We start from the raw sequence: 144,179 nt of genomic DNA, 5'->3' as shown, positions 1-144,179 counted from the left end.
AGTATAAGACAAATTAAAATACTCATAGAGAAAAAGGTTGCAATTAACTTTCATAATAAATATCTATCATAGAGAGTGAAAATAAATCATGTGAAACCAATATTATACTTCTATGGGTGCTTTCTGAAGTACCTCTATAATATCTACAAATTTAAATTTATTTATTTAAGTTTGTAACATACCTACCAACCACCAAGGGTTTTGGCAGTGGGCATAAAACATGTAGACAAAATACAAAACAGAAAATAAAAGACAATAAAAAAATAAAACAGCAACAAAAACCAGAACAATATGGTCGAATTGGCAGTGTAGAGCCTGATAGCAGTAATTTACCAACAACCTCAGCAAGCTGGAGGATCGATTGGAAGCTCAATTATTCGAACAAAACAATGCTCTTGAAAGATTGGCTGGACAGGTGTCAGAAGGCCAGTCGCGTATCGACGACTTGGAGTCGCGGACCACTGTGTTACTAGTTGCTGCTAAAGAAGGGCGACAAGAGATACAGAGACAGTGTACTTGCAATCAGGCAGCACCGCGCGACGTATTACACGAACAGAAAACCCAAATACTGGATTAGAACATGTCGAGGAGGCTACTGCCACCCTGAGTAGTAGAGACAATTCAATCGGTACCGACTGCGCTCAAATAGCAGTAAAAGCAGCCGGTAGCCAAACTGCAAAAATCTGTCAACAAGTAAGAGTTGGAGAGACGGTTTCAAGAACTGAGTTCGGACCAAGTGCTCAGCCAAGCGAAACTCCAGTTCACTCACCTAGGAATGCATTGCTTACTACCCCCGTCCCTGAGCGACTGTCCACCAGTGTTCCGCCTAGCACCACCAATCTAGATCCACCCGGCCCGACGTTGGGCAAAGCAATGACCAAGTTTTCAGGGAAAGATAATGAGAATCCTATTTGTTTTCTAAAAAAAATTCTAAGAATGTGCACTCACTTTCAGTCTAAAGGATTCCGAAAATCTTAAGTGCCTGAGCACAGCGTTCAAAAGCCACACGTTTTATCGATGGGAAATGATTCATCCCACTACCGAGTCATACCAGCTGTTCAGTGAGATTTTCCAACATTATTGTAGTTTTTAGAATCCAGAGCAATCTGCGGGCATAATTACATATGGAACGTTACGATCCGAAAAGGGGCATATCTTCAAAACTTGATGTAAGCTTTTGGACATACGCCATTGCTAAGCACATGTATGTCTGTAGAAGAAAACTACAAAAAACCCAAAAGACAAAAACACAAATTAAGCAAAAAAATTGCTGTTGTCAACAGGATATAAACACCACATAATATTCCATAACAGGAATATGGTCAACAAACAAAAGAAAAACAAAGAAAAATGGACTAAGAGAACGAAAAAAACCCTACAAGTTATGAATTGAACCCCAAAAAAATTCAGCACAACAGTTCAAACAAGACAAAAACACAACAAAACGAAAAGACGAAACAAACACAATAGTTTTCCAAAACAGAAACAAGAGACGTTTCGGGAACTGCTATCTGCTCCCGTCCTCAGGCAGAGACGCACATGGTACGGAAACACAGGTGCGACTGAACAGGGGCTGGAAAAATGAGGGTATTTATCAGAGAATGGACTACATCTTGCTCAGCCAATGGCAGACAAGCTGTCTCCCCATTGGCTGTGCACCATGTAGTTAAAGCGGATTGGTTATGGTAGGTTGAGTATTGGCTATTGTTTTGTGCTGCAGGGATGTTTATCTCTTAATCAAAGGGATCCACATATTTTTTAATTCAATGCTCTGGAGGCTAAAAATATTTTTATTGCTAATAATGAAGGCTGATTCTTTGATTTTCCTTTTTTTATTTTATCGGGTTCCTGTATGTGTGGTGAGGAGTCTTCCCAGAGAATTTTATGGCTATTTTCCCATTCTCTGATAAATACCCTCATTTTTCCAGCCCCTACTCAGTCGCACCTGTGTTTTCGTACTATGTGCATCTCTGCCTGAGGACGGGAGCAGATAGCAGTTCCCGAAACGTCGCGTGTTTCTGTTTTGGAAAACATACATGTGACGTTATAAAGAGTTTATACTGTAGTAACTCTATATGCTTGTTGAACATTATTAATTTCTTACCCTTAGAACTAGTAAATTCAGAAATATGCATTTTATTTTAAATACCAAACTTAACCGTTTTTACACCCCTTAGAGGCAGAATCTCACAAAATTGTAAAATTATTTATTTAATTTGTAATATGCCTTCTAACAGTTTAAAACTTTAGGGGTAGGTACAACATAAAGATAAAAACCCAACATACATACACACACATGCACCCCCCCCCACACACACACACAGCAAATATACTATTATTGCTATTATTAATAGTAAAAGCTTTAAAAGTGAGCTGGTGCAGATAAACTGCACTATTGTAGTTTTTGAGTTATGCCGGTAAAAAAAAAATAAACAAAAAATATTAAACCAGTATTAAAAGGCTATTTCCAATATTAGATTTCAAAATTTAAGCCAGTGTACAGACTTTTTCCCCCTAACAGTTTATTATGAGCAGAGATAATGTTACAGAAAAAAAAACCTTTAGCCAATTATGCATACAAACATTAAACAAAGAACCATTTGTTGAATAGAAGAATAAGCTAAGACTAACACCCATAGACAGGTACTTAAAACCATGATATTGCCCTGAAAGTACTGCAGCATGTTGCGACATCTACCACCACAAATACTTAAGGCTCTGCTTCATTTCTTGGATTTTTTTTTTTCATTCTGGTTCTTAAGAAGAAATGTTAATGTTTCAAAAGTAAGATTATATAAACTAGGTATTTTTTGTACCCAACCAAACTGAGGCAACCCAGACATTAACTTCTAGCAAGCAACCATAATAAATAGTCATGCAACATTTTAAATTATGAATATTTATCTGACATTTTACAAACAGATGTTAACATGCAACACAGATCTCATAACAATATTTGTTACAAAACACAAAATGCAATGCTTAGCAGACACGGGGGTGCCTACCGTGTGAGGGTTGTCGCTGAACGTGACGACCACCCGCGGCTCGTACGTCTTGTTGTAGTACGAGCTGAACTCGTCGTGTGCCAGCAAGTACTGGTACTCCTCCGACTCGCTGTCTCCCAGAGCGTCCACCATCGCCGGGTCCTTCTCCCGGGTGCTCTCCAGGGTGCGGGGCGTCTGGCGGGGCCGGGCCTCCACCCCCTTCCTCTTCTGCTTGCGGGCATCCTTCTTTAGCTGCGCACACACGGCTCTCTTAGCACTGTCCTCACTCACTCCAGCCACCTAACTGCGCTGAGCTGTCCGAGTGTGATCCGGGAAGGTCAGTTGTGACGACCAACGTGCTCGCTGGCGAGTTATCCAGGCAGTGAGTGGTACTCACTCAATCACTTCCACAAAGAGAAGCCAACGAGTCGAAGCCACGGAGAAGAGGAGACACTGTGACAGGTTGGAGGTCGCATTGGACCACAGGGCAAACGAGATCCCAGACAATGAGCAGTGTTTATCCAGGCGAGAACGGCCGGTATAAGACCCAGGAGGACTCGCTGGGGTTTCATGGTCAGCAAGTCTGAGGAGTTTCTTTCTGCTCAGTGTAAACCAGATATAAAAGTGATGTCACTTGAAGCTTAAAACTTGAACTGAAGCAAATAATGAGCTATTAATTTCTGTTTAAAGATGGCTTATTAAAGTAATAATTGGTCTTAGTGTGTAGTCAACTTTAATATTTCATGTGTAGATAACAGAACCGACCTAAGTTTGAAGAGTTTGGCTAGATACAATGGAGGCTAGTCTTTCAGTAATTTTTGAAAGATTCTTCAGTACCAGTAAAACATTATTGTGCTTAACTAATTAATACGAGTCTGTTTATTCTATGTTTAGTTGTTAATTTTATGTTCTTTGTTTCATGACATTGTGTGTGAGAGAATTAGAGGCATTCAGTCAGATGGAAAATATCAGATTTAGAGTAAACATGTATGCTGAACTTATATTGTGAATAATAATGAGGTAAAAATAATTTTGCTTTTAATGTAACTGGTGCTTCTACACCCACTGACTCATTTGAAGTCATCATCGTTGTGGTAACAATGTATAAGAATGGTTCTCTCAATTATGTTTTTACATGGTTTGATGTCACTCCATATCGTCCAGAAAAGTCATGTGAGCATTAGTACTGATATTAGTAAAAACTGCTCATTGACTCTTTAAACCTTAAAATGCATTTAGTGGTTAACGTCTGCATGTTTATTCTCCCTTCCTGCCATTCGCAAGCATAGGCAGGTGGTGTAGTTATGACCCCCCCCCCCCCCCCACACACACACAAACCTAACATACTCTTAGGACAGTTATTGATATTAGGTAGGAATATAAGTAACCAGTAAACAATCCTTTTAATTTCTCATTCCCCAAACCACTTATTCTCATTTCACTATCACCTTTCTCACTCCCACTCTATATTCACACCACAATTACCATTACTGGCCGTAATCACATGATCAGTGAATTTCAGTTTTTTAGCTAAGTGATTTAAATGTCCAAGAATTAAATTCGCTGGTGTGGTCTAGATCCCAATACCATAAGAATATTCGGTACTTACTTATTAATGCCACCGCAGCTACCTTTAAATATTGTGGACGATTTGTTGGGTTAGCATAGCAACTTTTAAAATACTGTGAAATCATGTGAACTTTTGGTTGGGTCAGGATAGCCACATCTTAAATTGGTAATTCCTCAGCAACCATAATAAATATTTTATAATTTTTTTTTTTTAATGTAGCTATACTAACCCAACCAGCCGTCCACAATAGTTAAAGGTAGCTGCGGTGGCGTTAATACATAAGTACCGAATATTGATGGCATCACCAACATGGCGGTGCTGTCGTCAACACCACCCCTGCATTCTCACAGGACAAGCAAGGGTATGTGGAGGTTTTGAGCAGGGAACAGTCACATGCTTGTTTTGCACCAACTACTGTCTTCTATTAAATTTACTTTCAGGTATCTATTTTATACTAGTCCTACCTATTCTAGTATAGGACACAGTACCGAAGTAATATTTCCCACTGTATCATATTGAGTACCTACTATAATCCCGTTCGGTTTAGTATATTTTACAATACGGGGCATTCCATTCCAGATCATCCTGAGGTGTCCACCCCACCATCTCACATTTGGATGAAATTTGGTACATGGTACCTTCAAACAAATATAAGAACCCATATTTTTTTTCATTTTTGAAATACTGGCTCGAATTTGGAATTTAAAGCTCTTCAAAGTTTCTCTGTGTATGGTGGAATGTTATTAATCCGGAACCAAAGTCAAGTGACTCATCCTGATTCAACTTACAATTGTAATAACAGTTATTAATGTATAATTGTGAAATTCACCATATTTATACAGAATTTTACGTAGATTTCAAATATCTCTCGTAAAATGTAACTAAATATCAAGAAGTACATGCAATTTAATTTAAAAGTGAAAAAAATGAATTACCAAAAATTGTTAACATCAGTTGTGTAATCTTATTATAACTTTTTTCTATTTATCTTTACAATCTCAGGCTTGGTAACATTAGAAAAGAGCACCAAATTTGCTACAAAATGGTGACATAAAATTTGTTGATATTTACCTTCCTTCTTTATAAAAGCAAGTTCTTTGTGAAAAAAGTGGTTAAGAAGTTTATAAATCAGTTTTAGTTTACAAAATAATTTGTACATGTAAAAGCAAATATGTATGACAATTTTTATTGCAAAAATTTGGAAATAGTGATTTAGAATTGTTGGAAATGCACATTTAATATACTGTAGGTCTATATATGAAAAATACAAATAAAATGGAGAAGAAAATGTTTAAAGAAAAGTTAAGGTTCAATTAATGTTTCTTCACTCAATCAGTATGCATAATATTGCTTTTTTTTTTTTTTTTGCTTAAATGTAGATGATATAATATACCTATTGCATCATTTAATGTTGTCCAGTGTGTGGGAGTCTTAGGATCTGCTAATTCTCTGTGCACTTCAACAAGTCGTCAGGGATTGTTTAATTGATGACTGTTAATGTTTAAGTGTTGACATGTAGCTGAAATTATTTATTTATTTTTGATAAGTTATTTGCTTTGTATTTTCTGATTGAAGGATGTAAAACTGACAGTTATTTTTCAATCTACAATGGCTACCAGTTTAATATGAAAAGTGTAGTAAAGGTATTTTTATTAATTCTGTGTGTCATGTAAATACATACACAGACAAGAAGATAATACTTAATATTGCTGAACTTCCTGATGGAGAAAAATAAATTCTGCTTTGGATGATAGATGGATTCACACTGCATTCAAATTCAGTATATGTTCACACCACTATGTATCACTCATTAAATATTATAGGGAAGCTTTTAAAAAATGTTTGTGACCCAGCAAAGAAGCCTTGAATTTGAAACATGCTATCGTTTGGTGTGTCCTTCACGCCTTTCCACAAACTGAAGCTGAAGATTGGCCTCCCCAGATTTGTTGCCGCATAACGTTGATGCAGCGAGATTGTGCAACAGTACCCGGCTATGCATCACAGAGCTGGGGAGAAACATTTTCACCGGAGAAGTTAGGAGAGAGCATGGTGATTACTCGCATAACAATAATTCCCAATACTTTGCATTACAATTTATGATGCTGCAATTTTTGCTAAAGTTACAGTGATGTGAAGTCCCAGTGCCAAACAATGAAAGTGGCCATAATTCATTAGCGCACACCACAATTCTCGCATTGTCAGCTCTATGTTGGTTAGGTAACTTATTTTCGATAAAACTTAAATGTCACTAGTAAAAATTCACTTGTCATATTTTATTTCCCTATTCGGAAATCAAGTGTATTAATACAAAATGCCAATGAAAATTATTTTGTAATTTTATAACCGTTAGATACAATAGAAAAATTTTTTTAAGAAAAATTGTCTTCAAAATTACATAAGTACGAAATATATATATATTATTTTACATTTTAAATACAGCTAACCTGACATAACCAAAAATACCATACCCCAAACATAACATTGCCCAAGAAAAACTATACCTTCTTTTTCGCTTGTAGAACTTTTTTTACTGCCTCCCGGCGCCTACGTTTATTTTTTATGCAGTTTAATCTGCTCTCCATTCCCTGTGTAACGTTTCCAGTAACATTTGAACCACCATTCTCAACGTCTTTCACTACACGACCCATTTGAAATACCAAGTGCCTATGTCCACGCCACGTTATTTACAATATTTACAATTTACAGTACAAACAATTCTCACATGGTTGGCCCATATCATAGATTTATAGAAAAGTCTGTCAACTTCTTAAAATCCTCGTTGGCGAGATCTGCACGCTTAGTGAAGCACGCGGGGACCAGCAAACTAAAGGCGCTAATAAAAGAAAAACATTTTCCCAATATACTGCAAGTTCAGCAATTGGGTGGTGATGCCGATGTCGCACTCTCCTCCTATACCGGTTCTCCCACTATGTACCTAAATTTTCTCATAATGCATTCGGAATTTTCGTAATGATCAAATATTGTAGCCCCCTCAGCAAATAGGTATCACTTAAAAAGTGAAATTTACAACATTCTGGCTGGTATTTGTTTTAAAAACATTAAGTATATGTCATTTTAAAACAAATATTATATTCTTTAAAATTTAGACTATGTATGTTGTCTTATCCCTTATTCTGACCTCGGCCAGTAAACCCGCCCCCTTTAGGAACAGACCCCTGTCTGAAAGACATTATACATATATCCTACCTGGCACCTCTATGGGACGTTAGAGCAGCAAGCGTCCATTGATGGGGACAACTGATTTATGAACAAAAAGACTAAATAATTATTGTACCTTTGCCACAATGGATCTCTGGCACTAATTATCTGTCATATGTATTATATAAGGGTTGTAAATATTTAATTAATAATATGCAGTTTGCTGTGATATGTAGAAAAGTGTATTATAATGGTTTCTCACTGACCAATCTGTAAAGCTGGAGGACATAACCATCCAGCAATGATTGACAAGGCAGAGAGTTCTTACCCTTGAGCAATCTGGGTAGTAAATATTTCAGGTGGCAACTTACATTTATTTATTTTCCTGTTCCTTTTCTCCCTCTCACTCCTTCCCTCGTCGCTGGAGCAGCTTTTCCTTCCTGGAGCGGCCCTCCTCTCCCTGGAACGACCCCTCGGGGATTATGCTCTAGGGCTCCTTCTGACTCACCTTCCCCCCCCCCCTTTTTTTGCCAAGATCCTCGGCCACCGCCCACCTCGGCCCGACTCACCACTCGACTACGTGAACTCCTCGGTGACACTGAGCTCACCACCTCCATTGCCATCAGTCACTGCCCGGGACACGTCAATTTGGCGCCCAATGTGGGGGCTTCAGTTTGGAGAAGCTGAGGACCACAACCTGATCTTGCCGGAGCACCCACTTCCAGGAGTGAAGACAAAACCTGATGGCGCCCACACCAACTTACCCGATGGCTTCCAGAACCTGCATGGCACCATGCTGCAGTAACCTGGAGGGACCAAGTATCAGCTGTGCATGTTGCCATGCCCAGTCCGATGCCAGGAGCGGGGTATTCAGGACAAGAAGACCCCTCCGGGAAATGCCTATGGGGAAGGAAACTTACCTCCAGAACCTTCCCCAAGGAAGTAGAGGAACCTCAGGACCTGATTTCTACCACAGCAGCAGCAGAGGGCAGCAAGCAAGTGATGAGTAAACAACACAACCACCCTCGGATTCTACCCCTCCTCTCCATACAGCTGAAGGGTCATCAAATGTACGCGCTACTGGATTCTACAGCCACCACCAGCTACATAAAAGCCAGTTGGGTGCAACACACTCGAACTGCCATGACACCACAAGTACAGTATGCACAACTGGCGCAACAAGACCTTTGTATTACACTCCAAGGCAGGGCCTCGATAAAGTGCCATATCGAAGACCGAGAAGTAGTAATATCCTGCTGGGTAGCAGAGGACCTCCATGAAGACCTGATACTGGGACAAGATTGGCTGATTGAACAGAAGGCTGTTATGGATTTCGAAGCGCAGAGGATCTGTTTTGGGAAGACTCCATGCCAAACACTGTACTGGGTAACCTGGCGGGTAGCTGAAACCCCCACACCAGTACTGACCTTGGCAGATATACAACAAGGGTTTCCTGAAGACCTTCAAATACGGCTGCTAGACACTCTCCAACCGTTTGCATCCGTTTTTGTGCCCCATGGGAACCTGTCACACACCAACAGTGCATGCCATCGGATCACACTGAAAAATGACAGACCCATCTACTGCCGACCAGGGGCGCCATCACACTACAAACGAAGGTTGATTGCAGAGCAGGTGGTAGAAATGCGAGCAGCAGATATCATACAACCCAGCCGGTCTCCATATAACTCTCAAATTGTGATTGTGACAAAAAAGGATAATACACCACGCTTCTGCGTTAACTTTCAACCGTTGAATCATGCTACTGTCAGCACAGCACCACCGGCAGTGTACATCCATGAAACCCTAAAGGACATTGGGACGGCACGTGTATTCTCCACCCTGGACTTGAAATCTGGCTACTGGCAGATTCCCATGCATCCCGATTCCAAACATTTGACCGCATTCACCACACTGACAGGCAAGCGATATCAGTTTAAGGTCATGCCATTTGGCCTGAAGAATGCCCCTAGCACTTTTCAACAAATGATGGTGCAGGATGTTCTGCCGGACTTCATTGGGAAGTGCTGCATCGCCTACCTCAATGACATAATCATATTCTCCAACTCATGGCAAGAACACCTCACCCACATAGCACAAGTACTGGAGCGATGTCAACTCCATCATCTTACTTACCATTTAAACAAGTGCCACTTCGGGAAGAGACAACTGGAGTATTTGGGCCACCTAGTGTCGTCAGAAGGTAACGAAGCCAATCCAGAGAAGATCCACGTCATCATGGAAGCCGAAAACCCCAGATCTGTATGCCAAGTCCGAAAACTGCTGGGCCTCTGTAATTGGGTAAGGGAGTTTGTACCCCACTTCTCCAGTATCTGCCAACCAATCAGCGACCTACTAAGCCCCCAAGTGCGCTTCCACTGGGAAGCTGAACAGAAGCAAGCCCTAGCATCTCTCCGGGAGCAATTATCACATATCACGAAGCTCGGCCGACCTGAGCCCACTCAACCTTTCACCCTAAAAACTGATGCCAGCCAATGGGGGTTAGGCGCAGTACTATACCAGGAACCATCTCCAGGAAACCAGAAGGTCATATCATACGCCAGTGCCAAGCTATCACATGCGGAACAAAAGTACCACAGAAACGAGCTGGAGTGCTTGGCCATCATGTGGGCCATCAAGCGATTTCGACCGTACCTAGAAGACCAACACTTCACCCTGCGCACAGACAACAGGGCACTAACCTGGCTGGGCTCGATGAAGGACTGCAAGGCCAAACTCGCCCGCTGAGCACTAATGCTGCAGGAGTACAATTTTACCATCGAACATTGTCCCGGGAAAGACAACGAGTTTGCAGATGCCTTGTCCTGGGCCCCCTCAGGGCCACAGCTGGAAGAACATTTCCAAGATTGTGATAGGATGGTTGCGGACACGGAACAACCCCCGGCATCAGGAAAGGAAGAGATGAGCCTTCAACAAACTGCAATTGCGGGGGAAAGTCTCTATCAGACTGTGACACAAGGCCAACAAGCAGACCCAGGTATCTGTAAGTTGGTACGCCGTCTGCAAGACCTATACAACATCTCACTGGCCGAGAGATCACCTGCCGATCATCAGTTCGTCAGAACCCATCGCCTCCACCCAAGCGGCTTAGTAAGGTGGCCGGAGAATGAGGCCATTCCACAGCTACTCGTCCCCCAGGCCTTAAGGCGAAAAGTGTAAAGGGAATACCATGATGCAGATCTCGCGGGCCACCCAGGCATGGCCGAAACCCGGAGAGCTATACAAATGGGATATACCTGTGAGGGGATTAAAAAGGATGTAGAAGAATATGTGGAGCAGTGCCACCTGTGCAACACCACAAAAGCCCACTGCCCAGCAGGGCCCAGCCGCCTACAACCACGCCAACCTAGACGGATCTGGGAAACAGTCGCGGCCGACCTCATGAGACCATACCCTAAAAGTGCTCGAGGGAACCGGTTCCTGCTGGTGATTACTGACCTGTTCTCTCGATGGGTGGAAGCTTTTCCATTAAAAACTCCCAAGGCGCCAAAACTAATTACAACCCTGGAAAATTAGGTCTTCACTCGCTGGGGGTACCCCAGACAAATCTTTACGAATAATGGTAAACAATTCTCTGGAGAACAGTGGGACAAAGCCTGTAAGCGATGGCAAGGCCAAAAATGGACCACTGCTCTGTACCACCCCCAAGGAAACCCCACAGAGTGAAGGAACCAGGAAATCAAGAAAGGACTGTGCCTAAGACTCCGTGAGGACCACCAGCAGTGAGACTCTCACCTCCCAGCCATATTTTTCTCGCTGCGGAACAGGTATAATGAACCACTGGGCTGTAGTCCCATTCAGTTACTACTGGGACACAACATCCCACGGCCCGGAGACTGGGAAATACCTGCGACCCAAATCTAACACCAGAAAGAAATTCCAGTTACGAATCCAGAACTCCAGGCGGAGGTCAGACACCAGGTTTCTAGAACCAACCAGGCCAAATACCACCAAAAAACCCAACCCACAACTCCTATGAATGCTATAACCTCCGCAATCTAAGTCGGGGACATCGTCTACTGGCGCACCCACCCGCTGTCATCCTGAGAGGATAACTTCTGTGCTAGCCTCGCACCTACTTGGCAGGGGCATACCCAATAGTAAGGAAACAGGGCCAAGTTTACCACCTGAGGCTGAATGGCCAGAAGACCATCAAGGTACACCAAAAGGAACTACGAAGAGCCTCCCAAGGGGGTTCCACCGGGAATATAGAGTGGGATCTAGAACCAACCACCACCATTCCCCACCCGGCACCATCAACAGCAGGGCCTCAGAGCGCCCCGCATACAACCAGTCTCACTCCAGGGAAGAAAACCAGCCCAGACCGAAGACTACAATCCCGGGACCACCTGGTGAGACCAGCACGTTATCGACTGTCCTAAGTGTAGGGCAGTGGCCAGTGTAGAGGAGTCAGGCCTGGGACTGAAGCCCAGCGTGCTGACTCCAGGCAAGTGCAACAATACCAAAAGTACCGGCCGAGGCCACAGAGGGAGGGGGGCGAATTGTCTTATCCCTTATTCTGACCTCGGCCAGTAAACCCGCCCCCTTTAAGAACAGACCCCCGTCTGAAAGACATTATACATATCTCCTACCTGGCACCTCTATGGGACGTTAGTGCAGCAAGCACCCATAGGTGGCGACAACCGATTTATGAACAAACAGACTAAATAATTATTGTATCTTTGCCACAATGAATCTCTGGCACTAATTATTTGTCACATGTATTATATAAGGGTTGTAAATATTTAATTAATAATATGCAGTGTGCTGTGATATGTATAACAGTGTATTATAATGGTTTGTTACTGACCGATCTGTAAACCTGGAGGACATAACCATCCAGCAATGTTTGATGAAACAGAGAGTTCTTACCCTTGAGCAATCTGGGTAGTAAATACTTCAAGTGGCAACTTACTTTTATTTATTTCCCTGCTCTCTCTCTCTCTCTTCTCTCTCTCTTCTCTCTATCTTCTCTCTCTCTCTTCTCTCTCTCTCTTCTCTCTCTCTTCTCTCTCTCTTCTCTCTCTCTCTCTCTCTCTCCCCCCCTTCCCACGATGCTGGAGTGGCCTTCCGAGGATATCGCTCTAGCTTCCTTTCCTTCCTGGAGAGGCTCTCTGGAGATTACACTTTAGACACTCCCTACTCTCCCTGGAGCGGCCCCTCCAGGATTCCGCATTAGGCTCCCTCCTCTCCCTGGAGCGGCACCTTGGGGATTACGCTCTAGGCTCCTTCTGACTCACCTTCCCCCCCTTTTTTTGCCAAGATCCTCGGCTGCCACCCGACTCGCCACTCGACTACGGGAGCTCTTCGGCGACACCTGAGCTCACCACCTCCATCGCCATCGGTCTCTGCCCGGGACACGTCAATGTGTTTCAACTAACACACAACTTGAAGTTATTGTAGTCTACAGGATATGACTTTAAAGTATCATAGCGTGATAGTGTTAACTTATGTTAACTGTAACACTATAAACACTCGATCACTTTGTTCTTGTGTTGCAAAACATATGTACTGTATAAGGTAAAAGTGCTGTGTTAATATATTTTTTAGTTTCTGCACTTTTTAAGAAGCTGACACAACTAATCTTAGCTAGTCTTATATTCTTGGGTGATCATTTACTGAAAATGATTTTATGTATTTTCTCAAAAAGATAAAAAAAAAACTTTTGTACCTTCAATTAGAACTTTTCGGCACAATTTTAAATTCGAATTTTGAAACATCATTTAAGCATGAATTTTATAGCTTGAATTTAAACTTGTTCAGCCCACTGTAACTTCCCACTTAAATTATGTTTGGCTAGTTCCTCGAGTCGTTCCCAGCGCAGTATCTGAGACTTTACCGAACTTTGCGAGGCTATATTCGGGCCTCAAATTTTCCCTGCCATAGTGCACGACTGACATTTGAGATTCACCCCTTCTGTCGTGACATGACTGCATGTGGCTACATTTTTTTCAGGGCAGCCCTTTTCTCAGAGTTCCCCTGAGGTAAGCACTTATAGTCTTGGCCCATTCTAATGTTCCAGGGCTACTAGCAAATGTAGACGCTCCGGGTAAGACATTTCTCACGAGCCAGCAACTCCCCTTCCCACTTTTCCAAGAATCACCGCCCAGAACATTGACCGGTGCTTAACTCCAGCCAGTGACAGACTGTCTCAAGGTCTGGACACTAGTTTTCGAACGTACTGCCTCTGACCTCTAGTGACAGAGTTATCAACTACTTCGAGTCTTGACCAAACACTGCTCTCTAGCGACCCATGCAACAAACATTCTCCTATCATTATTTTCCGAGCCACCAGAAAGCTTCACCAGTCTCCTCCATAAGCCCCCTTGCTTTTGAAGTAGTCTCGTTCCAGATGTACGAGTTGACTTCTTCTCTGTTTCTGCTACTCCCCAGTAGATCGCGCTGCGATCGGGTACTAACACCAACCTCGAGATATCGAAGCAAGTATTTCTCGACCACTCACTCGGACATCTTCGGAACCTTTCGACCCTGAAGCTTAAGCGCCTGATTTAATTAAGTGTCACAGTCACAATTCCAGGGTATTTGACGCGAACCCCGCTAGCTCTATGTGAATTTAAATGACTGAAGTATTGTTCGGAATCTCAGGGTAGGTTCGGCCTTGTGGCTAGATGCAGTGGTTCGACACAGTAGGGCCCCCCGAGCTGTTTAGGCCACTCGGGACGACCAAATGAACAAGAAAATACCGTTTGATTTCTGATTAATTTATTCCAGGAAGGCCCTATACATAGTGTTGCCAGTCCTGGCCGTAACGGTTGTCCCGAATCGAATCGTCACACGCGCGACCACTCATTCAGTGGCGGCTCACGATTTTACGACCCGGACTTTGGACACAATGCTGTGATTACAAAAACAAACCCTAACATAACACACTAGAATCCTGAGCCAAAATTACACTTCACAATTATAATTTCGTGGTACACTGGGCTAAGAACACATAGGCCCGTAACTCCGGCGACGCTACCTGAATCTTAGGACTGCCAGAAATTGACGTGTTAGTAAGATTGAATGTTACGTGTTGCCTACTGGCTGCCCTGTGCGGGCTGAAACTAATTAGCCGATTGGCTAGGATATCGCGTGAAGCGCCGTCGTACCATCTCGTAGTTCGCACATAGTACTTATCTATCACATCGAACGCTCGTCTTGGAGCACTGAATAATTAGGTCTAATACCACTCGGTAAGTCGAGGCCGACCATGGAACTGAAAGAAAAGGTTTGTGGAATTAAACAACTATTAAAAACTATATATCGGTGAAAAATAAGAAATGCTGGTCCCATGTTGCGCGGAGGCTGCCGGACTCTGTCAGCTCCAGAAGTATACTGCCGCTATCAACGCGCGCGACCCCCCTCCCCCGCCAGCCCTCCCGCGGAAACGTGTGATTTTCGCGGGAAATTGAACCGACCAGGTTCGGGACAAGGTGCACGGTGAAACATAATTTTGGAGAAAATAAAGTGTTAAATAATGAAAATAATGTCTAATAATATCCTGTGGAAAAAATACATAAACATTTGTTGTAGTTCGGCGGAGGGATATGCCACACCCGGCTGGATCCTTCCGCCGACGTAGCACTTGTTACCTGGCGTTCGCCCTGTTGCACTTTCTATACTCCGGTGCGCGCACGAGCGCGTTCGGTGCACACGCCTTCGTGAGACGTTGATGAGGCATAGTGGTCTATGCGACATAGAGGAGCATTGGTGGTCGGCGTCAATTTCTTGGCGCGACTACTCACTGATTGCATTTTTTCTCGGCCAGCCCTCAGCACGATTTAACTTCGCTACTACTAGGATGTAGTCGCCTCGTCAAGGGATCCATCCAGGGATACAAACTCTGACTCTGTAGTTGACAAAGCAACTGTCTGCTTCTTCTTAGTAGCCCAACTGACTATGTCTCCATACATTTCAAAGAGATACCCTGTGACAGATTTTCGATCTGGTTTGTTAGCAAAATCAGCATCAGCATAACAAAGCATTTGAACATCACTGTCCCCCTTAAAAATATCCCTAGATTAAAAGTTCCTTTAAGATATCTTAGTATCCTTTTCAAACCTACCTACTGCTTTTCTGAGGCATTGGTCTGAAATTTACTGTAAAAATTTACTGCAATACAAATATCAGGCCTGGTATTCGAGCATGCCTACATGAGACTGCCAATAAGTTCTCTATAAGGTTGACGTCGTCCAGCCGAAAGCCACCCCAAAGCCCGACCTGCAGCCGCCAGTATCCGACCCTGCTAACAGAACGCACCCCTAGCCATGGCCCACCCGAGTCAGGCGAGCCCCTGATGACAATGTAGAATCAAGGGCCGTGTCTAATTAGTTAAACACCTCGACCCCAGTTCACTAATAATCCAATATAAATTAATAACAACTCCACTATTAATTAAAACCCCCGCCTAAGGAAAGTGCAACGCAGGAGTGCCGGAGTCACTTACGTGTGAACGTACCTTAATAAGTTTGTGAGTGTCTCCTTTGCGGCCTTCAGTCTTAATTAATTATAGTGTTGTGTTGACGTAAATATTACTTTCCTGTTTTTTATGTGTAACTAGCCACTGGACCACTGAGCAAGTGACGAACAGTCTTTGGTGTGACTTAATATTTAAACTTAATTTATGTCAATTTGCTAACCATAATTATTAAATAGTATCTGCCAATCAGATTAAGTATTAATAATTATGGGTGAATTTAGAGCTGCTCTCAGCTTCTTATTATTAAAATAATTTCCGAATAATGGAACTTTAGCAACTTTGGCGCGACAGAACACTAAGGCCTCCCCTCGTGCCAAGGGCAAACACCAGTACCGAGCGACTCGCAGACCGGGGCGGATGTGCGTTCCACGGGGAGCCATAATCCTTTGTCCACACCGATCAGTACTTCTGGTAAATATAGTCATTCAAACCAAATCTCTTTTATTCGTTAAGTTAACTCCCCGTGCGTCCCCGGTCTTTCTATGGTGTAGGGCCTAACCCAGCCGATTAATTTTTAAACTCCCCACAAGAGACATTACGGCACAGGCCGACTCCCGCTAACAGTGAACTTTCATTAATGTCGAGTGCATAGACACCGACGACAACCACGAGTGAACTTTGTATCTATTTTAACTGCTGGCCGCGATTCCTACAAGTGAATCCAGATGCCACCCAGTTAACAATTTTCGGGATTGGCCGCCTTCAATCAACCTCCCCCTTAACCTCTACTGGCGTGAGGGCTTAACATAGTGACAGTGCATTAGAGCACTCATATTAGACTAATTGTAACTTTGTAGGGTAATTCTTTGTGCGATGTGCAAGTGTAGTGCAAGTGTAATATGTGACTGTAATAATTCATCTAACTAAACGGCCACTCCGCACCCCCTGTGCGCGACGTGCCAACGACCATCTAAATCTCGAGTTCGTGTCTGTTATTGAATTGAGCATCCCTACACCAGCTAAGGGCCCCTCCAACCACGAACTCCGCCGACGGTCCTAGCTGGCCACGCAGGGGCAACGCACCCACAAGACCCACATTTGGTTAGCCGCTGAGCTAACCTGGCGCCCTCCCAGAACGTAATTTCAATAAGAGCCAATTTCCCGCTAGGATACACGCCCAGTCTCGAACACGAGAACCCGGATGACGGCAAGGTTTTATATTAATAATACACTTGTTGCTAACATCATAACTCGGATGCTGCTCCAAGGGTGTTTGAACAGGTTTACAATTTTCCATTTGGAATTTGGACAGCAACTTCTTGAGGTAAGAAGTTTGACTTAGATACATATTTTTACCTTCTCTTGTTATCTGTATACCAAGAAAGTACTGAACATAATTTAGATCCCTCATCTTAAATTTTAATAAGAACTTTACCTTCAGCTCTTCAAGTTTATGTAATGAATCACACACAATTAAAAAATCATCAACATATAACAACATCTAAAAAGTGTCGCAGCCCCGGATATCACCCCCGTGATGCGGGTTGTGTAGTATTCTCAGGGAGGGTTCAGGCCTTGTGGCGGGGGAAATTAACACTATCCAAGCTACAATGATGTTTCGACAGTTTGACCACAAGTATTTATTGAGCCCTTCGCGTAATCTAGGTACATGGGCAATCCACGGCAAAACACCCGTCCCTCCGCGGAGTGAGGCTCGGCTGCATGTGTTTGGGGTTGAGCAGGCGCCAAGTGCGGACTGCACCCCCTGGTTCTTTATGCGAATGATGAACTGTCTCTGCCCCTTCCCTATGATAGTGAGAAACCAATTAATTTGGAACGCCGTCGCCAGCGACATGAAGTCTGTCCCGTTGCGGCACGCACGTGTCCGCCGATGCGCGCAATGTCCCGCCTCAACATAACCAAGAAAATACTTATTTACAATTAAATTAGTTACAATGACGACCGATAGCATAACGCCCGTGAACGTGGAAGTCCCGATCGCCCGGATCCAGTCTCACCAGTTCTGGCTCACGTCTCGCTGCCGCACTCGTCTCGCCGTGCGACCGTCTTCCTCAGCCGCCAGATGACTACTGCCCACTCCTGCTGCGTCTCTCCTCTCCGCCCGTCATCCCCCCACTTCGCGACACGTGCAGCGCTCGGAGTGATTCCGGGTGTTGGCCTCGGCTTCGTCACCCGGTTACAGCAATTAACATTATACTTTAGAAAGACATATAATTATAATAACAAAAGTTAAAGAAAAAATTATAATATATACAAATAATAAAAATGACACATTCTTGAATATAAAATATGTTTCACACAACACACATTCACTGCACGGGGCAGGGGAGGATTAGGGGTTGGCTAAGCATAACGGACTTTATGAGCAGGGGAGACACTTGGGTCGACGTCAAAAGTACAGTCATCATTTTCATACATGTAAACACATCTATCAGCATGACACTGATTAAAACCAAGAGATTTCACAAATACAACAAATCTCGAATTCCATTCTTTTGAAGCTTGCTTTAGACCATACAATGTTCTCTTTAGTTTGAGAACTCTACCCTCTTTGACTTGAACACCTTCAGGAGGTTGCATATAAATATCATCTTTCTTCAGTATTCCATGCAAAAAGGCTTTCTTGACATCTAAGTGATGTAAATGCAATGACTTACTGTTAGCTAAACACAAAAATACCCTCACAGTAGTCAACTTTGCCACGGGGCATAAGTATCATCATAATCATAACCCTTTGTTTGTCCACAACCCTTTACAACTAATCTATCCTTATATATCTCCAAATATCTATTTTTACCTTGTTTCATTGTAAAAACCCATCTGTTTTTGAGGAGTTTCTCACCTTTTGGTAATATGACCTCCTCCCATGTCTCACATTCTTTGAGAGCTTTTATTTCTTCATCAATGGCTTTATACAAATTATTTTTGTCACTCCTATCTTTAAGTTCTTCAAAGGTCATAGGTAGCCCTTCGCAATAGCTACTGGCATTCATAGCAAGCTGCACATCATTCACAGAATACACAGTGACAAAGGCTTTAAATTCTCAGATTGCCCTTAACTTAACAAGTCTATACAATCACTCACCCCTTTTGCAGATGTGTCATCCCTCTCTTTACTTTCATTGTCTTTAGGACCCCTTTTCAACCCACTTACTACATAATCTTTAAGATATTCTGGGGTCTTTATAACTCTGCATCCCTTGCGTTCATCTACATTTACAGGTATTTTCTCAAAACCCCTGAAATTTTCAGGTTCCCCTCCTGAATCAGGGTTCTCATAAACTCCCTTTGGAATTTTTTTTTCTTCTGTCTCCTGCCAATCATAAGTCCCATATTTGTTTTCTTCTTCTGTCTCCTGCCACTCATAAGTCCCATGTTTTCCCTCAAAATTAAATTTGGTTTCGTCAAATTTAACACTACTAGTTGCTACAACTCTATTTAAATCTGGACACCACAAACGATACCCATTGTCCCAATAAACTAACATAAAACATTTCCAACTATGTGAATCAAGTTTACGCTTTCTTTCACACTTAATTTTATGTGCATATGCAATGCATCCAAAAACCCTAATTTTTGTCATATCAGGTTTCCTTCCATACCATACCTCTGCTGGTAATTTTTCCTCTGGTAATACAAATGTGGGACTACGATTTATTAAGTAAACAGCTGTCAATGTTGCTTCTAGCCAAAAGGAATTTTTTAAGTTGGGTTCAAGTAACATACACCTGGTTTTATCCAAAATGGTCCGATTCATTCTCTCGGCTACACCATTCTGTTCAGGTACTCTAGGGGTGGTGAGTTCATAATGAATACCCTTCTCGGGAACAAAAATCTCTAACACCCTGGTTTACAAATACCCCTACATTGTCACATCTAAAATTACAAATCTTTTGTGAACACCTAGTTGAAACCATAGCTTCATACAACTTGATATAATATAGTACTTCATCTTTTAACTTTAAACCAAAGGCTACTGTGAAGTGAGTCAAATCATTTATTAAGGTTAACAAATATTTATTTTCATCAAGCGATGTAGACTTTATAGGACCACACAAATCACTATGTATTCTAAAGGTCTCGGTGCTTTTACCCTAGTGTGATTATAGGAACTTGCTGTTTGTTTACCTTCCATGCAAATCCCACACAAATCAGTTACTCCTCCAACTTTTCCAATATCGGGTACAATCACCGACAGTTTTTGTAAATTCTGATTACCTATGTGACCCAATCTAGCCTGCCATAGTTTGGTGTTTCCTACAACTGAACATGCTTAAATTTTACTATTGACAACCTTTGGTACAATGGGTAGTTTGTACAAATTCCCATATCTCTTTCCTATCCCAACAATACAATCACCTTAAGTAATAATGCACTTACCTCTTTCAAAGACAAGTTTAAAACATTTGCTTTCAAGCCTTGGTACTGATTTCAAATTGTACTTCAAAATTCTCTACTTGTAATACATTTTTGATACAAATATTTTTGGTTTCTCCATTGACCTGTTTCTACTAGCACATCACCAACATCTTTAGCCACTAAAAATATTTCAGATCTATTTGCACTGGGTCATCTAATTTCTTACGATTTATTACTGGAACACTTGCCATCGCAAGATGATCAGTTGCATCCGAGTCTATAACCAAAATGCTATAATCACCAAGGTTATCTTCCATTACACAACACTGATTACTGAAGTTAAGAAACTGTACATAGGAACTTCTTCTTTCTTTTCTTGTGCAAGGTGAACATTCTTTGATGAATTCACATTACTTGACTGGCCTCTTCCTGTATTATGAGCTTTTCCACACATCCCACCTCCTGGTCTCCAACACTAACTCTTATTGTGACCCAGGATTCCACAGTTGTGACATTTAAATGGAAATTAAGTCTTCTGTGCTGTGTCCTGAGACCCCTTTCTATTTCCTGATCTTGCCGGCCATCCTGCTTTTGAAAATGCGACAGGTTGAAAGCCGTGTTGAGCCGGCATCGGGGTCGCCAAGGAAAGCCATCGACGGCGTGCCGAAAATGCTTTAGAGATCCGCCTCGACTGAGATGCTTCCCCTCCTTGTTTCCTTACCACGTTTCCCCTCCTTGTTCCCCCTTACCCTGGTGTAGTGTCTTGGTTGCTTGGCAACGTTTCCCCTCCGCACCTGCGCTGTTAGTTTGCCGAGCTGTGAATGTGATGCTTGAGAGGTATGGGGGTCTTCTTGAGTGAGCGGGGAACGGACCAACATGTGGAGGTAGCAGCAGGGGATCCATTTTGGACTGTGGGCACGAGGACGGCGTGCCATGTAAGTTGACTTAATCGATTGCGGCCTTATTCCAAATTTTCGTTTGGCACCATCCTTCTAAATTCCATTTCGAATTAATATCTTTCTGGGCCATGTTTCTTCAGTCTTCGGTTAGTCATGCAAAAACCTCCACCTGCTCAGTTGTCCGTTGCCGGAAAGGCTAGCTATCATTTCGACTTTCATTTTGACTTAGTTTCTGCGAGGTCTTAGAGGCCTGTCAATTTAAATTGTTCAGTGGGACTCGACATGCGCGGTCTAAAGGGAACCTGTAAATTAACTGTGTGGGTCATTGCCGCAAGGCTTGGGTATGAATCATTAATCTGTGCATTATTTTCATTCTATATTTATGATTAGTATTTCCTGTATTTAATGAGGCCTCGTGGTTTAGTAATCATTATTGTAATTTCTGAAACTCTTAATTATTGTTTATTAATGATTTGGGATTGTAATGTCTGCAGGACTTAATATTGTTATTAGTCTCGTTCGTAATATTCAGGACTGAGATTTGAATTGTACGTACAATTTGCTTTGTGTCTGCTGTGCATATGTAAGTAGGGGCAGTAGGCTGTTTCTGTGACCGATGTAAACATTGAAAAATGTAAACATTGTGCCAGAACCCCCTGGGGTCCGCCATCTTGTTTCATGGGGGCCGGCATTGTTGTTGACATCCGTCACCTTAGTTCAACCATTGGTTACCAGAGCGCGCCACCGTAGCCGCCTCTGGGGGCCGCCATATTGTCATCGTCTGCTGGAGGCCGCCATCTTAGTTCAACCTGTGGTACCGGAGCGCTCCACCATCGCTCCGAAGGCAGGAGTTGTATACAAAAAAAGCTGGGCGGTGTGGGGATTCGATCCGTGGGACGCAAACAACATCCAGGTTAGGAAGCAGACACCTTAACATCCAGACCACGAGATCAGTTGGGAAATGGAGAATAATTAAGGAATATATGCTTACATTCTCAAAAAGGTGCCATACTAGCTATGTATATCCCACCCCCACCATCAGTATGCTTAAAACAAATACTGCCATGTTTAAAATTTCCAAAACCAAGTATGCTTAAATAAAATGCCACCATGTTTAATATTTCCAAAAGTATGCCTAAAACAATCCTGCCATGTATAAAAATTTACAAAAGTATGCTAAAATAAAATGCTGCCATGTTTAAAAATATCCAAAAGTATGCTTAAAGCAATTACAGCCATGTTAAAAAAATTACAAAAGAAATAAATATGCCTAAAGCATATGCCGCCATATTTAAAAATTTCCAAAAGAAATGTATGCTTAAAGTAAACCCTCATCAATCCACAATTTCCGCTATGTTTAAAATCACCCCCACCCCAAGTATGCGTAAAACAAACGCCGTTATACTAGCTATGACTAAATGGAGTGCCACATATGCACGCCGCCATCTTTAATGCCACATAGGAGAGCGTGGTGTTGCCTGCAGAGACTCCATGCATAAAATGTGCCACATCATATTATATATATATTTAAAATATAAATTTTATCAACACAGTGTAGGGAAGAGAGCTGGAAGCCCGCTCGTGTAACGTAAAAAATGCTTTAGTGGTAGCATGTAGTGTAATAAGCATAGTTTAAAATAAAATTTATAATATTGTGAAGACAGAAAAATAAGCATAGTTAAAAAAAATGTAGGACCTCTATTGTAGTATATCACGTCCAAATAGTAATAGTACTGGACCAGAGAGAGAGATAAAATAACATCACTAAAAAATATAGCATAGTGATAGCATGTCAAGTAATAAGCATAGAAATGTATTAAGCATAGTTAGGACAAAGACTATTAAATATTTCTCTTCCACTACGTCAAGTAAAATAAATTTAAATAAGCATTGTCCAAACGCAGTGTAGTAATTGGCTCTTTGCCAGTGTGTGTCAAATAAAATAAGCATAAATTTAAATAAATGTTGTACAAATGCTGTGTAGCGAGCTGGAAACCCACTCGCGCGCCGCTAGCTGTGCCGCGTCTGCGGGACCTGGTGACATCCACATGACGTCAATGAAAGTGTTTACCGATGCGCACGCAAGGCCGGAACAATGCCCGAGGGGAAGGAGGAGAAAGCTGTTACTGTCATCAACCCAGCCTGGCTACCGCCTCTGATGGACGAGACACATCCTACCGTTGAATATCACCGGCATTAATCCACGTCTTTACCAACACAGGAAACCCCTTCCACGACACTAGGAAACGTTCGCCACACTTTTTGTGAATTTTATTCACTAAATAAGTGTCAGGGTACGCAGTTTCTTGAATCTCAGGACCATAAAAGACACCTTTAATTTCATTACCGTCCAAATCACTCAAATGAAACAGACGTGGAAAACTATGCGTAACTTTGACTACTCTGAAAACCTCATGTGACCACCTCGATTTGAATCCCTTCTCAATCATCGTCTTGTGTTTTGATATATGTACGTAGGAACCCACGCGAACCTTTGACCGTCTAGGATCTATTTTCTTAACATATCTGTAAACTGTTTGTAGCAAAGAGTTATCCCTCACAGCATTCGGAGCCATGCCTATAGTGCGGTGGAATATATTATTGTAGACAGAAAGTAATTTCGGTAAAAGGGTAAGCCACTTATAGTCTCCTTGTGCCGAGAACTCACGATAAAGCATATCCTTTAATGTTCTATTAAAACATTCTACAACAGACGCATTGAGTTCGCTATAACTAGAGTAATGATTAATTGCATACTTTTGCATTAAGGCTTGAAAAGGTTTATTGTAAAAATACGCTCCAGCGTCGCTTTGAATATTCTTAAAACATCCCGCCTGTTTTAAAATACTTTTCATGGCCGCGGTGACTTATATTCCTGTCTTTCGTTTGACTGGAACCGCATAAGAACGTTTGCTATAAACATCTATAGCAGTAAGGATGTACTTGAAACCGCTATTTATCCTGCTGTACGGAATCACCTCCACCAATCCACCTGTAATAAATCATAAGCCCATAGGTAAACACAGGTCTACGAGGAAAAATCCTACCAACTCCACGATGCAGTTCATTAGCAATCCCACGTCGTGATATACTCAGTTCGCAATATATCCGCTTCCTTCAACTCTTCAAGAATAGATATCACCTCGTTGATATGTTGTGTATGGCCAGCAGCTTGCGAGGCCATTAGTAATCTGAGGCGAGCAACAATCTGGTTTGGGTTGTCCCAATAAACAAATTGCTTTGTGCGTTGCAAATCCAATGTTTTTTGTAACAAACCACTTCCCCGCTGAGGTGAGTCAATATATGGAAATAATCTTTTAATGATATCAAACATTTCATGTGTTTCACTTGTATAACGTTTTGTCGTAGGATCGTTCCTTTTATAGTACACATTTGTAATATATACTAAATGTCCATATTGTTGAAGGCGGACTCTGAGTAGGTGTACAGCACTCAGCGGAACAATAATTCGAATAAGCCAGGAGCAGGCTGTATCAATTCTTCGTTGACGCGAATTAAATTATTATCATGAAAAAATACTTCCGTATCCCCTAAAAACCAATGGTTTTTGCGTTTATGGAGGCCAGAGGTCCCATCACCTGAGCGAAGGTTGTAGCTCCGTAAATAATTCTGTACTTCAACCAATTAATCGGTTATAACATCGTGAAGTATACTAGTGTCAGAATCATAACCATCACTCATTACCGGATCTGGCTTCACTTCCGAATACTCTTGTTTTGGAACAATATGTTGCGGGATAGACTGCACGAGCGACGAGACTTGCCCAAGCTTATCCAAACGTGAATAAACAGACTTGAACATTTCCTGATTAATCACATCCCTCTCCATTCGCGCTCGCTAAGCCAAAATATATTTGGCACATATGTTCCGTATGACATGATCTAAAGCGTTTGCCTCGGAAAACATGACTGAAGATAACCCTACACAGGGGCTTAGCCAGGAGGGTGGTTAGGGGTTCCAACCCCCCACCCCACTTAGCACCAAATCTTTAATTAATTTCTTATTCATCACTTGAGCCGGCAGCCCGACGTAATGAGTTGGATTTTGAAGTGCCCGCCGCGGGACTGCTGATTTCCCCTCCTCTAGGTCCGATTTTTCCTTCCTTACCCCTCCTGAGTTGTACCTGTACTCGCTGCGCATGCACCGACGTCATGTCGAGGCTATATAAAGACGTAAATTTTGTTAACTCGTTCTTCTTCGGCGTACTTTTGAATTGATATGTTGTAGATCAACCTGGTCGCTAGTACAGGCGGGTGCGTGGGCAGCACTCCGCGTAAGTAATGATCGTTAGGAATAGTTATACTTTTTCTATCTAGTCACTTTGTTTCGGCTCGCCCACTGAAATTGACTTAATGATGTGTTTAGTAGAGTTAATATGATATAATGAATTTGCAATTATACTGTAAGGCATTATTTCTGCCATAATCTGAGCTAGCAGGTTTGTGGAAAATACCATATTTGGCAAACTGCGCAAGCATGTTAACGAATGAATACCGTTCGGGTTAAGCACATGAAATTGTTGAAGTTGTTAAGCACGTTGCATTACTGACATGTTTGTAAAATTAATTGTAAGGTTAAACAGGTGCACTTGTTTGTTCGAGAACGTAGCTAATTCTGTGTGGTGTACGTGGTTGTCTGCGACATAAACGCTGTCTGCGTAACCTTGAACCTAAAGAGACGGCAAACATATTTAGTAATGTCTTATTGAAATTAAATTTACAGAGCAGTATTAAGTAGCACGCGACTGTGACTTTTGTATTAACATGTAACTTTGTTACTTTTTTGTGCAAAAATATGTAACCAAGTTCCTGTAGTAAATGTGAAAATGTCATTGAATGTGCTAAAGAGATAACCACATAAGTGTAAAATAAACGATCATGTTTAGAAATGTTTTGATTTTCTTTCAGAACATGCGGGGTTACACAGTTGCTTGCCTTGTATGAAACTAGCGTCGTGGGGGCTTATTTTTAAGATCACTGGTTTCACACTCAAAAAAATTTCATATTAATATTAATAAAATTTTTACCATTACAATATTTAAATTTAAGTACCAAAAACTGCTAAAATAGCACTTTTTTACACCTTAAAAAACAAATTTTCCCGGGGGAGGGGCATGCTTCTAAACACCCCCCCATACAAAAATCCTGGCTAGGCCAATGACCCTACAGCATAAAGCCTTTTTATATACAGAACTACAAAATGTCTAGAGCTAGGTATTTTTCGAAGTCGCAGGAGGCGGTCTCTGAGGTGTGGGTCGCTTATCATCAGTCCTCGCAGTCGATGCAGAAATCAATACATCAACACCATTCTTCACAACACCAATAGTACGAGCCAATTGAGAAACCCGTTGCGATATATCACCGCTACTAGCAGTAAGTTTCAATATCAGTTCCGCCAAGATATTGTTTATAACATCCTTTACCTTTTCTATAATCGTATTCTCAAATAGGTCGAGTTTATTCTCCAACAAATTAACATACATATCACTCAACTTTGTTGGCAGTACCGACGGACGAGAATTGATTTGATCCACAGATCACTGTTCCTTCACCTCCATATTCCGTAAAAACTCGATAATACCAACCTGCACATCCCGTACATTGATTAACGATGCATTGAGCTCCGTAAACCGACGCAACAGCTCCTCTGTCACCGTTCGAGTGATTACACCCGCGACCGAGTCAATATAATGTTTACTCGCGCCATCCCCAGCATCCTTAGGCATACCCACACGCTTTGAAGTTTTCCGCCTAAATCGCAATTTCAAGATCCCGGGATATACACGAGTCAAGCTATGGTTCAGATGACCACCTCCAAACTTGGATACACTGTAGGACATCCTTCAATGACTCGCTACAATAAAATTATCAAAACCACAACGATACCTGTCATTAAGTAAAGGATAATCCTTTACGATAACAAGAAAACCATGTTCAATTTTCCAACACAAGAAGCACATATCCTTAAACGTACGAAATCCCATATCACTGTTGACATGACCATCGTAGGCATGTCGCAAATTAAGCAAATCAATGCGGAAAAGCACGATAACATTTGCATTATCCCGAAGCAAAAGTTTAGGTATTCTGCCATAAGTTTGACCTAGGTAAAAACAATCAACATGTGCGTGTCTACCAATAGAAAAATACTGCTGTATGATTCCTTGTTTCTCACACATTATATCGTCAAATACAAACACTGTATTGGCCCTGGCCTCACTAGGAGGTATCACATCAGCATTTTCCGTATACGGGAAAAACCTCAAACCTTCCACAGCTCTAAGAATCGTAGTCAACCGTTGATACTTTGGTTGTTGCAGCGAAATATGAATATAGATAAACATTCTCGAACCGAATACCGTTCGGTTCCTCGAGTAAACTAAGTAGGACACACGTTTTACCGCATTCGGACGGACCGACAATCAAACATCTTACCGTCGAAGGTAATAAAGTTCCATGCTGCGACTCGCGAGCAATGGCTTCATCAGCCTGTGTAATCCGCACAGGCAGCGACTTCCACTGTGGCACTACTTCCATTACACAACTAAACAAAAAACTATAAAAACAGCATACTTACACCAACTTGAATCAGTATAGTGTTATGATTGTACACGGAAGAAGGTACAAAGATGTGGAGGATTAATAAACTCTGTTATTAACAAGCTGCCAGTAGAAGTACATCTGCCAGGATATAATTTCTGCGGCCCGGGAAAGAAACTCGCCAAGAGGCTAGCACGCGGTGATACAGGTGTCAAGCGGTGGGTGTAGACCCGAACTGTTTTTTGCAAGCACCCACAATTTACTATTGTGCTGTGTGTTCTGGCTTAACATTCTAGCCTGATGTTTAGCCGTGTTCACGGTCTTGGCTATACCCACCGCTCCACCTATCAAACTGCCTAGCGCTGCCAGCGCTGGGAAGATGAAATGTAATAGTCCACCTTTTTTCGCGCGGTTTTTCTTTGTTGAGACACCGCCGCTAATCTTACATTTTACTCTCATTATCTTATTGACTCCCCATGCTGCTATCTTTTCACCGAATCTCGATGCGGGATTCTTTGCTATTTGTGCGTTTTGTTCGTTAATATACCATCGGCTATGTGTCGGTCACTTAGGTTATTACTTTTAGAATAGCTAATATCGTGGAGACGACACGCCTCGTCAAGGGAGTTGACACCTGTATCACCGTGTGCTAGCCTCTTGGCGAGTTCCGTTCCCGGACCGCAGAAATTATTTCCTGGCAGATGTACTTCTACTGGCAGCTTGTTAATAACAGAGTTTATTATTCCTCCACCTCTTTGTACCTTCTTCCGTGTACAACGCATAACACTATACTGATTCAAGTTGGTGTAAGTATGCTGTTTTTATAGTTTTTTGTTTAGTTGCATGATGGAAGTAGTGCCACAGTGCGAGTCGCTGCCTGTGCGGATTACACAGGCTGATGAAGCCAGTGCTCGCGAGTCGCGGCATGGTTCTTTATTACCTTCGACGGTAAGATGTTTGATTGTCGGTCCGTCCGAATGCGGTAAAACGTGTGTCCTACTTAGTTTACTCGAGGAACCGAACGGTATTCGGTTCGAGAATGTTTATCTATATTCATATTTCGCTGCAACAACCAAAGTATCAACGGTTGACTACGATTCTTAGAGCTGTGGAAGGTTTGAGGTTTTTCCCGTATACGGAAAATGCTGATGTGATACCTCCTAGTGAGGCCAGGGCCAATACAGTGTTTGTATTTGACGATATAATGAGTGAGAAACAAGGAATCATACAGCAGTATTTTTCTATGGGTAGACACGCACATGTTGATTGTTTTTACCTAGGTCAAACTTATGGCAGAATACCTAAACTTTTGCTTCGGGATAATGCAAATGTTATCGTGCTTTTCCGCATTGATTTGCTTAATTTGCGACATGCCTACGATGGTCATGTCAACAGTGATATGGGATTTCATACGTTTAAGGATATGTGCTTCTTGTGTTGGAAAATGAACATGGTTTTCTTGTTATCATAAAGGATTATCCTTTACTTAATGACAGGTATCGTTGTGGTTTTGATAATTTTATTGTAGCGAGTCACTGAAGGATGTCCTACAGTGTATCCAAGTTTGGAGGTGGTCATCTGAAACATCAACTTGACTCGTGTATATCCCGGGATCTTGATGGAAATTGCGATTTAGGCGGAAAACTTTTAAAGCGTGTGGGTATGCCTAAGGATGCTGGGGATGGCGCGAGTAAACATTATATTGACTCGGTCGTGGGTGTAATCACTCGCACGGTGACAGAGGAGCTGTTGCGTCGGTTTACGGAGCTCAATGAATCGTTAATCAATGTACGGGATGTGCAGGTTGGTATTATCGAGTTTTTACGGAATATGGAGGTGAAGGAACAGTGATCTGTGGATCAAATCAATTCTTGTCCGTCGGTACTGCCAACAAAGTTGGGTGATATGTATGTTAATTTGTTGGAGAATAAACTTGACCTATTTGAGAATACGATTATAGAAAAGGTAAAGGATGTTATAAACAATATCTTGGCGGAACTGATATTGATACTTACCACTAGTAGCACTGACATATCGCAACAGGTTTCACAATTGGCTCGTACTATTGGTGTTGTGAAGAATGGTGTTGATGGATTGATTTATGCATCGACTGCGAGGACTGTTGCTAAGCGACCCACACCTCAGAGACCACCTCCTGCGACTTCGCTAAATACCTAGCTCTAGACATTTTGTAGTTCTGTATATAAAAAGACTTTATGCTGTAGGGTTATCTTCAGTCATGTCTGCCGAGGCAAACGCTTTAGATCATGTCATACGGAACATACGTGCCAAATATATTTTGGCTTAGCGAGCGCGAATGGAGAGGGATGTGATTAATCAGGAAATGTTCAAGTCTGTTTATTCACGTTTGGATAAGCTTGGGCAAGTCTCGTCGCTCGTGCAGTCTATCCCGCAACATCATATTGTTCCGAAACAAGAGTCTTTGGAAGTGAAGCCAGATCCGGTAATGAGTGATGGTTATGATTCTGACACTAGTATACTTCACGATGTTATGACCGATTCATTAGGTGAAGTACAGAATTATTTACAGAGCTACATCTTCGCTCGGGTGATGGGACCTCTGGCCTTCATAAACGCAAAAACCATTGGTTTTTAGGGGATACGGAAGTATTTTTTCATGATAATAATTTAATTCGAGTCAACGAAGAATTGATACAGCCTGCTCCTGGCTTATTCGAATTATTGTTCCGCCGAGTGCCGCACACCTACTCAGAGTCCACCTTCAACAATACGGACATTTAGTAGATATTACAAATGTGTAATATAAAGGAACTATCCTACGACAAAACGTTATACAAGCGAAACTCATTTAAAGTTTGATATCATTAAAAGATTATTTCCATATATTGACTCACCTCAGCGGGGAAGTGGTTTGTTACAGAAAACATTGGATTTGCAACGCACAAAGCAATTTGTTTATTGGGACAACCCAAACCAGATTGTTGCTCGCCTCAGATTACTAATGGCCTCGCAAGCTGCTGGTCATACACGACATATCGAGGTGATATCTATTCTTGAAGAGTTGAAGGAAGCGGATATATTGCGAAATGAGTGTCGCACGACGTGGGATTGCTAATGAACTGCATCGCGGAGTTCGTAGGATTTTTCCTCGTAGACCTGTGTTGACCTATGGACTTCGTGATTTATTACAGGTTAATTTGGTGGAGATGATTCCGTACAGCATGATGAATAGCGGTTTCAAGTACATCCTTACTGCTATAGATGTTTATAACAAACGTTCTTATGTGGTTCCAGTTAAACGAAAGACAGGAATATTAGTCACCGTGGCCATGAAAAGTATTTTAAAAGAGACGGGATATTTAAGAATATTCAAAGCGACGCTGGAGCGAAATTTTACAATAAACCTTTTCAAGCCTTAATGCAAAAGTATGCAATTAATCATTACTCTAGTTATAGCGAACTCAATGCGTCTGTTGTAGAATGTTTTAATAGAACATTAAAGGATATGCTTTACCATGAGTTCTCGGCACAAGGAAACTATAAGTGGCTTACCCTTTTACCGATATTACTTTCTGTCTACAATAATAGATTACACCGCACTATAGGTATGGCTCCGAATGCTGTAAGGGATAACTCTTTGCTACAAACAGTTTACAGATATGTTAAGAAAATAGATCCTAGACGGTCAAAGGCTCGCGTGGGTTCCTACGTACATATATCAAAACACAAGACGATGTTTGAGAAGGGATTTAAACCGAGGTGGTCACATGAGGTTTTCAGAGTAGTCAAAGTTACGCATAGTTTTCCACGTCTGTTTCATTTGAGTTATTTGGACAGTAATGAAATTAAAGGTGTCTTTTATAGTCCTGAGATTCAAGTAACTGGGTACCCTGACACTTATTAAGCATACATTTCTTTTGGAAATTTTTAAATATGGCGACATATTCTTTATGCATATTTATTTCTTTTGAAAATTTTTAAACATAGCTGTAATTGCTTTAAGTATACTTTTGGAAATTTTTAAACATGGCTGCATTTTATTTAAGCATACTTGTTTTTGGAATTTGTAAACATGGCATTATTTGATTTAAGCATACAACATGGCGGCATTTGTTTTAAGCATACTGGTGGTGGGGGTGGGATAGACATAGCTAGCATGGTGCCTTTTTGAGAATGTAAGCATATATTCCTTATTTAATTCTCCACTTCCCAACTGATCTCGTGGTCTGGTTGGTAAGGTGTCTGCTTCCTAACCTCGACGTTGTTTGCGTCCCATGGAACGAATTCCCACACCGCCCAGCTTTTTTTGTATACAACTCCTGCCTTCGGAGCGATGGTGGCGCGCTCCGGTACCACAGGTTGAACTATGATGGCGGCCTCCAGCAGACGATCACAATATGGCGGCCCCCAGTGGCGGCTACGGTGGCGCGCTCTGGCAACCAAAGGTTGAACTAAGGTGACGGATATCAACAACAATGCCGGCCCCCATGAAACAAGATGGTGGCACCCCAGGGGGTTCTGGCGCAATGTTTACATCTTTCAATGTATACATCGGTCACAGAAACAGCCTACTGCCTCTCCTTATGTACTCTATGTGTATGTGTTATGACCTGTTATTAGAAAATATAAAGCTATTCGCATGGAACCCTCTTTGTTTCTTTACAAGCAACTATGAACTATCTTGAGTCCTTTGAGGCTCATCACTATAAAAGTATGTGAATCAGGAAGGACGTAAGACTATTTCGTTCTTGTTTTGGCCTAGTATTCCCGTCGCTGGTTCAATCTGCGCAACTCTGCTAGCTAGTTTTGTCTGTTGTTTGTTTTCTGTTTTTTTTTTTTTTTTTTTAGCATCGAGCATAGCGCTGTCCTGGGTCTACACTGTGACGAAGGTCGAGCTCTTACGTTTCCTGGAGGACGCCGGTGTCGCGGCCCACGAACGAGACAACATGCAAAAGCTGTGGCGGCGAGCGGTGCATTATCGCCGCTCAGAGCTCGCTACCACGCCGGTGCCGGAGGCCTCATCTCCCCCTGACGTGAGTCCGAACCATAATGCCTTTGGTCAAAAACTTTTTTTCAAGTCTTTGCACTCCCTTCCCATGCTGTCGACCTTGGATACTGCGTCCGTTTTTGATTTTCTAGTAGTCGCCGGGAAAATGGCAGAGATTAATTTGGTTTCGGAGAATGATTTTATTCGTTCACTATTGACTAAATGTTCTGGGTACTTTTTGCAAATCTTAGCTGAGGTCATTAAATGTAACGGGGCGTTGAAGGGATTTTCATGGGCAGTACTTGGGTACGCATGTCCTCCTCGTGTTCGGGATAAATGCAAGTCGGATTGGGTGTTCGGATTTCAGGCTCCTCACGAGCCTTTAGTGGATTTCATTCAGTCAGTGGTTGATTACGCTCGCATCTTGGAGGTGGGATTGACCGAGAAGGAACTGGTAGAAGTTATTCTCGGAAATGTTTCTCCCATGACTCGTCAACATTGCATTTTTGCTATCGTCCCTCAGACACTGGACGAGCTAAGATCTTTAGCGAGCGAGGTGGAAAATCGGCTGCTTGCCACGCGTGAATACACGACGCAGTTTCCGGCTGTCACTCCACGCCTGCATGTAGCAGGCTTGGCGACGCAGCGGTCAAGTAGGGCCCGGGCGGCCGCGGGCGTGATCACGCAAGTGATTGCACATGTTGTGGACGGCACGCAGCCTTGGTTACATGCTGCAGGTGCGGAACGGAGGGAACACGCTGGTGGAGCGGACACACATCTGGGGGACGAAGGTCGCGGTGCGCTAATTGCAGTCGTTTTGGACTCCAGGCATGGGAATGCTCGATGCAGAGGGTGCCGGCGGAAAGGCGTTTGTGATTCTTTGTAATTCTCCCGGTCATGAGCATAGGGCTTGTCCGGGAAACGCAACCGCTCCGCGCATGTAAATGGTGTGTGTGGAGTGAGACCAACAAAAGGTATAGAAAAGCCATCGTCGACGTGTAGGGTGCAGGTACAGTTGTATGGACATTAGTTGCCGGCATTGATTGACACTGGGGCTTCCCACAGTGTAGTGAGCCAATCACAGGCATGTTCCCCTGACTCGCTCTTATATGTATGTGTGGCTAATGGGGAAGTAGTGTGAAACGCCCCTCGTGCCTCAAAATTAAATTATTTTAATTTAATAAAAAAAAACTTGGAAACTGCTGGGAAAAATATTAAGAAAAATAAATTTATTGACCAGAGGTGGCACGAGGTGGAGAACAAGACAATTTGAAACTCCCTGCACACAAGCAACTTGGGAGCTAGTGGATCATTAAATATAATAAGGTAAATGATAAATAAATATACTACATATGTAGCTTGGTCTATAGGTTCCCTGTTTTATTTAAAAATAATTAAATGAATCTTTTGTTTTGATTTAACAATAACATGATATACACAATATATTAAAGTTATTAAAGGGTGCCTGCCCGATATTATTAAAATAAGTTATACAATACTTTTGACAGCAAAAAAAATCACAGAAACAGAAATTTGCAGTATCTCTCCTGACATATTATAGTTATTATTATAACTTCATATATTCTTATTGGTTAAGTTCTTTATGTCACTGTTCGCTGGTATATAATTTGTTTTGTTGGCGGCAGGGAGAAGTTATATTTTAAATATCACTCAGGACTTTAAGTTGGACGTCTGGCCGGGAAGGAAACTCTTCTTAGGGGGAAAAGCAGCTGGAGGTCCTGCACAACATGATGGGTGTGATTTCGGCACCCAACTGTTGGACCCTGTCTGAAACACAAGCCAAATTCCAAACGAATTAGGGCTGCTTCCAGACAAACACAGTCGGCGCGAAGGCCAACAAACGGGAATTCGGGGAGGAAAAAGATCGAAGTAACTCACCAAACAGGGTGTAGCTTCAGGGCTCAGGAGACGTCTCGTGCTGACATCCAAATGGCGCGGACCGAGAATAGCGTGGATGACGCTACCAAAATCATCGATAAGTGAAATTAAAAAAATTAATAAAATTTTAACTAAGACAATACTTGTTCTAAATGTTCATACTGACTGGCTACTGAATTTTTAGCTGGGATCACATCCCTAAAGACAGATGACTACATTCTTGATTCGAACGAGTACGTCGTTGCCGAAGAAAAGCCTCTTAACACAGAGGAAGCCAAGTTCAGAGTACTAAGTGCCGCGGTGGCAGACAAAGCTCCTAATTAAAACGGCCGGTCGGCCCTAGGGAAAAAGAGGGGGAAGGTTCTGCTCTGGACCAAACATATCCAGAGGTGCCCGAAGTGGTTGTAAGCACGACTTCGTTGTTTGTGCCAAAGGGCGACTGCTGCGGTCTCTACCGGCAGGTACAGAAAGCAACAAACAATCGACTATTACAGGCTGCGAGGAGGAAGCATAGGACCTTATGGCATAGCTGGTGGTGCACTCTGGTGGCCTAAATGGGTGTCATAAAGGGGGAGTTAGCAAGATCTCCCACAGGTGTCGCGGGCGTCAGCTCCACATGCTGGCGCCGAGAGAAGACGTTACAGTTTCTGCCGCTAGATGTCGTGGGGGTTCTTTAGAGCAAGGGAGAATGTCCTTGAAGTAGGTCACCGCCTTGGCGGGGTTCACCACAGGGCAATGATCTTGGGTTAAATTCTGTGAACCAGAGGGGTGTAGAGATAGGGGAGGGTGGACAGAAAAGCGCAGAGATGGCTGGGAACGAGCGTCTAAGGGAGACTCGTTCGTGCCGAGACTAGCTAGTCTCTGCAGGCCTCTAAGAAATAGAGATTGCAGGCCAGAAGCTGCTCTATGCCATTTTAGTCATGCAGGGAATTAATATTACAAACCCGGGACGTGACTGCAAGCGAGAGAAATTTCAACCGGGTTGCTAACGTCCACATTAGACTAGCAAAAGCTCAGATTGATCCTTGAGAAAAGTTGCCTCAGTCCACTGGCACAAAGTTTAACTACGTATAGTACACCAGCCTAACACAGTTTAAAACACCCCTTTAGTAACCAGATTATAAGAAAAATAAAAATTCCGAAAATAATTTAAAATTATAATAACAAATTTAAAAAACGTGACGAAATGCCTAATTTCCGGCACAAGTGGAAGCGAAGGTTTCTGTGAAACTTCATTGAAAATAGGGCGATTTTCTTGGAATTATGTGTGTTCTGGGTAGTTCCTAATCTCACTTCTGAGATTATTTTGGGTTTTGATTTCTTGAGCCATGTGCAATGCATGGTGGATGCGTCGGAGTCTTGTCATTTCGCCAGTAGCCAGTGAACTAGCACTGACGAGTGTCAAGTTAACCACTAAATGAACCTTTTCCTGGGAGGCGAAGCGAAAATGCAAACAAGTGACAGTAGAGGTGACAAAGTAGGCAGTCTGGAACAGATGTCGTTAGACGGATTGAGGGCTCTTTACCCTGATGTTTTAACCTAGTAGCTTGGGAAATGTGATATCTTGCCGTATAGATTCCGGGTTAAGGATGACACCCCAGTGAGGGCTCCTCATCATCGTCTTTCACCCCCGAAACTTAAAATCATGCGCGGCATTGTTGATCGCATGCTGCGTGAAGGTGTGATTTCGCCCTCAATGTCTGAATTTAGCACTCCCACATTCCTGGTGGCTAAAAGGGGACCTGGCGAATTCCGATTAGTGCATTCTTACATTCAGGTAAATAAACAGATTGTCTTTGTCCCATTTCCTATGCCTACCATTGAAAGTGCCCTCCAACATCTGGGGAAGGCTAAATTATTTTCGGTTCTTGACTTGAATTCGAGTTTCCACCAGTGCCTAATCCATCCGGAGTGTCGTAAATATTTAGCGTTTTCCACTCCTTGGGGCCATTTAGAATATAATAGGGTGCCTCTTGGGGCCTCTTTTGGCTCTCAGGCATTGTCTCGTGTTCTGGACCAGGTGTTAGGAGATCTGAAGTTTCAGGGTGTTTTCATTATATCAATGACATCATTGTGTATAGTAAATCCTGGGAATAACACATGGAACACTTTAAACAGGTCTTGGATAGACTTAGGGCTGCTAGGATTACGCTGAACCCGGATAAGGTAACCCTGGGTAAAACTTAGGTGAGATTTCTGGTATATGTGATATACCAAGGCGAGCTCAGTATGGATCCCGAAAAAATTCGGCCTGTTTTGAACTTTCCCAAACCTAAAAATGTTAAGGGTGTGCAAAGGTTCATCGGAATGCTCGGGTATTATGCTGGTTTATTGAGAACTTTGCGGGGCTGGCAGCTCTTTTGAATAAACTCAAAAGGAAGGGGCAGGCCTTCTAGTGGGGTGAGGAGCAGGAGATCGCCTTTCAGGAATTGAAGAATAGGTTGGCTACTCCTCCCATTTTGATACTTCCTTACTTTGAGAAGCATTTTGTCCTGCATGTGGATGCCTCCTCTACTGCGCTGGTCGCAGTTCTTGGACACTTGGAGAAAGGGAGGTTGAGACCCGTGGCTTATGCGAGCCGTGCCTTGTCTGACTCGGAAAGGAGATTAGGGGCATACGAGGAGGCTCTTGCCTGCCTCTTCGGCATGGAGAAATTTCACTCATATCTCGATTGTGCAGAATTTGATCTGTATACGGATAATCAGGCGCTAACATGGGTGCTTAATCATCCACACCAGTTGGGAAAGCTGGGTAGGCGGGTATTGAGGTTGTCTAGGTTCAGATTCAAGGTCCAGCCTATATGGGGTTCAGAGAATGTCACCGCCGATGCGCTCTCACGCATGTTTAATGCTGATGAGTTCTGTACTGATGAGGAATCGGAGACTGCGAACGAGATGTTTGCTTTGCGTGTCATTCCAGAGCCCTTCCTGAATTTGAAGGAGGCTCAGGCGTCGGACCCTCTATGCATAGAAATTAGAGAGAAACTCGAACAAGGGGAGGAAGTGCCTTACGCTATCTACAAGGAGCTCGTGTGTTACATGGGGAAAAGTGGGAAGGCTCGAAAGGTGTTAGTGCCTTCCTCTCTGCAGGCCATGGTGCTAAAGTATTTCCATTCTTCAGTATTCGGTGGACATCTGGGTGTGGCGAAAACACTAAAAAAGATAGTGCTGCAGTTTGCTTGGCCCACTTTAGCCTCTGATGTCAAGAACTTTGTTAAGAAGTGCCTGGATTGTCAACTTTGTAAACCTCCTCGACAGGCGAATGTTGGACTCTACACGGCCGACCTTCCTGAGGCTCCTTGGCATAGAGTCCACTTGGATATTTTTGGGCTCCTTGTTAGATCTAGAAAGGGTAACATTTGTTTGTTGATTGCTCTGGATATTTTTACGAAGTTTGTTTTCTTGTTGCCTATGCACAACATGAAGGCTCCCACTATCGTGAGGACTCTAACCAATTCAGTATGAAAAATTTTCGGGGCCCATATTTTTGGTCTCTGACAATGCTCGGTATTTTCAGTCTGCGGTTTACCGCAACATGTGCTTTGAGTGGGCGATGTGCCCCATTTTTGGCACTCCCTACTTCATGAAAGGGAATATGGTAGAGTATTTCAATCGCAACCTTAAGGCCTGCCTGACTATTTTCTACAATAGAGTTCACACTAGATAGGATGATGACATAGACCTCTTGAACGTGGGCTTTAATTCCACGGAACATGGGTCTATGGGATTTTCTCCCTGTGTCCCTTCCCTGGGTAGGCATCTCACCCACCCCCTTCTGAATGAGTGGGGAATTCTTTCTCCTCTCCTTCCAGGGGATGAGGCCTCCCGCAAGGCATTGTACAGGGAGGTGGCCAGTAACTTAAAGAAGGCACAAGAGGTGGTTGCAAAACGCCATGATGCTACAGGTATTGAGCACGATTTTCGGCCAGAGGAATTAGTTTTATGTAAGAACTTTGTTCTGCCAGTTACAGCTGATAATGTAGGTGGTAAGTTCATACCTAAATTTGTTGGACTCTTTTTAATTAAGCAGGCTCTGGGTCCCAACATTTTTCTCCTGGGTTATGCTGAAAGCAGCAAGATATACAGGAAGGCCCACTGCACGCAATTTAAAAAAAATTGCTTTTTAACCTCACAGAATGGAGCTAAGGTTTGTTTTGTATGACTACTGTAGGTAGGATTAGTTTGTAATCTGTAATAAAGGAGTAAGGTTTATAACTGGTATAAATTTAGTAGAGCATGTGTGTAAATTGTAAGTTTGTTTGTTTTGAAAAGTGAATAAAATAGTAACCTGGGAGAACCCCATGCATTGGTGGTCAAAATGAACAGGAGAAGAGGTTAGGATTGTACTGATGCTCTTTTTAGGGTATGTTAGCTTTGTGTATTGTTTAGGAGTGTTTGGTCATGCTGTATTCTCTTGTTTATAGGCTGTCTTTTGCTAAGGCATTGTATGCATTCTTTTACTTAAAATATCTTGTGATTTATCAATGGCTTTCTAATAATCAGTTTCCTAGTACTTCAAGTTTGATGATAATTATAAATAATGGAAAGGAAACATAAGAGTAAAACCTTTTTTCGATCTTTTAATTGAATTTTGAGACCGGGTAGATGGCATTCGGTGCAGGTTGCTCAGTCTTCTTGTATTGTGTTTTGTTTTTACACTGAGTTCTACATCCTTTTTGTAAGATCCTCAGTTGTGTTCTTCCTGTCCTGTAGAGTCTGTTTAAAGATGTTTATCTGTTTTATATCCCGCATCTCGGTCGGGCGTTGAGCCGTGGCATAAGACAACGTAGAGTGGACTGCTACAACGCGGATGTGTGGAGCTGCACATTGGCGACCTCCGCTGCCGGCTCCCCTTCTACACCCATAGAGTGGACGCTTGGAGATTGGCCGGCGGATCCAGCGCCTGAACTCCCTCATCCCTCATGACGCCGCTGCGAAGCGGGTGGACTGTACACGCCTGGCCCATGGCCGCTTTGATCGAATCTTTAGCGATCCCTTCTTGAGGCTGGGCCTACTTCTTCATTTATGGCTCAACTTCGCAACTTCTGTCTACTCTTCATCACTTCAGAAGCCAGGAGGCTTCCGCTTTCTTCGACATCTACGGACCAAATTAATGGCGAGAGATGATCGGGGAGGACAGTAGCGTGAGAAGACCGCATGTTTGCCGTATGACATTGGAGCTGGTCCCCTACTCGGGGTTTTTAGCATGGGGGTTGAGCCGGCGCCGGGGTCGCCAAGGAAAGACATCGACGGTGTGCCGAAAATGCTTTAGAGACCCACCTCGACTGAGATGTTTCCCCTCCTTGTTTCCTTACCTCGTTTCCCCTTCTTGCTCCCCCTTCCCCTTGTGTAGTGTCTTGGTTGCTTGGCAACGTTTCCCCTCCGCGCCTGCGCTGTTAGTTTGCCGAGCTGTGAACGTGATGCTTGAGAGGTATGGGGGTCTTCTTGAGCGAGCGGGGAACAGACCAACATGTGGAGGTAGCAGCAGGGGATCCATTTTGGACTGTGGGCACGAGGACGGCGTGCCATGTAAGTTGACTTAATAGATTGCGGCCTTATTCCAAATTTTCGTTTGGCACCATCCTTCTAAATTCCATTTCGAATTAATATCTTTCTGGGCCATGTTTCTTCAGTCTTCGGTTAGTCATGCAAAAACCTCCACCTGCTCAGTTGTCCGTTGCCGGAAAGGCTAGCTTTCATTTTGACTTTCATTTTGACTTAGTTTCTGCGAGGTCTTAGAGGCCTGTCATTTGAAATTGTTCAGTGAGACTCAACATGCGCGGTCTAAAGGGAACCTGTAAATTAACTGTGTGGGTCATTGCCGCAAGGCTTGGTCCTAGCATGAATCATTAATCTCTGCATTATTTTCATTCTATATTTATGATTTGTATTTCCTGTATTTATTGAGGCCTCATGGTTTAGTAATCATTACTGTAATTTCTGAAACTCTTAATTTTTGCTTATTAATCATTTGGGATTGTAATGTCTGCAGCTCTTAATATTGTTATTAGTCACGTTCGTAATATTCAGGACTGAGATTTGAATTGTACGTACGATTTGCTTTGTGTCTGCTGTGCATTTGTGCTATATGTGCATGTGTTATGACCTGTTATTAGAAAATATAAAGTTATTTGCATGGAACCCTTTCTCTTTCTTTACAAGCAACTATGAACTAGCTTGAGTCCTTTGAGGCTCGTCACTATAATAGTATGTGAATCAGGAAGGGCGTAAGACCGTGTTTCGTTCTTGGTTTGGCCTAGTATTCCCGTCGCTGGTTCAGTGTCTACTTCTGCTCCCTTTTCTTTCCTTTCGAGAATTCTGTTCTTTTTCAATTCTTAGCCTGACGAATTCCAGTGACAATTTATCTGCACCAAGTATCTGAAGTCCCGATACAACCCCTTCCATTTCTTCTGGCATAGTGAGCAGACATCTTATGACAACCCCTTCTTCAATATGTAGACCTAGCTCTCCAGCTGTATTGAGTTCTCGAACTTATCTTTCGAACCTTGACATCGACCCAAGTGTCTCCCCTGCTCATAAAGACCGTTATTCTGTGCCAACCCCTGATCTACCCCTGCCCCGTGGAGTGTGTTAAGTGATATTGTGTTAATTGTGTATTAAAACGTTATGACGGAACAAGAACATACCTATATGTAATATGTTTAATGTTATTTACTTAATTTTTTGTAGTGATAATAATTATATGTTTTTTCAAGAAATATGCCAAATATTCACGCAACTTTGTACACCGGGCGACGAAGCCGAGGCCAACACCTGGAATCTCTTTGAGCACTGCGCGTGTCGTGGAGTGGTGGAAGGACGGGCGAGAGGGGCGACGCACGCGTGAGGGGCAGTAGGCATCTGGTGATGGGACGAGGCGGACGTGCGCGGAAGCCTGGGTCGGAGAGCAGCGACGAGACCAAGCGTGAGAAGTGGGGAGTTCAGGACTATGTGTGATACACAGCGAAACATAATTGTAAATATTTCTAAGTGTATATAAGGGTTTTTGTATCTAGACATTGCGCATACCAGCGGGCATGTCACTACAGTAGCGGGATGGACTTCATGTCTCAGTCGCCGGCATCCTAACATAACTTCTTCATAGCTATCATCGAGGGGGGGGGGCATAGCTAGTCTTTCGCACGAACGTACCACAAGACCAAAGGGGGCAGCCCTTTTGAGGCGCCTGCCCACAGAAACAAGTTCAGCCGAGCTTCACTCCGTGGAGTGATGGGTGTTGTGCCTCAGGTAGCCCCATGTTAAGAGACTGTGTGAGGGATTAATTAAATAAGCTGTATCCAAACTGGCAAACTTTTATTTGTAGTGCTGATAGTAGTGTTTTCCCCCGCCGCAAAGCCTGAACCCCGACCCTAGTACAGAACGCAGACCAGTATCACAGGGGAGTGATATCCACGACTACGGCAACCTCAGGCAGTAATTTGCTTGAATGTTTCGGCACTAGGTTTGTATTTCATTGTATGCAATCTCTTATTTAGTACTATCCTACTTGCTGCACCTTTCTTTTCAAATCTTCTTTGGAGTCCAGTCCATACTTCATACGCAGTATGTTTACTGTTGACATGTTCCAACTGATTAACCTGGATATGCTGTACGACATAGTTCTTACATTTTCTATCTATGCGCCTGATTTCCAATAATGCCTTCGTTTTCGAATCTTTAGTTTCCTGTTTGTCACCATCTTCTTGAAGATGTGGTGTTTACCATTCATACAGTGGTTTAGTTAGATGTTCCAACACTTCCCTTTCATCCAGGAAAACTTCCATTCAAATTTTACAATCATCGCAATTCTTCCCATTTAATAATGGTATCCAAAATTTTTCATCTTCCATCTTTTTTTCGCAGTACACAAGAAACGTGGGCTTTTTTTAGTAGGTTATATTCAAATTTAGGTAAATTGTAATCATATACAGTTTAAAATTTACGTTATCCAGGTGTTTGCAATGCCTGCATTAAGTAAGCATCAAAGTGTTTCAAAAGCTGAAGCTGTAATTGCAATTGTAGCAAGTGTCAGTAAACTAGAAGAGAAATCTAAGAAAAGGAAACGCAGATGGTGGACGAGACAGTGGATACTTTCCCTGCAAACAAAAGGTGTTTTACCCCTTTTTGTCATGAACTTCGATACGAAGATGCCGATTCATTTCAGAACTATTTAAGAATGGATTCTGAAAGTTTTGATCTTCTTCTTTCAATTGTGGAGTCTCGCATTGCAAAGAAGGATATTCATTTGCGCCAGTCTATACCAGCAAAGCAGAGGCTGGCAGTTACATTAAGATTTTTGGCGACAGGGGAATCATTTAAGTCCCTTATGTTCTCTACAAGTATTCCACACAACACCATCTCAAAATTTGTACCTGAAATTAGTGGTGCAATTTATAGTGCTCTTCAAAAACAATATTTAAAAGTATGTTTAGTAAGAATAAAACATATAATTAAATGTAAATCTGCAAGTAGGAATATCCCTTCTCATTCTCGCTTATTTTCTCACCCAACTGGCTGCTGTTGTATGAAAACTTTCACTTGTATTTCATCAAAATTGTTCCTATACTTATAGCGAACGTGTTAATTTTTGCTGTGTTTATAAATTGGCAATTGTGTTTTATTTTGAATTAAGTGTATTTACTGTTACAAACCTCAACCTGAGCCTTTAAGCTAACTTCACCTCAGTCACATTATATCTTTAAAATAATTTTTTAAATGAGACATTAGACCAGGTATGCTTGTTTCGTACAGCCTGGGAAGTATAGGCCTACTGACAAGGATCTGCTACACAAATATTTACATTCACGAAAAATGGTATTACTTTCAAAACTTAAATAATAATAATTGAATACGTAGGCAGAATTTTAATATTTCTAGGTCTTTCTTGCAAATCACCAGAGCTACTTGCTTACTCAGAGATGATGCTTTAACATAGGTCAGTACCATCTATTGTTAGGAAATTATGAGTCTATATTCCAGAAAATTCCAGACAATACTTACAGAGTAGCAGCTATTGTGAAATAAGGTGAAAAATGACTTATAAGAAAGATTGATTGGGTAAGCCAAAATAATTTTAGTTACATTAAGTCTCTGAATTGAAATATTTTAAAATTTATTTTAGATGTTATTAATTTGGATTTGTAGGTAAAAGTTCCGAAATGCATATCCTAGTTGATACCTCATTCCTGATGGCACATTTTGTACGCAATGCTTGCTGTTTTAATTTAGTGTATCAAAAATACCTGAACATAAGCAAAACTGGTATAGCAATCAAATAATGATCGTAAGTTGAATACAAGATGTTTTCTGTTTTAAGGACCATAATATTCCAAAACTACAGTAACTTATTTAAGTCAAATATATTAACCTGCACTTCCGTACATACAGATTCAATTGGAGGAAAATATACAATAACAATTATTCCAGCAGGAAATAAAATAGAATTAGTTCAATTACTGCATTTCTTTCCCATGTAGTATTCGCTAATGCTGATATTTAAACTATTACACTTCGGAAACGGAAACAAAAGCTGCGACTTTATTTTAGAAAACTCTGATTGGCTGATCCCATCCAACATATTTTAGGACCAGTCCTATACGTAAAATATTTGAAGGAAACCCTATCTCTCAAATAAACATGGCTGCGATAGTGACGTTTAACGTGACGTCACAACCCTCAAAGGTATTGGAACCCAGGGGGCAGGCAAGCGGCCGACAAGTTTCGACGGCTACTGCGCATGACGTCATCTGGCGGCCAACTGGCTTGTCTCTCCGCTCGGCCAACACGCTCGGCCCCTATTCAGCCAGCTACTGTGGTTTATTTTACCTCATTGGTGACAGCGGAATGTACAATGTTGAACCGGCCGACAACGTTGCGAACTATCACAAATACATTTTTTACTTAATTAATTCAATTATACATATGAGTTTTTCTGAAGTAGTTAGAACTTGCATTAACATGTAGGCCAGTCAAACGTGTTACAAAAATTACTTACCAAAGTAGAACTTTATAGTAAACAAAAAAAATTATGAAAGAAGTATACATTTATGAAACACAATTTTTTTTATTTGAACACAACAATACCTGGGAAACATAAAAAAATTAACAAAAATATTTATTATTTTCGACATATGCATTCTCACGGAACAAGATAGTGCATTCAAAAATTTTTACTACACAAAACATAAAGTTTATGTTCAACTCCGTAGAAACCTTGACAGCCTATGTGAAAGTAGTGTACCGTTTTCAACAAAATTAGTTAATAAATTTTTTCATTTTGATTATTTCTTTCCTCTTCTTGTCCTTTTCATTTTTGTTCTTTATATTCAAATGCTTGATGCGTATATACGTCCTTGTCCTTACGAAGCAGTGAACAACTTTAAAAGGTAAGGTATTCCCTATTTCTTTCATAATTACACCTGTCAAAACATCAAATATATTTTTATCAGTGGAAAATAGTGGACCATGAAAATCGTTGAAACATTTTTCTGCGACAGAAATTTTTTCAAGAAATTCATTTTCGGGATTTACTAAGCCTCCAGCAGATTGTGTAGCAATAAAAGAATTTTCCGTTGTCAATTTCACAGAGCCGAGCTCAGGATGTGCATTTCTGAAGCGGTGAGCAACGTAGCCTGCAATGTATTTTAACCCTTCGTTCCTTATCGAATGTTCCGTCAATTCAGAATGTCCATTGTGTTCGAAAGGAAATTCCTCTACACAGTCACTTGCAGCTAAAGTTTCCATTTGCAGCTTTGATGCTACGTCAAATTCTCTTTGAAGTAATAAGTTGTTACGTTCACCCACATATTTTTCTCCTTCGCAAACATGAGATGCGACCTCAAGCAAGCACGATTCTTCAGGTCTCTCATTGGTATTTTGTTTCTCAGAAAAAACTGCAGCAGAATGCTTACCAAATACATAGTTTCTTAGCCTGTATTTAAACTCTACTGGTGATGGATGTGTATTTTGATGGCCCATTCCTCTGATATATGAAAAAAAGCATTCTAATACATCTTGATTAAGTTTAACAGTCGTGATGTACCGAACGTTCAGTGACTTATTTAAGTAGGCGAATAAATCTTTCAAAGATTGATTGTTTATCTGAATTCCTTTCTGAAAAGGCAATTTATGTTTCCCACCTATAACTCTCAGCAGTTCGATTGTGTTTGTCATTTCACATAAAATCTTATCCTGATGAACCAAACCTTTCCCGTATGCAGTTTGTGGAACAGAAGAATTAAAAATGTCAAACCAGTCATTAAATAATTTGAGAAAATTTGATGTTGGGATCACACTAGTGTCAGGTTCAATAAGGTTATTAGCATGTGCATACTTCAGTGAATACGAAACCGTGTTTGAAAATAATTGTGCAGCAATTTTGACTTTCTGCCTTCCACTCCCTTGGACATCAAGATGATTTTGGGTCAGTTTCGGTGCTAATTTTAGATCATGTGTTGATTTGCACAGTAGCTTTTCAATAGATGTTTTATCAATAACTTCTGACTGAAGGACGTAGCCTTTATCAATGAAATGATTTCGTGCTAGTTTTAATAAATGTGGCGCATCATGAAAAACATAAACTAGCCTGGTGCTATCATGAGGGTTTTTAAATGATGTGTTGATAGGAGATATGCCGAGTTGCTTCCAAACAGCTAGATTACCTCCTCCCATGTCGCTTACTGCCGCGCAAACTTTGTAACCGCTTTCTTCTAAACACACGATCACTTTCTTCAGTGTTGTTTCAGACATGGGTTCGTCAAAATTATAGTAAATAGGTTGTTTCCAGTTACTCAAGAGGCCACGAGCCATTGCAACTTGTACTTAATTGTAAGGACCTAGAATCTGTTGCTCTTTCCTGTCCATACATATCTGATTACTAATTTTCATCTCATCGAAAGAAATGACAGTGACTTTATCAAAATCTCCAAGTTCCCTGCTCTTGCATTTCATCAAAGCCACAACATCGTATAAAATGCCCGTGTTACAATCTAACTGCGAAGCCCACTTCCGTAGAGTACTTAAATCAGGTAATGGAAATTTAAGCTTGTTTCTAAGGTATCGATATGCTTTCGCACTTACACTCTTCAAAGAAATGGCAGCAGCAATATCGTCTGCAGACCAACAAATCCTTCGTTTCTTATTCTGTAAAATCAAACGAATCTGTCCCGGAGTGAAAAATCTCCCTAACACTTCCTGCACTTTAATATTAGAATCAGTGTGCAGTGTTTTAATTGCTTCCATTTCTTCCTTCAGAGATGTCTTCTCTTTTTCTAATTCTTCATTTTTAATCAAAGTTTCTTTTACCTGTGATTCCAGTTCTCGAATCCTATCGTGAAGTTTTCGAACATCATCCTCGGAACCAACAGGAGGCGAGTCTTGGCAGGCAGTAGAGACAGGCGGCAGTGATTCATGCTCTTCGGTGTTCGGACTCAGCCTGTAAAAACCAAGTGTTGACAAATGAAATTTCATTGTATTGAATTTTATTTACAAACATATTAGAGCTATTGAAATTCATTAATGCTATATTATATGTATTATTTTTCAAAACTTATATTATACTTTAATAGGACTAACATTATCTCAACAGTATATAGACCTACAATACAATATGGGAAAATTCTAAACATTTATACTTCAGAATTTTAAGGTTATATATAAGCCTAATTAAAAAGTTAATTCACTTTGTAAGGGAATTTGCACGAGAATAAAATATACAGCAACGATAAAGAAATACGTAATTATAGGCGGTTAAATTTAGCAGAGTAATTCATTTGTGGGTTTCACAGAATTAATACGAGTGAAAATTAAATAATTAAATTATCACGATGATATAAAAGCATGTAAAAAATAAAAAAAAATAATTTTCTCGGAAATTTTATTTGTTAAATAAAAACAGAACGCAAGCCAGCAAAAAATACCCATAAACATGTTTTATACAGATATATATAAAATGTGTTCTTCATCATTTAAAATCGCTCTGCATGTTAAATTAATGTAACTACTACGACAGATTAATGCTAGTATACAGATTTTAATTACTACTCACTCTGTTGTTCTGTTTGCATGTAATAGAATTTCCCTTACTAAGTTCTTCCTTGTTCTGATATTCTGTCTTTCAGTTCTATTTAACTGTACAGTGCAGGTAACGTTTGGAAGCTTCAAGTTAGGCACTGCGTCCTTCTTTAATTTTCGAGTTTTCACCGGTGAGTAATTTAGCAGTTTCTCTCGTAAGCTTTTGTAGAAGCACTCTTAGCTAAAATGAGCTGAACATACTCGTGCTGAAAACGAACAAAACACGTACATAGATTATTGACAACATAGAAACTTTTTAATTCTCGTGTAAACAATATTAAAAGTGGTGTATTATAATATGACTTACCGGTTTTGACATTAATTACATCTGCCCTTCGACAGCAGTTTATCCATAACTTCTGAATTTCAGAGCAAGTAGGAAAACGAAAGTATTTCACACTTTTATTTCGCCTACTGCTAATGTTGCACCCAAAGACAGAGCAGTATGCCATGGTTTCTAAATAAAGTCTTGCATATATGTGAGTTGAATTATAACTTATAATAAACTAATACAAATAATATTATATATAAGTATATTTAAAACCGCTGCCGTCTCCTAAACATTTGACGAGGTCAATCACAGACAATGGCGTACCAAGAGCGGCAAACAACTTCCTGGTAAACACGTGCAGCGCTGCTCGTCCGGCCCGCGCCCGCCCCTCCAGGCGCATGGCCTGGCCGCCAGGTGACGTCAGAGGCCTAGGAGTGGAGGGAGGGAAGATGCGCATGCCCTTACCTCCTTTCTTCCTAATACCATGATTGGAACCAACATATTGGAAGGTGTTGGAAGCTAAAATTTGACAGTGTGACAGGGCCTTTACTGACTTAAGGGCGCGGTTACACGGGAGTGTGAACTACTTCAGGTGAACATGTTCAGCTGTTGAGTGCGGTTACACACAGTCTGAACATGTTTCGTTCGAGGCCAAACAGGTTGGCAAAGTAGTTCAGATCGACATATCTTCTACATTAGCCTCTGAGTGGCTGTTTAGAATAAACAGTCCTTTGCAGAAATTCAAGATGGAAAGCGTTCCTGGCACAAATTCGAGTAATATTTTACCGAATGCAACAAAAAAAATCAACCGGTAATTATATATATATTTTTAATTGATCCCGACCTTAATTTTCTTCAAACTGAGATAGGTACCTACTTTCGCTCAAAAAATAATAAAAAATAAGTTTAAAAAATTTTACTGTGCATGTTGTTTGAATTCCCGATTTGTAAAAAAAATATTGAGCAATATGAAAACGCATTCCATTTCTGCTGATAATGCTGTATAAACAAATGAGAAAAACCCACGTTTTCTGGATACAAAATAGGAAGATCAACAACACAGTCATTCGTTGACAGTAGACAATCGGTTTTAGAGCTGAACACACTTTTCAGCAACTACCGTGTAACCGTACTGTTTAACGTTTGTAAACGTGTTTACTTAAACATGTTCACCTGAAGTAGTTCATGGTAGAGGTGGGTCGAAAAGTATCAACCTGTTAATTTGTCACTGATACGCGCCTGTATCAGGAATGGCAAACGAGAACACTTGAAAAGTATCAAGTACTTTAGTATCAGTTCAGAATTCGCCTGGAACTACACCACGGCCAATGTGCGCAGAACCCGATCGCAGATGACGGTCACTTGGGCGGAGCTTGTGAAAGGGGAGGGAGCAGGAACGACGAATAAGGGATAAAGAAGGGAAATAATGTAGGGGAGGAAGCGCAGGGGAAGGCGTTTGAAGGAGAGGTGCAAAGCGAAATTGTTACGAGTGGTTAGGTTATTGTCCCACATCAAAGTATGCTCAGTGCGCAGTGCGTGCACAGTCTCGTTCAATAATAAAACTAATGAAATTTTAATATTAAAAAGTGTTGATGACAATTCCGATTTAGTTCTTTATATGTATCGTCCTAGTATAGGTACGTAATATAAGTGATTCTGGTTTTGGTAATATTCTGTTAGTGGAAGAGGATGTTATGTGTTAATGTTGGCAGCATTGTTATTTTTTTAACGACTTCCGTTGTTGTTGTTGTGCAGGCTGCTGATACACTTTGTTTAAAATGTAGACTGTGAAGTCAATCCAATAAAACCATTTATATAGTAACAGAAGTGAACGCATATTACTGTGTTAACTCTAATAGGTTATGGGCCCAGAGCCAGTAGGCAACTTCTGTTCAAGAGATATAGTTGGTTTTATGGAGAATATGCAGTTTTTGGTTAAGGGCTTCATGTGACTCGTGTGTATGGTTATTATCAGTGTATGGTCTTTGGTGAAACATGTCGTATTCAAGTATGGCGAATGCGGCAAACGTACCATTTGGGATTAGACCATTTGATGGTGTAAACTTTAGTAACTGGTTCTATCGGATGAAGTTACTGTTGGAACAGAATGGAGTATTACACATGTTGACAACCGAACCTCCGACGGTAGAAGCTGATCTTAAACGATTTAAGCAAGAAGACGTCAAAGCTAGAAATCTTCTCGTCCAAGGATTGGCAGACAACATGTTGCCGATGATTATGAATAAAATCACGGCAAAAGAAATTGTGGACACCCTAGCAACTACATATGAAAAACGTGGGATGAAATCCATGGTGACTGCACAGAAAGCTTGGCGGAAACTGGAATACAAGAAAGAAAAGCCTCTTCAAGAATTTTTACAGCAATTCGAGTCTATGGCCTCGGAAGTCAAGGTGGCTGGTGGAAAGATTGAGGAAGATGAAATGGTTAATCAATTGTTGGTGGCAATGCCCTCAGATTTTGATAGTGTTGTATCTGCCATGGATATATTGTATAATAAAGATAAGTCGGCTGTGAAATTTGAGTATGTGAAAAATACTCTATTAGCAGAAGAAGAGAGACTTCTGAAGAAAGATGAAAGCCCACAAAACGTTTTTGCAGCATACAAGGGATTAAGAGGACAATCTCATCAGTATTCACAGCATAAGCATAACAAAGGTAATTATGTTCCAGGTAGAAGTTTTAATGGAAAGTGTTATTATTGCAAAGTACAGGGACACATGAAATTTAATTGTCCAAAATTGAAGAATAAGGATACTGCTGCAACTACAAATGAGGTGGAATTTTCTTTTTTGACATCGTTCGATACAGAAAGTTCGTCATGCGGGCATGTGGACAGTGAACAGCCTGCAATGAATGATGGTGAACTAACAGAAGTTATTTTTGTTATTGATAGTGGTGCAAGTTGCCATATCATTAAAAGTTGCTATCAAAAATATCTAAGTGATAGAACTGATGTGAACTTCGACATTAATGTGGCTAAGGCAGGTGAGTCATTGAAAGCTGTAAGCAAAGGAAATATTTCTTGTATGTCTGAAGGAGGTGAAAACATAAAGATTAGGGATGTTTTAGTGTGTGAGAACTTGGCATTTAACTTACTTTCAGTCCGTAAGTTAGAAGAGAAAGGATGTAAAGTAAGTTTTGAAAACTCTTGTGTTAAAATTGTGTGTGGTCGTAAGGTTATGTTGGGACAAGTGTTTGGAAGATTGTATGTAGTTAAGATGCATCTCATACCAGAGCATGCTAATGCAGCCATGGTGAAAGCTGTGTCAAGCAATGTGATGCATAGAAGAATGGGACATTCTTCCAAGTATCCCACTGAGTTATGTGATGTGTGCTTGAAAGGTAAACAAACTAAGCTACCCTATCTGAAGGCTATACCAGAAGAACGCAAAGCAAAGAGAGTACTTCAATGTGTGTCTTCTGATGTGTGTGGAAAAATATCCCCACCAACATATGATGGGTTTAACTATTTTGTGACTTTTATTGATCACTATAGTCATTTCTGTGTCACATATTTGCTGAGAAATAAATCAGAAGTCTTTGAAAAATTTAAGATGTACACAGCTATGGTTGAGGCTAAGTTTAATTCTCGCATAGAGAATTTAAGGTGTGACAGAGGTGGTGAATACGTGTCTTCCAATTTTAAGAGCTTTTGTGAAAAGAAAGGAATCAGTGTTAGTTATTCTATGGCCAGAAATCCATCTCAAAACGGAATGGCAGAAAGAATCAACAGAACGCTTTTGGAGAAAACTAGGTGTCTCCTGCTAGATAGTAACTTTGGCAAGGAGATGTGGGGAGAAGCTATTATGACCGCCACCTACCTCACAAATAGACTGGCTACATCAGCACTGCCGAATGGAATTGTCCCAGCTGAAAGATGGTATAACCATAAGCCTGATCTGTCAAAGATAAAAGTTTTTGGATGTCCTGCATATTCATTCATTCATAAAGAAGATAGAGATGGAGGAAAACTCAGTGACAGATCTAAAAGGTTATTTCTTACCGGGTATTGTGACAATGGTTACAGACTGTGGAATCCTGAAAAGAAAAATGTTGAATTTGCAAGAAATGTGATCTTTGATGAGCTTGGGTATACTGAAAGCCCATCCTCAGGTAGTATTACACATACTGCAACATCAGAAGGTGTTACTTCAAACATTCCAAATGAAACACAGGATGTATGTCCTCAGTTTGCACGAGATGACACACAAATGTATGAAAACAATCAGTCTGATGATGATGGTGATGGTGACTTCATTGGTTTTCATCCTGAGGGTGTGTACGATGAATCAACTGGAATCAGATCTTCTAGGCACAAAAAACTACCAAAGTACTTGGAAGATTTTGAGCTCAACTTTGCTGTCGATGTTCTGGCATTATCAGTATCTTCAGATGTGCCTAACAGTTTCAAAGATGCAGTTAAAGATGCTGGTTGGAGGCAAGCACTAAATGAGGAGCTGTCATCTTTAGAAAGTAATGAAACTTGGGAAGTGGTTGAAGCACCCATGGATGCATCTGTTATTGACAGTAGATGGATCTTCTCTTCTAAAAGTGTGGATGGAACTACGAAGAAGAAAGCCAGACTTGTTGCTCGTGGGTATCAACAGCCAACATTGGAAAATGAAGATATATTTTCTCCAGTTGCCCGGATGACAACGCTACGAGTTCTGCTTTCAGTTGCAGTTGAGCGAGGTCTTCAGCTACACCAGCTCGATGTACGATCAGCTTTTTTGAAGAGCAAATTACCAGTGCCTGTGTATATGAAACCACCGGATGGTGTACAGTGCAGTGACGATAAAGTTCTTAAGTTGAACAAAGCCTTATATGGGCTTAGGCAAAGTCCTAAAGCATGGAATGACTATGTAAATAGTGAATTGATCAACCTGGGTTTTATGCGATCAAAAATTGATCCTTGTTTGTACCATAGGGGTACTTTTTATATCTTAGTGTGGGTTGATGATTTTCTGTTAGTATCAAATTCTGGTGCAGATCTCGAAGACACTAAGTCTGCTCTTAAGTCTAAGATGGGCATGAGAGATTTGAGTTCGAATGAAAAGTTGCATTTTTTGGGCATGGACATCCTCAAAGGTGAGGATGGAAGCTTAATTCTCAGTCAAAGTGATTTGATTAGGAGAGTTCTTGAAAAATTTAACATGATAGAATGTAAACCTAGTAAAGTTCCAATTCAGCCCAAACTTAACTTGTCATGTGATGGAGAGTGTAAGATTAAGGTGCCTTATAAAGAGCTGTTAGGCAGCCTAATGTATCTTACAGTCTGCACAAGGCCTGATTTATGTTTCAGTGTATCATACTTTGGTAGATTCCAAAAATGTTACTCTTACAACCATTGGAGACATCTGAAACATGTTTTGAAGTATCTTAAATATACAGTTAACATAGGTTTGAAGTTAGCAAAGTCATATTGTAACACATTAACTATATCCTCATATGTTGATGCTGACTATGCTTCTGACACAAATGATAGGAAAAGTATTTCAGGTTTTGTAACAAAACTGAATAACAATGTTATCTGCTGGGGTTCAAAAAAACAAGGTGTGGTAGCACTTAGTAGCAGTGAGTCAGAGTACTATGCTATAGGTAGATGTTTAACAGAAGACATTTTCGTACACAATTTGCTGAAAGAAGTAGTAGATGTGGCTGATGTAATTAATGTTCATGAGGATAATCAATCAACCATTAAGATTGCTAAGTCATTAGAGACCAAAAGGTCTAAGCACTTTGATGTACAGTATCATTTTGTCAAAGATCTGGTAGGGAAAGGAAAGGTGAAATTAATCTATGTAGAGTCTGCTGAACAGATAGCAGATATCATGACCAAGGGACTGCCTGCTTGTAAATTTGAATATTTTGTTGAGAAGTTAAATCTTGTTAGAATGTAATGTGGAATTGGGAGGGAGTGTTGATGACAATTCCGATTTAGTTCTTTATATGTATCGTCCTAGTATAGGTACGTAATATAAGTGATTCTGGTTTTGGTAATATTCTGTTAGTGGAAGAGGATGTTATGTGTTAATGTTGGCAGCATTGTTATTTTTTTAACGACTTCCGTTGTTGTTGTTGTGCAGGCTGCTGATACACTTTGTTTAAAATGTAGACTGTGAAGTCAATCCAATAAAACCATTTATATAGTAACAGAAGTGAACGCATATTACTGTGTTAACTCTAATAATACAAGATATAATATTTATATTTGTGCACCTAACAGCTATGAAAATGCAAATAAATTCTCAGTTGACACTAATAACAGATGTAATCAACATATGGACTTTTTTTCCGAAAATAATTAGTAACAAGTGTTTTCATACATTAAAAGATTACGATTTTATCAAAAATTAAAAATAAAAAAAAACAGATACGTACATTAGTGAGCATACTATATCAATGTTTACGTTTCAAATGTTTCTTCAGATTAGTCGATGATGATTTATAACTCAGTTTTTGTTTACACAAATTACAATTAGCAAACTCATTATTTTCCGTAAAAAAATTCCACACAAATGAAGTCTTTTTCCTGCACTTATCCATTCCTTATTTCACTATAAAGATACTAACTACAAAGCATGACAGCCCGCAACAATGTACATGGTAATACACGGCCAGGACGAACTGCAGTGAATGTTGAACTGATTGATACTGGCTGTATCAGGCAGGCATGAGAGTAACAGAAGTAGAGAATTACCGGGCGTGATGAATAATGTATCAGAAACACCGATACCTTTTTACGCTGGTGATGACGGCACGGAGGATGTGTATCCTGTAACGAGAATGCTGATACCTTGTCGCTTCCTGGGACCGCTAATGCTCTGATACAAAAGTATCAGATACTTGTAGCTAGGTACATTACTGTATCAGTATCAGGTTGGAACAGATACCGAAAATTGCTGTAAAAACCCACCTCTAGTTCAGGGTCCCGTGTAACCGCGCCCTTATAATAGCCGAGAATAACAACACAAACACGAGGTTTGTTTGACTCGAGGTATCTCTTGCTCCTCGGGAGTTGAAAGGGTTGGGAGCAAGTTGACCTGAGGACAAAAAGAGTCGGTAACTTTTAATACACGAAGAAAACGCTATTTGTTGTAAAACAATGATGGCGGAAAATATAGCAGACATCGTGAGAAATTTGTTTGGAAATGAAAATTCATCTGAAGATGAAGCTGCTATTGATTTACCATATATTGGACTACAAATTATGAGAGAGCTTGATTAAGGTAAAAAATATAAATATTGCTTTTTGACTTTAAACCGCCTGTTATGCATTAGCTAACCTGTACTAGGAAACGATTGAAAATCTTGTGATTGTTAATAAAGGACGCCAAATAAGTTATATTGAAATGTTTTTTCCGCTTCAATGTTGTCATCTATTAAAATATTACCGTCATCACCAAATGTAGCTTGATAACATATTGACTACATCATCAAGTCGCGCCAAAACAACCAGCAGACGACTTGCCCTCGCAACTCTTACTCGAGAGGAGGAGCATCGAGAGCATGACCTGAGTGACCTGAGAGCAACTTGCCCCCGCGAGTAAAACGACCATCCGCCAAACTGTTTCCGGAAAAGGGCGCCCCGAGAGTTGACAGGTCAAATAGAGACCTCGAGTCAAACAAACCTACGGTTCTGTAGGGGTACAATCGACTTCACAATAATGATAAAAAAAACACTTCCTGTACCAACATGACAAACATAAACTTATATAAATTTTAGAAACACACATGATAACAATAATCATATAACCTGTGTCATACATAATAAATTGTATTGTTTCCAACAATTACCCTGTCAAACTAAAGCATGATAAGTTTTATACAAACAAAAAAAATAGTTACACAGCTAAAACAATACTCATATAACAATGTTTATTAATACTGATCTACGCAAGTAATTAAAATGATACTTACTTCAAATAAAACCATTTTCTTGCAAATATGTCCCATGGAGCATTGCACAACAATAATCTTAAACCCCGCTGTGTCGTCCTCTGCCAAAATACTTCTTTATTAGATGCCAGCAAGTCGGATGATGCAGGCGCAGGAGGGTTTCTACCGCCGTGACCCATCTATTCCTGCAGCATGGCAGGGTTCAATCTGAGCCGCACGCCATCATGTGGAGCCCACTCAAAGTTTGGCCTCCGATAAGTTCCTTAGACCGCCTGAAACATGTTCTTCCTCCTTTTCGCATCAAAAACGTTACACAAAAATGTTTCATGAAAAGGTTGCATTGAAATTCGACCTTGAAATTTTACTCCCATGCGCCGAAATAAATTTCACTTTAAAAAATACTTACTCTACAATGTTATCGTCCAGTGCTGACCTTAACATTGTGTTAAGGTTACCTTTTAAATTTAGTGTATAGCAGCTGATAGTACATGGCCATTCCTTATGTTTTTATATTCGAAAGGAAATAAGTTCTATCACCTAGGTAGCAGAAGACACCTTTATCTCAATGTTGTGCTTTTCTATGACAGAAGAGTATCTTGGCTGTGATTAGTAGTTGCTAGTGTTTTTGTTTGTTCTCATAATTTAGAGTGGTTTGTGTGTCTGCTAAGTCAACGTCAAGCTGTCTCCTAATGTTTCGGAGGCTGCAACGAGTGTTTAAACTGTGCATAAGATTAAAGCTTGAGTGTCCTTAGCTGACATGACACTCGAAGATCCATTTTTTGTTGTGAAAGAGTAAGTAAAATATTTTTGTTTAGTATATGATCGCTAATTATGCATTTGTAATTCCATTTTAAGTGGGTGAGAAAGTACTTGCCCCCTTTTTAAGTAGTCGCGTCTCCTCTTTATTGATACAACTCCACATACAATTCTACCAACTTATGATTTTTTTTTACATTTATTACATGTAGAAAATTGTTTGAATTCACTATTTTAAACGTACTTGAACCTTCATAACCAAACCTGTCTGCACTGCTTTAACACAGTGCTTACTCCAGATTCTGCACTGTTTTGATGCAATTTAATTGAAGCTAATTTAACCCAACAAACAAGTCTCGCAGTAGCACAGCATTTGTTACATACAAATCTAACCTAACAATTAATTAAAGCTAGCCTACTGCCACTCCAGTGGCTGAAGCAAGATCCGTATCACATTTCACTGAAGCCACTTGAGTGGCAGTAGCAAAATTCGTCAGACTTCACTGCTGTCACATTAACATTACGTCACTGCTCTCTCATTTGCTACACAAATTACTTCAAGATTACAGTAGTACCTGAAGAAAATTCAAATCGTTATATGCTGTTGACATGTCACGAAAAGTTTAGTTGTATAGTTATAACTATTTTCCTCGTAATAATTATAATTTTTGTAAGAGTTAGGAAATACATCAAAGAAGCTCGTATAATAGGTAGTACAAATATATAAAGATAAAAGATTGTGACCATGAAAGGCTGAATTATTGCTGCTACTCCACTTAATTAAGATTTCAAAAATTATTTTTTCTTTGCAAAATAACTTCTGAGGTGAGTTAGTGCAAATGACTAAGTACATAGACTACTACTATAACAGAATAAAAAATGAATAAAAATTCGCATGTACATAGTTGAAAAGGATGTTGCGTGCTGCCACTGTTTTTGGTAGATGAACTACACACATGCTTTAAATCCACATATAATTTATTTTAATTTTTTACAGTGTGTATTAGTGTTTTTATATTGTCTGTAAAATGCAAATTAAGGGTAAAGAAACACATTAGCTAAAAGGAATTAATATCTAAGAGCTTGCTATCTCTAAAAGGTGTTTTCGTGCTGCCACTTTGCTTTTCGGGATTCAAAATATTATTTTTTGTATTGATAAATAATATCTGTAGTGCAAATAATAAGTTGGTGATGATTAGCTAACTGTATGTATATGTACTAGTATAGAATAAAAAATATGAAAAAAGAAGTGTATAAAATTGCATCTGCCCCTTCGCAAGCAATTTCTTTGCTGCCACACCGTTCATTGTAGGTGAACAGGATGGCTACGAACCGTGAAAACAAGGAATAATGGCGGGAATTTGAATTGACTATAACTAATTAGGAAAAAGCCGTGAACTTCTGGATAATTTTCTTCGCTGCGGGCGAAGCTTATCTTTTTAATTTTTTTCTTCAGTGCGACCAGGCCAACAGCGAACATCTCTGTGAGGGAGCGCAGTAGCGCAGTAGTGCAGTAGTGCAACGGTGCTACGCGTGTCAGATGCACGTCCGCGGGCCGCCCCCTTCCCTGCAGTCGGCGATGGTTATCTTGACAGCGAAGGCACTCAAAAGGTCGCTTCACAGCGCAGGAAAAGAAGCGTCCCAAGAGCAACACACACTGCACGGCACAGCACACACCACTCTGTCCCGCCCACCCATAAGAGCGATGTCACTGCACGCAACCTTCTTCACCTCTCTGGATTGCTACGTAGAAAGTTCATTTCATTTTCCTTATGAAATCAGTGTCATATGAACTTAGTGCTCATTAAAAGATAAAGTTTTGCCATGTTTATGCTAGTTTTGGTGAAAGTTGTTGTAGAATATGCTATTTTTTGGGGATCTTATTTTTTTTTTTCATGTCTACTATTTAAATAAGTTTATATTTGATTTGAAAACTTGTAGAGTTGTTGCACATAGGGTTATTCCATGACAAATATACAAATTCATTTTTTTTTTTTTACTGCATGATTTTTACTCCCCCGAAACTTAGTGTTCACAAGTACTTTTGCTAAGAAAAATTCCAAATTTTTACATTTTTATTATTAATACTTTCTGAAATACCTATACTTAGCGAATTTTCTTTTAGAAGTATGGTGTAAAACCATCATTTTTAGGTATTTTTTGATAGGCCATAACTTTTTTGTGTTAAGAGCTATACACCTCGTACACATATCATTGGAAAGCTTATTGAATGTACCTTTTTTTTTTTTTTGGCTTATTGACATGGGATATTTTTTGCATTCTTCACTACTTTGTAAATTTATGAAATTAACCAAAAAATCTTTGATTTTCAATAATTTAAAATATTAAAAATTTAATGTAGGAATTTGCGGAAAAACTTGAATTTTTTCTCTGTGATTCATCCCTATGGCCACTTTGTGTGCCAGCAAAAAATCATGATACTCACAGTCCTACACTGTAAAAAGTTTCCTGAAAATCGAAAATTTAGGAAAAATGGGATTTTCAGGGCAAAAAAACCTAATGTGGGACCAAATTAAAAAATCTAAACCAATCTAATTTATAAAGCTCCTGAGATACTATTTTAATGAAAAAATAGTTTGTTTTGATACTTTGAGTACCAAAAACGTTACAGAGCTTAGAATATGATGAAATATGAAAGACTACTGAAACATTTATAACAAATAAGTAGGATGTGAAATTAATAACTGAGTACTTGTTTAAAATAAAGGGGAAAGTTATTTATACAACCTGGAATGTATTACTTTAAAGTTTGTTTGGCACCCAGGACACTCCAAGCAGTATCTGTCTGTCTGTAGGCTTATCAGTTATGCTTGCCTTGCATGCTGAGGCATGCTTATCTGCAGATGTGCAGCAAGTCTGAGTCACAACATTAGATAGTGAATACCCAGAAGTCTTGCCATTTGACAGCCTTAGTAGCAAGCTAGCAGTTGTGCTGAGATTGGAAATAACATTTTTTATCTCAGTGCTTTTTGTTCAATACAAATTTTTTTTATTAATGCAGTATATATGACCTGCAAGTTAGACAGTGATATTGACATTTTTTCTAAGAGATGTTTCTATGTTATTAACTGTTATTAATTTATGGAGTGAGATCATGTTAGAAGAATGGAGTGTTCTGTTGGGATATTTGTTAGAGAGGTATGTCATAATCTAGCCTATAGTAAGTAGATCATCCGAACTCAAAACATTAAGTGATGTTAGTGATGTGAAAAAATAAAAATTCTAGTTTTGAGATCAGGTTGTGAAAACATAAAAAACATTTTTACGTATCATGAAAAAAAATTTCTGGACAAATATTTTCATATTCATGGAAAACGTTGTTGTGATCCCTACCAACTTCACAAGAAAACTGTTAAACAATCTCTTCGAGAAATAACCCTCACAACTGCTACAAACTGCACTCAGGTTAGTTTGATTCCTGTTAAAGCTTTGTGCTCCAAGTGCTTACAAAAAGTACAAACTTCTTCACATATTTCAGGTGATGACACTGAACAACCACATGATTTGTTTGAACCAGAATGTGTTTTGGTAGAGTCAGTTAATACAGCATGTTCAGCACTTGGTGTATCTCCAGTTGAAGTATAGATACTCTCAACGTATGCTAGACCACCAGTTTTGAAAAAGAAGGTGTCGAAGATTGCTGCAGTTGTATCTGATAAGCTACAGAAATCTTTCAATTTAGAAACATCATTACAAGATGAAGAGGACACAAACTGCAATTACAGTAGGGTCTCGATAATCCGAGCTCCGATAATCAGAGTTCCCAATAATCCGAGTCAGTTTCTCGGGGGTTATGAGAAAGAAAAAAATACGAATTTTGCAAACACACATACACGTAGGGATGGCCAGGGCTACGTTGAGGAGGAAGGCCCGATGGGGTGAGTTGGGTAAGTGACTGTACATAGCAGGTAGCAGCCCACCTCTGTCAGAAGTCGCAAGAATCTATTTTTAGAACATTGGGGGAAAACCCTTTTCTCCGTCGGCCTAGACCCTCCGCCCCCTCGACACTTCCCCACGTTCCCTCCAGAGGGCAATTTTTAGTTCCTAATAAGTTCTTCGCCGTGAGCACATCTATGTAGTTACGTCCCAGTTCTATTACGAACCAGTATGAGTAAAAGAAAACATACTGAAATATCATTAAGTGATAAATTAGAAGCGCTGACGCGGGTTGATAAAGGTGAGCGGCTAAAAACAATTGCGCGTGAGTTAGGAGTGAGTGCTGTTACCGTGGGTGACTGGAGGCGCAACAGACAGAAATTGAAGTTATGGCAAACTCAAAAAAATCTTTCTCAGGCTACAACATCCAGATCTCGTATGAAAAATAGTGAGTACGAAAAAACAAGTGAAGCTTTGTTTTCATGGTTTTTAGCAAAGCGCCAAAAAGGTGTCCCTCTTTGTGGGCCTATATTACAAGAAAAAGCGCAGTATTTTCGTAATAAATTACAAGAAGGTGAAAGCAATTTTAATGCCAGTAAAGGATGGCTGGATAAATGGAAAAAAAAGATACAGTGTGCGGCAATTGCATATCACAGGAGAAAAGCTTTCAGCTGATTCTGCTGGTGCTGAAAACTACATTCAAAAATTTCAAAGCATGATCGAAGAAGGGGGCTACACACATGATCAATTATATAACTGTGACGAAACTGGGTTAAATTTTAAAATGCTACCTGACAAGAGTCTAGCATCCAAAGACGAAATTTCCGCTCCTGGGCATAAAAAGAGCAAGGAACGAATTACTGTTCTGCCATGTTCCAATGCCTCTGGGACACATAAGCTTCGTCCCTTGGTGATAGGAAAGTCAAAAAAACCTAGAGCTTTTAAAAATGTAAATATGAACGCACTACCTGTCGCATACAAAAATCAAAAGAACTCGTGGATGAATACGACCATTTTTAAAAATTGGTTCTTCGAGGAATTTGTTCCTTCAGTAGAAACTTTTTTAAAAGAACGACAATTACCGAGAAAAGCACTGTTGGTTATTGACAACGCTCCATCCCATCCAAACGTAGAAGAGCTGTCGTGATGAAATTAAAACTGTTTTCCTACCCCCAAATGTGACTAGCCTCATTCAACCTATGGACCAAGGCGTCATTGCGACAATAAAGAAAAAGTACAGACACATGCTTCTGACATTTATTTTGCAAGAAGAAGAAATTTCATTAGTAGATATGCTAAAAACAGTTAATATAAAAGACTTTATCTATTGGTTAGTTGATGTGTGGTCAGAAATTAAACAAGAAACTATACAGAAGTTCTGGTCAAAACTTATAAAACCGAGAGTTTCACAAAGTGAAGAAGAAGAAACAGTTGAAGATGACTGTGATAATATGACTATTGAATTTAATGGAGGCAATCCCTGGCTGCGAAATGGAATCCAGTGCTGAAGAGGTTAAGAAGTGGTTAGACAGTGATGAAATTGAAGAATTGACGGATGAGAAAATTATTGAAATGGTCAACAACCGGGATGAGGACACCGAAAAAGACGAACAAGGGGAAGAAGAAACCAACAAAAAAATTAGCCATGCAGATGGGTTTCTACGCTTAGAAAAGGCACTCGAATACGTGGAGCAGCAAGATGACGTCACGCCAAATGACGTAATGTTTTTTAAGAAGTGGAGCACAATAGCAGCTGAGAAGCGAGGAGCATTAAAAAAACAAAAAACAATAATAGATTATTTAAAAAAATAATAATTATGTATATATTTCTATTCTGCCTTTTAATATGTTTGTATTTTCTTTTTATTAAAACTTCGACATATGTATTAGAAATTGATTTTGCATGTTTTTATTCGTATTTCCAATAATCCGAGGTTCTGATAATCCGAGTTGGCCCCGGTCCCATCCAGCTCGGATTATCGAGGTTCTAGTGTATATTTACAAAATTTAGGTGGTAAATATGAATTGCTTATCGAGGAACTTAGAAAAAAGTTCAGAACTGCAGAAACTACAAAAGAGAAAGTAGGAATTCTCAGTATATTGCCTAAAAGTTCGAGTATGAAAAAAATTCAGACTGAATTTAATTCTAATCAGTACTTAGTTCGATTGACCCATTACCTGAAAAAAGGGGATGGAGTTTTGCTTGATATTTTGAGTAAAAAAGTGGGGGAAAAGTTGGACGAGTTAACCATCGTGAAAGTGCAAACATTTTATGAAAATGACGAGTATAGTCGTTTGATGCCCGGGAAGAAAGATTGTGTATCTGTAAGAAAAGATGGTGTAAAAACTAACATTCAAAAAAGACTTGTGCTAAGTAATCTCAAAGAATTGTACTCTGCATGTAAAAATAATAGCCCCAACATTAAAATAGGATTCTGTAAATTTGCAGAGTTACGACCAAAATATTGTGTGCTTACAAGTTCTGCTGGTACTCATTCTGTGTGTGTGTATGTAAAATGCACCAAAATGTTAAACTTATGCTTGCAGCTATAAAAACTAAACTTGATTACAAAGAACTTCTGAGTAAGATGGTTTGTGATTTGAATAATTAAAAGTGCATTACCTCACAGTGTGAAATGTGTCCTGGCAATGAAAAATTTAGGGAAGTCGTCTTGGAAGATATTGGAGTATTTGAAATCTGTAAAGTCAAATATAAACAATGGTTATCAACCGATGTCAACTTCTAGAACTTGTAACTACACCTGAAGAATTTTGTTATAATTTATTGGAAGGTCTTAGTGACTTAAAACTACAACATTACATATCAAAACAACATCTAAAATCCCTAAAAGAAAACTTTCAAGAAAATGATTGTATTATCATGGGTGACTTCTCAGAAAACTTTACATTTGAAATGCAAGACGAGATCCAAAGTTGCCATTGGGTTAACTCTCTAGCCTTTTGTCATGTATTTCAAGTCTGGAGGTAAACTGGAAAGTGAAAGTTATTGTGTAATTAGTGATTCATTAGAACATAGCACTGTTGCCTTTTATTGTTTTCAGAGGATTATTCTACAGCACATAAAGTCATCACACATTGGCATTTTCAGATGGCTCTGCAGCTAGGGTTACCAGACACTGATAATAAAAAAGGAGGACATTCATTTCGCAAAAGGAGGACATTTCACTAAAAAGGAGGACAATATATTTTTTTTTTAAAAGCCATGAATTAATTACAATGGAGTACGATATTTTACAATGTTTTGGCATTTAATACAGTTTCAGTATAAAGAATCAAACAAACTACGCATATACAGCATATTAAAAACACGTGCTTCTGCATGTGCTGCTACCTGTCAAGCTGTCATAAAACTTACTAGTGGGGTGACTCTGCGTATAGCGCATTAGCGCACACCGCGCGCTTTACTCAGAGTGTAACTGCAGGAATTATCTCACTTTATAAAAAAGCCGGACATTTTGGAGCATTAAGGAAAATCCGGCCGGACGCAAAAAAATACATAAAAAGGAGGACATGTCTTCCTTTTGCCGGACGTCTGGTAACCCTATCTGCAGCACAATATAAGAATCTATGTCACTATGAAATAGACTTCGGTTTGAAAGCAGAATGGCATTTCTTTGCTGCTTCTCACGGCAAAGGTCCATGTGATGGAGTTGGGGGTACGGTGAAGCGGTTGGTGACTAAAGCAAGGTTTCAGCGTACACTAACTAATCACATTGCAACTCCTATAGAAATGTATAATTTTTGTAAATCACAAATCAAAGGAATCACTTTCTTTTACTGCACTGAAGACAATTTAAAAGAAGCCAAAAAATTTCTTCAGCCTCGTTTTGACAATGCTATTGCAGTTGGACAAACAAGAACCTTGCACAGTTTTGTACCTGTGGATAAATTCAGTTTTATAGTTCAAAAGACATCCATATCCACCGAATTTAAAATAGTGCCCATCAACAAGGAATTTCTTCACACTGTACCTAAGGTAAATGATTATGTTTGTTGTGTTTAAAATAACAATTGGTGGCTAGGACTTGTAACAGAAATTGCTGTGTTTAACATAGATCAAGAGCTACATATACAATTCTTCCACCCCCATGACCCAGGAACTTCTTAAAACTTTCATCAAGTGACACTGTCAAGTCTCCTTAAATATTTTAAAACAGGTATTCAACATTTCATTTAATGTTATTTCTTTTTACTGACCAATGAACATTTGAACCTTTATTTTAAACAGGTAGGTACTCAATTATTAATTTCGCATCCTACTTATTTGTACTGAAAAATAAACGTTTCAGTAGTCGTTCATATTTCATCATATTCTAAGCTCTGTAACTTTTTTGGTACTCAAAGTATCAAAACAAACAATTTTTCCCCTAAAATAGTATCTCAAGAGCTTTATAAATCATATTAGTTTAAATTTTTTAAGTTGGTCCCACATAAGGTTTTTTTGCCCTGAAAATACTTTTTTTTTGTTTCAAAATTTTCGATTTTCAGAATTTTATTTACAGTGTAGGACTGTGAGTATCATGATTTTTTTGCTGGCACACAAAGTGGCCATAGGGATGAATCACAGGAAAAAAAATTAAAGTTATTCCTCAAAGTCCTACATTAATTTTTTAATATTTTAAATTACTGAAAATCAAAGATTTTTTGGTTTGTTTCATAAATTTACAAAGTAGTGAAGAATGCAAAAAATATCCTATGTCAATAAGCAAAAAAAATGTACATTCAATGAGCTTTCCAATGATATGTGTACGAGGTGTATAGCTCTTAACACAAAGAAGTTATGGCCTATCAAAAAATACCCAAAAATGATGGTTTTACACCATACTTCTAAAAGAAAATTAGCTAAGTATAGGTATTTCAGAAAGTATTAATAATAAAAATATAAACATTTGGGCTTTTTCTTAGGAAAGGTAGTTGTGAACACTAACTAAGTTTCGGGGCAATAAAAATTCATGCAGCAACACACTTAAAAATATTTCCTACAGAATTCTTAATAAAAAATTTTTTAACTTATAAATAAATTAAATTCTATCCTTTAATGATTCTCTTTGTTAAAAAGTGTAGATTAATGTCTTGTGAAACTCCTTAACAGGGCTTTACTATATATACGACATTGGTTTTCACCTGACCTGTGAGAGAAATCTCAAGAGTTAGTGCACAATGCATTAACTAATTTTTTTTAGATGGTGGGTTTCCCCAAGGGGAACGAAGCAAACAAGACACTGCTAGGTCACTTGGTAGAGTTTGCTTTTTTGCTTTCTTTAGCACACTTTCGTCGAAGTTCAAACGTTATAAAATTAGCGTCGTTGCTAGGGGACCTGGGGGGCGGAAGAATGACACTCCAAGACCACGCAACAGAAGAGCGATGGCGAGACGGTGCGGACAGGTACATCTCTGGCGATAGTTGCTGGCTCCATCATTAGCTTCCTGTGCGTCGTCCACTGAAGATGAGGGAATCAAGTGCACGGGAACATAGGTAAGTGTCTACGCCATGAGGGAGGTGACAGTGTTACCAGGCAGGAGCAAATGTACACAGCAATGTGCTACTTGTACAGGGACCGGTGTGGCAGTGCTCGGACAGCGGACGACACTGGCTCCCGGGGTCGACCACAGCTGCGGCAGGTGTGCGGGCAGCACTCCATCGGACTGCTGTCGACAGCTGATCGCATTCAGCGATCTGCCGTGTGAGCCTCGTGTCACGTCGGACAGAAAGGGTTCGTCGATACACTACCCGTAGGTACACATTGCTTCTCTCCTGCCTGCTCGCCCACAATAAGATGGGGCGTCTCAGCACCCACGTGTCCCAGTTTCACTCAACTGAGCCTGCGTGCACTCTTCTCCATGTGAGTTACTCACTTGCCCTCAACTTCCGTGCTTCACGTGTAGGATAGCTGCCCTAACTTACTGGAACCAAACATTGTAATAGGGACAATATACAAGAGACAAGTGATGTCAGCGAACCTGGTGGCGTGGAGTGTAACTACGTATTTTTTTTTCACAATATGTTTTTAAGTGCGTGAGAATAATGGCATCTAGCGGCATGGAGTGAAAATATCTTGAAAGCAATGCAGTAAACTGTCTCTCGCTTCGCCAATATAATTGGCTAGAGGTTTCCATATTTACCGTATTATAATATTTGCTCAATTAACTAATAATGCATTAATTTAAGAACAAACACTCTTAAAATCTATATGTTTACTCTTAAGGCTGTGTTTACATGTTGCATTAATTTCATAACAATAACATAAATTCATTTAACAATTAACAGTGTTTTGATTTTCATAATGTTAACTAAGGCACTTCATATGTACACAAGTACAAAGTAACATAGTAACCATTTCAACAACACAATAGTACAATTACTTAAAATTTTATACAATTTTATTATTTACATCAATAACTTCATATTTCATTTTGACTTGCAAAATTTGTGTTACAATTTATTATTTACTGGAGTGCAGGCCAATACTTGATTTATTAATCTTTTCTCTCTTTGCAACTTGCAGGCTAACATTTTTTTTAACCTCCTCCCATTTAGTTTTGTTTTTACTCTTGTCACATGTAGGCCAGTAGCGTTAAACATCCAATTCGGAAATAATTCCTACAAAAGGTTTTTTTGTTTCAATGGCTTCATTTTTGACCCAATATGACTCTCCTAAGTTTCCCCCCTCGGGGGAGTTGTGGAAAAGTGGTGGGGGGTGAAAATGTACCCCCAAAAGGGGTGTTTTTACGGTTTTTTGCTTTTATCTCCCACACTAAACAAAATATTTGAAAAGTACATTTCATAAGATTTATAGAGCATTAATCTCTGCGTTGAATGGTACCAAGAACAATTTTTTTGGACAATTCGTTACCAAACTACAGCAGCTGAAAGTTTGACCAATTTTCAATATCAGTGTAAATGGTTGGTTTTAACTACAGGTTTAGATATGCCAACTGTTACGGATATTCCGTAATTATTACTGATTTTAACCATAATTACGGGGTTACGGACGTGACAAAATTTCTACGGAAAATGCCTTAAAAGAAGAGACGAGACAGTCGATATATGTTATCGACTCTGACTTGGCTGTGGCTGTCACATGGCGATATATCGAATCGACTTCAGCGTGTGCGCCATTCAGTTGTGAGAACTTGCGTCTCGGCATGTTGTGCTGTTAATTTTTTGTAATTTTAATGTGTTACGTGTTGCGACCGTATAGTGTGTGTATAATAGTATGTGTTAGTCAACATTTTTTGTGATAAATGTTCTCACCATGTTTTCAAAGCGGCAAAAAGTTCTTCAGAAATATAGACAAAGCTACACTGAAGAGTGGCCATGTTTGCGTGTGTCCAAACGGTCTGAAAATCACGTGTGGTGTTCTGTGTGCGATTGCGACTTTTCAGTTGCTCATGGAGGTAGAGACGACTGTAGGCGGCACGTGAATTCTACTAAGCATCAGGACAACATGAAAATAAAATGTACATCGAAGCCGGTAACATCATATTTTGCAAACAAAGACGACACTTCCGTTACAAATGCCGAGCTTTTATTCTCGTCATTTCTGATAGAACACAACATTCCAATTGCATGCGCGGACCATGCGAATTCTTTGTTTCGAGCAATGTTTCCCGATTCTGCCATTGCAAAAAAATTTGCATGTGGAAGGACTAAAGCTACTGCTCTAGTTAAATGCATGGCTGATTCCACAACAAAGCATATTGTACAGCAGTTACAAAATGGGCCGTTTGGTTTGGCAACAGACGGTAGTTCAGATTACAATATGAGCTCTGTAAAATTGTATCCAGTTGTTGTGTCATACTATAATAGTTGTCAAGGCCGAATATGCACCTCGCTATTGTCTTTGCTGGAATCCACTGATAGTACAGGGAAAGGAATCTTCGATATATTGAATAAGGAACTGACTCAGAAGTCTATACCTTGGAAAAATTGTGTCTCCTTCGCATGTGATAATGCAAACACAATGGTGGGCAATTTAAAAGGAGTTATAGCTTTCATTAGAGAAGTTCAACCTTCTGTACTTCTGCAAGGATGTTCTTGTCATCTTCTTCATATAGCTGCACAAAAAGCCTCTAGTCAATTCAGGGATTTAAATGTTGAACAGCTTTTGATACAGTTGTATTATTTTCTTCAAAAGAGCTCGAAACGTAAGAACTGTCTAAAGTTGTGTCAAGCTGTTTGTGGCACCAAACCCCACAAAATTTTGAAACATGTGAGCACTCGATGGTTGTCTCTGTTGGGTTCTGTTAACAGGATGATCGAACAATTTGAAGCTTTGGATCATTTCTTCTCTGGTGACAATGCTGATGTTTCCAATTCACAGTTTCTCGACATAAAGTCTCAGATTGAAAATCCTTTATGTAAACTGTACTGTCTCTTTTTCAGTAACACTCTTCCACTTTTTGTTTCTACCAATGTTTTTCTTCTACAAGAAGCTCCCCAAATACATGCTCTACAGAGGAAACTTGTTGCTCTTTACACAGATTTACTAGTAAGATTTGTTAAGCCTACAGCACTCAAAGATAGTACTGATAATGCATCTATTTTTGATGTTGACTTTCAAAGAAGAAAAAATCAGAAAGATGATCCTGACCTAGTGATTGGTGCTAGCACTAGAGCCTACATCCAAGGGAAAAATCTTACAGCTTTACAGATAAGTCAGTTTTATTCCAATGTTAGGGAATTTTACAAAGCAGGCTGTGACTACATTCTCAAGAAAATGCCCATTTACAATGAGTTTCTGAAGCATGCTGAGGTATTGGATGTTCGTTTGAGAAGAAAAGTTTCATTTTCTTCTGTTCAGTACATGGTTACTTTGTTCAAAAACTTGCCTGTTAATATTGGCCAATTGGAAACTGAATTTGCTGCTTACCAGTTCTCTGATTTTGGTGAAGAAGTTCTTGCTGCTCCTAGTATCGATGTAGCATGGCACAACATTTCCAGATTGCAAGATGAAAGTGGGCTGTACAAATTTGGAGAACTCAGCAAATTAATGTTAACTATTCTTTCAGTTCCTCATAGCAATGCACCAACTGAAAGAATTTTCAGCATAGTACGAAAGAACCAAACTGTATTTAGACCCAATTTATCTACAGAAACACTAAATGCACTGCTTGTGCAGAAAGTGAAGTCATTTACTCACAACACCATATGTCACCAAAACAAGTTTAGCAAAGAAGAGTTGGCTGCAGCAAAACGTGCCACAAAGTTGTCCCTGTCTGATGAAGGACAGTAATATGGGGTAAGCTACCTACCTTTGTTTACTGAAAAAACTATCATGTATAAACTATCAAAAAATGTTTTTATATAGTGTAACATCCAATATGAGATTTATCTTTAACATTGGATTATACTCACTATCAGTAGGTTCATAATGTTCAGTGTTCATAAATTTTTGTCGCGCCTGATTTACGCATGTGTAAAAAAAATTGTGATTACTGATTGTCTCACCTGGGGGTTGGCATCTCTACAGGTTTTAGACGATGTCTTATTCAAAAATGAAAAATTAGCCAATTGGCCCAACTGTCAACATTAATTACAATGGTTGTTTTAACTTCAGGTACAGAATTTGGTCACAAACAGGATAACAGTAATATACTATACAAAATTAGTATATTTATATTAACATGAAACATTGTCACTAAATTAAAACATATATACATAATGGGTGAATATAAGATTTAAATAATAGACGTGCTGAAATAAATTAAAGTCTTCGACGTTTCTCTGCCGTTGGACCATTGGGCTCAACATTTTGGTCGATGTCTGACACTTCTGATTCATTGTCAGTCAAAATGTTGAGGTCTCCATACACATCTTCTTCGGCATCTTCCAATAATTCTACCAGTTGGAGGGCGTTTGTGCATGAGGTCCCCTTGCAACTGGCACAAATTGTCGAACATTTCAAACCTGCCTTCCTGCAGCCGCAAGCACCTGCACACCCTTTGCTGCACTTGCAAGAAATCATCAGAAGCGACTGTGGAGCTGGTTTCTTGGAGGTAAGAACAGGCGCAAGTCCAAAGTTGGACTGCTGCCATCCCCACTGGAGCGGATCCATCTGGTTCCCTAACCACATTTGAACTTGGAGGTAGGTTCTGAAGCAATGTTGGCGAGCTGCTTCCGTGGTTGGTGGTAGGGAAGCCACATTGAATCTAGATTTTATGAGGGATTTGGCAAACAGGTCAAACCGCACCTTGTCCAGATTGTCCTCTGTTCTACCGCCATAGAGGGTGGTCAAAAATCGTTGCCCAGCTTCTGCAATTGCTTGAGTTTGTGAATCGGGATCAAAGAAGGGTTTGATGTCCTCTAAAAGGTGCTCATTCTTTTCCACATGTTTCACTATTTTCTTCTTGCCCAGCTTGTAAAATGAAGAAGTGGTGTCGCAACCACTAATGGCGTGGAGGAAAATGAGGACCTTTTTCAGGTCGTCGGCAAGTTTACAACTCTGGTGGGTGAATATTTTTTGTGGTGTTGTTCCTCTTCCTGGTTTGAGGTAATAAATGTTAGCCGATGGTGTGGCTAGAGCAGTGAGGATGACCAACAAATCCGTATCCTCACCGACTAGAGCAAACTTCTCATGACTATGGGCAACTTCGATGGCTGTGGTGACGACCATGTGGTCTGCATCCTCACGAGCTTGCTTGACTGATATGCCTTCACTTTCCAGCCTCACGGTAAGCAAGCTGATGAGTCGCTCCTTGTTCCTGTCATTTGAAAGAAATTGCTCCCGGGTCATCGTCACCACCATTGACTTTGTGAAGATGACCTCAGGAGCAATGTCCTCTTCATTCTGCGGAGCCGCTCTGCAGATTTGATGCTTTTGGTACGCAGGTCTTTGGGGTAGCCATCAAAAACCACAGTGGTAGCTTTTCTGTTGTAGTGGCATTTCAAGTAATCAACATACTTGTTGATAATACATTGAAAGGCATCGCCATTCTTCCATACCACTCGGTGTAATAAAAATCCTCCATCAATGCCGTGAGCCGCTACATCGAGGTTAACTTCTCCTACAGGATCAAAAAAGTCATAAAGTACAGACTTAGGTGCCTTCCTCATTCCAACCTCATCGAATAGAGACAGGGGATATGGCGCCAGCTCGTATTGGAAGAATTCCCTTAGCTCTTCATCAGATTTCTTGAGGAGTGCGATACGGTGAAATATTGTCTCAGGATTGACTGGTACATCCTCCCCATGAATGGTAAATTTTGACTTAAAACCTTCAATGTTCATGACACGATTCTTTCTGACAAACTTGATTTGGTCAAAGTTTTGTCCCACCAAGGTAAGCATTGACGAATTCCCAATTTCAAAGGCTCTGTGACAGTTTATTGATTCATCTCCCATTACACCTGTACTGATGGACATCATGAAGTCGCTTGCTGGAAAAGGATCGTGAAATTGAAACCACTCACAAACTTCTGTACATCTCCATTATCACGCTGGACTCTAGCATCTCTGGCATCAACATGCTGCTCTGAGGTGGTGAATGAAACCCTGCTAAAATCCTCGACCTGTTGTACCACTGTTGTAACTATTGGCATGGTGACTGCCCATCTGCTGAGAGTACTATATGAAACACCACGACCATGACTAAGCCCTCCACTACTTTTTAATGAGCGCATGAGGGTCTGCTCAATGGTCATGTCAGACCAAATCCCACTCCAAAATTTATCAGATCTTCTAATTGTAACCCATCCATTCAGCACAAAACTCTCATACTCTTTTTGAGATAGTTTCTCTTGTAGGTCCATCATGTCTTGCAGGTAGAGCTGCGCTGACTTAGCATACAAAAAATGCCCACTTGCATGGAAATAGGACATCTTCTTCACAGTACTCAGATGCAGCTCCCAGTCACCAGTCCTCTCTGCCTGTATGAACTGCTTCATGAGGGTGGTCATTTTGAAGTAGAGCACCCATAACTTGGCAGTGGGACTATTATCCTCAAGTTCTTCTAGTTTCTCAGTGAACAGCTGCTTCAAATATTCGTGATCAAGTTCTTCCAAGGGAGTCTTTGAATGGGAAGGTTCTTCTGAGACCTCATTACCCCTCATTTTCGTAAGGATGACATTTGCAAGAGCCAAATTGCAGAGAGTATGTGCACGAACTGCCCTTGAATAAGCACGCCCAGCCATCATTTCTTCTGTTGATGCTTGGGCATAAGCAATGCTGAATAGCTCTTGCAGCCCACTTCTATTCATGATGTAGCCTATGGTTCCCAGATACGACATTAAAAGATGAAAACCCCCCAACCGTACAACGACTATGTTCAACTCAGAATCGGGAGTGGAAGATGCGACTATCTCACGTGCTTTAGATAGAGAGGCTGGTTAAATGTGACAAAACAGACATTTTGGTCGAGGATCTTGCATTTTTCAACTGCTGAGAGAAGTGAAGTATAGATGGTGTCATAGTTACTGGGAGGTGCATTGATGAATGGAAGGAAAACCGCGAGTGATGTTGAGTAGGGTTTTGAGGACATGAGCTGCTCCATAAAACCATTCCAACCTGGGAGTTCATATCCTTTACATTTTCCCACAATCCAGTCGAAATCAGTCTGTTGAATGATCACGCTGGAGAAATTTTCCCTCAAGTCCTTAAACACAATGTTTTTGAAAAGTGCTCTGGTTTTTTCAATTGTTGTTATTGGAATCACACCAAATTTTCCTACAATGCTTGCTTTTGGAACAGTACTGACTCTAGCTATAGCTTTACTACTTGAAGATGCAGAAATCGCTGGAGTTACACAGTGGATACCACCCATAGCTTGGAAAGTATTTGAGCCATCTATGGTGTCAACATTGACATCCACATTGTCCCACACAAATTGGGAAAAAGTGTCTGGATGAACAGAGCTGGGTGGATGGTTCATACATGATACCTCAAAAATTCTGGCTTCCTCATAGGAACAGCAGAACCCTAGTCCATTGGCTATTTGAATCAGATCCCTTGAGCCATATTTCCTGGCCAGTAGGGCCCCGACCCCAACTTGGAGGGGTGAATAGAACAACCTTGGTCTGGTGGCTGATATTACTGCATGAGCGATAGAAGTCACTTTGTTTTTTTCTTTTTTAAGTGTTCCTTGTTTGCCTTTCAATATGATAGAACCAAGCAATATCTGCAAGGTTTGTGGAACATCATCCTCGCAGGTTTCAACAAAACGTTGTGGGTCTGGATAGGCATCAAGGGAGTACACTTTTGCACGGATATCTTCCCTGATTATTTCAGCTGCAGCTCTAACAATTCGTAGGCGTTCTTCCTCCTCATTCGCTTGTTTAGATTCATACCATTGTTGGGTCAAAATTTTGTAGCCAGTATTGCGGAAACACAGTACTGTCTCTCGGTTTTGACCAACTGATATAATAATGTCACTCCCGTAATGGTCTTCCAACCTTCTCTTCAGTTGTTTATCGGTCGCTTTAGGGCCAGAAAAATCTTTCATGATCTCTTTCATCGAAAACTGGCATTCTTCTAGCATGCTCTCAATGTAATTGCGAACATGTTCAAAAGAAGCAGTGATGTTTTCATCTGGGGACCTACCCTTGGAACTCGTTGGGTGAACAGGTAAAACAAATTTTCTCATTCAGTTCTGATGGTATCTCCCATCACTGGCAACCAAATCGCTCACTGTGGCCAAGCGTGATTTCACTTCTTCCACCCACTGGTCTCCCCGGGAAGCTGCAGTTTCTAACACATTGTTCTTGAAATTTATAGTGGTTACTAAACTGACATTTACCCGCCGATTAACATTCAGTCTTAGTTGTTGGGAGATGAAATCATCACTGGCATCCTTGTTACAAAAAAAACAAACAAAGTGTTCTGAAATTAAACCCTGACTGACCTGCTCGGCATTGACGTACTCTACTCCCATTTGATTTCATTGCAGCAGTCACATTCTTCTCCCTGGTGTAAGATTTATGACATGAGATGTGTAGCTTTACAGTCTCACATGACTGAAAGCGAGTACCTCGTTTCTTACTGCACTCAACCAACGTTCTGATTCCTCTTGCTTTCACAGTCACAGCCTCACCCTTCTCTATTGTCACTTCACTCACAGCACACGTATCCATCATATTGTATCACGCGGAAACATGTTTATCATATAACTGTAGGTCACTTTTTTTTTGCTAGTTTCTCTTGCATTTGCGTGGTTTAATACCTTACCTGCGCTCTGTGGGCGCAGTTACGCGGCGTCCGAGGCGTAGTTGCTTGAGGCGCCGTGTGATGTCTCTGCATGTCGGGCGCCCTTTGGTGCTAGTGTTAAGGTCGAGTTGTGAGCAGGGATTTTTATTTCTACGGTTGATACCGTGTAGGAAATCTTGTTTGGCAGTTAGTGCCGTGACTGTTGTTAGATTGTTACCAATCGAATTCATGCCTTTATGTGTTTGCTTCAAGTGTAGTTGAAATAAACCATTTCTGCTATTGTTAAAAACTTGTCCAACGTTAACCTGCTGTAGTTTGGTAACGCGTTGGCCGAAAAATTCGCTCTTGATCCCATTCGATGCAAAATTTAAATCTTAAACAATGTTATGTAAAATAAATGTTTGATAAAAGGTTAATTCGAAGATATTTAAGAAAAACTGATATTAAAACGAAAATTATTCGTAAAATTAATAAATTGATACGACTCTCGCCTTTTGTAATTTAGTAACGGGTGGTCCAAAAAATTTTTCCCTGGTTTTATTCTACACAGAATTTAATGCTCTACAACTTTTATAAAAGGTACTTTTTCAAAATTTTGTTAAGTTCAGGAGATACAAGTGAAAAACTGCAAAAGTATCCCTTTAGGGGGTACATTTTCATCCCCCACCACTTTTCCACAACTTCCCCGAGGGGAAAAACATAGGAGAGTCATATTGAACCATAAATGAAGCCATTGACGCAAAAAAACCTTTTGTAGGAATTATTTCCGAATTGGGTGATTTTTGTGTTTAACGCTACTGGCCTAATGATCGTATACAGCTGCACATTCTTTTCATGGTCAACTTCATTTCTTTTACATTATTTTCTTTTTTCATCCTTTTTCAGACCATCCTTTACGGAATTGCTGAAGGTAAAAATGTAAGCAAACTTTTGCTGCGATTTGCAAGCGATCTTTCTTCTCGCACAGGAATAATTATTAACTACGTCCTTGTGGTTTTCAGCCACACTGTCGTAGCCTACCAGTGCTATGCTGTGTTGTCTTGTTATCTGTTGGGGGCACGAGGATAGCTTTCCCATAATATTTTCTTCACACTACGATGACACAAGTGTTAGAATGAACCACAAGAAGAAACTCTTACATCGCTTCACTTTGATTTACATTAGCATGCAGTAAAAAAAAAAAAAAAACTACAGTTTGTGTGATAACCATGTGCATTGATGTGTTTGCACCTGTATAGGGCTCTTGATATGTCCAATAAAACTTGGAAATTAAGAAATTTTCACATCATAGTTTTTCATTTCTGTAATGAAATATTGTGTTAAATAATTTATAAAATTGTTTAAAGTTTCATCAGGTCGATGCACACAAAGCAAGTGTATGCTTTACTAAATTTTGTATTCCTGTGGGGATACCATTATAAAGTGGTATTGGGTTACAGAGTTTTCAAGAAGTGCGTATGTGTGAAGTGAAATTAAGTTAATAAATAAATAAATAAATAAATATATATATATATATATATATATATATATATATATGTTATAATTTTACATATTAGTGAGTGCTAACATGTTATAATACTGTTACGATCGCGCTTGGCTTCAGTGCTTGGCGTCGCCGCGCTCGTTCGGCCTGTCTGCGCCCCCTTCCACCTGCATCCTCTCCCTGGTATCTCGTGCCATACTATCTCGCGACATCCTGACTGTCGCGGCGCGCACCTGCCTCAGATCGAGTTACTTAAGGGAGGCCGCACTGTGGAATGGAGGGACTCAGACATGTTTATCGGTGTGTTTTGTGGGAACCCGATGCTTGTTGAGTTTATCGGCGTTCTTTGAGCAGCCGCCGCGTCCTTCGAGGACTCACGACGCGTTTCTGGGCATTTCGACGACGAAGGTCGCGCGATATCTCGGAGACATGCCCGATTGTTCTGGACGGGAACCCAAGGGCTATTTAAGGAGGTTGGGCCGACCTTCGAGTCAGTCAGGAGTTCAGTGGGGAGTTCTCCCACGGCGGAGTTTCCGGGCGATAGTGCCGCGGGTGCGGCAGAGTGGCGAAGTCCTTGGACGAAGGTTCCAGGGCAGGGAGTGAGTGAGTTCAGTGGAGTCGGGAGTTTACGGGCGATAGAGTCGCGGGCGCGGCGGAGTCCCGAGTGAAGTTCCGAGTGAGGCGTCGAGTGGGATCTCAGCGAAGGGTGTGATGGCGGCGTCGGAGTGTGGCGACGGAGTCCCGCGGCGGAGACCCACGAGGGGTGCTGCGGCGTGAGTTGCGCCAGAGGTGCGGCCCAGCGAGGTGTGCGGAACGAGTGACCAGGGAATTGACATTTATTTAAGTGTAATTAATTATTTAGAAGATTATTTGTAAGTGACAAGTAGTAGTAACAAATAAATCTGTGTGTGAAATAAAATCTATTAATTGGGCTATCCTTTACGAACCCGCAGGGAAATCGTAACATTTTGGTGTCAGAAGTGGGATAGCCCTAATTAATAGATTTAGGATTCAGTTAAGAAATAGGATTTAGTTTTTCGAGAGTAAAGTTAGCATTTAGAAATTTAGTGAATTTGTAATTTTCTAGAGCTAGTTTGAATTTACTGTAGTCAGTGATAGTCTTGAATGTAATAGAGTTATTGTTATTTTAATTAGAAGGTTCGTCTAAGTCATTTAAAATTAAGAACAGTATTCAAAAAAATTATTATTATTTAGGTTGTTTAATTATTAGTAAATGATTTAAAGAGAGATGGCTACTGAAGAGCTTACTGACGAGCAATACAAGGAGATAATGGTTGCCCTAGAAGAGATCAATAATAAAATGGAAAAAATGGTAACCAAAATCGAGAACTTTACGGAAGAAATGAAGAGTGGAAGGAAGGAGAGTAAGAACCACCATGAAGAAAAGAAGAGCGGGTCAAATAATAGCCTAGAGGAAATGAAGAAGGGTCAGGATGAACTGAAGCATGGCCAAGAAGAAATGAGGAATGAAATGATGACCGAAGTGAAGATAAGCCTAGAAGAGAAGAACAGCCAAGAGAAGAATAGCCATGATAAAAACAGTGAAGAGAATAACAGCGAACAGAAGACCGGCCAGGAGAAGACCAGCCAAGAAGAGAATAACAGCGAAATGAGGAACAGCGAAGAGAATAACAGCAAAGAGAATAACAGCGAAGAGAATAACAGCGAAGAGAAGAACAGCGAAGAGAAGAACAACGAAGAAAAGGACAACGAAGAAAAGAACGATGATGAGAAGAACAACGAAGAGAAGAACAGTGATGAGAAGAACAGTGATGAGAAGAACAGTGATGAGAAGAACAGTGATGAGAAGAACAGTGATGAGAAGAACAGTGATGAGAAGAAGAGTCATGAGAAAATTAGCCAAGGATAGAACAGCCAGGACATGAGGATGAAAGAAGAGCTGAAGAAAAGTACAGAAGTGAAGATGAGTTACAAAGTAAGGAATATTGAACATAAAGAAATGAAGATAAACCAAAGAGAGAGGGGTAAATGCCAAGAAGAGATGAAGAAAAGCCGAGAAGAGATGTACATGAGTCAAGAAGAGATAGAGAAGTGCAAAGAAGAAACGAAGAAACACCAAGAAGAGACGCAGGAAGACCAAGAAGAGGTAAAGAAAGACCAAGAACAGGGGAAGAAAGACAGAGAAGAGAAAATGAGAACACAAGGGGTCATGAAGAGGGTGCAAGGGGAAACTAAGTGCAGTCCAGGTGAGACTCAGAAGAACCAAGAGGGCACAAGTAACCAAGGAGAGACGAAGAGGAGCCGGGATGAAATGCTGTGCGAACAAGTAGCTGCGAGAGAAGAAATGGAGAGAAAAAGGGAAGATACAAGGAAACCGTTGGAAGGCAATAAGCAATGCACTCAAGAGTATCGGGTCAGTCCAAAGCATCGGTCAGCCCGTCTCGGGCAGCTGGCTGAACGACATGGGGCATCTGCGACGCAGAAGTGTCGCCAGGTGACAAGAGAAGCTACATCTAATGAGAGAGAGGGTTATCGGGTGAGACTGTACAGCCCGCGATGGAGAAAAGGCAGGAGGCCTAAACTTCGAGTAGCATGGGGACCTCCAGGAGGAGATGCATTACCTGTTCGGGACGAACAGGTTTAAGGAGGGGGCAATGTTACGATCGCGCTTGGCTTCAGTGCTTGGCGTCGCCGCGCTCGTTCGGCCTGTCTGCGCCCCCTTCCACCTGCATCCTCTCCCTGGTATCTCGTGCCATACTATCTCGCGACATCCTGACTGTCGCGGCGCGCACCTGCCTCAGATCGAGTTACTTAAGGGAGGCCGCACTGTGGAATGGAGGGACTCAGACATGTTTATCGGTGTGTTTTGTGGGAACCCGATGCTTGTTGAGTTTATCGGCGTTCTTTGAGCAGCCGCCGCATCCTTCGAGGACTCACGACGCGTTTCTGGGCATTTCGACGACGAAGGTCACGCGATATCTCGGAGACATGCCCGATTGTTCTGGACGGGAACCCAAGGGCTATTTAAGGAGGTTGGGCCGACCTTCGAGTCAGTCAGGAGTTCAGTGGGGAGTTCTCCCACGGCGGAGTTTCCGGGCGATAGTGCCGCGGGTGCGGCAGAGTGGCGAAGTCCTTGGACGAAGGTTCCAGGGCAGGGAGTGAGTGAGTTCAGTGGAGTCGGGAGTTTCCGGGCGATAGAGTCGCGGGCGCGGCGGAGTCCCGAGTGAAGTTCCGAGTGAGGCGTCGAGTGGGATCTCGGCGAAGGGTGTGACGGCGGCGTCGGAGTGTGGCGACGGAGTCCCGCGGCGGAGACCCACGAGGGGTGCTGCGGCGTGAGTTGCGCCAGAGGTGCGGCCCAGCGAGGTGTGCGGAACGAGTGACCAGGGAATTGACATTTATTTAAGTGTAATTAATTATTTAGAAGATTATTTGTAAGTGACAAGTAGTAGTAACAAATAAATCTGTGTGTGAAATAAAATCTATTAATTGGGCTATCCTTTACGAACCCGCAGGGAAATCGTAACAATACTTTAGAATTTTCTCCTGGGATACACACATGAATTACCCTAATAAAGGTAAATACTGTTACTAATATTGGGCTTTGTAGTGGCTTAACTAATGATGCACGTCACGTTGCCACAAACAGTTTAATCACCTGTTATCTCACTGCTAGAATACAGACATGTCTAGAGAAGCTTCCTTATCAGTGAGCAGTTTGAGATAATTCAGTACTCCAACTTTGTGGTCTAGCAAAGTCAGCTTAATAAATAAACATATCTTGCCAAATACAATATTGGTTCTCATGTATAGCTCTTGTGCGAGTTGTTAACAAATAGTTTCATGTTAACGTGATCTTAAAAGAGTCATGTCTAAGCCCGTGGCTTGTAAACCATCGCAGTAATAGCTTCTAAGCTATAAGTCCGTAGACTATCATCAAAAATGCTACACAAATATCTTGACGTAGGTAGTTACACCCTTATCCTATCCGCTAATTATCTTATTTTATTCAGTTGAATAAACACTGTTAGTCACTACTGCACACAACTGCCCGGTGCATTACAACAGTCATACAACACCTGTTTACATGATACAACTGGACATAGTTATGATTTCCTAAGTTATGATGTTTCTAATTTATGTGGTTTTAAGTTGTGTGTTTCTAAGTTATGACAGTCCTAAGTTGTGATGGTTCTAAGTTATAATTTTCTAAGTTGTGTGGTTCAGCATTTGTGTTTTTCTGAACTATGTGTTTCTAAGTTATGACAGTTCTAAGTTATAATTTTATAAGTAGCATGGTTCAGCATTTGTGTTTTTCTAAACTATGTGTTTCTTAGTTGTGACAGTTGTAATTTATAACATTTCAAAGTTGTGTTTGTTGTGTTTTTGTGGCGAATGTTTTCATACAGTCTTATATCCAGCTTTCTACAAAGCATCTAACTTTACTGTTAGGGGGTTAAGTGTAGCCAACTTGACCATGAGCGCTCTATGCGATTCTTATAAACTACATTTTTTAAGACTTGGTGTTTCTCAGCAGATGGCATGCTCGCACATGACGTGTATTTAACAATGAATATAATTTTAAAGTAATAAATTTAATGCTGTATTTAAATAACATACAAGATAATTAATAATATTAATTTCATTGTGAAATTTTAAACAAAAATGAGAGAACATGATATGTTCTGTTACACTATTAATGGTATTCCAAACCAATTAGTATTTAATATTTTCAAATACTGCATTACAATTTATCAAAAACTATAGCAGTATCATCTTTCTAATTAACTGGCAAATAATAACCACAGTGAGCAACCCATGCGTACTGAAGAGTTCTTCATGCGTGATTGTCTTAAATTTGTAAATTCGACAGTTTCTCTGATAATTATTATAGAAGGCTGCACTGACTACACCTAAAATACAATATAATACCTAATTATACATTTTTGCATGCACCATGCAGTTTAATTGATTAAGCTTCATTGTAGGTGGCACTAATGAAACATAAAATTAAATATTAAGGATACTTTTAAGGCATATGTTAAGAATGTTTGTTCACTGTAAAGCCTGCTAGCCTACTTGGCGACTTAGCAAACAACCCTCAGATTTAAAGTCATTACTACAGGGCAGTTGATAAATAATAAACCTTAGGTAAATTCTGGGCCTTTATCCAATATTGTAAAAATAACATGAATATTTATTTACATAAACATATAAAAATTCCCTGTCATGCTAAATTGTCTGTCTCTGGGTTAGTTTACTATGCGTTGATTCCACCTCGGATTCTGCAGAGTTCAGGGCATTCTGGACGGAGGTTCCAATTGCGGCCGTTTGCGCCGTTCTGACGTCGCTCCTCTCTCGTCCCCTGTCGACCAACTGTCGGCGTGGCGACTCATTCAGCTCCCTGGCGCTGCACTCTTCCTTCGCGACCCCGGGCGTAGTTCCTCTCGTTGCTCATCTGCACTCCTGCTGGTTCTCCCGGCAACTTCAATATTTCCTTAGTTGTCCAGTAGTTTTCCGTCAGCACGAACCTTGTCTCAACTTTACCAGAGATCATTTCCTCCATGCCAACTCCCTCAGCTACCACAGCGAGGCGTCTCTACGATTGCCCGACGACGTCTGTCTCGTGACCGTCCTCGCCACTGCACATTGAGCCCGGCCTTCGCCAGGGAGCGCATGCATCGTAGCCACCTGACGCCAACAGTCCGACTCAACTAGAAACTAGCAAATTGCTTACCAGTGCAATAGTATTGTTTCTATGTAGTCACCAGTAAGACACCAGTAAAACTCATTTATATCCTTTTAATACAAAATTTTATTTAGTTGATTAATTTAACTGGTTAAAATGTTAAGACTTTAACAAGGCCCAGCCCAATTAATTTGCTCTTGACAATCACAAAACTATTTTAGTTTACAGTTGACCTACATGTAATCCAATTTGACTGGCTATAATCGTACATTGCGATAAGTAGGTATTTGCACATGCCTGGTTCTAGTATTTAATAGAGTTTTCGGCCAATCATTGTCGTTTGAGAACTTATTTTAATTATTAAGTAAATGATATGTTAACTGGATTGTGCTGAATATTATTTTCTTTTGTTTATATTAATGTTAGAACGATTTAATCGAGCTATAAACATTAAGGTACAATTTCTGAAGGATAAAAAAACTGGTATCTGCATTTAGTTTTGCAATACCTGTGTTATTGCTAAATTTATTCTGATAATAATAATTTTTTACTACATTTTACTAACTACAGCAACATAATTTTTTTGAAATCCAAAACAACAGAAATAAACAAACAAAATAGGGTTAAGTTAGGTTCATTGTAGCCAGGCCACAGTGCTTGTTCTGTGTTGTGTTAAGTGCTTGTTGCTATAACTATCAAAGTGTTAATGCCATGTTGATTGTGGTAGGGCCTTTAACCATCCACTGAACAGGCTTCTGCAACATGCACACATAACAACGCTGTCAAGCAGTCTGTGTAGCCACAGTGGTGTGTGTAGGGTGTCTGTTGGCAGACGAATATAGTTATCTCATATTTATTGACGTACTCATGTTCACGCCATCTCCATGAAACAAAAACCTATTTAACTGCTGCACCTTTTTTTACTTTTCAACAACTTATCTGAAATACAATAACAGATTAGGAAATGGATAGGGCAAGAAAAACAGTAAATTAATTGAATTTCTTAAATGTAATAAAACATGTCTAATAACATATTTTTATAAAAATTTTAATTAGAATCTAGGGTTTTACGTCGCTTAGTTATGTGCAGATGCCTAAGGCGACAAGACCATCAAGTGTTTAATGTGCTCCGAACCATTTGAGTACCAACTCAGACCTAAAAAGTAATAAGCAAAATATAACTAGATTGATCCTAGGTGGCAGTCTGTGCAAGGCATTACTGGGTATGGCACACTAGAATAGTTATATTTATCCTAGAAATATACCGTCCAACATTTTATGCCACCAAAAAAATTTTATAATATGCCAAATACATCCCTAAGACCAATTATTCACGTGGCTGCCTATGCAGGACGCACTGCATAATTTAGATTATATTCAATTATGTTCCTAGTTTGTAAGTTTTTATTTTCATTGTTTCAAGGTGCTTCCAGTTGGTGGTTGTAGCCATGGGCGCAAATCTGTAGGATTTCCAGGGGGGGCCCGTGAATTTAATTTAAGAATTTTGATCTAGAGTTCAACCGAAACAAGTCTTCTCTGGATATTAAGCTCGTATGTTATACACTTTATTTTTACGTAAGTGATATTAACAATAAAGCAGAGCAACATATGTTTTAGTAATTATTAATTAATGACTATAATAAGTGATCTCTCAAACATGTTTGAATAATTTGCTAACCTAAATACATAAAATATCCATTAAAAAAAATCTATAAAAATAATATACGTGAATATAATGCAAATAGATAACACCCCACCCATACATTACCATTTTCCAAAAGTGTTTATTCTAATTTCAATTTAAAAATAAATGATTAAATTAAAATAAAACAAATATTTAAGGGGGGCTCCCATACAACAGACATGATTTTTTTTTTGCCGTTTTTATAGATGATGGTAAGGAACCCTTCGTGCGCGAGTTCGACTCGCACTTTGTCGGGTTTTTTTTATGCCACATCACATAATTACTGCGATTCAAATGCTGTTCGTGAAATTCTTTGTTCACAGTTTTTGATGCGCCCTAAAAACCCAAAGCGCCAAAGCTAATAAACGGATCAACATCAAATGAACGATCGAATCATATTAAAACCCTTAAAGACTATTTCATTTAGTAAAGGCATCAACCAGGTAAAAAAGAAAAAAAAACTTAATGACACAAATGAAAAATCTCGGAGATAGAACTATAAAATTTATCCTACAGCTAATTGAACCACATACATTTCTCGGCTTATATTTAGTATAATCAGTATTTTGGCAGTGAATTATTTAGTTAAAATATGCCGCTTGATTAGTTATTAAAGAGACACGTTTGCTTCCTTATTAACTTAAATACGGATGTGTAACGTTTAAATACTTCTTTCTCACTCTTACTTCTGTTTACTCGTGTAGTGTTGCAGTTATCAAATAACAAATGTTATAAAGTGATTATCGGCCATGAATTGTGAAAATTATCGTTTGATAATAAAAGGGGAGTGATTTTAAATTCCATATTGACGAGGAAAAAAATTATTCCATGTATATTCACATGTAACGTACAGAACAGCTAGCCTTACAGAATGGAGATGAGCTAAAAAAATTCCAGAAAATGGTATATAAGTTTCAGTTCGTAAATAAACTAAATTCTTTTATAATTACTCTTAAAGTATTAAGTTGTTTATTTACTGGAAAAAATAACGTTACATAATCACTTAAATAAAATATATTACCTAAATAATAGTCACTACTTATAAAACAATCAAGCTTACCAGGTGAGAATCAGATTATGTTTTCCGTTTCTTCCGCGTCACGAACTTATCCATGTTGATGTTTGCCAAGAAAGCAGAAGACTGGGGCACACGAGAGCAAAACCACTTTAAAAACAGACTACCTGAAACCTATAATACTGTCGTTTCAGAGGACAGGGTAGTGTGGGTAACAATGGGGAGGAAAAGCTAAGGGAACCCTACCCTAGCTTCGTCCTTTGGAATGAACGGTTTCTGGGAATTAAGGGTTTAAAAGTTCTCACTGGAAAACTCCATACCATGGCTTTCGCAGAAGGGGTAGGGGAAAATAACTACGGAACTCGAAGGTAGGAATGTAAAGCATGTCAAAGTGTCTGTCGTCGTTGTAAATAATAATATATATGAATATATATAAATATATATAAATAATATATATATAATATATATAATATATATAAATAATATATATATATATGTTGTGTACACCATTAACTTTAAAATCACGAAGTGGGCCCCCCCAAGGAGGGGCCCATTAATTCCAGGGGGGGCCCGGGCCCCCCTGGCCCCCCCGGGATCTACGCCCATGGTTGTAGCCATTCATCTCCAGTGGCACATGCATCCATGATTACAACCAAACCCAGAAGTGGAAAAACAAAATATGGCGGGCTTTGGTTCAAGTTTTCAAACCTCTGCACGGCATAAAAATTTCTGCCCTTCCGCGCACTCTTTTACTGGAACATCGTCCTGTATTTCTCTGCTTATGTAATGCATGCCCTATTGTAAACTGCATGTCCGTTTCCAGGGTTTTCCCTGTGTCTATGCAAGGTTTTACCTGGGCCCAACTTGAATTCAAATCTATATTTAAGATGGGGGAGTTAGTCATGGCTTCAATCGCTGCCATGGCTGGCCAATCCCCTCCTAGCACACGATGCATGCGACCCTCTCCTTGCATGGCTAATCCCAGCATGACTAGGCGTGTAGGCTTCGGCCTGAGACACGTCTAGGGCCCTCCCTGACCCGGACCCTTCCTACAAAATACACTTTTATGGAGAAAAAAATACCTAAATGACTCATGCTCAACTCAAACAATACGGTCCTGTAGAATGGGATCAAACCCGTGACCTTCATCACTCGCCACGCTCATGCGTTGGGGACCCTCAGTAGCGAATATTGTGACATCACAAGTGATGAATAAGAAGTTGTTAACATTTATATAAAAAATTTCAGCAAGTGAAAATTCTGGCATGATAGTGTATTGTTTTCAGAGTTACAATGACAGTTTGATGCAGTTATTCAATCAGGAATAAAAAACACAAATATATTTTATGAACAACAGCCATTTTTCCTAAGCCTTGCTTAGTGTGTACATTTTTTAAAATTACACCACAGCCACATAAAAGGCATTATATTGTTTCTTATTTGTTTTCAAGTTAATTGAGATATATTTATCAATTTTTATTTAAAGCAACATATAAATTTATACAATTTCAATTGATTCCTTATTGAATAATGGTAACGAGTAATCGCTAGTCATTTAACACACTTGTATAGCGAGTTTTGATTCCAACAACCAGCGCACTCAATAAAAAATATAGTTTGTTCTGTGGAGTTTGGAAACCGCTTTACTACGTTTTCCTGTTTAAAGTGGGCATCAAAAGTTATCCTTAAGCTAAATTTATAACAAAAAATAAAAAAATAAAAAAAAAACAGGAAAAAATAATATGATTCTGATGTTTACAATATTTGAAACCAAAAATATTTATTTTTATTTGCTTCTTTTAGTTTTTTTTATTTGTAACATCTTAGTTCTCAGTATACAGCATTTGATACGAGTAATTTCGTTAATGGAACGGAAGTCGTTTGGAGCGGTAATGTTTAACCATGGTGCTGCAACCTGTGGAAGTCTTGGAAATCTCAAAAAGAAGGTTTACTCACGATATTCAGCAGTTTATAGTGCTTTCGAAAATATTGGTGAATTTACACCGTGCATAGGTATTAAAAATATAACTTTATAATATGACAATTATCATTTAATACTGTATGTCATAATTCATTGTCACAAAAAGAATTTACAACTTAAAAATACAATAGAATCCTGGCATTACATTTTGACAACCCTTATATAACATTTAAATGTAGAGATATTGCAGCATTCATCTTACTGTAGAGGCATAACAAATTGTTAGCCAGCGTACATATCTTTGACATCATGAAAAATAAAAATATTTAGTGATGCAATGCTAACTCATTAAATGTTGATTCAGCTCAATGTGAGTTTGTCCAAAAACATATATACATATGTAGTGTTATAATATATGTTTTTAAAATTGTTTCAGGTTAATATTTAAGTAATATCATAGAAGTATAAATTTAAATGTGTGTACCTTGGTACACATTCATATTTTTTTTGAGGAAAATGTACTACCATCATGATAAACAAAATTATAATTTGGTTTTAAAAAGGGGAAAAATATTAACTCTTTTTGCCTAAAATGATTACTTAAAAAGTTGCAGCCATTTTAAGATTTGAAATAACTCTTCTATAATGTACCCAGAAGCAGAAAGGACATTACACGAAAAATATCAATGAACTAGTGAATAACTCAGTGCAAAAGTGATATAAGTACTTATTTTTAACAACCAAATCCTGTTAAATATAAATGTACTTTTGTTTTAAAAAGGGAAAAAATTTAAATTTTCTGCTTAAATGAATACTTTAGAAGATAAGAGCATTCAAAACTTTTTGTGGTGTTATGGGATATGTTCACTTCATATATCAGCCATTCCAAAGTAACGGATATGACAGTTAGACATATTTACTATCACTAAAAATATAGAATAATCATGTTATTGGATTTTAAATTTGAGGCCTACTTACATTTCAGTTCTTTATGCGTCTCTTGTAACTTTTAAATCAAAAAAGGCAATTCTGATATAAGAAATGTCTTATTACGGCTGGCTAAGAGTCATGAGACGTACACAAACTACTTCTAATTCGTCTGATCTGGTACAAGTGACTAACAATATTTTTTATTTGTTCTGATAAAAGAACAAACACTCATTAAATAGCATTAAAATTAACACATCTACAACTGAAAAGAGAATATGAATTTTTATTTGGGTAATGGATGTGACACCCTGAAATAACAGATGTGATCAGAATGAGTACTGATTGTTGATAATGTAACATGTGATATTTCAAAGTAATTAAGAATAAACAACTAAAAATGTACAAAACAAATAGAAACATGTATCCATGCAAAAAAAACTTAATATTAAATAAATAATCATAACTTAGTATATTTTATAAATGTTAAATTTCACTAAACTACAACTAAAACACTGGTTTTTTGAATACATAAAATACACTATCTCCACTTGCTGTTATGTTAGGTACAGGTAAAATGTTTTTTATTTGTTCGAAAGCAATGCATTTTTCATCTTGAGTATTCATGGTGTATTTTGTTTGGTCCTCACCATATGGTTTCATAAACATTACTAAAACTTCCTCGTCAGAAACTCCACTTTGTGTTACTGCTACATGTTTGTCACATGTTTTTTCACTTCACTCTTTAGTTCAGTCAAAACTTAAAAACCAGGTTTGATATCATTCACTTTAATACCTCAATATTGGATGCTTCTTGATGATGAACTGCATTGTTGTTGGATGTCCTCAGAATCATCACTGTCATCATCTGTGCTGCTATAAACATCTTTGTATCTCAATTTTTATTCTTCCAAATTCCAGGATTTTCAATGCGTGAAAGCTGCTTGCCAAACATATTTACAGGTGTCAGTTTTACTTAGCAGTGACACGCCCTCAAGGTTATTACCTCATGTGGAAGGAAGTGGTGTAATGATTGAAGTCCAGGAACATTCAAAACCGTGTTACATAGATTGACCAGGAAAGCTTTGTTTTCTTCAACATCTTCTTTTGGTACATAAAAGACTTCTGTTTTTATGCATGTCATTTCTGCAAGTACATAAAACTCTTTTGCAGAATTAATACTTAAGTCTTTTGCCTTGACAAGTCTCCATATCCCATTTTTAAGTTAACCACCCACACCATCCACTGCATCTTCCCCATGCAAAGCTGCAAACGTATTCCATTCAACTGTTACGCCATAGTCTTTTTCCATGCAACACAAGTTTACCAATGTAAATTTACTCTTAAATTGAGAGGCTGCATTGTCTGAAAAAAATATATATATATATGCTCCACAGATGGCATGTTCAACTTGATATCATTGGTAATAAGTTTTAAGAAAGTCCATACTGAGTACCTTGAGTGACTAAGATCATCACTCATAATGGAAATGCTGTGCACCTCACCGCAGAGCCGTATGCAACAGGTGAATACTGTATCTTGCTGCTGCTTCCAATGAGCACTCTGGATTTGGTTTTGAGCTGTGAGAATGTAATTCTCAGCCAAGTTAACCTGCACAACTACTTCTTTCTCATTTTTTTTTGCTGTTTGCATTCTTCAAAGTAGGTACTTGCTCTCAGTTTGTTTTACAAAACAATGAGTTTTAAACTGTGGAAGTTTACTATTTAGTTCATAAACAAGCTCCATAATTGTAAACTCCTTTTTAGTGACTTGTGCATATAATTTCCCATTTCTTGCACTTAATTCTAGAGCTTGGATTTAGGGTATTTGGTAACAACTGCCTTAAATCATACAAACAATCCCTGCAGTAATTGAGCATGCAGTTTTCATTTTCAGTGTTACAACACACAGAACACCTCACTTTTTTAGCGGTTTTGGTGTGGGTGGGGAAAATGATTGGTGGTCGTGTTTGCCCGGGGGGCAGGCCTCATATGTCATTTGTTGTATGGGGGGGATGGGGGGGAGAGCATTGAAGCCGTGTTACTGGAAGGCGGGGGCCGCTACGGGGCTGGTAGTGTGGGAGTGGGAGGGTAGATGGGTGATGGTTCGCCAAGGCCGCTTGGGGCCACAGCCGTGTGGTGCGAGCCCCCAGGGTGGTAGTCAGCTCACTGTCGCGTCGCCTGGTGGGCGGGTGTCGTCCCATGTGCTGCTGCCACCGGCTGTGGATCGCAGCGGACACGAGCCACCAGGCAACCCCGCGAAGTGCGTGGTGCGGCCTGCAGCGTGTCAGCAAGCACAAACATTTCAATGGCGTTTGGAAAATAGAGAGAGAGAGGGAGAAAGTAGACACAGCTGTTTACCGTTCGTTCCTCTAAGAGCAGTCCTGAGCAACACAATGCATTGGCATGTTGCTATTCTAATACCTTATATAAACATGAAATATATATAAATTCATTAATTATATAAGTGTTTTATAAAATGCATGTTATGTTACTACGTAGTTTGTGATGAGATAGGTTAGATATTACATATCACCGGCACACCGAAAAACTAGTTCAGTTTTTTTTAATTTTTTTCTTTTGGTTTCAGTGTCATGGAAAAATACCGAAAGTATGTTGATGACTTTTTCTTAATAAGATTTTCTTACATACTTAAAACCCTAGCCTGTGATTTATTGAGTACAGAAGATGTTACAATGCATATCGATAGGTGTATTTTTTTGACCAAAGGTTCAGGATGAGTAGCAGTGACTGGGCTGAGCCGATGCCTGAGGTAAGCAGGCGACACTAGTCCCACCCAGCGGCTGGCATGTCTTCACTGTCTTGCTCTGTTGCCAGCTAACCTGCCTCACGGTCACGTGTCTTTCAACACTCCCGACTGTTTCCCAGACATCCCTCGCTGCAGCGCAAGCTTCACTCGCCAAGCTTGTATTTACTGACACATGCTAGTTGGTACAATAGGAGCAATAGACAGGCAAATTGATTAGCAGAATTATCGTTTTCACGGCCCAAGGAGCAATAACACAAAGTAGTTCACCAGTGAAAGTTTTAATAATTTATTGTATTTTAAAAATTTTTTAGGAAGTCATAAAATTTAATATCCTAGAATTTTGATGAACAAAATGCATTGGCAATTAATGTTGATACATATTATTAATTCTGTACTTCTCTAAACCAATAATTCATAGAGTTACGCAAGACAAGCATTGGTTCTTTAATATTACACAAACTTAGCGCTAAGCAGCGAAATGAAATAATTGAACAGTTGCTGTGTTATGAAAATGAAATAATCTGAATGGTTTACTGAGAAGATAGGGAATTTAGAACATGACTTCATTGTGCAATAACACCTTCCTTTTAATACTTTTTTTTTCTTTATTTAGAGATAAAAACAATTATGAAGTTAACCAATCAAACATGCAAAAGTGTCATCTCATTTGTTTGTGCTGGAAAGTGAGAATTAGAATGTATATTAAAAAAAATCCTAAAACTATGATGTATGAGCAAGCCAGCTGGTAAAGTTTAAAGAAATATTAAAGATATAATTGACTACTGACCACTTCTAACTTTCGTAATTTTTAATACAAACATTAAAACTCTTAACTTAAAGGAGAAATCACTAAAATTATTTTAGCTCAGATAGCTAGCTTATTTTTTACTAAAAAGATTTTCCTGCGTGACACATCATAAAGCGTTTTCACATTTTTGCTATTTTCAAACTTTTAAATGTTTTAAGTTTAAAACTACTGAACCTATTTTATTGTTGATTATTACTTTACTTACGTGTTTTACTGTTTAAATCATGAACCCGTATGAAGAAGGGTGAAGGTGCCTTAACCACTCCCTCGTGGTCCCCCCCCCCCCTCTCCATCTACTGTGCTCGCCATGTTAATGTTTAGCATTAAGGATGTCGCTGCACCTAGAGTATATACTCATGACTCTAGGAAAGGAATATCTTTATTTAAATAAAAAAAATTGTTCAAGCATCTTTCTTTTGATGTTACCATTCTTTGTAACACTAAACATAAAATAAATAAAGCAATTATTCATTGAACAATTAGAGCCATTGATTCCTAGGTGATTGCATTATACAATTTATATAATTTAAGAGCTCTTATTATGACTTTTGTAAACAAACACGAGCTTTGACTGGATTTATAATCCTGAAAAATAGCAAAGGTCACACAATTGTCGGACTCCACATCACGTGGCTATCATGCAAAATTGACAAGAATATTACGTTTACTGATGATCATCTTTTTTTTTTCTGTTAAAAAGTTTAATGTAAAAAGAACCTTTGACCTTAACAAATAAAAATACTTAACAAAACATCTTACAAACTCTAGGTCATTTGCTTGCGTGTGTGCAAAAGCGCAGATGCTGATATCAAAGTGTTATCTCCATTAAACATACATTTCATTCGTCCGAATCCCGTCTGAATACACACTCCTGCATGTGAAAACAGGCGACATATATGACAATTTACAACCTTGTACAAATTTACTGACAACTGTATCCTCAAGTTGTCTGCGTGAAAAACTACCAGATCGACAAAGATGAACTTCTTATAGTGTCCATTAATACAAATGGAAGTGTGTGGCCTAGCAGTGCTCCAGTGACTTGTGTTACAATGTACCAGTAATCCCTCTGCATGTGTCAATTACCATATGCACCACGTCCTTTACTAGTATAAACCCCATGCAATAACGGCAAGTGTTAGTGTCGTGTACCCGGCATAACCTCGGTCGAGCCTCTCAGCTACCTTTGATAACCCAACTCTGGTTTCAGTACAGAAAGGTCCAAAGTACGAACAACAGTTTTTGTGGGTATATACCGAAGCTATGCCAACTTCAGTAACATTTCTGTCTCGCAAGACATATATCAGAATTCTAAACATTTCTCTCAACAGTTAAGTTCGTGCCCAACTGGCTGTACGGGACCAAACTACGTGAGTAGCTTTTCACAGGCGCACATATCCCAGTAGTTGTGTAAATGTTCAAGAGCAGGGCCAAAAGAAGCAAGTGTCTAACTTCGCGATCTGAACCGGTGGTTCTCGACTTGCCCGGACATGACCCACCCGTCGGGAGCTCGACAACGAAGCTAATGCACTTGCCACCGCTCCGAGCAAACCACCGGCACCGACGTGTCTCCACGCAGGTTGCCACGACAGGCGGGGAAGGGTAACCGCAGGGCGTGTGTGTTGCAGCGAGGTGTGCAAGGCGTTGAACAAGACGCGAGGGCTGTACCGCCGCTACTCGGAGCTGCACGACGACCCCAGCAACTGCTTGTCCAAGGACGAGCTCGACTGGACGACCACAGAGCTACGCAACGCCCTGCGCAGCATCGAGTGGGACCTGGAGGACCTGGACGACACCATCGATATCCTTTAGTCCCCGGTCCGGTCTATCCCGATCGCTCTGAACTACCGTGTCTGCCGGCGTCTGGTCTGTTTCAGTGGTGCATGTTGAGGTCCAAGAACTCCACAGCTATGTTTGCAGTCTTTGGTAGCAATCACGTAACTACTGTCCAAAATTTATACATTCATTAAATTTACGTAACTAGTTGGAACATGATTTACAAATGGTTGGCTCCTGTCCCAGCTGTGGCGTCTTCCTGTCAATAACCTAATGAGCAATCACATGCGGCCGGTGTTTCAGTGGTTTAAAGCTTGGTAAATGACCTGCTCTAACCATTCCTGTTTACATGTTTTCAAGTATGAAAATAATATGAGTCAGCTATTCTATTTGAATGCATACTTAAACTTGAAATAGGCCTTACTAATTGGGATGCTATTTAGTTCGCTGTTTTAAGATGCACAAAAGTGCTCCTGGATGGGCAGATTAACATGTAATGCTTTGTTAATACATGAGCACTCACCATTACGTAAGTATTATATCATGTGTCTCACTCATTACTAAATGTGGTGAAGACTTGATGATGCACTAAGGATGAAATTTTGTGTGGTTCTGCACCCAAAAACAAACTGCATCTAGTGCTGAAAGATCAAGTACATACGAGTATTGATATAACTAAATAGCTTTTTTCCAACATGACTGGTGCATCAAATAATTTGGTTAGTATTCTTATTTTCACTGAGCATTGTGATGGTATTTAAAGTTGTCAGTGAAGTGAAATTAACTATGCCTTGTGCTATTCTTTAGCCAATTTGGTCGTAAATAGTTATTTTATATCGTCTTTAATTCATGTTGGTGTTGGTGAATCTGTGTGGCGTGTGAGTAGGATGACACATTCTGTGGGACAAGTGTAGAGGTATGACGTACTGTGGGACAAGTGTAGAGGTGTGACATACTGTGGGACCAGTGTAGAGGTGTGACGTACTGTGAGACAAGTGTAGAGGTGTGGTGTACTGTGGGACAAGTGTAGAGGTGTGACTACTGTGGGACAAGTGTAGTGGTGTGACGTACTTTGGGACAAGTGTAAAGGTGTGATGTACTGTGGGACAAGTGTAGAGGTGTGATGTACTGTGGGACAAGTGTAGAGGTGTGACGTACTGTGGGACAAGTGTCGAAATGTGACGTACTGTGAGACAAGTGTAGAGGTGTGACGTACTGTGGGAAAAGTGTAGAGGTGTGATGTACTGTGGTAAAAGTGTAGAGGTGTGATGTACTGTGGGACAAGTGTAGATGTGTGGTGTACTGTGGGAAAAGTGTAGAGGTGTGATGTACTGTGGGACAAGTGTAGAGGTGTGTGGTACTTTGGGACAAGTGTAGAGGTGTGACGTACTTTGGGACAAGTGTAGAGGTGTGACGTACTGTGGGACAAGTGTAGAGGCGTGATGTACTGTGGGACATGTGTAGAGGTGTGATGTACTGTGGGACAAGTGTAGAGGTGTGGTGTACTGTGGGACAAGTGTAGAGGTGTGATGTACTGTGGGACAAGTGTAGAGGTGTGACATACTGTGGGACAAGTGTAGATGTGTGACATACATTGGGACAAGTGTAGAGGTGTGGTGTACTGTGGGACAAGTGTAGAGGTGTGGTGTACTGTGGGACAAGTGTAGAGGTGTGGTGTACTGTGGGACAAGTGGGCGTGATGTACTGTGGGACATGTGTAGAGGTGTGGTGTACTGTCGGACAAGTGTAGAGGTGTGACGTACTGTGGGACATGTGTAGAGGTGTGACGTACTGTGAGACAAGTGTAGAGGTGTGACGTACTGTGGGAAAAGTGTAGAGGTGTGACGTACTGTGGTAAAAGTGTAGAGGTGTGATGTACTGTGGGACAAGTGTAGAGGTGTGTGGTACTTTGGGACAAGTGTAGAGGTGTGACGTACTTTGGGACAAGTGTAGAGGTGTGACGTACTGTGGGACAAGTGTAGAGGCGTGATGTACTGTGGGACATGTGTAGAGGTGTGATGTACTGTGGGACAAGTGTAGAGGTGTGGTGTACTGTGGGACAAGTGTAGAGGTGTGATGTACTGTGGGACAAGTGTAGAGGTGTGACATACTGTGGGACAAGTGTAGATGTGTGACATACATTGGGACAAGTGTAGAGGTGTGGTGTACTGTGGGACAAGTGTAGAGGTGTGGTGTACTGTGGGACAAGTGTAGAGGTGTGGTGTACTGTGGGACTAGTGGGCGTGATGTACTGTGGGACATGTGTAGAGGTGTGGTGTACTGTCGGACAAGTGTAGAGGTGTGACGTACTGTGGGACATGTGTAGAGGTGTGACGTACTGTGAGACAAGTGTAGAGGTGTGACGTACTGTGGGAAAAGTGTAGAGGTGTGACGTACTGTGGTAAAAGTGTAGAGGTGTGATGTACTGTGGGACAAGTGTAGAGGTGTGGTGTACTGTGGGACAAGTGTAGAGGTGTGATGTACTGTGGGACAAGTGTAGAGGTGTGACTACTGTGGGACAAGTGTAGTGGTGTGACGTACTTTGGGACACGTGTAAAGGTGTTATGTACTGTGGGACAAGTGTAGAGGTGTGATGTACTGTGGGACAAATGTAGAGGTGTGACGTACTGTGGGACAAGTGTAGAGGTGTGACGTACTGTGAGACAAGTGTAGAGGTGTGTCGTACTGTGGTAAAAGAGTAGAGGTGTGACATACTGTGGTAAAAGTGTAGAGGTGTGACGTACTGTGAGACAAGTGTAGAGGTGTGGTGTACTGTGGGACAAGTGTAGAGGTGTGACTACTGTGGGACAAGTGTAGTGGTGTGACGTACTTTGGGACAAGTGTAAAGGTGTGATGTACTGTGGGACAAGTGTAGAGGTGTGATGTACTGTGGGACAAGTGTAGAGGTGTGATGTACTGTGGGACATGTGTAGAGGTGTGATGTACTGTGGGACAAGTGTAGAGGTGTGGTGTACTGTGGGACAAGTGTAGAGGTGTGGTGTACTGTGGGACAAGTGTAGAGGTGTGATGTACTGTGGGACAAGTGTAGAGGTGTGACGTACTGTGGGACAAGTGTAGAGGTGTGACGTACTGTGGGACAAGTGTAGATGTGTGACATACATTGGGACAAGTGTAGAGGTGTGGTGTACTGTGGGACAAGTGTAGAGGTGTGACGTACTGTGGGACAAGTGTAGAGGTGTGACGTACTGTGGGAAAAGTGTAGAGGTGTGGTGTACTGTGGTAAAAGTGTAGAGGTGTGATGTACTGTGGGACAAGTGTAGAGGTGTGACGTACTGTGGGTAAAGTGTAGAGGTGTGACGTACTGTGGGAAAAGTGTAGAGGTGTGACGTACTGTGGGAAAAGTGTAGAGGTGTGACGTACTGTTGGACAAGTGTAGAGGTGTGGTGTACTGTGGGACGAGTGTAGAGGTGTGATGTACTGTGGGACAAGTGTAGAGGTGTGATGTACTGTGGGACAAGTGTAGAGGTGTGACGTACTGTGGGACAAGTGTAGAGGTGTGACGTACTGTGGGACATGTGTAGAGGCGTGACGTACTGTGGGACATGTGTAGAGGTGTGGTGTACTGTGGGACAAGTGTAGAGGTGTGACGTACTGTTGGACAAGTGCAGAGGTGTGGTGTACTATGGGACAAGTGCAGAGGTGTGGTGTACTGTGGGACAAGTGCAGAGGTGTGGTGTACTGTGGGACAAGTGTAGAGGTGTGACGTTTTTTGGGACAAGTGTAGAGGTGTGACGTACTGTGAGAAAAGTGTAGAGGTGTGGTGTACTGTGGGACAAGTGTAGAGGTGTGGTGTACTGTGGGACAAGTGCAGAGGTGTGGTGTACTGTGGGACAAGTGCAGAGGTGTGGTGTACTGTGGAACAAGTGTAGAGGTGTGACGTATTTTGGGACAAGTGTAGAGGTGTGACGTACTTTGGGACAAGTGTAGAGGTGTGACGTACTGTGGGACAAGTGTAGATGTGTGACGTACTGTGGGACAAGTGTAGATGTGTGATGTACTGTGGGACAAGTGTAGATGTGTGACGTACTGTGGGACAAGTGTAGATGTGTGACGTACTGTGGGACAAGTGTAGATGTGTGACGTACTGTGGGACAAGTGTAGAGGTGTGACGTACTGTGGGACAAGTGTAGAGGTGTGACGTACTGTTGGACAAGTGTAGAGGTGTGACGTACTGTGGGACAAGTGTAGAGGTGTGACGTACTTCGGGACAAGTGTAGAGGTGTGACGTACTGCGGGACAAGTGTAGAGGTGTGACGTACTGCGGGACAAGTGTAGAGGTGTGGTGTACTGCGGGACAAGTGTAGAGGTGTGACGTACTGCGAGACAAGTGTAGAGGTGTGACGTACTGCGGGAAAAGTGTAGAGGTGTGATGTACTGTGGTAAAAGTGTAGAGGTGTGATGTACTGTGGGACAAGTGTAGAGGTGTGGTGTACTGTGGGACAAGTGTAGAGGTGTGATGTACTGTGGGACAAGTGTAGAGGTGTGGCGTACTTTGGGACAAGTTTAGAGGTGTGACGTACTTTGGGACAAGTGTAGAGGTGTGACGTACTGTGGGACAAGTGTAGAGGCGTGACGTACTGTGGGACATGTGTAGAGGTGTGATGTACTGTGGGACAAGTGTAGAGGTGTAGTGTACTGTGGGACAAGTGTAGAGGTGTGACGTACTGTGGTAAAAGTGTAGAGGTGTGATGTACTGTGGGACAAGTGTAGAGTTGTGATGTACTGTGGGACAAGTGTAGAGGTGTGACGTACTGTGGGACAAGTGTAGAGGTGTGACGTACTGTGAGACAAGTGTAGAGGTGTGACGTACTGTGGGAAAAGTGTAGAGGTGTGGTGTACTGTGGGACAAGTGTAGAGGTGTGATGTACTGTGGGACAAGTGTAGAGGTGTGGTGTACTGTGGGACAAGTGTAGAGGTGTGACGTACTGTGGGAAAAGTGTAGAGGTGTGACGTACTGTGGGAAAAGTGTAGAGGTGTGACGTACTGTGGGAAAAGTGTAGAGGTGTGACGTACTGTGGGAAAAGTGTAGAGGTGTGATGTACTGTGGGACAAATGTAGAGGTGTGGTGTACTGTGGGACAAGTGTAGAGGTGTGGTGTACTGTGGGACAAGTGTAGAGGGGTGACGTACTGTGGGACAAGTGTAGAGGCGTGACGTACTGTGGGACAAGTGTAGAGGCGTGACGTACTGTGGGACAAGTGTAGATGTGTGACGTACTGTGGGACAAGTGTAGATGTGTGACGTACTGTGGGACAAGTGTAGATGTGTGATGTACTGTGGGACAAGTGTAGATGTGTGACGTACTGTGGGACAAGTGTAGAGGTGTGACGTACTGATGGACAAGTGTAGAGGTGTGACGTACTGTGGGACAAGTGTAGAGGTGTGACGTACTGTGGGACAAGTGTAGAGGTGTGACGTACTGTGGGACAAGTGTAGAGGTGTGACGTACTTTGGGACAAGTGTAGAGGTGTGGTGTACTTTGGGACAAGTGTAGAGGTGTGGTGTACTTTGGGACAAGTGTAGAGGTGTGGCGTACTGCGGGACAAGTGTAGAGGTGTGGTGTACTGCGGGACAAGTGTAGAGGTGTGGTGTACTGTGGGACAAGTGTAGAGGTGTGGTGTACTGCGGGACAAGTGTAGAGGTGTGGTGTACTGCGGGACAAGTGTAGCGGTGTGACGTACTGCGGGACAAGTGTAGAGGTGTGACGTACTGCGGGACAAGTGTAGAGGTGTGACGTACTGCGGGACAAGTGTAGAGGTGTGGTGTACTGTGGGACAAGTGTAGATGAGATGCTGTGCAGGCGGTGTTACAGTGAACTGCTGACGAACATGACTGTGGTCATTCATGCAGCTTGTGGTCGGCTATCAGAAGTAGTTTATCGTATTACTGTGCGGCAGGGCGCCTTCGGTTGATCCGCTAGTAAGAATACCGGTCAATGTAACATTTAGAATGATAGCACCTTGCTGCAGGAATTTGTGTTTCAGTTAACAAACTTTTTTTGACAATAAACTTTGACTCAACATCATAATCTGATGCCTGTATTTAGTGGGAGCCTTGAGTATAGACTCCAGTATTGAGCTTGCACTGATTTCAGACTTAATTTATTACTTTGCTGCATTGTGGCTAGACAAAAAAAAAATCTTAATGAGCACATGGGAACAGAACCAATGACAAAACAATCTTGCTTTCCATCAGAATTATTTTCCAAAAAACAAAGGCTGCTCTTTGCAATCATAACAAGGTGGCATAAATTATCTTCCTCTAAGGGCATATCGTTACCATTTTCCATCAATCTTTGAACATGATAAAATATGTGCCATTAAACATTAGGCATAATAACATTTTGAACTCCACTTAAATGACATTATAATAACTGCTCGAGACCTCTGCCTAGCTCAACATTGGTCTAGAGTGCACATACATTAACACTTGAAGATATTTGTTGGGTGCTGAAATAATAGTTTAGTTCCAAAATAACAGTTACTGTCGATGATTGATTGAATACTGAAAGAAGTCTCTCGGACGCAAAATGAATTTTACTGTTTATTTATTAATACATTACGAAAATTCACAAGTCACCATGAATGTCATCTTTCGACCACAACAACAAATACACATCAAAAATACAAACTATTCGCACTAGAACAACTTCACTGACTTAAAACACAAATTTCTTGTTCAAGGGCACTGAAAGAAGAAAATTATGTTTTTAGCAAGAAATTCTCGTGTTTGCTTTCAACGCACGGTACAAGCCAAAGGACGCTGTCGTCGGTGCAATGGCAATTGGCTATTGCACATGACTCTGGTCTGTAGAATTCTAATTAAACTGTCAAAGAAAGGTTATAAGTTCAGCGTAGCTGCGAAATTGTTTCTCCACTACATTGTTATTTTCATCTGAACCACCGCCCAACATGCAACCTGTCGGTACCTCGCACAAACTCTTACTGACACCATGGCCCCCCTTTGTTCTCCAAGAGATAAAAAAAGGCACTAATGTGACATAATCTCTGACCAATGACAAAAATATCAGCCAATACTGGTGCATGGAAACAAGTCACGAGCCCCATTTCTCACGCTCGAGCAGCCTCCGTCTCTGTCCTACACTTACGTGACCGGCAAACTATTGGGTCAGCTACTTTCACACAAATAACCGCGGCAAGAAAAAAAATGCAAATGAAAATTACGTGAACACACACAAAAATGTAACTTCACAAATAAACAAACTTGTGAAAACAACTTTTAAGTGGCTTATGCACCATAAAACTATGAAACCAACTTGCCTCACCGAGTTCCTGCGCACAGAGAGACTGTTTCCCTCTCTGTTGTTTCCGCCCCTCCTTGTTGCCTCCGTGCCTGTGCTGGTTGTAATGAGTTCTTTGTCTGGGGCCCGACATGGTCTTGTAGCATGAGGGCGGCGTGTTGATGTTTGCCTTAACCTCGGAGTACGAATCGTGGAGAAGAACCCCAGCAAGTTCAAGATCGACAACAAAGAACTGAGTGCTCGCAGGAACTTCATAGAGCAGACGCGAGACGAGGTGAAGGTGAGTACCAATGCTACGCAGCAGCACACTTAAACTTGCTGAGCAGATATTGCCAGCTCTCGTGCGTCATCATGCGGCCGCCCCCTGGGATGCCTCTGTGTTCTCTGGGAATTTCTAGGACATTTGTTACATGACAGTGGAAAAGTGATAACATCTTATAAATCGATGAACGCCGGCTGCACGCACGAAAAAGCATGACTCATTGTCACATTCTGCCTGAGCAGAGCGTGCAAGAACCGGCCAACCATCGTGTGAGAAAATCTTCTATAATATCAAACAGGTTAAGGCGGGCTTTTTAACTAATTATTCGTGATTATATTTGAACAAATTATTTAAATTAAATTTGCAAAAACTGTAAATAATATTTGAAAATGAAAAAGTATGCAATTTTTCATCAATGTTTTCTTATGACGTTATCACGTAAAATTGTCTGTAAACCGACTTTACAGACAACCCCCTTATTTATACAAACTTATCAGCTGGCTAGTGTAATCATTCTTTGGTTTTAGTGATACATGAGATTAGTGTGGCGATGGCTGTGATTTGGCTGTAAGAGAGGCTTAGTGGCTGAGGAGAGGAAGACCCAAGTTGACATTTGCAACGTGGCGTTTGGGTGAGAGATTTTTAGGGGACAGTGGTGCAAAAAGACCATGAAAAAAGTAAATTACTATCAAGTCAGACTCTAGTGACATGTGGATAGTAGTATAATGATGATAATATTTATTTTTTATTTATTTAGCTATGGATAAATTATGCTTTTAAGCCAGACAGTAAAGACAAACTGTGCCATAGTAGGGGACAGAGATGGTTCTGTTCCACACAAAGGATGTGCAAGTTTTGATGGTTACACATCTCTGTCTTCCCCCTTGCTCCATGCTATTTCCACCAAAGTCTTTACTACTTTCTCACTCTCTATCAATTTTTCATTAAATTCTGTGTTGTTGTTGTTGTTGTTGTTGTTGTTGTTGTTGTTGTTGTTGTTGTTGTTGTTGTTGACTGTTGGATGAGTCCATTGACCAATGGCTCCATCCCTTATACCCTCTCCCACCTATGAATATCATATTGTGTTTTGTGTAGATGCGAAATCTTATTTTTTTTTGCTGACATAGTATCAACGTTTTATTAGCTATGCATGAAATACTGCTAATTTTTTACGCTTCTCTCGACACAAGAGCATTGTTGGCTGGTGTGGAAATGAGGCGGACGTTGTCTGTAAGTTAACCTGGGTATTCCAATTTCCTTGGTTTCACATGGTGGTTGTATAGCTTTAAGGGTTTTTGATTCCTGGTCAACACAAAAAAAACACACATACACACACACACATATATATATATACATATATACATATATATACACATACATATATACATATATATATGTATGTGTATATATATGTATATATATATATATATATATATGTATGTATGTATGTATGTATGTATATATACAGAGTGTATCAAAATTCATGTTACAGCGCTTGAGGGTAGAAAGCTCTTATTATTTGCAACCATTTTTGCCAGTAAACATGTTGCCGGAAACGCGCAGTTAAGCCCCTGTAGCCCCAGAAAGAGTCAGCGTAGGCAACCGGTTGGGCTTTGTGCTAGACAGACGATGCTGTGGTGAATTACGTGTTTACGACGCCAGGCAGCACTCGAGAGGACTGTACGATGTCGAATGCTTACCCCCGCCCCTTTTTACTTCCGTTGGTGGTACCCTCACCTCTTTTCTTCCGTTCGTGCCGTGCCATAGCACTGACGTCGCAGTGTGTTTTGATATCACTGGTGGTCTGTCGTTGACTGTTCTGTCGTACAAGCAAACTCGTGGTGTCATTTCTTTCGCTGTGGTTCTGTAAAGGGCAACGTTTTAGTGGAGCTCAATGGAGTACACATTTAGTGAGTACACGGACATGCTGCTTGTTTACGGGGAAGCTAGACAAAATAGACGAGCCGCCCGTCGTCTGTACGAAGAACGATATCCGGGTCGTAGAATTCCAGCTCACACCATGTTTGCAAGACTTACTCAGCGAATGCGTGATACTGGTACATGTGCCGTCACAAGACCAAATGCTGGTGCTCCACACAGGGTTCGTACTGCCAGTTATGAAGAAGATGTACTTCAGAGATTTGAGGAGAGTCCGGATACAAGCACAAGGGCAGAAGGTTCCGATATGGACGCTGACAAAATGGCTGTTTGGCGAGTTCTTCATGAGCAACTCTTGTACCCGTACCACCTTCAAAAAGTGCAACACATGGGTCCGGCGGACTATCCTCTTCTCATGACCTTTTCTCGTTGGTACATTCGAAGAGTTTTGAGGAACCCCGAGTTAGCGGTTTTATTCAGCGATGAAGCCAAGTTCACTCAAGACGCTATTCTCAATTCACACAACGGTCATGTTTGGAATGATGTCAGTCTGCATGCAACGTGTGTTACAGCTCGCCAGGAACGTTTTTTAGTTAATGTGTGGGCCGGTATTGTTGACGGCGTACTCATCAGGCCTTTTTTTCTTCCGCCACGACTTACCGGCCCCGGATACCTCCACTTCCTTCAGAACGAACTACCAGGTCTTCTTGAAGAGGTTCCATTGCATGTCCGACGTGTGATGTGGTACCAACATGACGGGGCACCACCTCATTTTTCCTTGCAAGTGCGAGAGTATTTAAACCAAACATTTCCAAACCGATGGATTGGACGAGCGGGCCCTGTCGCATGGCCGCCAAGGTCACCGGACCTAACCCCGTTAGATTTCTTTCTGTGGGGTTACGTAAAAGGGTTTATCTACGCTACGCCAGTAGAAACTGTAGAAGAGCTTACACAGTGAATCATTAAAGCGTTCAAAATCATAATGTCGTCTCCACACATGCTCCGGCGTATCCATGAAAACATGATTCGACGTTGCCACCTCTGTGTCGCTCCAGGTGGGCGTGTTTTTAGCCGTTGCTTTAGGCTGTCACGTTGTTAAAACGTATGCAACAATTTCAATGTTTTGAAACAAAGCCGAAGCTGTGATTGATTTCAGAGTGAAATTAAAATCTGTGCCACGATTAAAAAGGTTATTTCTCTACTCGAACGCCCGCACATCCACAACATAACACTCTACAACGGGTTGCCTACGCTGACTCTTTCTGGGGCTACAGGGGCTTAACTACGCATTTACGGCAACATGTTTATTGGCAAAAATGGTTGCAAATAATAAGAGCTTTCTACCCTCAAGCGTTGTAACATGAATTTTGATACATTCTGTATATATGGTACTATAAATTAGACTTTATTTGAATGTACAGAGAGAAGTTTTTAGTTACACTTGAAAATAACTTGATAAAATAAAATCTGCAGAGCATGCAGCTTTTAGGCCTAAGGTTCACTGTTTACATCCTCACCTATGGCCATGAACTGTAAATTATAAAAGAACTACAGTTTTAATTTCTCATATAATATCCGCAGTGCTAAGTTCACATTACTGTGTTTCAGTACATCTTGAGTAATTTTGTTTTGAGTCTCACTCCTACCAACAGGGTGGTCACCCGACAGGACTATTCGGAAACCCTTGAATGAGTGTTGTATTTTCTTTGCCTGGAAAGTTGGAAGAAACCCGGAAATTTTTGAAAGCTGTTGGGAATTATCTATTTGTCTGAAGAGTTTAAAAATGCTTAATTTAAACACTTTAACGCCCTGCCTACAAACTGCATCACTTATAAGCAATTTGTAGTTGTGAACCTCGTGCAGCTGAAGTGACAAATGTGACACCTGATAAGGGTTGCTGGTGATTGCTGCAATGATTTCACACATAAAATACTGGAGGTTCACAAGTCTTGAATAAACTAATATTTCATATGGAAGAAATTAGACTAGTGAATGGTGCCATTTTTTTTTAATTAACACGTTGCAATTAAACTACAGCACAGACTACTGGCACCTGCCTTTTTGGATTAAGTAATGTAGCATTGTTGACAAGTCTCCCGGCTAGACCGACGAACAGTTTTTAATTGGAATTCAGGCATTACAATTTGTAGATTTGTCAACATGTCATTCAAGTAGAAGCTTTGTAGGGCTGAGTTTATTTATTTATTTATTTTTTTTGTGGTTCAGTGGCAGTCGTGAACTAGAGTCTGTGAAAAGTCCAATTGGAATTATGTTTTTTAAACATAATACAACGTCACATAGAATTGGCCTGGGTTAAGGAGACCCAAAGTGCAAATATTCAACCAAATATATGTGGTGTAAGACGACAATTACACCCACCCCTAGAAGCAATGCCCTTATTGGTTCCTGGGAAAGAGTGCTAATCAAATACGTTTTTCCATAAGTGTGTATGTTAATCAAAATAGTTTATTTTATGACCAGATAAGTATGCTTTCGTAATACCATTTTAATGAATATACTACACAAGTTAAAATCACTTTACAGTATTAATAGATCTCTAAATCTATTTGAAGTTCATATAAATAAATGTTATAATAAAATATTGAGATAACACAACCTAAAACTAAATCAAGTATTGTAATATGGACAAAATGGGATACAAGAAATATGTGGGCAAGTGATGCCAGCGAACCTGGCGGTGTGAGGTGTTGCCAACCTTTTCAAGTGCATGAAACCAGTCACAGTAGTGGCATGTAGTGGCGTGGACTGTGAAATAGCTTGGAAGCAATCTGGTAAAGTACTGTAGGGCCGCGACGTCTTGGCGTGTCGTTTTGCGGGGAAGCGGGGAAGAGTCAATGAGAGGGGAAGCAGCTGCGCGCGCACATCAGCCGCTATGCGGTTCATAGCAAAAACATCAGGCGCCACGCTCTCAGTCTGAAGTGAACAATAGAGCCCGACGCAGGACGTTCAAGATACAATAAAGTAATACATAGTGGGGAGAGGGAAATTATAAGTAGTGTAATCCAGTGTTGTGATGAAGAAGCTGCCAACAAATGTCTGCTAGTACCTCTAACAAATGCAACCGAAAGAGCTGCGCGATACACAGGTATAAGCCAAAGATCAGTTTCGCGCATCCGAAAACACAACAGAGAGACGCCAAATAAAAAACAAACAACAACATTATAAGTTTTTCAATGCATTCCCCGCAATTTCACCCGCGGTTTGTTTGTTTTGCATTTGGCAATTTTCCAAACTTTCTGCACCGCTTGTTAGAATATTTTTTATCTACAAGTATAGCCGATATTGCTACACATTATATTGCATTATATTACATGATATTATATTACATTATATACATTATATATTGCATTATATATTTTATGATATATATGATTTTATGATATAAATTAATGTATATTATATTAATACATTATTTATTTACAATTTATATGTTTATATTTACATATACAGGAAATCTTCACTATAAAGAACATGAAGGGACCAAAAAATAGTTGAGTTTGTTATACTGAAGTTCTTTATACTGAAACATAAGCATTGTTATAAATATGTATACCGATAAACACATGAAACACCTTAAGTGTACTAAGGTTCAGTATCACAGTCATTAGTCTATGGCCGCTTGAAGAACCTGTTCACATACTCTCTGCTGATGCTTTGTCTATGGTCAGGAGACACATTGTAGGCAGAGCTGCCAACCTCAAATCACACCCATCATTAATGACAATTATATGGAAAAAGTACATGTAAATCATGCACTATAAATTTTTCCTGAGGAATTATAACACACACAAGATAAAATAAGGACAATAATATGCAAAAAAAAAAAATGAAAAATGTAGGCCTATGCATATGAATACAATGAAAATTAATGAATCAAAGGAAAAAAAAAAAAACTATTTGAACAATACAATCATCTGAATATGTAAGAAATGTCAATAATTTTACAGGAAATTTTCAACCTTCAATTCAAAGTATGCAAAGTTATACTTTTGAACAATTGTCTTTTTATTTGCTTCTTTTATCCTGGTTGGATAAGAACTGTCTTATAAACAAACAACAGAACTTGTAAACAATAACTCTGCGTTAGTTACTTTCGTTTCTTCAGATGTAGCGAAAAAACTACGATATGGATTTATTGCTCGTCATGACTATAAAATATTCCGCATGTTTCTTTAATTCAATGTGCCCTCTACAGTCATCCCTTCCAACGTGTGCAATCGAAAAGTCACACGTGCATACATTACAAAACGCATGGTGTTCCAAAACATTTGAAGACGACAAGCATCGCCATTCTTTTGAATAGTTAGGTCTTAGGTCGAAAGTTTTGATGAATTGCGTTATTTTTTTTTCTCCCCCATATACACTTTTGTTCTGTCACATGCTTCATTTCTACAACCGGCACTGAAGAACACAACGCTATTGAAAAACGTAAAAAATTTCACGCCTGTAGACACTACAAAAACACTATGGACTGTGATGAAAAAAATGACTTTCAAAAAATAAATTAAAACACAGGTTAGCCAAAGTACCGTACAAAAATTATCGTAATGTAAGTAGCCAAAAAACGAAAAATCCGAGAATATGTACTAGTTGTATCGTACAACGGACGTAATACCATTCCAATATTATTTCAAAACACGAGAATCAATCTACTAATTTCGATAGTACGTGCGCACACATACTAGTTCCGTTATTGTTTTTGTTTACGTACACGCTGTTACGTTTGAATAAGAAAATTAAAAATAAAGAACAAGTTTTTGGATGGTAATTTTTTTCATAATGTGCCTCAAGGTTGTTCGTTCAAGTGAATATTTTTGTTTCACGAAGAAACGGACCGTCGTAAAATTCGTTAAGATGAAATAAAATTCAAGGTTATTATATACGTTTTTGGCGGGACCAAACAATGAGTTCGGTTAAGTGAAGTGTTCGTTTAACTGAAGTTCGTTGTACTGGTGCTTTCCTGTATATATATATATATATATATATATATATATATATATATATATATATGTATATATATATATGTATATATATATATGTATATATATATATCACTCCTTTATTTGACCGTTAAACAGCCTCTCATGTTTAATTATTCATTTCAAGCCAAAAAAAAAACTGGGAAACGTTTGTTGTCAGTTGATGACTTTGATAGAAGAGTGATCAGAGACACTAGCCACGAATTTTATGCAGTAAAAAAAGACAAGGAAACTACTGCCAGTTTTGAAAGAAAAAATCGGATGGAGTTAGGGAAGGACATCGCTGCGTAAAATACTCAAAGAAATGGGTTTTGTGTGAAGAAGAAGCCAAAATAAGCGAATGCTTCTTCTCGAAAGATCTGAAGTTGTTGCTTGGCGATAATGGTAGCTGACTCAGATGAAACAGTGCAGGGAGGCTGGGAAGAATATATTTGACATGGATGAATCCTGGGTTGACACTAATTTAACCTTTCAGAAATGTTGGCAAAAGAAAGGTGACGTTGAAGGTGTAATGGCAACAGGAAATGCAGCGCACAGACTGATAGTTTTAAGCGTTGGTTCTAGGCAGGGCTTCCTTCTTGGAGCCTCTCTTGTTTATAAATCAAGCACAACAACAGGAGACTATAAAATACGCGAGGATGGTTTGTTATAAATATGGTTTTCGGACCCCTCGAAATTACTAAAATGGTTCTTTCAGAGTGCTGTTATGGAAAAAATACCAACCCGTGTGCATAAAAGTGGTAAGGTTCTTGAAGTGCGTGAAAGTGTCACGTCGATCGTCTTCACATTTCAGCCAAACCAAATGGAAAAGTAAGCATCAGCGAGGGAGTTACATGCAAGTCTTAATTAATTGTGTTTCCTACAGCAACCCACAATTACAAATTTAGTTCTTAACTTTAAAGAATTGTATAGCTATGTTTAACTATGTTTAACTAAGCTGCCCAGTCGAGCGAATGGTGCACTACCTTTAAATAATAAATTACCGTAAAGCATTATCGCATCTTTGTATCATTAAGATCTGCGCTGTGTTGCACCGTACGTGAGATTGTTCTCGACCAATGTTTTCGGAACGGCATGGAGACTTCCAGGCCGTTGCTATCTGCGGAGCAGACAAGGAAGGACGTTTCGATTACAAGGTCGCTGAGCTCTAGGGAGTCGACCCGCCAAGACGTCGCGGCCCTACTATATCTGGCACTTCGCCAATGTTAATTGGCCAGAGTTTCTCATATTGTCCTATTACAGTATTTTATTAAATGACAGTGTAAAAAAGTTCACAGACTGCATCGTTTCAATAATAAGGCTTGGGCTAACATTCCTGATGCTAAAAAATAATTATTTTATTGGTGTAGGATACATATTGAAGTTCTAAGAAGTTTTAGTAAAGCATAAACTAAATATTTTGTATTATTAGAAAGATTATTTAACCTTGTAACGTAATCGCCGACTGTTGTTTACTGAATGTGTGTCTGCCATGATTTTTTACTAGTGCATCCTTGTGAGCCCAAGTTAAACTAACCCTGAAAGCTTGTGGCTTTTCTCACCAGAGCTGCTGCTGACATGCAGGATGGGGTAATATAAACACTGCTGATTAATCAGGCGTCGGAGATATTTCTACATAATATTAAATACTAAATGATACAAAATAGGCTAAAGTAAATACGCAATGAAGGAAGTAAATAGTTATCAAGAAAAGATCAAAATATCATTTGTTGATTCATCACATTAGTAATTCATTGCATTGAATTTAATGCAACGCCATTGTGTGCGTACATAAATAAAAATCCATGAGAATAAAAAAAGTGCTACTTGGAATCTATGACTGTATGACTGCACTACTTCAAATCATGCTGTAATTTATTGGTGTTGTTACTTCAAACAGCTCACATTGAACAGAGTTACTTTGAGGGGCACAAAGTTTGTTTCAACAGATGTGCCATGCGATATAGTTAGCCATACGAGGGGGGGAAGAGATGGCCGCGCAGGTATGACTACTCTATCGGCTATTGTACAAACATCAGCTATGGCAAGATAAGTTGCGGCTATGGAGTGTAAAGGACCAAATGTTTTTACATCCGCGTGTATGCCGCCAGGCTTTCAATTTAGTCATTGTAAAGGAACTCACATGCACAAACACAGTCTGCCGGTAACTGTACATGCATAAGCACCTGCAGTTGGAATCTTAGTGGAATCATGGCTTCCAAGTGAGAGCATAATGCATCGTGTTCAAGTATTTGAGACAAAACTAAAAGTACTACAGCAGGCAGAATGTCATGAAGGCCACTCTTATGTTATGTTGGTTGCACTTTAGTTTTAAGCAAGTCAACTGTGCATACAATCATACGAAATAACGACTCTATCAAACGTTTATGTAAGTCTGATGCTGTTGGTTATACTAGTGGGAATATATTTGACATTTGATACGGGAACAGAAATGAACAGATGATTCACGTGGAAAAGGTTGTTAAATGAATGGCGCAGTAAAAAAAAAATCACGGGCCTGACAGAATTGGTGTGAATCAAGTGTTGATTTGTGAATAAGCACTTTAATTTTTGAAAAATTAAAATGTAAATATCTGGACAGTAATATGAGTTGGAAAGTTTGTGGAAAGGTATGCGACGTGAGTTAAAGGTCACGCCTGGGTGGGTAAGCTAACCAGCCAACTGACAAGTACATAACCACCTATCTGCCGTTATGCAGTGTCATATTTGTCATACAAAGTATTCAATGGTAGGCTTATAAAGATAAATGGTGTAACATATTTATTGTTGAGCATTATTATACGCATTTATATTACATAATGAAAATTTCCCTACACATTTTGGAACACATTAAGTAAATTAGCTTTGCTATTTATGGAGGCTAATGCTTCAGAATACACGATTTTGAATAACTCAAACATTTTAGGAACGCATTAGTTGTGCTAAGTGAGGGATTGGTGTATTGTAATTTAGTTGATTATAAAATTTGATTCACTAGATGTTATTAGTTCTGAACATTCACTGAGAAGACTTCGAAAACCTTGACAAAACCTGGGGAAAACCTTAAATTTCTTACTGCCTGGAGAGTGGCCATCCTGACAGGGGAGGAGCCTCTGCATATGGCGGAGGAGGGAGAAGATAGTTGGAATGAGGAGAGGGGAGGGGGAAATAGGTGGAGTGACTATTGGAGAGGGGAAGGGGGGTAATAGGGGATATTTTATTACTGTAATTTTCATATCATTTGTGTGGGTCAGAATTGCCTTGTTCCCCCTACTTATAAATATTTGTGAATAAAATATTATAAATTGACTAAAACAAATACATTATATTTTTTACTGAATAGTACCCATTTTTAACAACATTAACAAAGACACCATTTTGTAGTTATTTTGTTTCTTCACCATCAAGTTCTGAGCACAGAAATATGGACTCTGCTGCTCTGGGATTGTGTTATATGGTTATGATATGGCTCACCCTGGATGGTTGGGGGACTTGAGGGCCAGGGGCGCTGAGGAAAGGGAGATACTGTCGACCAGTGCTAGGGTGAGGGGAGGGAGTGGCGAGAACACGTGTGTGGCATGACAGGACTTCAGGTAGTCTGTTGTACTATGAACACATTTAGTGGTAACCAGTTGTAAGTGTTGAGACGTAGATCTGCTGTTTTACATCTGTGACCAACTTACGTAAATAATAAAACTGTATACTTATCAGCTATAATATTGTAGAAATGTTGTATTTAAAATGATTGCAAACAGGAATTTTCTTTTAAACTGTGACTTAGATTTTTGTAATAACATACACCTGCTTGAGCATAAATGTCAAAATTAAAATGGATTTAGTATATAATAACAGCAACTATGTTAATCCCGTAATGTACCTGCTACTAAAAAAATGTGAAGGAAGGCCAATACACAACCTTCATTCTCATTTTTGATGGTTTTCAGAAACATTGACCAACCGGGAAGTTTAAACTACCAGTAGTTAGGGTTTGTTCTGTCAAGCTGTGCTTATTGGTGTTGTGTGTAAAGACAGCACTGTGCTCTTGCTTACAGACCATGAAGGAAAAGATGAACATCTCCAGGGGGCGAGACCGGGACAGGACGGCCCGCCAGGTAGGTCAGCCAGTCGTAATGTGGCTCCAGTGGAGCTCTGGGCAGTCGTATGTAGTCTCTCTCACCACCATGTGAGCCAGGGGAATGTGTCTTCTCCGACACATGTTCACACAACTTGTGACAAGACAGGATGGCCCGCCAGGTAGGTTAGCCGGTTGTGGTGTGGCTTTAGCAGATTTCTGTGGCCTGGCACTTCATCGTATCCATGTCACTGAATGTTGTCACTGTCGCCACTAAATAAGCTAGGGAATTTCGTGGTCCATTTAGCATAGCACTGTCTTGTCCATCGCATGCACAGATACCTTTTGAATAGACTTGTGCGTGCATGTGTGTGTGTGTACCAATGAGTGTGTGTGTGAATTTGTGGTTTTTTGTGTGTGCGTGAGCATATTTGTGATTGAATGAGGTCTTGTCTCCTGCTTACTTTATCCTTCAAATTTTTTTGTGTTTTTACTAAATATTTTGTATAAAATGTTTGCACATTGTCAATACCTTTTGTAATTTTTAATAAATTATTCAACATATTTTTTTTCCCCCTTCCATTTTATTTTTGCTGGTTTGCTAGCCTCCAATTATTGCACATTCTTGGCTCGCTCTCAGTGTCGGGCACGCTTGCACATGACGAAGATGGTTGCACACTCCAGTGGGCTCTTAAAGGCGACACACACGCCTGATACCTGGGAGAGCTCGCACGTGGTCATAAAATAACACGGTGAACTCAGTACGGTTTTTTATTATACTTCGATGTTAGGTTCCACAGCACCCACGGCATGAACTGAGCTAGGCAGAGCCGGACCACGCGGTGGTCGCACAAGATGTCGCTTAGCTGTCTGGCAAGGTCCCGCTAAGGGTTGAACAGTCTGCCGGCCAAGGCGAGCCCTGAGGATAATATAAAATTGATTGAGATTGAATTACGTTGACAGATCTAAGTTCAGTACGACTGTTGCTAGTGGCAGACTGGGGCAGTAGGGCGCTCTCCCACCGGTGACATGGCGTCTTCCGCCGAACCACAGAGCCGTTACACTAGTTTAGTTATGTGCCGCGGATCAACAAGGAAAGCACTCTTAAAATACTAACTATAAAAAATACATGCCCTCTTGTTACTTAGCTACATGCGAACATAAAGTCATTACTAAACTAACATATAAACAGGATCCAGGTTAGTTCAGTTCTGGCCTCACTCCAATCAAACCAAACGTACATTTTCTTTCCCCCGAGGTCGCTCTCGCACGTTGTACAAATTTAAGCCTCACTGACTACATGCTGGATTACAAAGACAATGCAGCTACTCGAGCTACCGAAAGAGACTAAGACAAGACGAGACCAGACAAGACAAGACAAGACAAGACAAGACAAGACAAGACAAGACAAGACCGAATTATACATTTGCAGCTGTTTTTATATCATAGGTGCGGCGCATAGCGCATGCGCAAACCGGAGGAGGGGAGGCAAGGAGCAAGCAAGCACACACTAGGAGGGGGAAGGAAGGAGGGGGCGACGTGCCAACGCCCGCGCTGACGCGCGTAGTTCGAATGATGCGGCGATCCCGACACTCCAACTCCCCTGCCCTGGAACAACAGTGCCCACCACCCTCGTAAGCACCACCACAATGTCAATGTGAATTTGAAAGTTATATAGGTTACAAAAAAAAACTTGAAGTGTCCACGAAAAGGTTTGACTGCCAGTCCAAACAAATAATTTGCAAACATGTACACATACAATCCAAAATACACGTCATTAAATACGCCAATTACATAGGCCAAAGTTTCTTGAATGATTACAAAGTCCAATTACATAGACAATAGGCATCTTCATCATCATTACATATGCATCTTCAGCGCTGAAGATTAATCTTGAATTTTCGGGATGTCCCAAGAAAGTTCATGTTCATACGTGGATTCGAGCACCAAAGTTCGTAAGTCGACAGGCCGACGCGCCTCCGGGCACGGCAACATTAGGCGTCCCCAGAGCTGCAAACGACCAGGCGCCTGGCTGACTCGGATCTTCACCTCGCACCCCTGTCGAGCGAGTTGCATGCTCACAGGAGCGAGGACTTCCATTGCGACCGCGTGCGTCGAGCGGACTCGTTCACGGCCTGTGTCGCGGCTCCAGACGAGCGGGACGAGGGTCGCACGCCAGCACCGCAGAGTAGACGGCCGATCGCTCAGCCAGGCACAGCATCGAGTGTACCGCGGCGACTCGAAGAAGGCTCCTCAGGGCGGGCCCCTGCCCTGAGAGCCTGCGAAGGGCCGCACAGCAACATGCGTACACGGCGTTCCAGATGGCTCGCAAGAATGCAGTCACGAACTCAGGCGGCAGAAGAGGCGGGCGGCCTCGTAGACGCAGCAGCGAACAGGCGGGCACCAGCGATCACGGCGGTGTGGGCAGGCTGAGGAGTGTCAGGTCCACAGCGGCGCGAATCCTCTTGTGGACTTGGCGTCCGCGACGGGGAAGGGAGGGGGGAAACAGAATCAACCAAACTGAAAAAAAACAACAAAAAACACAAAACCAGACACAAACGCCAAAACAACAGCAGACCATCTAGGCTACACATTAAATTTTTTTAAATGCCCAACATGGGTCTTTTTGAATTTCTTAGAACCCACAGCACTATGCAACAAAACAGTGTTGTCACCCAAGAATCTATTAACGACGTACGGACCAACGTACGGAGGAATTAATTTAGAATTTATTTTATCAGCCAACTTAGGCAGCAAAAAATTCTTAACCAATACAAGGTCTCCAATTACAAAACCATGAGGTCTCCGGGAAGCGTTATACAAATTAGCCACAGCTTGACACGCCTTCGTGAGGTTGCACGCCACACTATCAAGCACGGCCTCCAGTGACTCGTCATCAGAGGTAGTTTCCAGGGGCGGCAGTCCCCACAGGTTAAGGAGGGGGTGGGTCAACTCTCTACCAAGGAATGGGATCGAAGGAGGGAATCGGGTGGCGGAATGCACTGCAGAGTTAAACCCCACATTAATAAAATCCAGATCACTATCCCATAGCGACTGATCATCCCTGTAGAAAGCTGTAAGAATACCCTTAAGCACTTTGTTTACGTGCTCAGATTCATTGCCCTGGGGACAGTAAGGACTGCTGTAAATAGGCTTAATGGCCCATTGAAAACACATGTCTTTAAACTGTACTGAATGGAAATAGTGTGCGTTATCACACGTTATCATACGTTATCATGGCTGGCGCACCAAAAAATTTCCACACCTGGTCTCGTAAGGCTCTGACAATACTAACGGCTTTTATATTTTTTAAGGGAATGAGTAACACAAATTTAGAAAAAATGTCCAAAATGACCAAAATACAATTATTACCTTTTTTTTGAACGTGTTAGAGGACCAAAAATGTCAATTTGAAGCACATGCCAGGGGGCAACAGGAACATCAGCGCAATACAAGCTGACTTTGGCACACTGCGGGGGCATCGAGACTTGACAATCTCGACAAGATCCCACGTGTTTTTGAACATCAGCTCGCAATTCAGGCCAGGCTAAATGCACGCTAATTCGACGAAAAGTTTTGTCGATGCGCAGGTGCGCACCCAACAAGGAATCGTGAAAGTATTTCAACACCATAGGGCGGAGGGAGGCGGGAACAACAGCCTTCTTTTGCCTACCGGATATCCCGGTATAATACAGTACACCCTGTTCCTCAATGTAAGGCACGGCTTTACCAGCACTCAAATCCTTACGAATTTGAATACACAACGGATCCTCCTGCTGGGATTGATGAATGCTAAGAAATGACTTTACAAACAGCGGCACAAATCGGCTTTGTTTCCGCCACAGCCAAAACACGTGTGTCAAACTCATTCGGGGAGAACATTCACGAAATCGCATCAGCCACTACATTATCACTACCCTTAATGTGATGTAATTTAAATTTAAAACGAGACAACCTCAACACCCAGCGCCCAAGCTTACCGAGCTGGTTCGGATGGTTAAGGAGCCAGCTGAGCGCCTGATTGTCCGTGAATATATCAAATTCGTGACAATCAAGATAAGACACAAACTTCTCAACGCCAAACAAGCACGCTAAGGCTTCCTTCTCGTATGTACCCAGACATCGTTCCCCGTCAGTGAGTGTTCTACTGGCAGAGGCGATAGGGCGTAACCTATCGTTTTCAATATGCCCAAGTACGCCACCCACAGCGATGCTTGATGCATCTACCTGGAGTGCGAACCTGCGTTGAAAATCAGGCAGAACCAAGACAGGGGGAGAGGACCCCAAAGCCTTAAGGCTGTCAAAGGCTTTCCGTTGAGCATCGCCCCACTCGAAAACAACATTCTTTTTACGCAGTGTGCTGTTACTATTTTCATAATGCACAGAAAGTTATGACTTATTTTAATGATATTATTATTTATAAAAACTTATTATATTGACTGTTATTATTATTATGAAATTTTATTATTTAATTTGTATATTGTTCGCCCGCAAAAGTTATTTAAATATATTTTTTATTAATTATGTATATCTACGAGAGCTATGCTCTATGACCTGAAATGGACTTATATGGACAGCCAATTGAGTATACCCCTCTAAGGACTAATGAACTTAACGAATAAACGATGATTTTATTCGGGGTATTACTTAAAGAAATTTTCATTGTTGGAAATTTTCGTTTTAAATTTACCGCATTTTTGTGTTTTCAATTGTATTAATGAGTGTTATTTACGGTATTTATATTGTAAATTACGCTAACCGATTTTGGTTTCGGCCAATGAGAGGCCGTGTTTTAGATGTGAGGCGTCTAGAACGTCTTAATTAAAAAGTTTGGTTGTATGAAGGCGTCTGATGCCGACGCAAAGGCGCGAGGCCTATTTTAAATTTGAAATATAGCTAGCTAGATTATGCCATCCGACACTCAGGATGAGCTTAAACGACGTATAAATAAATAATATGTAAGTTTATAAGGGCATATTCTGACGGATATGTTATTAGGAGTGAAAATCTGTAAGTAAAGATCTTGCATTTTGTATCGCCCATAGACATACCCTGCTGTATGTAATTTCTTCGTGAATCACTTCGATTTGACTACAAACTGATTAGTTTTCACGTAAAAGGTGTCAATTATCCTGAACTACGTCATGAATTGTTATTTCCAAGATTTCAATTATTATTTTATTTTGTGATACCCAGAGGTGAAATGGGAGTACAAGTTTCGTGTCTCTACCATATAAACTGAGTTAAGCCAAGGCAAATACGAACCCAAATATAAACATAAATAGTAATCATACTAATTATTAATTGTGCTATGATTTCAAACATTTTCTGTTATGTAAGAATGCGTCCGTAAAAACATCATTTGATTTATTTTCTGAACTTACACTAACGAACTTTTGTGAACGATTCATGTGTGCTACGTATTTTCCTGATGTTTAATTTACATAAGCGCATATCCACGAGTCATGTTCAGTATCGTTAGGATTGTTTTTCTGTGATTTTTATCTAATTATATTAATATTGATTTTTATCTCTACACATAGGTTAGTTGTCCCTGATGAATAGCAATTTTTATTATTAATAAAAACCTGAATTCTATCCCTATGTGTTGATACATGTTACCTAGCTGCCTGTGTCCAAGAGTGTGGGTTTTATGATAAATAACCTTTTTTTGCATGTTTCTAATGGTCAGAGTACAAGAGCATAACAGTACCATTGACACATATATATATGTCTATATATATATTTTGAAAAATAGTGACAGCCAGTGTATATCGTCCCGACAACACACACACAACAAAAGGGTCTATATATAAATAAACGAGTACTATTAATGGTACTGGCACCAGCAGTAAGAACACACCGAAGAAGTTTAGCAGCAGTATAGTATAGAAAGTGGCGCACATAAACGTGGGGCCCGAGTGTGTTGACATTGAGTTGTCACACCTTATTTCAAGTTGTCATTTGATCCTGCATAGTATATCTAATCCATTATAATAACATGGCACACAACCACCCCACATACTCGCTCAGGAGTCGGCGTGACAGTATGTGTGAAGACTGCGATAACACAGGGAATTCAGGAAGTGACACGGCGACATCATCAGCAGGGGGTTCACCAGGGAACACTTGTGTGGAGGGGCCTAGTGATCACTCTACCACCGTGGCTGAGAGGTTAGGGCGGCCCACGTCACCAGCAACAGGGGAGCAGGAGGAAAAGGAGGCCACTGTCCCTAACATAGCACCATTGCCAGATAATACTGCTACATCACCTGTGACACTGGAAGCACTCATGCAATTATTACGGCAGAATAATACTCAAATGGAGCAGCATAATGCATCCCTAAATGCGAAATTAGAACAGAATAATACTCAAATGGGGCGGCTTACGGCTGAGTTGGGAGCGCTGAGGGATCAGACCAACTCAGGATTAAAGAGCCTGGAACACAGCATTGAGGTTAGGCTGGCCCAGCAACACGAACAGGTCCAGCAGATATCTGAGCAGGTATCGCAGAACAGTAGTCGTGTGGACAGTCTGGAGACTCATGTAACATCCATACGAAACATGATCTCAAATGAACACCAGGGACAAGCTAGTGCTAGGGAGGAGGTGCGAGGACATCTCCAGCATCTCGAACATAGACTGGAGGACATGGAGGTGGCTACTGCCACACTACGAGATAGAATCGAGCACCTTAGTGTACACCCCAGTCCCAGGAGTGAGTCAGCTGACCGCCAAGCTCATGTACCGTCACACACAGCCCCTGTGTCAACTGTACCGACTGCCCCAGTAGACAGGCAACCGTACCCCAGTGAGATGTACACAATTCCACTGCTACCCATCCACAATCATCCTACCGTTCAAATGGATCTGCCCAGAGAAACCCCTGTATTGAGCCCATCCAACATTGATGCGGCCACGCTCATGCACCATCCAGCTAAGCATTGGGCAGAAGCTATGCCCACGTTTGCTGGCAGAGCTACAGAGAACCCCATCCGTTTTCTGAAAAGATTTGAGGAATACACCTCAACCTTTCATTTGAGGGATACAGAGATACTGAAGTGTCTCAACAGCGCCCTGAAAGGACCGGCATTTTACTGGTGGGAGATGCTGAGTGCATCAACGCATAGTTACGCCCAGTTCCAGTCCCTGTTCCACAACCAGTATTGGAACATCCGAATACAGAGTCACCTCCGTGCACAGCTTCACACGGAGAGGTATGACCCAAGGAAGTGCGCGTCCTTGGAAGCGCATCTATCAGCAATGTTTGAGAAGACACGCTACTTGGATCAGCCCATGACGGATGATGAATTCATCGCGGTCATCCTCACGCAGCTCCCACTCAATTATCAGAAGCAGTTATCAGGCCTGCCGTACCGTGATGTGACAGAGTTCCGCGAGCGCCTTCTCAATTATGATAAACTTGAGAAAATGGACAGAGCACCCAATACCAAGGAGGAGAGTGAGAGGGTTCCACAGCCCCACCGACAACAGCCCGTCCACAACTACTGGCAGAATCGCGAGGGAAAACCCAAGGAGCTCAGACAGGCAGCAGTGAACACGATGAACTGGCAGCCAAGAGGAGGAGGACCTAGCCGGAACGATCAATACCAGACAGGCTACAGGAAGACCCCCTATTACAAGAGGAAGACGTGGTGGTCCAACTCCAGGAATTACCACAGCGATGACGAAGCAAACCACCGCCGGAGGCAGGGGGACTACCGAGACAACAAGCGAAGATCCTTCTCGCCAGAGTCACGGCCACCCAGGGAGTCAGCAGACCGCCGCCGGAGAGCATCGTCAGGAGACGAGCTGGAGTACTGCAAGAAGTACCGCCGTACCGACGAGCCCCGCTACAACGGCAAACCTGAGGACTACCGCCCGCCATACCACTATGCCCCCAGGACTCACGAGACGAGTGGCGGCCATGCCCAGAACAGCCACCTCTCGTACAACCGGAACACACAGATGACAACATTCCCACCACCATTTGCTGCTCCGTCTACATCTCAGCAGACGACGTACTACAACCAGGGACCAGCAAATCAGTTGGCAGCAGAATTCAAAGCTGCTGTGTCTGAAGCAGCAGGGAACCGACAGTGGAATCGTCAAGAAGGAGCCAGATCACCAGCTCCAGGTGGACGTGCCAACACTGGCACGTTAAACTATTAAGGATCTCTGTACGATCAACCCTGAATTTATACCCCATTGTGACAAGGAGCCCGAAAGGACAAGACTACCCACAGGAGAAGAAGTGGAAGCATTCGTAAGAATGAAGCTCACAGCAGAAGCTGATATACGAAGAAGAAGGAAACCAGCATCCAAATTGTCTAAATTTAATATCGGCGACCTTGTGCTCAAGAAAACATCTCCTGTCAGCAAGGCATGGGAGAATGTCACCAGGAAATTATTTTTGCTTTTCGACGGACCATATGTCATAACTGACATAGTTCAAGAGAACTGTTATGCTCTGGAAGACCCATCTACAGGCCGACCAGTAGGCCGGTATAATATTTCGCAGTTGAGAGCCTACAAGAAACCTGTGTCCCAGTGAACAAGTTCGACACAAGCTAGTGAAACACCTATATAGTACGAGTATAGGTACTATAACAGCTGAGCGCAATCGGAATGTCTAGGTCAGAGCCAGGACCTGACCAGTATGAATGTGAAAGGTATTAAATGGTTACTGTGTAATTTGATACGCCATGTGAGGCGTATTGCAACCACTGACCGGTACCTAATGTGTAGCGGAAGTGTGATACCCGCTTGGTACATTATCGTCGCGTCGATGCGGAAGTGCAATTCCCGCTTATTATTGCCTGTAGTGAGGTGAAGTGAAATGCCACCCACACAGATGTAATGAATCTTCGAATTTAATAGTGTATTATGTGTATAATATTGTTTGTCAGTTGGTCTGCGTTATTCTTCGTGTGAGTATAAGTTCACTAACAGTAATACCTGAATCTATGTAATGAGATGCGCCTATCTGTAAGTACTATCATACTAACTAGCAAAAAGAAATGTCAAGCTTGTGTGTTGTCGACTAACTTGTGTGAGAGAAGTATGGCCTAGCTGTGTAAACATGGGTGAGCACTGTTCTACAAAGCATCTAAGAAGCACATGAACACTTTGCAACTACTAGCATAATAATAATAAGGTTACCTTGAATTACTGATGTGGTTACTCCAATTTTTCCGAAGCACAACACACCACTGAATTTATTAAGAATCGCCGAGATTTATTTATTTTTTTGTTATTAAACACTGCTGGAGAAGAAGATGAAAAAAAAAATAATATTTTTTTTTCAAATTTAATACTTTTGTTTTACTCAAATTCTATGATTGAAGTAGGGCTTTGCAAATGATCTCATAGGGTTGCATTCTGCCCTGAATGCAGAGTAGAAAAGTATGCATTCCTTTCGCATACAAATCCACTCAGTATTAGAAAGCTATTTCTTTAAATTAACTTGATTTGGTTATTTTAAATAATGATATTTATGAAATGATAACAAGATATATACGAACGACTTTGTGTTATTTATTGTGAACAAAAAAAAAACCTATACAAAAGACTTTAATTTCATTCAACGTGGCACTTGAGATTTTGTTTGTTTATGTTTGTAATCGTCGAGTAGGCGAATATGATGTCAAACGAAGACCTGAAAAACTCAATGTCTAACAACTATGTCGCGGACTTAGTACACTGTTGCAGTAAATGTCAGCAGGCTGTATTATAAACAAGTACTAAGTTACTGCAAAATTGAGCCAGCCAGAAAAGAAAAAAAGAAAAATTTGTTTTGCAAGCTATCATGAAAGCATTTTTTTTGTTTCACTTAGCTTTGTCAGGATAGAATTATCCTTTGCATCGAGATCATGAATCTCAAGTTATTTTAATAAGAAACAATTCCTATCAGAGAAATTTCTGAATGATATGAATATACAGTCAGGATCCTGCGAAGTCCGCATCGGATGCCTGAAAACGAAACTAATGGTTGATATGAGAGGGAAACTGCTATACACTTTCCAAACAGCTGTTTGCGTTATATGAGAACCCAGCTGATTACAGAAAAAAAAAAAACTACCTTGCGAGAAGTGGTAGAAATAAAAGTTCACCAGACACTCGAGTAAAATAAAAGAAAAAGAAAGGCCGCCTTCGCCGAGCGGTAAGCTGCGATAAAAAAGAGATAAAAGAGAAGGAAACACTATGCGTTCCCTTTCCAAGCACAAGTTACACATGATGCGTGTACTTAAACGAAATCAAAACTATTGTTGATTTGTTTGCTAACATAAACAAATGCTTTTAATTATGTAATATATGAAATGTTCCTTGAAGTGATATTGTAAATATGATTTTATGTATATGATATGAGATGTTAGTGAGAATTATTAATTTTATCAATTGTTGATATTATGAAGTTATGAAAGATTGTGAGATGATGCTTATGGAAATGCACGAGATGCATAATGAAATTGTACATAGAATAAAACAGGTACAACCTGAATGCATAAGGATGCCTAACAATGATGTACACAAACCCTTTCATTAACATGAAAATCAGTTTAGTTAAAGTTATGCTTGAATGTTATCTAGCTAATGATACCTATTGTTAAGATGTAACAATTTCACTTTGAAAGTTATTGAATGGTCAGCCTAAGTTACTATATTATTATTTAATATCTGATGTTATTTGATCCCATTAGTTACTATTTGTTTTAATAGTTAGTTTATACTGAACTGGCTTGTGGATAGGCTACGTTAAGCACAGAAGATGTCTTAGCCTGCCGACATTCGTGCGTTACAAGTGCACGATTCACACATGAGTGAAGAGTTTTAAGACTGTTTAATGACCGGGATACTTGTTAGTTAAAATGTACACAATACGGTTCGCAACGGCTGTGTACCTATCAGTGATGGGACCCGACGAGTGCGTCCTTGTGAGAAGTGGCGGTTCCGCCGACACGAGCAGCACCGCAGACGTCCCGACGCCGCCTCTCACGTGTTCGTGGGGTAGGGCGGCAGCTGCAGCCGCAGTTCGCCGCGGAGCCAGGAGCCGTGGTGTCCGGTACTGCGAGCCGCCACACGCCAATCCCGCCGACGTGAGGTGTGGAGCAGGTGTTGGTGTTGGCCGCTTTGAGGTCGGGCGCTGTCCCGATGCCTCCTCGGCCGCCGCCGTCGATGTCGTTTGCACCGCGGGTGGACGTTGATCCACTGCCGTGACGTGTCCTGGAGAACGTCACATTGTTGACTCACATGTACATACACCCGCTACAGCCATATGAGATTGCTACTTACAGTAAGTATGTCCCCCCACGTCCCTCTCAACAGGAGCGGCTCAAGGGAGTAGACGTCGTCGGAGAGCTGTAGCAGGTCCAGCAGAGAAGATTTTGCGCGGGAAAACCCGTGGACCATTCGAGCGCAGGTCTGCTAGCGGCGACGACACGATGCAAAGTGATTAAAATTGCGCGAATTGTCTGGTGTAACGGTCGAAAGGACGATAGAAAAAAAAATAAATAAAAAGGAGGAGAAGAAGGAGCTCGGTCGCTCCAAGTTTTTTTTTATGTGTGGTGCGCGCGCCGCTAGGCGACATGGCTATTCGTTGTACATAGTGCGAGAGAGACGGTAAACTGCCAATCACATTATACTGTTTTGAACAGGTCAACGATTGCAGTTCAATATGATTGACAAGGGCGGCAATTCTGTGCTGTTACTATTTTCATAATGCACAGAAAGTTATGACTTATTTTAATGATATTATTATTTATAAAAACTTATTATATTGACTGTTATTATTATTATGAAATTTTATTATTTAATTTGTATATTGTTCGCCCGCAAAAGTTATTTAAATATATTTTTTATTAATTATGTATATCTACGAGAGCTATGCTCTATGACCTGAAATGGACTTATATGGACAGCCAATTGAGTATACCCCTCTAAGGACTAATGAACTTAACGAATAAACGATGATTTTATTCGGGGTATTACTTAAAGAAATTTTCATTGTTGGAAATTTTCGTTTTAAATTTACCGCATTTTTGTGTTTTCAATTGTATTAATGAGTGTTATTTACGGTATTTATATTGTAAATTACGCTAACCGATTTTGGTTTCGGCCAATGAGAGGCCGTGTTTTAGATGTGAGGCGTCTAGAACGTCTTAATTAAAAAGTTTGGTTGTATGAAGGCGTCTGATGCCGACGCAAAGGCGCGAGGCCTATTTTAAATTTGAAATATAGCTAGCTAGATTATGCCATCCGACACTCAGGATGAGCTTAAACGACGTATAAATAAATAATATGTAAGTTTATAAGGGCATATTCTGACGGATATGTTATTAGGAGTGAAAATCTGTAAGTAAAGATCTTGCATTTTGTATCGCCCATAGACATACCCTGCTGTATGTAATTTCTTCGTGAATCACTTCGATTTGACTACAAACTGATTAGTTTTCACGTAAAAGGTGTCAATTATCCTGAACTACGTCATGAATTGTTATTTCCAAGATTTAAATTATTATTTTATTTTGTGATACCCAGAGGTGAAATGGGAGTACAAGTTTCGTGTCTCTACCATATAAACTGAGTTAAGCCAAGGCAAATACGAACCCAAATATAAACATAAATAGTAATCATACTAATTATTAATTGTGCTATGATTTCAAACATTTTCTGTTATGTAAGAATGCGTCCGTAAAAACATCATTTGATTTATTTTCTGAACTTACACTAACGAACTTTTGTGAACGATTCATGTGTGCTACGTATTTTCCTGATGTTTAATTTACATAAGCGCATATCCACGAGTCATGTTCAGTATCGTTAGGATTGTTTTTCTGTGATTTTTATCTAATTATATTAATATTGATTTTTATCTCTACACCTAGGTTAGTTGTCCCTGATGAATAGCAATTTTTATTATTAATAAAAACCTGAATTCTATCCCTATGTGTTGATACATGTTACCTAGCTGCCTGTGTCCAAGAGTGTGGGTTTTATGATAAATAACATTTTTTTGCATGTTTCTAATGGTCAGAGTACAAGAGCATAACAGTACCATTGACACATATATATATGTCTATATATATATTTTGAAAAATAGTGACAGCCAGTGTATATCGTCCCGACAACACACACACAACAAAAGGGTCTATATATAAATCAACGAGTACTATTAATGGTACTGGCACCAGCAGTAAGAACACACCGAAGAAGTTTAGCAGCAGTATAGTAGAGCAGCTTATTAAGCGGACTACAGACCGCAGTGTAATCGGGAATGAAGCGAGCATAATATCCCGTCATGCCAAGAAATCTTTGAACTCCTCGGACGTTCCTAGGAGGAGGGAAATTTACAATAGGGGAAACTTCATCGAGATCCATGATCAATTTACCTTTAGAAATGATGTAACCAAAAAATTTCACGTAATCTTTTCCCAAGTGAATTTTATCGGGATTTACCATTAAATTAGCGGCTCTGAGGCGTCAAACACCTGATAAATTTTGTTTGTGCTGCTCCAGATTAGCACTGTAGACGATAATATTGTCAATGTAATTAAAGACTGATTTATATTTCAAGTCACCTAAAATGTGATCTAGCACTCGGCTCATCGCCTGGCTACCAAAAGACACACCATAGGCACTCGATTGAATTGAAATTGCCCCCAAGGGCTAGAAAATGCTAGAGTTGTTCCGATACCATATTTTCCGATACCGATACCGATACCCTGATACCATTGTCGATACCATTCGGATACCCCGATACCAGTGTTTTTTTTTATTATTTTATATTTTATTTTTACATGCCAATACTGTTGTGCAGTAATGTAAAAAAAATAAAAATCAATGAAAATTTAAAAAAATAATTTTATTTTTACTACACTATTAAAAATAACAATGTAATAATTGAAATACCGTATTTACTCGAATATATTTTTTCTCAAAATTTTTATCTCAAAACATTGGGGGGCCCCTTAAAATCGAGTCTGTCAAAAATAATGTAAAAAACTTTAATAATGATTTCTTTTCCTTTCAAACAGTACCAAATCATAAAGAATTACCAAAACAAGCACTATGCTACTTATTACAGCCTCGGTATTTGTGCTAAAAGTAAAAATGTGGCGGCGATTGCTTCTTCGATGTAGTGGTGCGCGCTAAGCTCGTCCGGTCAGGCTGGCGGCAGCGGCGGCGGCATGACGTCATATGGCTTACCTCTCCCCCCCCCCCTGCTGACATTCTTCAAGGCTCAACCCTCCTGTCTCTCTCCCTCCCTCCCACGCCAACTCACGTTCCTACATTTCCCCCCTTCATGAGACGTCAACACGTCAACACCCACTTGCCCTCCTCCCAAGTTTCCACACTGCGTGTGACAAAAGCCAGACTGTATAGTCCATTCCCGGTAAAATTTAATATTTTTAAGGCACACGCGACAGCCATTTACCGTCAGTAAATTCTGTATAAGTCACTATGATACACTTTGTTTTTTAGTCACACAGCAGTATTTATGCTGGGAAATCACAGAATCTTTGAAATGTCTTGAATGGAAAAATTTAGCAGGGTCGTAAAATTATTTATTTTACCGCAAATGAACTATACTCACCCTTCCTTCCTCACAACATTTCCGGCACCTGACGCATAGCAAGGGAGATTAACTTGTTCAGCTGATTGGGGGGAAACACGTAGAAATGCAAGGACTGGAATTCTTACAGCTTGAGTGTCTGCCTAAGCTACATTATTTTATTTATTTTATTGTTGAGAAAATGTGAAATACCTTAATGCGCATGAGCACATCTTTTTTTATTAATTTAAAATTGGATATATTGTAAGCTATTATGTAGCAATCTTGAACAGCCTTTTTAATTTATTTGTAACTGACTGTCTCCCCGCTTCCTTCCCATCCTGTTTCAAATGCTTGGTAAGATTTTATGTCGTGAAACTACTTTTATCCTTACCACCCCGAGACACGATTTTACCACAGTGGTCTCCGTGCAGATGCGACATGTCGAAACTTGAATGAGCAAACATAGCTGCAGTTTTATTTCTTTGAAAAATATTGCTGATATTGTATTGATAATGCTTAAAAGGCAGTTTGTATATTTTGTAACCCGATACTAATGTATCGGGCCGATACCATGCCCGATACAAGTACATTAAAAAAAGTGAAGTATTAGCCGATACCGATACTAAGTATCGGTATCGGAACAACTCTAGAAAATGCAGTATATTTGCGACAGTCCGGATGCAAGAGATACTGGTGGAAGCTAGCATTTAAATCAATAAAAGAAAATATGGCGGCATTCCCTAGATGTTGGAGGGCGCTCTCTACGGTTGGCAACTCATAGCCGTCCTCTTTAATCTTATCATTAAGTTCCTTATAGTTGTGAACCAGCCTAAATTCACCAGCCTCCTTCTTAGGAACTAAAAAGGACGGTGAACTAAAATCGGAAACAGAGGGAGCAATAACTCCTGCATCTAAGAGACGATCGATGATATTTTTCAATTTTTGCAATTTGGGAGGAGAAATTTTATGTCCCTTTGCCCTGACGGGAGTCGTGTCCTTAAGATATAATTTATAGGGCATGACATCACATCTGCCTATCCGGCTGGTAATTACGTCAGAATACATATTCATGACGTCAGCTATAACCGTGTCCCTATTGATGACGCCAGAATTGTTGACGCACTGCATGACGATAGGAGTGGAGTCCTGATGAATGAGTTTAATTTTCTTTGAAGGACGAAAGCCGAATACTAGTTCCTGATTAGCGACGTCTAACAAACATCGAGTTTTCCCCAGAAATTCTAATCCTAGAATGAGTGGGTGACATAACCCCGGAACAACATTAAATCGCGAATTCTACGAGAAACCCGCGATTTTTAAGTGAAGTTCAACTTCAACGTCTGACGTAACAATCACGCCATTGGTGACACAAATTGTTACGTCAGAGCCGGTAGTTACACGGCTTAGCAAATGCGGAGATTCGATGCAACGTGCATCGAACAATTCAGACCTATTTAAAGAACGGGTAGCACCAGAATCAATTAAGGCCGGAACAATTTCGCCAAACAGACGAACGTGTACAAAATTATTGTACAAATGATGAGCGGCTTTCCTCAAGCGACGACCGTGGCGACCACTCGCACGCCCGGTCAGGGCCCGTTTCCCGGACATTGATTTCTGTAAAGCCCAGTGCGTTTACAACGGTAACATTTTCGCTGTTCGCGGCTCACGGCGGGCTGCGTGCACTCAGACACCGCGTGGCCGAAGGTACAGCAGTTGGCACACCTGGGACGATTAGAGAATGGGCCAGACGCATTTGCCGACTCTAGGCGTATGCCGGCGGCCTGACTCGCCGCGGCAGAAGGATCACAACCACTAGCCGCGCACTCAACGTGTTGCGTTGCGCGCACAGCGCGAGCGGGTTCGGAACTGACATGCGAAGCTGGCTGAAAATTAGGAGATTTTATTTTAGAATTCGAAGCAAAACTACCTGGTGTAGGCGTGGAATGAAATTCCTCCTGATATTTTTTAACAGTCAACAATCTATTCTCCACGTCTGAGCTCCACTTGCGGAGAGCACTCAGACTGGAAGGAGGGCTTAGCATTGCGCTATACGCTATACTGTAACACGAGCGGTGACACGTTGTCTACTATAGTTTGTGTTAATTCAGCCTCAGGGAGGTTCAACTCCAGTACCTCAGCATAGGCCGCAACGGAATTAATGAACTGTAATAAGGGCTCATCAGGCTTCTGAAACCTGAATACTAGCTCCCGTTTACACGTTTCCAAGACACGTTGCGGACAGGCGAACTGTAACACAGACGTCTTGAACTGCGCGAAAGTTAAATTCTGGCTTATGGTGTCAGTGAGCAGTGGCAAAAACGCCGCACCACAGAGGCTTAACAGAGCTTTCAAAAGCTCCGCCTCACAGACTAGTTTTAACCCAGCTAAGCGTGCAGCCGCAATCAAAAAATCCAGAACCGCACGCTGTTCACAACAGTCAAGACGAGGGAGAAGTTTTAAATTAGCAAAGAAAACCTTTTCATTAAATCTAGAATTAGACACAGCAGGATTAGCGGGGGTGGGGACTTGCCGAGACGGTACCTCTTCTGACGATTCCCAGGCGCCTCGCACGTGCTGAACGAGCAACCCACGAAGGGTAGCCACAGTTGCGTCCTCTTTGAATGGAACAGCTTCCTCGGTTAGGACATCTCTCCTCAAACGGTATATCCACCCGGTTGCCGGAGTCCCCATGGTACATGCAAAAAAAGAACAAATACACGGTTAACCTTCTCAATCCCTAGCAGAGTTGCGCAGTTGAAATGCCTATAGGCATAGAGGCGGGGAGGGAGGCCATAGAATGGCAAGGATTGAGGAATGGTATTTGATTGCACAACAACATTTACGTTTATGAATTACGTTATTTAATTAGGCCAAAAAAAACTTGATTAATGAAGCAACAACAACAAATTAGGTCAACAAAAATATCCAGAATCAATTAAATTGATAATACACACAGCAAAATTTCAAGTGAACGAGCCATTGTCAAGGCCACAAAAAATAGAGAACAGGTTTCTATTTATGTTTTACAAGTTACGCCGGCGAAACATTGCGCGGTCCCATTACGGACAATCAAAAGGGGGCGTCACAAGGTAGACGCATTGAAAACAGCAAAATTACAACAAAGTCGATATGTAGGGATGTAGGCAAAACCTACTACAGAATGCGCGTTACATGCGTAAGTTACATTCTAAAACAATTCAATAATGTTACGTTTTACGTACGCCGACGTCTCAGGGGAGAACAGTTACAAACAAAGTGAAGTTAAAATATTCAATTAAATCCAAACATAATTTTCTAGGTGGCGGCCGAAAGGGAATTTAAACAAAACAGACAAGAATTTACAAAAGCTTACATTAAGGCAAGGGCCACCCACCGCCTCACTCCAATCAAACCAAACTTACATTTTCTTTCCCCCGAGGTCGCTCTCGTACGTCGTACAAATTTAAGCCTCACTGACTACATGCTGGATTACAAAGACAATGTAGCTACTCGAGCTACCGAAAGAGACTAAGACAAGACGAGACCAGACCAGACAAGACAAGACAAGACAAGACAAGACAAGACAAGACAAGACCGAATTATACATTTGCAGCCGTTTTTATAGCATAGGTGCGGCGCAGCGCGCATGTGCCAACCGGAGGAGGGGAGGCAAGGAGCAAGCAAGCACACACTAGGAGGGGGAAGGAAGGAGGGGGCGACGTGCCAACGCCCGCACTGACGCGCGTAGTTCGAATGATGTGGCGATCCCGACGCTACACACTGAGCTTTAAACGCTGTCTTCTGGTAGTTCGTGGCGCGCTGTTTGAAAACACACGACTACACACTTCTGTAATTCCATGCCGGGAAGGAACGGGTGAAAGTCAAGGAAGGGAGTTAAGTCCAACCAGGCTTATTGGGCGAAAGCCCGGTTGACGTGTGTGTGTATATATGTATATTCATTGATAAATTAAATGTCCAAGTATGGCATTCTCATGTTGAATGTTCTTTCAATGATAAAAGAGTTATGGAAATATACCAAGTCAAAGTAAATTATGAAGTTTGTTAAAACAGTAAAAATATAGAAGCAAACAACAGTTTGGTTATGTTAATATTGATTTTGATTCTTTATTTCTACTATTCTTCTGAAAGAGTTGGTTATGTGACATCCGAATAATAATTAAAATGGCTAAACCATGAAAGTTCTTACACTTACTTACTTAATTTTTAAAAAAAAAAAAACCAGACAACTGACTAATCTAAATACCCAAAGTATACGCTACAGATAAAAACAAATACCTTGAATGTAAATAATCTAACACAGTCAACTTGGAGGTCTGCCCAGGCCTGGAGACACGAGACACGAGACTCGTGCGTCGACGACAGCCAGACGAGGCCGACTCTGATATCGGTGAGCAGAGCTGCAGAGTGGGAACAACCAAGCTCCATATTCATTTTATTGTATTCTTTCAAAGTTGTTATTCTTTTCAAAATACAACTTCAATGCAGACAATTTTTTAAAGAAAACAATAAATGATTTACTGACTTAATATTGCTTAGACAGCAAAAAAAGAACATGACAAGGTATTAATAACGTTAATGACGTAAAAAAAATTTAATTTTACACAAGAAAATATTACATTACCTTACACAATACTTAAATTCTGAAAAATTATGTTATGTAAAAACGTAACAACTTCGAACTCCTAAATAAAACAGTGTCCCGCGGCCTCAAAGCTGAGAGTTGCAGAAAGAATTTTCGTGCAAGGGTAATCATGAGATTAAATTCGAACCTCAAATATTCATAGTTCCAGGGTTTCATTTAAATATTAAGTTACGGTGCAGTGCAAGTGCGTACAAACAGTTCGAGATATGACCGCCATGCGGGTCAAACGGAACGTCAATTTTTACGAGCTGCCTAATGCAAGGGATTAAAAGACTTCAGCTCAAAAAATTGACACACATGTCTAGCAAATACATTAGGATCTGAAAATTTCACTACAGTGAAAAAAAAACATAAGTTAACCAAAGCCTGAATCAACAACCCGTTTGAATGGGCGTAACACGAAGGAGTGAGAAATGATGCAATATAGGTACGGTGAAACTAACATGAAAATGAAACCACAAAGTTTAATCCTGACAATAATTTTGGAGTAGCAAGCTGAGAAAATATAATTTCACCCATTTAACTTCAAGGCTAAAAGTTAAGGGTACCAGCAGAAAGCATTCACCGTACTTACTCCGTGTCTTGCCTGCATCTCGGACGTGTGCACCGCGGAACTACTAAACCACTGATTCACAAGCAACGACCTCATTCTGGAGCAAGCAGTTAAAGAGGTTGGAATCATGCTAGCAGTGGGTTGTGTGCCCTACGGAGGCGCCATCGCTCCGGAGGGGAGGGGTGAGGAGTGGGAGTAGGATGGTTAGTGCGCGCATGACATCACGAAGCATCCGCTTCATTTTACATTTTCTAACACACTTTGTCTGTTTGTACACTACATAGCACTAATACTTAATTTGGTAATGTTTACATTTTCTCACGCTCTTCAGTGCCTGTTGTGCTGGAGTAGCATGTGTTTCTTCAAGTTAGAAGTATATTTTTAATTTTCGTTTGATTCCCTCCTTTGTGCTTTATTCCACATCTCGGACGAGTGCAGACATGCCAGCTGGTGCCGGTCAGGTTTCTGCCTCCTCCCGTGTAGTCCCTTCACTTGGCTGCATACACGCCATCTTGCTGTTTCATGCTTTTCTTATTCCTCGTGTCAGCTCATGTTCAGCGTATACCTACATTAAAAATATTACTCTATTAGTTACCTACTTGCTCTTTTTTTTTTAATAATTTCAATTTTTAAAATATGTTGATTATGTTGAATAAGCACATATTTTTTCCATTTTTTAAATTTTTTTACTAGTAATAAATTGAAGGCAGCCGTATCTTCCAGATTGTACATTGTTTATTTTAATAGAACCCTTGTCACTTTTTTTTTTCAATAATGGTTATTTTTTCTGCTGAGCCAAGTGATTTCAAAATTTATATGTGTTAGAGTGCCCTTTGATCGATAACAAGATCACACACTTTGAAGGGTCACACGTGATTGGGTAGCTGCTTCTTCCCCTTGTCAGCAACTGGCTCAGGCCGGCGACTGCAAGCACGCGGACTCCCTCTCACGCGTCTCGCACATCACGTGAGTCAGCTCAGCTATATGTACATGTCTAAATAGCAAGTGAGACTGCGTTTATTTAATGTTTGAGCCTGCAATCGCCATGCATACCTTACACAATTTTTGGTGAGGCCGGGATGCAAAAACATGAAGTGTTTTTGAAGTAACTAAAATGTGATTGCTTCTCTCTGAGGCTATTTTTTTTCCATATATTTACATGTTAAAATTATATTATGTAATGCTTTTTTTTATTTAACTGTAGTGACAAAAATATATTCATTTCTTTAACTGCACAACATTGTGCGCAACAAAATAGATAAAAATAGCTATTCCCTAGGGAAGGAGCACTACATGGAGGACCTCTTACATGTGTCCAGACCGGGTACTCCTCGCTGGAGAGTGACACAGTTGCAGCTGGAGCTGGTGCTGGTGTTAGAGCCCCTGCTGGAGAACAGTCCGGCGAGGGTTCCCTCCAGCCACGGCACCACCAGGTACTCCTCGCTGGAGAGTGACACAGTTGCAGCTGGAGCTGGTGCTGGTGTTGCAGCCCCTGCTGGAGAACAGTCCGGCGAGGGTTCCCTCCAGCCACGGCACCACCAGGTACTCCTCGCTGGAGAGTGACACAGTTGCAGCTGGAGCTGGTGCTGGTGTTGCAGCCCCTGCTGGAGAACAGTCCGGCGAGGGTTCCCTCCAGCCACGGCACCACCAGGTACTCCTCGCTGGAGAGTGATACAGTTGCAGCTGGAGCTGGTGCTGGTGTTGCAGCCCCTGCTGGAGAACAGTCCGGCGAGAGTTCCCTCCAGCCACGGCACCACCAGGTACTCCAAGCTGGAGAGTGACACAGTTGCAGCTGGAGCTGGTGCTGGTGTTGCAGCCCCTGCTGGAGAACAGTCCGGCGAGGGTTCCCTCCAGCCACGGCACCACCAGGTACTCCTCGCTGGAGAGTGACACAGTTGCAGCTGGAGCTGGTGCTGGTGTTAGAGCCCCTGCTGGAGAACAGTCCGGCGAGGGTTCCCTCCAGCCACGGCACCACCAGGTACTCCAAGCTGGAGAGTGACACAGTTGCAGCTGGAGCTGGTGCTGGTGTTGCAGCCCCTGCTGGAGAACAGTCCGGCGAGAGTTCCCTCCAGCCACGGCACCACCAGGTACTCCTCGCTGGAGAGTGATACAGTTGCAGCTGGAGCTGGTGCTGGTGTTGCAGCCCCTGCTGGAGAACAGTCCGGCGAGAGTTCCCTCCAGCCACGGCACCACCAGGTACTCCTCGCTGGAGAGTGACACAGTTGCAGCTGGAGCTGGTGCTGGTGTTGCAGCCCCTGCTGGAGAACAGTCCGGCGAGGGTTCCCTCCAGCCACGGCACCACCAGGTACTCCTCGCTGGAGAGTGACACAGTTGCAGCTGGAGCTGTGGTGGTGTTGCAGCCCCTGCTGGAGAACAGTCCGGCGAGGGTTCCCTCCAGCCACGGCACCACCAGGTACTCCAAGCTGGAGAACGAGCTGGACAGCCCCAACAGGCAGTTCCTGGACAGCACGCTGCAGCAGCAGGGCGGGATGCTGCGAGCCCAGGACGACCAGCTGGACCTGATCAGCGACTCCGTGGGCACGCTGAAGACCGTGTCTCGCCAGATCACCAGCGAGCTGGACGAGCAGGCCGGGTGAGTCGTGGCTCTCTCGGTGGTCTTGCTCCAGCAAGCAGCGTCCCTTCGCTAGTCGGGGAGTGTCGCTTCGAAGGCAGCGGAACTTGCCCAGAAGAAGTGAATAAGGAAGCTGCCAGAAATACCTGTCCTTTGCAACCAACTTGTAGATAAACTTGTGTGTGTGAAAGGAGTAGAAGTACAGGTAAGCTACCGAATATTTCTGGTTATTAATCTAAGATATAACGGTTCGTTATATACAAAATAAAACAGTTCAACGCCGATTGTAATTTTTGTTGTTTTTTTATATTTTTTTTCAAATAGAATGCACCGACGATTCCAAACACTTCAAAAAGAGGCTGCTCATTCATTTAACATACATCTGCCTGTCGAAAAACTGCTGGTAGCTCGCATGATGAGAAATTACCGATAAATAATAGCGTAGATGAAGTCCTTCAGTAATGTTTTACTGCAAGTACACGAAGATGGTGCGACCTGGAACAGGGCCGCACCCAGCGAAAACGAATCTCGCCCCGAGCCAAAACGCCTACGAAGGTGGCCGCAATTTCTAGTTAAGTTATATCCGAAACGAAAAAAAAGAAAATTAGGTTGATTTAATAATAGGCCTGGCTCCGGCCACCAACGTGAAATTATCTCTTCGTAAATTACATTATAATTTAGCGAGAAGCCATCGAACGCGACCTACTCGTCCAGTGTTCGACAGATGACTGGTGAAATCTTGCCACACTCTCCTCCATGCAGGGAGTAGACGTCACATGACCTCACCGACCAATCACACGCACTCTTCATTCACGCTTATAGCTGCAAGCCAATCATAGAACAAGTTACACTACATGAAAAAACCTTTTACACACAGAATTCTGGGCTTCCCCTGATCTGTCTCTTTTCAATTTCACCTCGAAATCGGGGACTTCCATTCTCGTTCTCTCTCCGACACCGTGAGAGAGCAGTTATCACTCAGTTCCCATGCAGGGGGGGAATTACCGTCTTTATCTCGGTTGGCGGGGAAACACTGTTCCTTTCTCACTCACACTTACAGGCCTCTCATGCCTCTCTTTCTTACCATCACACCAGCCCAGACACAGTCCCATGATTTATAATTATATTACAACCCGTTAATAAAAATTAAGAATAATAATTATAATACGAATTACTTTACAAAATTTAACTTATTGAGAAAAACCTGAAAAAGTAGGCCTAAACATGCAAAAATCTAGTACAACGGCTCATTTGTGATTAATTACATAAAAATTACTAATGATAGAAAATGTCTAATAAAATAATAAATACCTTCTTAAAAACATAGCAAGTGAAAAATATCACCCCTAAAATATATAACAAACGGTAAAATATCATTAGAAAGACTTTTTAAGAAATATTTACATTCAAGAAAATAGTTTAAAAGAAAAATTATTTAATTAGGAGGGCAGGGTTTTGCAACATTACAAAGAATGTAAAGAAGTGTGTGATATTTGTCAACAAATTGCTTTAACTTCATTGTAATTATAATTGATACAAATTTATAAAATATATACATACACATGTAAGTAATTATTGTGGTTAATTTCTGCTTTTTATTATACATGTTTCCAAGTTGAATTAATTATATTTGGGTTCAAGAGTGAATATAGCAGTACAGTGTCGTCAGCAGCTCACAAAAAAATTGAGTTTTTATGAGAGGATTTCACACCAGGCGGAAGTTTAACTTTTTTTGTTTGTATTTTTTGGACTTAATTTAAATATAAATTACAACCCCAGGCGTCGGCATTGTCCCAGGGCGACCGTCATCACCCTCCCGGGACATACACATCCGCGGGATATCGTACCTTACTTAACAGATTAATTTTTTTGCAATTGAGCAAAAAGCTACAGTGAATATGTGATAGATCGCCTGGACCAGTTGTGTAATTTTGTGATCTACTATTGTTTCTAGAGAAGTAATAATAAAACAAAAGACTGCTTTAAAAAAATCTTTTATTGTAAAGACAACTAAATACAAACTTTTTTCTTAAGAGAATAATTTAACCTCAATATTGGCAACAAGACAAACTTAAAAACAACTTCAAAGTCATTGTATAAAAACATCATATACTTTCCAGTGAGCGAAGTGTGTTGTTACTATTCTGGGTTGCTTAGCTGGGCCGGCCTGGAATGTAACAGGGAGAGGAGAAAAAGAAGAGTGTCCCACACTCATTCTCACACTCTTCTGTTAATTCAGTAGTAAGCCTATTTTGTAGGATGGTGATCTCACAGGGTCACAAAAATAGGAAAGTGCATACACCCTTCATTCACTGTGCACAGTTCTTGGATAAAGCTGTAATAACGGAACACAAAGAGCTCGTGTACGCTGAAACCCGTCTTGGAGTGCTACTGCACTGGATATCTAAGAAGCAGAACAACTGGGCAACTTTTAACTCAGGGATAAAAATACCGGTAAGTCTAAAAAAGTGGCTGACAAGTACTTTTACTCCTCTATTGCAAGTACTGGAGTAATAACAGATAAAAAGAGATTGTTTTTATTTTTCCGATTCTAATGAAACTGAATAAAATGCAACCATTATGCAATACTGCTCCTGTAATATTGTTATTTTTTTATTGATTCTTTTGGACTTGTGCGAATATGAGAAATTGTTTATTATAAATTTATAAATTAGCTCTATGGAGAAAATGTTTGTATTGTTTATGATTTATTTCATTGTTTAAATGTTAACTTTTTAGGCTTTTTTTTGTTGTATTTAACTGCTTCAATGAGATTGGGAGATATAGTTAATTTTAATGCTAGTCTACTTGTACGAGTCAAGTACAGAAGTTACAGATGTCTGAGAAGTGACGTGTTAGCAAGTGCACACATGGCCTGATAGTGTACTGAATTAGTGAGGGCAAAGACACCTAATGTTACGTGGTGTGATTGCCTTGCTACTACTGCAAGAGCACGTACCTACAGACACTGGTTGCGACGAGCTCCGGTGATTTGCGTGACGTAGTAGCGTCACGCCACCTCAGCCTGTGGTCATAAATATTTTTGTGATGGGGATTCTGCCACTTGATAGTCTTGTGGTTTTAACAGTGTGCCTTGGAGTCAGCCCACTGCTGCTGACAAGTACTCCGGGGTGAGACTCCAAGGCACACTGTTAAAACCAAACCATATTCACAAGACTATCAAGTGGCAGAATTCCCATCACAAAAATATTTACAACCAAGGGCAAATATTAATGGTTAAAGCTGATGTGTCTCGACAATTATTAGAATATTATGTTTGAAACAAACTCTAAAGTGAATACATTTTTACTGACAACTCTACTTAAAATAATAATGCAGTTTTAACTCTTCAATAATATGGTTGGCAACAACTTTAAAATATATAAAGTCTATTATAAACAGTTGGTACCATTACTCTGCCAGAGTAATGGTACCAATTGTTTATAATAATATAATTTATAATAGACTTTTTATATTTTCAAGTTGTCAACCAACGCTGGTTCCTGCATGTGGTGCTATACTACCAGAGTGGAATCGTAGGCGTAATGTGGTCGCAGCGGGATTGCTCCAGAGATGAGCATGGCCAGCGTGCCACATCAGCCCCCTGACCGTATCGTAACGATATTAAAATGATCTTATAAACTGGTAACTTGCTAAAATTTATAAAGATTTTTGTGAAATAGAATGAGTTACTATCAGAACGAGAGCTGATGTGTTATCCGCCAGACTGATGGACTTGGCCGTGTGTTGCAGGATGCTGGATGAGTTTGGCAACGAGCTGGAAAACACAGACTCCAAGATAGACTCCACCATGAAGAAGGTCGCCAAGGTGCTACACATGTCCAATGGTGGGTAGTGCGCCATTAGTTCTAGGTAGCTGTGACTTGCTCAGGTCTCGTCTGCCTCCGTATTTCTTACTGTGTTTTCTTCTTCCCAAATCAGAGATTTTAATGCTGCCACTTACATAGACAGTACATTCGCCTGGGTACACATAAGTACATCTTCAGCCAGTAATACACATAAGTACATCTTCAGCCAGTAATACACATAAGTAAATCTTCAGCCAGTAATACACATAAGTACATCTTCAGCCAGTAATACACATAAGTGCATCTTCAGCCAGTAATACACATAAGTGCATCTTCAGCCAGTAATACACATAAGTGCATCTTCAGCCAGTAATACACATAAGTACATCTTCAGCCAGTAATACACATAAGTGCATCTTCAGCCAGTAATACACATAAGTGCATCTTCAGCCAGTAATACACATAAGTACATCTTCAGCCAGTAATACACATAAGTACATCTTCAGCCAGTAATACACATAAGTGCATCTTCAGCCAGTAATACACATAAGTGCATCTTCAGCCAGTAATACACATAAGTGCATCTTCAGCCAGTAATACACATAAGTGCATCTTCAGCCAGTAATACACATAAGTGCATCTTCAGCCAGTAATACACATAAGTACATCTTCAGCCAGTAATACACATAAGTACATCTTCAGCCAGTAATACACATAAGTACATCTTCAGCCAGTAATACACATAAGTACATCGTAAGCCAGTAATACACATAAGTACATCGTAAGCCAGTAATAATAAAAAATTTCCATTTCAGTTCGTTATAGGGAAATGAAGCCTACGGTTACTTTTTTTTTAGTAGGCCGAACAGTGGTCATTTTAGCTCAGTGTCTTGGCACATTTAACTTTAGTTGAATGCCAACGTCATAAATGTTGAATACTTAAAAAGGGAATATTTTTCGGAGGCAAATATCTGCAATAAAGAAGACCATTTGTTATCATATTTTACTTTTTTTTTTAACCGATAGATCCGTGAAATCTCGGTCAGAACATTGTTCAAGATAGAATTGATGTCTTGTTTTTATCTTTTACATATTTAACTTATATTCCTTTCCAACTGACAATGTGCTCTCCAGCTAATCACAAAAAAACATTACTAAATATGGAAGACGGGAACTTCTTCCTAAAACATTGAAATATAGTGGCACCACACTGCTTATTCTACAATGTACTTAAGTCTGTCTCTATATATTTAACACATGCTTTGTTTTTCCATATTAAAATATAGTCCTGATTGTCTGTTGAAACAACATTCAGCAAACATTCAACTCTACAGGATTTCCTAGCTGCGTAAACACGTGCTTAAGTGTGGGATTTTCCCGATAAAACTAACAAGGAAATTATTATTATGTATCTTTTTTGGTGCCAGGGTGTCGCGCCAGTCTTCATTTCTTTCTTTCATCGAAAAAATTGTCCAGTATTGTAGAAACAATCCCAACTGAGAAACTCACAATATAAAACAATATTCTTATAAAATAATCAAGGCAAACTACTTTAAAGCACATCTAAAATAGTCACTATATATTCAAAAAAAATTTCAATTTAAATATAAACTTTTACACTAAGAGTATTTATTTATATATTTATTTATCAACTTATACCATGCCCATCAACAGTTAAGAAATGTTTAAGGTGGTGCAACATAAAAAAAAAAGCAGATAAAAGAATACATGAGCATATGGACAACATAGGTACAGAATGAATGACACAATACATGCAGGCACTACAAACAGACAGGACTATCACTCATAACAAAATTGTGGACATGGAGTCCACTTACGACAGATGTGAAACGTCTTGCTTTCTAGGTATAGAGATAAATTATTTTCATTTTCGATCAAACTATCCGCATAAAAATTAATGATAATTATAAACTTAATTGCACAAACCAATTACTCTTTTCCTCGGGAATAAATTAACTGTAGATTATTTAAATAAAATGCAATAAGTATGGCAGCGTCAATCGTCAACCGTTACGAAAACTGAGGAGTAGACGAACACAAGAAGCGTCACTGCTACATCACTTCTACCTCTTCCCTGCCGTCTTCCCTTCCAGCCGGTACAACTAGCATACAGCATGCTCCTCGACCTACCTATCCCCCCTTCCACTTTCCATCTTCCCATTCGACCGCTAGCGCATTGCATTGGAGTGGTGTAGCCGCTGACGCACTCTCCCCCCACCACGTATCTAACTCTCAAATGGTTGATCCCTCAGTAAAGAAGTTTCACTTCAATAATTATACGTGCATGAAAGAACAATATTTTCATGCGAAGATGGCCCATGGCACGGTGCACAACAATAAGCTCGAACCCCGCTGTGCTGCCCTCTGCCCAAGTCGGGGTGGCGTCAGGCGCAGGCGACCCGCCTATCCCTGCAGCATGGCGGGGTTCAGCCGCCACGTTGAGCCCGCTCAAGGCTGCTCCAGCGATCACCGCCCGCACCAACGGCCCCGGAGTGGGGATAGCTCAAAGTGCCACCCCCATATAAAATACTTAGGCTTAAAAAATTCCACAAACATAACTTACCTTCTATATCTCACTGCAGAGAATACCTTGCAATCTTTACTAAAAATTGTTATATGTATTTCAAATATAAACTGTAAGTATATTCTTGATAGTATGGGTATTAGAGTACTACAATTTAATAGTAAATTAACATCTACTCTATGTATCTACCATAAAAAGAACGATGTTATCTTTAGACCTATCTCTAATTTCAGTAAACTTGATAATCTGGGTAATATATAGAAAAATAAATTTAATTTTTACATTTACCTTGGTGTTATTTTTTTGTGTGTTTTTTGTTCTGTATATATCCTTTGTTCACTTATGTCTATGTATTAATGTATTGTTGCTTTGTTGGCTTGTGGTCCCTGTATCTGAGCTGTGCCTATGTTCATGTGCAGAATGCACACACAGTCAGCATGCACAGACACACACATGCAGCTATCACATGCATGCAGAATGCACAAATACTTTCAGTGTGCACACACACATGCAGAATGTGCACACATGCAGAATGCACAAATACTTGCAGTGTGCATACACACATGCAGGATGCACGAACACAGTTGCAGCATGCACACACACATGCCATGAGCATGCGCACACACATGCCATGAGCATGCACACATGCATGCGGCACAACTAAAGAGTCTGTGGGTGGGAGGCTAATGGCGTGGGTTAGGAAGGCATGTACCATAATGGCCTGGGATGAGACCTGAGGTGTACTGCATCGTGAATGTCACATACAAGTTTGTTCATGTGTCTGTGCTTGTGGTTCATTGTAGCGGCACTTGGCAGATTCTGACGGTTGCGTTTCAGACCGGCGGCAGTGGATAGCCATCGCGGTCCTGACGCTCATCATGATCATTGTGATATTCCTGTTCATCTTCACCTGAAGCGTGGACGCCCGCGTGCTGGGACGTCCCTTCCTTCCTTCCTTCGCTGTCTTCGCTGTCGTCAGTGCCATGTGCATCCCCCGGTTTCATCATTCCAACAACCTGTTTCATTAGGCAGAACATACATACATATGTACAGTGGATTTATATTGTGCTGTAATATTTGTGTATATGATTTTTAAAACTTAAGTAAAAAATAGTTTAGTTTACGTGAACATAGTTACTGGAATTCAGACATTTTGTAGCTTTTGAAATTAGCTGCATGCCTATATACATCTGTATTGTGAAAAAAAAGGCCATAATAAGTCTGTATACTAACTATATGATACTTTGTAAAAGTTATTGCTCAATATAGTTGATGATGTACATGAGCAATGCGTATATAGTGTGTCCAAGATCTCAACATCAGGTTTATAACAGTACAGCTGATAATTGTACAGCACTGACCACTCTTTAAAATGAAGTCATGTTGCATCAAAGAATTTGTGAAACTGTCCTTTCTGAGGCGATGTAGAGCGTGCATTGAGACTAATAGCAAACAGCTGAACATATTCATTAATTTAATAAAATAATTTCAATTATCCATGGTACATTTCGAATGTCACTATCTTTCTCATTTTAACTCACATCAAATGGCCTCGTTGTCTGTGTGACACAAATTTCATTGGAGCTTTGAATAGTGTTTATTGTTTTATCTATCACAGTGTGGAAATTATTGTGCAATTTGGTATTTTTCCAAAAATTCTATTTTTATTTTTTTTTTAATATTTGTCAGTGTTTTACCATTTGATATCTTTCTTGATTGAGTGATCTTTTAAAATAACTTGCCATGTGAGCATCCTATAATTTTTTTTTACATTATAAATAGTCAAAGTTACCAGATTAAAAACATTTGGTGCATAAGTTCTACAAAGATATAATTTTTTTCCTTCAAAAGTATAGTATGTTTGATTGTATTTTGAGTTGTTATCAATATAAGAGTTATTCAGGATTGTGTAGGAAAATTAAAGTAGTATAATGTGAAATTTTGTTGTCATAGTGTCCAATAATTTGGTGCATGGTGGAGATTTTAAAAACTTTTTTAAAGAACTTGAAAACTATGACACTTTTGTGGTGTTTCATTCAGAACTGTTAATCAACAGTTCTTGGCTTGATGTTGAGTTCTGAGACATTCTGTATGTATTTATGGTCGGTTGTTACTGTGTTTGTATAGTGTGTAAATACAAAAAAATGGAATAATGGCTTTAAGTTTTTTTTTTTTTTTTTTTTTTTTTTACTGATACAAAACCTGAAAATTGGTGATAAGATTCTTCTATTTATCATCTGTACATGATTCTGTCCCATTTTAAAATCATCATTTCCAAGGGTTTGTAGTTAGTAGACAAGCTAACTGTGTTGTACCGGGGTGCGAGATCATTCGGCTGGTGCCATCGCAGGCTTGTTCGTCTGACTTGGCAGATTGTCTCCTTTCATTGTTCAAGTCGTGAGAGATGCAGTTGTGCTTGGTAGATACTTGCTTGATGACGGACCGTCGAAGTGTCACCTCGGTGCTGGCTGAGCCGCCCTGTGGACGTAGCCCCGACGTGGCCAGGAGTTCCTGAACGGGTGCCCGAGTCAGGTGTATTTAATTTCATTGGTTTTTATAGAGTTTTGACAACTGTAAAACCATGGAACTAGATTCCTGTTGCTTGCAGTCAATCAGTTGCGCAACATGACACATGTTAAAATTGAATTGAGACTTACGTGAGTTTCGCTGTCCGTGTTCGTGTAAGTATTCTCAGTTTGTAGTAGCAGTGCGAGGCGCGAGCGCTCGGTCGGGTGTTCGTTACGACTAGGCGTCGCCTCGCTTGCGTTGTGGAGCAGAATACACTGTTCAGGCGTGTCTGTGCGCTGCAGAAACTCCGTCCACCGTGCGAACAACTGTCCCGTCAGCTCCCCGGTGACATCTGGCTGCAAGCAGCACTCGGACCTCCGGGCCGGTGGCTACGACTAGTGGACCAAGTAGGCTCTAGATAATGTACCAGGTTTCAGTATTATCAATTTCAGTTCTTACTGTTGCTTCATTGTGAATTATTGTCATACCTGGTAGCTTATTGTGCAGCTATAACAGTGTGTATAGTTTTGTGGACTTTATATATTAATTGTATGAAATATTTGTGATCATATTGTGATTTGGTTTGTAGGAAGTGGATTTAAAATAATGTTATGTAACAGTATAAGGTTGTATGTTTTTATTGCTTGGGTTTGTTTGTTGTGGTGTTATGTGGTGAAATATCATGTAAGTTTGTACGAGCTTAAAAAGTTCAGGTGTGTTTATAGATTTGAGGGTAACTGTGAGACTCCTCAGCCCCGTCTCTGATCAGCAGGAGCTGCCAGGCACGTTGCCCCGAGCAGTCTCGCAGTCTCGCAGTCTCGCAGTCTCGAGTATCTGCCGGCGGCAAGCTGTGTGACACTCCTCCGTAGTCGCTGCGTTCTTGTTTCCGTTCTTTGGCTTTGTCTATAGACTTTGTTGCATTGTAGAATTAAATAATTGTCCAGTTATGCAAGACCGTAACACTAAATTATATCAGGAGCAATCATTTAAAAAAGTAATATGTTCCAATCATCAACTTTCACCACTAGCGGACAGTAATTGTGTTTTCTTTTGTATGCGTGTGTCTAAAGGCATTATTTTAACATTTTTTTCATAATAATACATTGGAATATTAAAAATAAATCATCAAAGAGATACTATTCAATATACAAACATGACATGTTATAAAGCCGAAGGAACTGAGTAGGTGCCTCTGCAGCGGCTTGTCTTACAAGTTAATAAAAAGTTAATTGAGCTTGTTTCTTTTTATTTATTTAACAGTCTGTGATACAACCAGAAAGCCATGGAAGGCTTCTTCACATTGGTGGTTATTTATTATTTTTAACATTTATAGATGTAAAGAGTAGATAAAGCTTCCTGTGTCTAATATAGTAAAACCATCAATGAAAAATCTTCTTAGTCCTGTATTGTTGTTGATCATTTTAAAAGAGGTTTTAGAAATGACAATGGTGTGAACATGTTAATTTCATCTTAACATGGAAATATGGTATATAATGTAACAGGTTGAAGATAAATAAAGTACTGGAAACT

At 40.6% G+C, this 144,179-nt stretch overlaps 2 protein-coding genes across 3 annotated transcripts in view; one reads left to right on the top strand and one right to left on the bottom strand.

Annotated features, from left to right (window-relative positions):
* Positions 1-7,381, bottom strand: part of LOC134533657 (probable ribosome production factor 1) — a 24,232-nt gene extending 16,851 nt beyond the window's left edge. Inside the window, exons 1-2 of the mRNA XM_063371196.1 lie at positions 7,056-7,381; positions 3,006-3,236 (exon numbers count right to left, since the gene is read on the bottom strand). Of these exons, the coding sequence (XP_063227266.1) occupies positions 3,006-3,236; positions 7,056-7,202 (378 nt within the window). The 5' untranslated portion in view covers positions 7,203-7,381. The remainder of the gene's footprint in view (positions 1-3,005; positions 3,237-7,055) is intronic.
* Positions 7,382-56,573: 49,192 nt separating this feature from the next.
* On the top strand, positions 56,574-143,883 carry LOC134533656 (syntaxin-6). Of its 2 annotated transcripts, XM_063371194.1 has the most exons (7): positions 56,574-56,917; positions 92,843-93,015; positions 100,457-100,551; positions 111,443-111,502; positions 133,576-133,808; positions 137,541-137,635; positions 140,979-143,883. In XM_063371194.1, exons 1-7 carry the CDS (start codon positions 56,883-56,885, stop codon positions 141,053-141,055), a joined length of 768 nt encoding a protein of 255 aa, XP_063227264.1. In that variant the 5' UTR covers positions 56,574-56,882; the 3' UTR covers positions 141,056-143,883. The 2 variants fall into 2 exon arrangements, with proteins under 2 accessions (XP_063227264.1, XP_063227265.1); XM_063371195.1 differs by lacking the exons at positions 56,574-56,917; positions 133,576-133,808; positions 137,541-137,635; positions 140,979-143,883 and adding exons at positions 65,462-66,532; positions 132,705-133,401.
* Positions 143,884-144,179: the final 296 nt, after the last annotated feature.

Source organism: Bacillus rossius, chromosome 7 (assembly GCF_032445375.1).
Source record: "Bacillus rossius redtenbacheri isolate Brsri chromosome 7, Brsri_v3, whole genome shotgun sequence".
Classification (NCBI taxonomy): domain Eukaryota; kingdom Metazoa; phylum Arthropoda; class Insecta; order Phasmatodea; family Bacillidae; genus Bacillus; species Bacillus rossius.
This window is presented reverse-complemented; position numbering and strand designations above follow the sequence as displayed.

Excerpts from the sequence above, each read along its gene's own strand:
- LOC134533656 (XM_063371194.1), top strand. The coding sequence starts at position 56,883 with ATGACACTCGAAGATCCATTTTTTGTTGTGAAAGA. Across the intron at positions 93,016-100,456 it reads GGACCTGGACGACACCATCG|GAATCGTGGAGAAGAACCCC; the intron begins ATATCCTTTAGT and ends ACCTCGGAGTAC. Across the intron at positions 100,552-111,442 it reads AGACGCGAGACGAGGTGAAG|ACCATGAAGGAAAAGATGAA; the intron begins GTGAGTACCAAT and ends TCTTGCTTACAG.